General features: G+C 34.7%; 2 pseudogenes; both read right to left on the bottom strand.

Moving 5' to 3' along the window:
* Window positions 1-26,088: 26,088 nt before the first annotated feature.
* Window positions 26,089-28,343, bottom strand: LOC101440676 (DCC-interacting protein 13-beta pseudogene; annotated as a pseudogene).
* A 22,983-nt stretch (window positions 28,344-51,326) lies between these two features.
* On the bottom strand, window positions 51,327-92,898 carry LOC101440233 (spermine synthase pseudogene; annotated as a pseudogene).
* Between the last annotated feature and the right edge of the window lie 51,281 nt (window positions 92,899-144,179).

The following is a 144,179-nucleotide window of genomic DNA, read 5'->3' on the forward strand; positions in this document are numbered from 1 at the left end:
GTTCATTTCTATTTAAAATATAGAAACTTTATATTGTAGCACTGCTATTATATTATAGCAATATTACATTTTGCTTTCTTAATTTCTTTGCCTGGTGTAATAATATTAGGCATGAGTAAAAAGATGAAGTTTTTTAAAAGGGCAACTATTTTAAAAAGAATGCTGTTTAGTATTTGACTTATTTCTATAGAATAGTTATGAAAACATGGTGGAAGATAACTAAAACTGATATCTGATATGACTTTATGGCAAAGACTGTATTTTTATATAGCTAGAGGAGGTATTGATATGTATCTTCATAGTTGCTCGATTGTTTGACTCACTAATATGAAAATAGTATTTAGTTGTTGACCAGTATATTTTGTGGTCAAATCTTAATGATTAGTGTTTTTCCATATACATGCAATTAGGAAGTGCTTAGATTTGAAGTCAGGTATTTTTATGCCAGAGCCCATACACTTAACCAATACTATCTTATCCAGAGTTAGCTAAACTGCTGTATTGAAGGTGTGGTCCTCCAGTCTGTGAAGTCTGCCCAAGACTTCTGACAGAAACTACAAGTTTGGGACAGGGAGGTTGGCAAAATCACCCTCAGGTTTAATAATTCACAAGAAGGACTCATACAACTCACTGAAAGATATTTTACACGCAGTCACATTTTTTTACAGGGAAAGGCTAAAAATTAGAACCAGCCAAAGGAAGAGAAGGATAGGGTGAATGAAGTCGGGGGATATTCTGGACAAAAGCTTTGCTATCCTCTGGGACACCTTACTCTCCCAGCCTAGTGACAACAGAAACAGTATATTGGCAACCTGGGAAGCTCATTCAAGCTTTGCTTTCAAGAGTTTTTACTAGGGCTTCATTAAATAGTCATTGAGTTATTATCCACAGGCTTGAACTCAATTTGCAACTTCCCACCTCTACACTGATACCACCTGGGACTTACGTCACGTGGCACATAACCCCAACCCTCTAAAAACATGGTGGTTTTATTGGCATAGCTAGCCTGAATAACCTCATTAGCATAATCTATCAGGTGTGGTATGAGGGTCCCACCATGAGTAACAAAGGTGTTCCTATTACTCAGGAAATTCCAAGAAATTAGAGCTTACCTCCCAGGAGCCATGACAAAGGCCATACCACTTTTTGGAGGCCAAATCCCTTAATACCCAGTCTCCTTGACCATTTATGGTTCCCAGAATCCCCAAATCTTCCTCTATATTTTTGACAATGTTTAAGGTGTTGATTCCCTTGGCTTATGAGTTAGCACTTCATGTCTTAGAACCACTGTTTTGTACTCATATTATGCTCTGTGGCTTATCTCACACCTTCAAACGGTTACTGATGCCCTATACCCTTTGCATCTCTGGGTTATCACAACAACTAGAATGACTGAAATTTGGGCATCCATGGCATCTCTTCCAAGCTCAGACCACAAATCATTAATGGTGGTAACAGTGTAGCAAAATTATTTGTAAAAACAGATTTTTGAAGAAATATATTTAAAAGCTTTATGTAGTTATTTCAGGAAAGAAAGGTTTCCCCTTAATGGAATTGGGCTTAATTAATATCACAGATCCATTTCCAAAACCAGCAAGATAGGGTCTATAAAAATGAATAATTTTTGAATAAGGTGCTTGCTTACTTCTTGAAAGAGTATTCGTAAAATAGTATAGAGATTTCTTTGTCCTCCTCTTTAGGAGTACACAAATTTTCCGAAAATGATTGTGGCAGCAGCCTGTATGTTGTTCTTTTATATTCCATCATGAGGCTAAGAAATCTCTCTGTAAATCTTGTCTTAGAATGACTTTGGTTATTAATAGTTTCCTGAAGTAATTATAAAATCCACATTATTATTCACCCTGGGTTATATAGCTATTGAGGTCATCAGTTTTTCCCTTGAAAACATTCTTAGATTTCTGAGAATTCTCAATTTCTGAGGAAATAGATTATTTACCTTTACTCTGGAGTCTTCTTTATAAATATCCTTTCAATAGGCTGCCTCCTTTCTGTATTCTTAAATCTTTTCCCAACAGAAAACCTTGTGATATTATGACCATGATATTTTAAGAGAAAAACAAACATATTTTATCATTCCACAGAAAATGAATAAAGAAATTTGGACTGATTAAACCTACCTCTCCTTTTCCAGTGACAAATATGTCAATTATTTTATGTTCTTATTTTATAATATAAATGTTATGTCTATACACTAAAGATAATTTGAATAATAGTAAAATATAAATAAGAAAAACACCACTCATTCACACACTCCCTTAATATTTGAGAATCTTGGTTTATAATTTTTTTGGCATAGGTTATTTTAATTTTTAATCATAATGTACATATAGTTTATATCATATTAGTATTTAAAATTACAATGAAATATTTTCTTCTGGTTATATACATTCATAAATATATTTTAATCATGAAATTTCAAGTTACTTATATTTCATGTTATAGCTTACAGGCATGTAAATTTAAATGTTCCACTATTTCAAATAACATTGTTAAGACAATTACTGTGAAAAACAATTTCTTATCTTTGAGGTTATTTCTTGGTCTGGAATTCAGAAATAAAATTTCTTAGCAAAATAACTGTCTTTGAGCTGGTGTTTAGACCATTTCTTGGTTCTATTAGTGTTGACCCCTTGTATTGTAAGTGGATCCAATAATCAGAGACTATAAAGTTGGTCCTCTGTTCTGAGGCAATGTTGTCCAAAACACCATGTATTCCTTATGTTCCCAGATAATGACGTGAGTACAAGCATTGAAGGCATTGAGGCAAAGTCATACCTGGAATATGTGTGAATTCCAATAAGGAGGTATTTTTGTCCTTATAGGGTATGAGGTCTGATGAAATCAGACCTGTGGCTGACTGGTCTCCTTAGGCAATAGTACCCCATCGAAAGTGAAGAAATCATTTCTGCTTCAAGAAGATTGGCATCCAGCAGTGGAAGAAGCTGAATTAGATTTGAAGAGTAGAATGCCCATGTGGTTGATTATACAAATAATCTTCATCCATGCCACCAAGGCCATTCTGTTAAGAGCTTATTTTGCCTTCCTTGAAGTTATTGAGAAGAGATGCTGACTAATACCTTCTTGATTGAGTGTCTCAACTGCTGTGGATAATTTCTTGTGGGCATTAACCTAAGACACAAAGATATGTGCACTCTGACTCACTACCATAGGTCTTCACTCATCCTTCTTCCCAGATTTCATTGTCTTTTTTTTTTTTTAGATTTATTTATTTATCTCCCCTTCCCTCCCACACCAGTTGTCTGTTCTTGTGTCTGTTTGCTATGTCTTCTTCTTTGTCTGCTTCTGTTGTTGTCAGCAGCATGGGATTTTTGTTGCGTCATCTTGTGTCAGCTCTCCGTGGGTGCGGCACCATTTCTGGGCAGGCTGCACTTTCTTTTACACTGGGCAGCTCTCCTTACAGGCGTGCTCCTTGGTGTAGGGCTCCCTTACGCGGGGTATACCCCTGTGTGGCATGGCACTCTTTGTGCGCATCAGCGCTGCACATGGGCCAGCTCCACACGGGTCAAGGAGGCCCGGGGTTTGAACCGCAGACCTCCCATGTGGTAGACGGATGCCCTAACCACTGGGCCAAGTCTGCTTCCCCTCATTGTCTTTGATGTTCTAGTATTTCTCCTTCCAATTGTCTAACCAACCAAGCAAGCTATTTGCCACTGCTTAGGTTTCATATATATCTATTTCTGAGGCCTTTTTGGAGGTCTTATCTATTCCTTCTCTTCATCTCAGTGCTTTACGACTTCCTATAAGATAATAGCTGATACCAACATATTATACTGGCTGTCTGTTAACCGAACTTGAGGTTTTTCTTGCCCTGTCATTTGGTCATAGAGTATTTCCCATTTCACCATCATTATCATCTGAAGTAGAGACTTTGGTACAATACAAGTAGATACCATAACAATACCACCATTTCATGTAATTTATTTGCACTTTGTAGTTCTGTTTTTGCCCAGATCTCACTATATGTCTCTGTAATGAGAGGGATGGCTGCTCTGACTGCATGACCTTATGATGCAGTGGATCTGATAATACAAAGCCCATGACTGACAGTTCTATATTCTTTGTTCTGTCACTCAGTCATTATTAGGACCTTTATATATGCCAGGAATCCTTTTTTTTTCAAGTAGAAAGATTTTGGTCATATGATGACATCTGAACCTTAGGAAACCCTAGGAAATTGTGCTAACAGGCTAGCACATACTCTGTAAAGTATTCTTATTTGCCACTCACAGTTTTATCCCCATCTGATTTTCTGGATCATATGGCTTGACTTGTCAAGAAACTTGCACTACACCTTAGCTTTGCTGCCAAACACTTTTATAATCTTTGATCCCATCAAAATTTGCAGCCTTTCGAGCCCTGCAATAATGAATCAAAGAAGTACACTCAAGTGTGGAGAATGCTTCCTCCAAGTACAGAGTCTCACTAAGTACTCTGACTTTTATTAGATGTAAGTAGTGAAAAGTGAGAGTTTAACAAACTCTCTGCCTTATTCAAGTCTCTCGTGTCCCACTTTAAAAAAAAATTCCAGGATCCTAAGTCTGACATAAGTGACCTGTCTAAACTGGAATTCCAGGGTTATTTACATCCTTCTTCTTTTACAATTAGCTCTTGGCCCTGCTTATCCATGTGGATCTCCTTAAATGCTACCATGGAAGCCCAGTGTCTTTCATAGCATGCCTTGATTTAATAATTAGCTCATTGAAGCTGTCATTTTCTTTTCCAGGTTAATTTATTAAGCAATTAACAAAGAGCTAATAGAACAATTATTATAATTAGAATTTCCCCACATTGTTCAAGTACTGTAACTACCACATAACCCAAGATTTCCTCTACTATACGTTATCGCAACCCACCACATGAGATTCTTGAGGAATTGTGTTGATACTATTTACTAGGGATTATTCCCATCCATCCTACTATCAGAAATGGGATCATTATTTTCATTTAAGGGTTAAGTGATCTACCTTCACTGTCTCACCATGAGTATCTGCTTCCCAGTTATCCTCTAAGCTTCTGACTTTTTCAGTCTGACTTTCCCTGAAAGTCAAGTCTGAACAACAGCTTACTTTTGGATAGTATATTTGGAAGTTATTCCATATTCTTATGTGAAGTATAAAAGCAGTAACACACAGAGGAGGGAAAGTAAGTAAATAGGTGTGTATTAAATTGACCATTGCTACCAATTTTTAGTGTGCAATCCCCTTGTACTTTGTTTAAAAGTGTTATACTTTGGATATCAGAACTGTCTGCCAGGGAAGCAAAAAGAAATGATTATCCTTTTGCTTCCACCCTACATTTAATAAGAGTAGTCTTTTCATAGGCAGCTTAATTCATTCCTCTGACTTCTGGGTTACTCATGCATAAGCAAGAAATGGTTCCTCAGACATTCCATGTTAAGGCTTCAAAGAAGCTCAAAGGCCTGCAGACAATAAGAACTATGAATGTCAAATTGTGCCCAAGTGATTCTGGTAGAAGTTAACATGGAACGAGTTACTGCAGCAGAGGATGAGGCACAGCTAACACCCTAAAGATTTGAAGTGGCATGTGAGAAATGTCAAATACAGGTTTTATTCTCTTTATTCTCTCCTCCTCTTAATGTTATGGAGTGACTAATAGAAGCACCTGTAGCAACTCTCATTTTACTCTTTCCTTCTTTCAAATTTTCTTTCTTTCTCTTTTTAATATATGATTTTAACTGTCATTAATTTTCTTTTTATAATTTTCGTTTAAAGAAGAACAATACTATTAACAGTAATATTTATTTGTTAAAGTCAATTGTGCTAGAATTATATGAGATTTGTGGAGATTGAAAGAATATATTGATAAAAGATGATAGAAGTGTGAAAGAATTTGTATATATTCAAGTTCCTACAGGTAGGTTTTGCTAGCTTGCTATTGTCCTTCTAATACGTAAAGTAATACTCATTTATTTCAATCAATTTTGACCCGGCTGGGTTTCAAATGAGTTCTCATTGTCTTTCTTTTTTCTTTCTTGAATTCCTGTAAAGACTCAACAATTTCCACTTCTGATTCTCTTTCTTCACCTTTCTTCAATGCCATCATATCATATACTAGTGATTCACAAAGCCTCATTTGTTCCTCATCACAACTCTCTCTAGTTTGTATGATGGAAGTAACACTTTGATTTTATAAACAAGACAGTGCTTTTTCAAGAGAGATAAATAACATGTATAAAGTCAATTGTAATTTAACTATATAGCGAAGATGAAAAGGTTTATTTTTATCATTTTTCAAAGAAGACAAACAGTATTTCTTATTCCATGAAAGTAGTTAAATTAGAATCTACTGCCATGGTGAAATCAATAATAATTGTACAAAGAAGAAAAAATTAATGTGGTATCTCTGTGAATTAGTTTCCTAAATGTGAAGGGAGATGGTAATGAGGTAGCTTCCTAAGTATCTCTGAGATCTATTTGATCTCTAATATTCCATAATTCTAAGTAAATCCTGATCTTAATTTTACAAGTACTGTGTTTTTTCTGATATTGGGATGCTGACTGGTCATTCCATGCAGGGACATTAGGATATAGTCTAAGCTCTTTTGGATGAAAATATTAGAAAATCCACTCCTATTAGATTAAGTAAGGCATGAGGAAGAAAAGAATTTAATGGCAGCAAAATAGCTAATCCACATGAAACCCAAAGGTAGTAAGGGGAGTTAAGACTCACCAGCATCTAGAATCAGGACCATTTCAATCAGAAAATACTACTTTCTGTTGATTCTGGGCCAGATAGTCTCTTTATTCTGCGTATCTCCACACTTGAGCTTCATTCTTTTCTCTTGACACCTGGATTGTTTTGTATTTTAGTATGCCCACAGCCAATTAAGCCATTTGAGCCCAGCTTTGTCCCATTTACCAGTTAAAATACATAGCAGAAGCTAACAAAATTGCTCTGTCCCAACTCCAAATTCATGGGAAAAGTGCTTAGGATTGGCCTGACTTCACCCAGGTGTCTGAACAAATCAACTGTGACAGGTGACAAATTTCAGTCCAGACTAACTGCCAAGGTGCAAACCTGACCACAATGCAGAAATTTTTTTGTTTAAAGGTTGGGAGCTATGGACTCAGAGGACACCCCAAATGAGTCTAGTACACACAGAACAGATGAGATTATTTCAAAAGTAATAGAGTGATTTGCTATAAGAGATAAGTCTTCAATCGGACAATATAAATTTCACAATGCTAGAAAAATCTTATTGTGATGTATGATACTATATATCTTGGAAACAATAATGAATTATTTTCAATGGCATTTTCCCTATTTGAACAATTATTTATGTGTCTATATTTGTTCTACGCATCTTCAGAAGAAAATATCATTCCAAGTTGTAATAGACATGTGCACTTAGTTTTAAAATCTTAGAATCTCTGACTAATTAAATGTCTTTCTGATAGAGCCAGTGTCAGGGACTCTCATGATGGTGCTAATGACTTATGAAATCTCAGCAGCTCTAAGGGCATGAATTGGGAGAAGGAAGCCATGAAATAAATACTCAGCTATTCTTTCTAACATGTGGCTAAATTGAAATATAATAGTTGTGAACTAAATTTCTGTACAGGAAATTTAAGCTTAGTGTAAAATGAAATTTAAACCAAGTAGATGTAATATAAATTTACTAAAACAAGTGTGGAGAATGAAAATACTAATAGACATTTAAGTGCCTGCTATTAAAGCAATGAAAATGGGAAAAAAAGTATGGAATTCCCAAGGAAAAATTGAAGACTTTATATTTACCTCTTACAATACTTCATATATATCGACCATGTGGATACTTGCATGATAACCAATTACCACAGAAATATTATATGTATTTATCCATTTAATATGTATAATAGATGCAAGATTAAATTCACACATTCATCTTTTTTCTCCACCTAACCCTCTAACTGATTTCCAAGGATTCTTACTCCCTAGTAAAGAGAAGGAAAAATTTCTACATCAAATCTATAGAAGTAGCAAAGAAGAAAAATAAAACTTTTCAATTCAGAGAACTTTCTGAATGGGACAGAAGAAAATAAAGAAAACACTCTTCCACAGTGTATTCCACAGTGATTTTTAAATTTGTGAGTTCATGTGTTTTTATCAATGTAAGGAAATTCTTAGCCATTAATTCTTTGGTTATTGTTCCCCCCCTCTCCTTCCCTTCTATGTTTTTCATCCCTTTTCCTCTGCATGCTTCAGCTTGAATATTTTCTAATAATCTGTCTTCTAGTCCATTAATCCTCTTCTCTGTTCTTTCCAATTGACCATTAAAACTAAATATTGATTTCTAAAGTTCAGTTGTTGTGTTTGACAGTAAAAGAATTTCCAGTTGATTCTTTTCACAGCTTTCTGTCCTTTGACAAAGTAATTCTTGTCATCAACTTCCTTAGAAGTATCAATCACAGCTAACTGCTTATTCCTTTATTTTGGTTTTCTGATGGCCCTTTTTTCTTAATATGTTTGACAATTTTTGGCCGAATGTAAGACTTTGTGAATGAAAAATTAGAGGGGCTCTAGATGAGTTATCTTTCTCCACAGAGGAACATTTCATCTTAATTCAATCACACTAAGATGATTGGTGGCTTGTATGACAGTTTGAAGCTTTTGTGGGCACCACAAAATCCTGTTCTTAAAGCTAATCCACTCCTGTTCATGTAAACCTAATGTAGGTAGGTCCTCTTACTGGAGTTCTTTATAAAGGGAGAAATAAGTCACAGACAGAAAAAAAAGCTGCAGAGACAGAGAGGAACCCAGAAACTGACAGAAGGCTCCTGAAACCAGAAGCTGAAAGCCATGAGGACTGGAGGAGAGAAGGGAAACAAGAGATGAGTGGACACTGCCTTATACCCGATTGTCCATATCTGCAGCTAGGAGAGAAGGTATCTCCTGATAATGCCTTGATTTGGCCATTTTCATGGCATAAGAACTGTAAGCTCATGAGTTAATAAATCCCCATTGTAAAAGGCAACCCATTTCTGGTATATTGCTTTTAGCAGCTTCTAGCAAACTAAAACAGAAATTGGTACCAGGAAAATGGGATGCATGCTGCTATGAAAGTACCAAAAAATGTTAAAAGGGCTTTTAAAATTAGTAAGCTTTTAACAAAACAAGACAGCCGATTTGTAGGTTTTTAAAATTTGGTCCAACTTAGATTTTATCTACTAGTAGGAAGTAGCTCTTTCAGAGTCCTAACTGATAGTATGGTATATTTACTACAGTCTTATGGCCTTGACATACCTTGAAATTCAAATATTGTCTCCTTGGTTCTGTCATGCTGTGGGAAAATCCATAGATAGATCCAGTGTATTTGCATCATCTCCTGTTAAATCATATATGGTACAAAAAGTCATCACAGTTTTGATTTTGTGCATTAGTTACACTAAATTTTCAAAATATAAAACACTTTCTGAGACTGTTCTACTTCATAAAAAATTCAATATTTCAAAAATAACAGTAATATATCATTCTAGTTAGAAGTATAGTTCATAAGACAGACAAATAGGGTGTGATTTCCAGCTCTAACACTTAAGAGATGAATAACATTTGACAACTAACAACTTATTTGTGACATTTCTTTTTCTTATCTACAGATTAAGAATAAAAATAATAGTCATATGTCAGTTACTTACAAAATTTATTTGTATTTTCAATCAAAAGTTTTTGAGCATATATCATGTTTCTGATATTTTTTTATAACCTGGGAACATAAAGTGAACAAGTTGGTTAATAAACTCTACCCTCAATGGAGTTTACATTCTAATTGTGGGAGACAGAGACTCCATGTCAGTTTACAATAAATATATATATATAACAACAAATATGTTAAATAACTATATATAAATAGTTGTAGGTGGTATAGAGATACGTAAGTCAGGGAATGATGATAAGTCAAAAAAGCAGAACAGGGAGTTCTGGGTTAGGGAGCAAGTTTTAATTTTAAGCAGAATGACATTAATTATATAATGATACATAACATATTATCTTAAAGCTTTAGTAGCTTAATTATCTCACATTTTCTGTAGGTAACGAATTCAAGAGAGATTGAGCTGAGTAGTGACTCAGGGTCCCTCATGAGGTTACGGTCAAAATGTTCTCTATAAATACAGTCATCCATAGGCTTGACTGAGGCAGATGGCCCACTTGTAAATGATTAATCCACAAGGAAGTTGACAGGTAGACTCAGTCTCTTACTAGTTTCTTGCAGTCACATGGACCCCTCCAATGGGCTATTGGATTGTTCTAATGATAAGGCAACTGGCTTCTCCCAGATGACATGATCCATGGGAGACAGTTACATATATACATTTCTCTGAATTGCCACAGAATGTGCAGGTATTTATGCCCCGTATTATTTCTTATATCATGACCATTTCTATGAGTCTCAGTCACCAGCTACATCTGTCATTGCCCAATTTACTCATGAACAAAATGACCATGGCAGCAGGATTAGAAGTTATGCATGGGATCAGGAAGTGAATTTCTATTCACCAAAGCAGATCAGGAATACAGTAAAAGTGCCCATATTTCCACAGCAGAACACACACTTAGCCTCTAATATTCACCATTCCCAAGAATTAGCAGCCAACTCAACTGGTGGTATAGGCAGTCCTTTGTTCTCATTGGAGTAGAAACTTAATCTGGATACAGATTTATTTTTCCTGTGCATAATACTTCTGTCAAAATCACTATCCATGTGTTTGTAGAATGCTATATTCCCTGTCTTGTTATTAAACCAGCATTGCATTTGACCTAGCAATGTATGTCATAACATAGGAAGTGTGCGAATGTTTCCATACACATGGAATTCACTGAATGTACTTGTTCCTCATCATCTTGATATAACTGGACAACAGAATAGTTCGATGGCCTTTTGAATACTTAGTTACGTTTATATCTAACAGGCAAACCTTTGCAGAACTGGGGCAATGTTTTCCAAGATGTTGTGTATACTCTCAATTAGCAGTCTTTATAGGGTGTTGTTTCTCCCATAGCCAAGATTCATGGGTCTGTGAATCAAGGAGTGAATATGACAAGTATGTCTTTTAGAGAGATCTACTAGGAAAAAATGTTTCCTGTTTCTATGACTTTATGTTCTGCTGGTCTAAAAGTCTTACAAAGGAAGGAATGCTTCCACCAAGTGATAAAGTAATGATTCAGTTTAACTGAAAATTGACACTGCAACCTGACAACTTTTGGATCCTGATGCCAATGGGTGAAACAGGCAAAGAAATGGAGTTATATTCCTGGCTGGGTAATTGAACATGGCAATCAAGGGCATATTGGGTTTCCACTACAAAATGTGGTTTCATCAAATATCTGATAAAAGTTCAAAATCCAGAATATATAAAGAAATCCTACAACTCAACAAAAGAAAGACAAACAACACAATTAAAACATGGGCAAAAGACTGGAATAGACATTTTTCCAAAACCACAATTAGGTAGTTCATACCTACTGGAATGACCACTATTAAAAAAATGAAAAAAACAAAAACAAAACACAAGTGTTGGAAAGAATGTGGAGAAATAAGAACACTCATTCATTGCTGGTGGGAATGTAAAATGGTGCAGCTGCTGTGGAAGACAATTTTGAAGTTCCTCAGGAAGCTAAGTATAGAATTACTGTTTGATCTGGCAATCCCAATATTACATATATAGCCAGAAGAACTGAATACAGGGTTTCAAACAGATATTTGCAGACTGATGTTCATAGTGACATTGTTCACACTGCCAAAAGATGAAAGCAACACAAGTGTCTGTCAATGAATGAATTGTTAATAAAAATTAAAATGTAGAATATCCGTATGGTAGGATATTATTTAGCTGTATAAAGAATCAAAGTCCTGATGCATGCAACAACATGGATAAACCTCTAGGACATTATGTTGAGTGAAATAAACCAAATACGAAAGGTCAAATATTGTATGATCTCACTGTTATGAACTAATTTTAATAAGCAAACCCACAGAGTGAGAATCTGGAATGTAGGTTACCAGAAAATATATTGAGGTTAGGGAATGGGGAGTTGATGCTTAATTTGTAGAGAATTTCTATTTAGACTAATGGCAAATGATAGAAAATGGATGGTGGTGATGGTAGCACATTATTGTGAGTTTAATCAACAGCACTGAACCATATAGGGGAATGTGGCTAAAAGGAGAAACTTTAGTATGTATACATTACTAGAAAAAAAAAATTAAGGGAGAAAACAGAAATGCACAACACAGTGAACCATATTGTACATGATGAGCTGTACTTAATAGTACAAGTATAAGAATGTTCTTTCATGAATTATAACAAATGAATGTTATTAATACAAGGTAATAATAAGGTAGTATATGGGGAAAAGAACACCTCATGTAAATAATGGGTGATGGATAGAAATATTTTAATAATCTTTCATCACTTGTAACAAAGGTAACTACTGTTAAAAACAGTACAGTTATTAAAAGTGGAAAGGGATATCATAATTGAGAAGAAAAAATTTGGGTAAATGTGAAGTAAAAGAAGGAATGAGTTAAATAATGGTAGACTTTTCTTTGACAGTCCTTTAGGAATTTGACAGAATAAACTAAAGTTAAGAAATAGCTATTAAAGTTAAAAGCAGTTTATTTATATATATATATATAATATGTAATATACATATTATTATAGACTGATGTGGAAACTGAAGCTGTATAATAAATATAAATAACATTTATTTTAAGGTGGTAGACATTTTAGAAAGGCCCTGCCAAAATATTGTATTTTTAATGTAAAGCTGTAGATCAGTTTTTTAAAAATCTTAGTGGTTTTATAAGCATTTGATTCTTATTTTATTTAAATGTATTTAAATGAATATATTTATAAATTACTGTTTGATATATTTACTCCTAACAAGTGTACCTGAAGAACTGGCTGTCATCAAAATTCAGAATTTATGAAATCATGGGTGCTTTTTATTAGGTCTCTGGATTGATAGACAGAAGTGAATTTTTATGTAACTCTAAGGTAGAGAGCAACATGGCAAACAGAATATGAGTTTGAACCTACTGCAGAGATTGCATCCAAATAATAATAGAATAGCCATATGCTTTCTCAGACTGTCATGTTCAACAATGCCTGCTTGCTTACTTCGGGAAACCAGCTGCTAAAGCAGGGGTGACTAAATGAGGTTGTTTAACATTAGAAAGGATCTATTGTAGGTAAAATGTTTCTTTTTTTTTTCTTTTAATAGGCTTTCTTCTTATTATGCACAGTTAGCTACCTCAGAAGTATTTAGAAAGTGTAATGTCTTGTGCCCTGGAACTTCAGGGAACCTGAACCACACATAGCCAAGATCTTTAACTTTGGAAGCTATTACTAGAATCAGAAATTTTAGCCATATCTTGAAACTTTACTAGATACATTATTGTGATTAGTAAAGCATGCATTCCAAGGTTTCATAAGTTTATAGAATCCATCAGTAAATATCTTGTTTACTAAAGAACTAGGTAATAATATAAGTAAACTAGATTATATTAAAATCATGAACGTATTCCTCTCAAATGGTCCACAGAGAAAAATCACATTTTGCATCTGAGTTTCAATAAATATTACAGAAGAACAGCATAAATTCAAAACCATTAATCAATGTTTATTGAAAAGATTCCTCTGAGAATTCAGGCCACTGGGGCAAAAACTAATATAGTGAAGCAATTACATACTGAATAGGACTCTGATAGGCTTTGTGAATTAATGTAGTATTCAGAACCTACCTTAGAACTTGGAAACTTTTACAAATTATTTGATGATGTTATTGACAATGTCAACCATGCTTGGTTGTATGCTTTATTTTCTAGTCAGACATTGAGTGTTTAGTTATTGACATAGGATATATACCGACAATGTACATGATACATTTGATTAGATATTGTTGCTCATATTTTTCCCTGTGATAGTAATCATTATTTATGTGTTATCCTGAATAGTTCTCACTAGACAGTAATAGTTATTGGACATCTGTACGCTCTTAAGTGTGCAAAGGAGGAATTTAAATTAAGTATAAAGAAAGTCCGTATTTGATGACAGAAAAAAATAGAGGATAATAAAACTGAAAATGTTGCCATCAAAAGTAGATTATATTCTATAAGTGTAAGATAAAATAAAAAAGATAAATGAAATACACTTACAGGGTCAGTATATATGTATATGAGGGCAAGTACACATTTCTGTTCATTTTTATATGTGATATCTCACTTTTTCTGTACAGTGCAATTAGTAAAGAAATATTGTTAAAAGAAGATCTATGCAGGATAGATCTGGATACACAGGGTTAGACTGATACTTTCTGCAGAAAGACGTAATTGTATGCATACTGTAAATGCATCAAACTAAGATATGCCACTTGATATTTTGAATCACTATGTATTTTTAATAAAGATAACCAAGGATCTGATGGGAAAATATTTGCGTTTAGTTCCTACCTTTCTGGGAAGAAAGCTTTCTATTACTGAAGTACATGGCCCATAAAGACATTCACACCACATAAAAAGAGATAAAATATAACCCAGGCTTTAAAATTAAACATTGCATTAGCCAATTTTATTTTTACCTATCAGAGTGTAATAGCAGCTTTTCCATGTTAGGACTTTAAAATTTTTATGTAACATCATTTACTGGTTATCTGTAGGTGATATTTTGTAAAAAAATGCTATACTCAAGATATTTGCATTAAAATATTAACTATTTAATATTAGTCTTCTGGAAACATATTTCTGGAATCTATAATTCCATCACTAAATCATTCATGCATCTGAAAATATATATTGAGAAGCTGTTAATCACTAGGCTAAGGACTAGCTTGTAATTCCACCATGTTCTTTGCACTGGTTTTATATATATATATTTAACCTATGAGATATTTCTTGGGAGCACACAGTTTAGTGGATTAGTGGAGGTGACAGACAATAAGCAAGCAAATGCTAAATGGTGCTCCAGGGACTGGAATAGGGGTATACGCAGGGTGCTGTGATAGTGCTTAAAAGTCGGACTAGTGACTTTTAGTCATTAGTGTAAATGACTCAGGAAAGTATTTCTCAAAATTAATATCTAAATAATCTTTTAGACTAAAGAATGCCAATTTATTTATTCTGGATGTGATCATACTATTTTCTTTCTACAGTCAGACCTCAGGCAAGTCAAAGCATATTGAGTGAACATGGAATCAGAACAATGGAGTTAGATAAGTCAATTGTGTAAAATGGAGGATATAATAGCTGGATGCATCCAATTTTCATAAGCAATGTCCTTGTGAATTGTACCAGCTGAATACAGAACCATTGACAGCAAATACTGACATTCTATCTCAATATTGAGGATGGCAATAAAAGAGTCAAAGCCCATTGACGAATGATGCTATTTCTCTTCATAATGCTTGCATGAAAACTGCCAAAATTTGCCTCTGAAATTTTCCCTTTTCTGTGGTTCCAAGGCAGATCAACTCCTTACTCTGCATTTGTTGGAGGGCTTTGTAACATTCAAGATTTTATTTTACAAACTTTAATAAGTATGTATTTTACAGTAGACTGAACATAAAACTAAGAGCCCCAAATAGAAATAGGCAATTTGAGACTACAAATCTCTTAATTCCTCTATCCTTCATTTTCCTCATTGAAAAGTAAGAGCATTGAAGAAAACAATTTTATTTTTCAAAACCTGGCTTTGATCATGCAATTCTATGATTATAGTAACTGATTTGTGCAAATCACGAATTGCTTCTACTTGCTTCAAATCTGCTGTGAAATCATAACTGTGAGGGTGGATTGCAGTTTTGTGTTGCTAACACAAATGCATAGTGCTTATACCATATTAAAAATGAACGAAATTTTCTGTATTCAATACATGATCTTTTAAGATTTAAAAATAGTTAAAAAACTGATTTATAAAAGCCAATTGTCTGGTAATTATTAGTAAACACAGAAATACAGTTTCCTTTCTGTCTTCTTAGAATATATTCTTATTTTACAATAGAAATACAGTCCTTCAGATGTTTTATAATTAACTGGAATCTCAGAACCATACATGCAGCATATGTATGTATCAGAACCTCAGAACATCTAACTCCAAATGTGAAGGCTAATAGTGACACTGGGATTAAATACAAAGGACTTATATATAAAGGATGTTAAGTGTTTGTTTTCCTTTCCTGAGCAAAATTCTTAATTTGCTTTGTAAAACCAACTAGTGATAGTGCCTACATGCTAGGCTGCAGTGATAGTGATAAATGGTGTTGACGCCTTAGGGTGATACCTAACTAAATTAGCTGGTAAAGCTAAACTGTGTTCATTTTCAATTTTTAATACTGTGTAGTGGTGGTGGCTGTTCAGTCACCACTGAATTGGCTTTGCTTACTTTGTGATTTAATTGTTTATAAGGAAGTAATAGAAATTTTAAAATGTGTTTTAAAAAAGGAGAAATGTGTTTTTATAACAGATTCTAAGAATAAGATAAGCTAACAGGAGTCCAGGGAACCTTAAGAATTTTAAAGCAATTCAGTTTAAAAGCTTTGGCTTCTTCTCTGTTTTTAAATTTTATCATAATTACAAAGAGAAACAACTTTTATCTGGAGAATGTAAAAACTCATATTCATGGTGGAATATTATGAAATTATAAAGTTTGGAGGTGGGAAGTAAGCAAAGAACCTTCAGAAACGTAATGATAATTATCTCATTAATTTATCTTTCAGACTTCCTCCTTCTCCTTTTCACCCTTTCTCTTCAGATTGCCACTAGATGAATAATTATGGCTATTTTATTATTACCATTATTATGGTGCACTTCATGGTTTTGTAAAAAAATATTAAATACTACTAATACAGGGAAATTACTTATCTTCTTGATACTTAGATCTATTTACTGTATCACATACAAGAATAGAGGAGATAAACTAGAAGGGGCAAAAGGATAACATAAAAAATCTCAATATATAACCATAAGAGCAGATTATACTCTGTAAGTTAAAAATTGTTAACTGCACACAGTCCATGCCAATAAGGGAAGCAACATTATATGTACATTTATGAGCATAATATGTAAAAGGTATAAACATTTAGAAAAAATAGGAACTCTAAAGACAGGGCTCCCACATACCACTAAGCAATAGTCAGGTAAAAGTGCCTTCTGATAAAATATTTTTAAAATCCAAAGGAACACTAAAATGTGATCTCTATTTAAATTTGTGTTTAATGCTCGCTGCTGCATCTGAGAGGTTTTTTGTTTTGTTTTCTTGTTTTTTGATGTCCTGTTGGGCAGTTTAGCTCACAGAAATAAATACTCAAGAATTTTCTTTAGTTTAATTTTCTTGTAAAGATTTATTTATTTATTTATTTCTCTCCCCGAACCCCCACCACCCCCCACCCCCATTGTCTGTTCTCTCTGTCCACCCGCTGCATCTTCTTTGTCCGCTTCAGATTGTTGTCAGGGGCACGGGAATCTGTGCTTCCTTTTGTTGCGTCATCTTGTGTCAGCTCCCCATGTGCACGGCACCACTCCTGGGCAGGCTGCACCTTCCTTCGTGCTGGGCGGCTCTCCCTATGGGGCCCACTCCCTGCGCGTGGGGCTCCTCCACGCGGGGACACCCCTGCCTGGCAGGGCACCCCACGTGCATCAGCACTGCACATGGGCCAGCTCCACATGGGTCAAGGAGGCCCAGGGTCTGAATCATGGACCCCCCACGTGGCAGACAGAAGCCCCAACCACTGGGCCAAGTCCACTGCCTAGTTTAATTTTCAATTCATTGTAATTGCAAAATCTAAAGCCTTGATTCAACATATAAAATTGATTTATTTACGTTTTTAGAAATAGCAACTTAGCAATCACTTTTTAGGAAGTCATTAATAAGTGTTTAGGCTCATTATAAAACATACACTTTTAAATATTTTCAACCATCTTTATATGTTTAAAGTGTCTAAATCCTTTTTTTAAATATTTAAAGTACAATCTCAAGAATTTAATTTTATAAATATTATAAACTTAACTTATAAATATGCTGAAACTTAAAGTCTCTTAAATGTGTCAGTAGAGTATACAAGTAAGTTTCTACATTAAAGAGCAAATCTATAAGATAAGATGTTGTGTGTGTGTTGTTCATTCTTATTTTTCTGAGAATTATAAAAATGAATACACCACATTTTTTCTATCTTGATGGGCAATTGGGTTATTCCCAGTTTTGGACTATTATTAATACAACTACTATGAATATTGTTGTACATATCTTTTTGGAACTAATTACTCTTGGAGGTTCAGTAAAAGAAATATTCGCAAAAGAATATATACTTTATGGTTGCATTTAAAAGAAATTTAAGAAGAGACCAATCTAATCTTCATTGAAAGAATTCAGAACAGTGAATTCTCTGGGAGTACTGACTGGAAAGGAGAATGAGGGAACTTGATGGATGGAAATGTATTATACCTTGATCTGGATGGTGGTTACATCAATGCATACATAGGTAAAAATTCATTAAGTTTTGTGTATTTTACGTCATGAGAATTATGCAAAGAAAAAAGAAATAACCACATCTAAATACTTATTTTTAGTTTGAAATTATAAACTATGATCAAATAAATAGAGCATATTTTTTTAAAAAATTAAAATATTGGAAATGCAAAGATTTCTTAATGCAATAATATTAACACAGATTTGTGACACCCTTAAATACTTCTATATTTAAATCACTCCGTGCTAAAAAGATGGTACCCCATGATAATAATTTCATCAATCCAAACAATTTGTGATTGGTGGATATTGATCAAAATTACTTAAAAATCTAGGCTGCTGCCTGGATTCTTTAGGCTATCCTGATTTGGTCACTCAAGGCTTTTTAAAAATTTCTATATCAATGTTGTCATAATCCAGTGGAAATGGTTCTGTAAGTCAAAAAATCTTGTATTCAAGTTATGCCTTACCTAATTCTTTTTTCATCAAATGAAATCTTCTTCAATAACCCAATAGTCTTTACTTATTAATTGGATTTTAGTTCATTTGGTCCTTAGACATGTTAATGATTTTCTTGCTAATTCTAATTATCTGATAATTCTAGTTTATCTCCCATGACTTTCATTGATTTTTCTGACCCAACCACCTTGTCCATTTACTCATTTGTAAAATATATCTTTCTAAACCTAAAACAATGACTGTCTAATGTTGAAAATAAAATAATTGAGTAAGACTTGAAAAATATGTAATTTGAAACATGTTGAGAAACATTAAGTATGTTGGAAATATATATATGAATATGAATAGGTATATACCACTTATTACAAACAATTCAATCTATAATTTTCATTCTTTAATTAAAATATATTTTATAAATAGCTTTCAAACAATGTTTTGACTTGATTCTCAAAGAATATATTTAGACAATTTTGTAAAAGATTTATTTTAACATATGTAAATACTGCATTTCCTATAAAAACATTACCACTAATAAATTGCCATGCTGGAAATTAAAATATGCAGTACTAATTTAAGTATTCCCAATTTAATTATTTCATACTAAAAGTGAATTAAGTGTAAATAGAATAATTAATGAGGCAAAAATATTAATAAGCAGTAATTACTAACAATAATGATATTAATATTTTAATGTGATTGATCCATATTTATATAGAGAGATTGAAGTGGGATAAAGTTATTATTGTTTTTACTTTTTTTGTTTTAGGAGGTGCCTGGGATTGAACCTGAGACCTCATAAATGGGAAGCAGGTGCTCACCCACTGACCTACCGACTTCCTGCTATTGTTTTTAAAAAAATTGTTTATAATGTTTAAGTTAAAATAAATAATGGAAAAATGATAAAGACAACCCAAATATGCAAAATAAATAGTAATTATGATTGTTTGTATATATTTATCTATATTGTGAATATTTTTAGCATTTCAAATCTGGATATAGAATAGATACAGCCTTTTATCTCGAGAGACACTTCTTTGGGAAGTTATTACATAATTCAAAGTGTATAAAAGTTACTTAAGGAAGGTATAAAAAAGGCATTTTCCCTCTTTTGATGATATCCTTGATGGCATAGTTTTTTAAAAATTTTGATGAAGTCCAAATTATCAATTTTATCCTTTGATTTTTTGTACTTTAGATCTTATATTTAAGAAACAATTAACAAATTTAAGGTGATCAAATGTTATACCTCTGTTTTCTTCTAAGTATTTTATAGTTTTAAGTCATATATTTAGATATTTGATGCATTTTTAATTTATATTTACATATGGTTAATTATATATTTAAATTTCTAAATGCTCTTAAAAATAAATCTTAGTTCCCTAGTGAAAATTTCCATCTTGTAACAGATTTTATTGAACATATTAAATACAGCTATTTTAATATTTATCTCTGGGTACTCCTGTGACCAGATCATCTGTGTGTCAGTTTCCATCATCCTTTAATTTTCTCTTACTACAGCTTCTTGTACAGTCTTAATGTTTTTATTGAATGTCAGATATTGCATATTTCTAATTTTATGATCCTGTGAGTTTATGGAGAGGGTGTACTCCACCATCGGTGCTCTGGATCCCACTTATCCTTTCTCATACAGCCAATTATGTATATCTCTTCCCAACTTTTTAAAGGTACATCATGTTGGTAGCTTAAATTTGACATGATGGGAATACATGCACCATGGAAATAGGCGATCATTACAAATCAGGTCTTTCATTTCTTTTTTGGAAAGCTGGTTGCTAAAGCATTTACCAGTATCCCAGTCACTCCATTCTCTCTGATGCAGAGACTTATAAAACCTCACTTTACTCTATAATGAGACTCTGTTGATAGCATGAATTGCAGTTTTTGCCAAGTTCATCCTTCACACTACTAGTTTGCTCTAGGCCATAAGCACATCTTGTCTCTTCAATACTGTTAGGATGTAGAACTGGTGTGACCTACTTTAGATTTCTCACTGCACTTTTAGTCTTTCTAGCCCTGTGAAAGAAATTCCCTGCCTTCTAGAAGTTTCCCTCTTCTAATCCTCTGTCATGATTCATGCCAAGTTTTGTCAAATACTGCACAATGTCTGTTCACATCCTTATACTTTCCTCATCTCCAAGAACTGCATTGGCCTCTTGAATCCTTTATATGTTGGAAATTCTCTTGATAAATAAATTTGCATTTATATAGATTTTCTAGTTCTTTTCTGTGATATGCTGCAACTCACTCCATCATGGACATAGGAGGAAATTCTCTGATCTGTGTTTTCAAGACAAATGTCTTAACCATAAATATTAGCTGTGGCTAAATGAAATTTTATTAGGTATGAGAAATATAAGTTTTTAGAGGAAAATATCTATGATGATAAATCTGATGGTCAACGTTTACATGCCTTACTCTACCTAATAGTAGCTTTCAAAATGTCTTGTCTTTGAAACCATCTCTTCACTTTTGTTCCATGATCATACCCTTTTCTTAATTTTCTTTCCACCTTATTTACCACTCTGATTCAGTGTACTTTTTGGTTTGTAATCACCGTCCAAACCTCTAAATAATTGGTGTGCCCAAAGATTTCCCTTCAAACATCATCTCTTATCTATCTCCAGGTAGATTTCATGGACTTTAGAAACAAATGCACATTCTATATTTCCACTTGAGGTTGTCTGGTTTCCTAGTTGTGAAAACAAATAAAATAGGGTGAGTTGGCTGAAACAGGAATTTATTAGATCATGTATTTCAGGCTGAGAATTATCAAAAATCAAGGCACCATCAAGATGATGCTTTATCCCAAAGGCTGGTTTTCTGTAGCTTGCTGCTGGTGATCTTTAGTTATTGGCTTTTCCATCACATGGCAGTGCACATGAAGATGCCATCTTCCTTCTCTTCTTGATTCCATTGACTTCAAGCTTTTGGATGCTCCTGGAGGCTTTTCTCTCTGCCTCACTTTCACTCTGCTTTTAAAGGACTCCATTAATCTGTTTTAAGGCTCAAACCAATTTATTTGGGCCACCTCTTGTAAAAGATCTCATTTAAAATGGATCAGCACTCACCAGAATGTGAACCAAGACCAAGAGCATGTCCAAACTCTAGTACACAAATTCAATCCACTCCAAGGGTATAGCTAAAATTCAGCTATTTCCACAAAATCCTTGGCATATGTAATTTATTTTTAAACAATTTCTTCTGATTTTAAGGCTTAATTTTAATAAAAACTAGCTGCTTGAAATTGTATAAGAACACGTTCTAAATTACATGATGATGTGTGTCTCGTAACAACATATTAAGAAATGTGTAATATACCTGTCCTGAATGTTAACAAAACAAGTGTCTTGCTATGTAAAACCCTAACCTATTATTTTTGTCCATGACATTAGAAGTGTATGAATAGTTCATGCTTTAAAAAATATATATCCCCTTAAAGATAGAAAAATATAATTCTCAAATACCCACATCTTCCTAAATAACATTTATTTCACAGGCAGAAAAATATTTCTAAAAGTAGTGCTCACCTGGGCTACCAATCATAGAATTTGTTTGCTTCATTAAAAAGGCCTTCTTTTATTTATCATAAACTTATTTCTTTTAAAGTATATAGGGTTGTCTAATGCGAATATGCCGAAATTCAATGAATAAGGTTCTATTAGTTTTAGCCATATATTTTAGGACTTTATAATTCCCTTTGGTGAATGTTGCCATTAAGATTTGGCAACTGGAGTGGAGAGATAATGAACTGGAAACACAAGGAAACATACTCAGTTAGAGAGCTCCTTTTTACAATTCATAGCTGAATCTGAGAGTGATTTGAAATGTGGGGAAAACAAAGGCAGATCAAAATAATCTATTAATATGTTTATAATGAACATTTTGGGATAAAGAATAAAATTTGGTAAAGTTAGCCTTTAAGAAAATCATCATTGAAACCTGTCATTTCTTATTATAATATGCAAAATATTACTTTAAACTTTTCCATAAACTCTGTAATAATAAATGAAATTAGTGGGTCTCTCTATTACTAAATGAGAGGGAGGTTTATTGCAATATGTTGGTTCATAATTTAGAAATTAATTTTAGTTCCACATGGATAAGAACAATTGGTTCTTATAGTGAACAGGATGATTATGTTTCCTGAAAATGTGGAATCACGTTTATCTCCACCTCTCTCAGATAAAGGAAATGTTCATGTCAAGTCTATGGTTTCCTACCTTTATTTTTATTTTCTTGGCAATTTGTAAAATGTTCTATAGTTAACCAGTCCATCTGGCCTAAATCCTTTTCTCCCCGCTTTACATGTAGTTTTCACAGATCATTGAGACTGAATAGATTGTTTCTTGTTTATGTGAATGCTCAGACTGCATTACAGAAATGGCAGAATCCACAAGAGATCATTTCATCCATCTCTTTTTTCCCACATATTATACAACTATAAATAATTATCTTTGTGAGAATACTGAGTATTTAAAATTTTTGAGAAAATACAACCATGGGCTTTTTGTTTTCAATTCCGAGCTGCCTTCTGTGTATGTATGTAAAGTATCAGAAGAAGCTTACAAATTGAAGGTTACAAATTGAAGAGTAGAAGCTTACAAATTGAAGAGTAGAAAAATATGCTATATTAAATATTAAAAAATTGGGAAGGGCCAGAGAATTAAAAAATAAAATTCCAATTGAAGTCTTTCTTTCTCCTAAGAAGAGAATAATCCTACAAAGATGAGGAAATAGATTATTTATTTTGAGCCTTTTGCTATTTATATAGCCCTCAAGTGTAAACCGGTTTGTTTTCTTGAAATTGGTTTTGTGTCTTTGGGCTTGTCACATTCTTTCTAATAATTTAGAAATTTATCTATGAAGTCTCCAGCTCTCAAATCTTTTTTTATACCTTTAATTTCAAAGGTTAATCCCCATAAATAATTTAAACATAGAACTTTTCTGGATTATTCTTTCTTCCATTAAAGAGAAATATCTATTGGTATTTTTAAAAAACATTTGCTTATACATTTCAAACATTTAACATTTTTATAGACTTTTCAAAGCTAATCTTAACTTTGAAGCTCTTTCTTATACTATTTTGTTAAAACAGAGTTAATTACCAAGTAAAACTATTGCGTTCTTCGTATGTAACAATCATTGTGATGGGAACATGATACTACATAAAACTGTCAGAAAGAAATATGGCTGTATTTTTCATAAAGTGTCTCCTGTTTTTGAAATAGAGGAATCAATTTGATCCATGTAAAAAATGAAGAACTCTGTATTAAATATTAGGAAATTGAGGCTAAGTAAAATAGGGAGTAAATTGAAGTCCCAAAGTAGCAAGCAGAATTTAATTCAAATCTAAATTTGCTTTATTCAAAAGCAACTCTCTACCATATTTGTTTTTTAAACACTGCTTATGGGAGTAAATTGTGTAGAATAAAAGCATTTAAAAGAAGAAAAATAATTATTGCCACCAGCATTTGGAAAATTCAGAATATATTAATACGTACTATTCAGCTGTAAGAACAAATGAAATCAGGATGCATATGACAACATGGATGGACCTTGAGGACGTTCTGTTGAGTGAAATAAGTCAGACACAAAAGTAAAAATATTATATTGTCTCACTGATATGAATTGAATATGATGAGTAAACCCACAGAGGTAAACTCTTAAACAAGGATTTTAACAAGGGGTCAGTGAACTTGAATTTAAATTTTAAAAAATTCTTGTGGGAAGTGTTGATGAGGGTGTGATATATTTGTTAAATAATACACAGTATAGTGTGGACTTAGTAAGGGGTCTGTGGTTTTTACCTGACTGGCCAAGGGGTCCATGATACAAAAAGTTTAAGGACCCCTGCTCTAGAATATATGTTACTAGCAGATGGAATGCGAGTTAAGAATGGGAGCTGATGCTTAATGTGCATAGAATTTTTAGTAAGTTTATTGTAAAAGTGTGGAAGTGAATATAGTTAATAGTAATATTTTATAGTGAGTTTAACTAAGCCTGCTGATTTATAAATGGGATTGTGGCTAAAAGGGGTAGTCTTTGGGCCTAAATGCCAGTTGCAAGGAAGCTAGAGAATAATCAAGGGACTGTATAACTTAGTGATTTTGGTGGTGGATGAAGATTGTGGTTAATAGTATAAATTAAAGAATGTTCTTTTATGTAGTGTTAAGAAATTGGTGATACATGAGAAAACTAAAACTAATGTAACTTATGGACTCTAGTTAAAAGTAGTATTGTAGTATCTTTGTAGCAATGGCAAAGAGGATATTACATCAATTCTCCTGAACAACAACAGGGAGTATAAGAGAGTAAAGGAATTTTCCTTTTGTAGTAATAAAAACGTTCTAAAATCGACCGAGGAGATGATAACAGTTCAACTCTGACGAAAATGAGAGCCACTGACTTTCCACTTTGAATGGATTGTACAAAGCATGGGATTGTTAAACACAGTGAATTCTGTGGTGGAAGATGGTCTGTGGTTAACAGAAAAAATATGAAAACATCCTCCTATGAACTCTAATAGATATATAATACTAATACATGGTATTAATTAAGTGGGTTGAGGAAAAATACACCAAACATAAGATATTTGCTATCGTTAGAAGTAATATTTTGATGATGCTCTTTCATAGTTAGTAAAAAAAAATTTCACAACAATGTGAAGTATTGGTGTTGGGGAAATGTATGGGGGCCCTATATGATGACATGCCCGTTATTTTTGTAAGTTTGGAAGTTTTACTCTATACTTATTGTTCATGTATGTTCATGTATGAGTGACATACATCAATAAAATTTTAAATGAAAAAATCATATATAAATAAATATTATACAGGGATGAGAAGTTTTAAGTTATCTGAAGAAATTAAAAATGCCTCTAACATTTTTTATAGTTTTTTCTTTCTGCGATTTTTTGTGAAAATGAGATTTTAAATTTAGTATCTGGAAATATTCTGTGATAATTTGTTTTTGTTTATTTTTGTTTTTGCTTTTTCCACTGTAACTTTTGTTTTGATTGTCTTTAAAAGAACAAATTTGGGGGGAACTTCTCATAACATTTCCTGATATCCCTAATAAATCACTATATTTGCCCTTAAAGTTCTTTCTCTTATGCTGTATTTTGGTTGATGGGTTTTCTTCCAAGGAGGATTTTAACCCAGTTAATTTTCTTCAGTGGGGCCAACTTCCTAGGAGGTATTATTGTCTGAAAGCCTGGATGGGGACATACACACACCGAGGGGAGTACTGGAAATCCTCTTTTGAAGAATGGACTTGTTTGGACTGATGTGTTATAGAATCTTATTATGAAAAATAAGACCTTTTCGCCATCTGATTTGCTTTCAAAAATATATGTGCTCAAAGACTCTTCTGTAGATTCAGGAATGTAGATAAAAAAGCCAACCATCTCTTGTTTTCTTGATGAGCAGCAAACTGTGCGACACTGGTAAATTCAAAATTGGCTCTTTACTTGAGTCTGAGGATCAACCTCAGAGTTTGACCAGTGACCATCAGATAGGATTCTGACATGTGGAAGACATTATGAATGACCCGAGTTGTTATGAATTCAAAATTGGCTCTTTACTTGAGTCTGAGGATCAACCTCAGAGTTTGACCGGTGACCATCAGATAAGATTCTGACATGTGGAAGACGTTATGAATGACCCGAGATGTTATGAATGACTTGTCTCTTTACTTCATAAATTATGTTAGTAGTGCTGTCTGTTATAACAGCCATTGATCCCAAAAACCAAACTATGAACATCTGTTGTAAAAGAAAATCTTCCATTTCTGGAAATATTTCATCCTCAGTTTCACCAAAAGTGTTGATACGTCTGCTCCCTCTGTTCTGATTAAGGAATTCTGTAGCAGGAAGTACAAATATCAAACTGAATAGGTGTTCCAGGTGCAATCAATTGTTCAGATTCGGGAATACTGGCTCTTGCTTTGGGGACAATCTTGTCATTTTCCATCTCTGACATTTTCAGGTTCTGGCTGGGGCACAAGCTTTCTTGTTTTTTTTCCAAAACTTGTGATGGAAATCACTGCTTCAGGAGCCGTCTAACTCAACTTGATTGTGACTGCCTCTGGGTTGAGTCAGGTAGATCTGTCTGGAGACGTTATTTATTGCACATATCCACTCTTAAGTTTCCTTTTTGCTCCCTGCTTGGAGGATTATTCCTGATTTTCCATTTGGAGTGGTAATCTGGAAGCAGTATCATCTGTCTTCACAGTCCACCTCCATCACTGAACTTTTCTAAATTCTGGATAGAACTTCTAGCCACTACTCCCCTGGGCTGACACATGAAATTCCCGCCTTGGGTGGAAAAGTGAAGTCTCTCCCAGGTGTTGGTGAATAGTGCTGTTTTATTTCTAAGATTAAGGTAACCAGCCTTCTAAATGAAGTTCCTGTTGATCTGCTGTGGTACAGCTACATCAAAGTCTGGCCTGTAAACAGATTCATCAATAGGAAGGAGTTCTTGCTGGGACACCTGCATCTTTTCAACTTCGGCTTCCAGTTCCGCCTGAGTGCTTTGAACCATGTCACCAATAGAAGACAAAAACCTGTCCATATTTTTGGAAAACATCTTTTCTCTTTTCTTAAAAAAGTTAATCTGTCCCTGGGAAAAGCCCATCATGGGTTCCATCATGGTCCCCTGCTTTCTATAGAGCAGTGCATTGAGGGCTCCGTAGTACTGAAGAGATGAAAGATGCTGTTTCCTGCGTGTGGCTGCCACCTCTTTTATAACTTCAGCCTTTACTTTTTCATTCTCCTTTTTTTTTTGGAAGCCTACTATATTTTGCCATTGAGAGGTCATGCTCATTGCTGGCAAGTCCAAAAAGATCCTTTAAATTGCTTACTTCTGTGAGGTCCTTTTCTCGAAATTGTATAATAAGTAGACTCATTGTGTTTGCCAACTGTTTAGCCAGCTCTGAATGGAGAACATTAAGCTCATCCACCACTTTGGAAAAATAATGGAGTGTAGAAATCACTTCTTCATCTCCTTTGCCAAGAGCAAAATTCCTGGCCATTTCTTCATTGGTCATAATCCTTCTTCTTGGACATAATAGAGTCTTTGAGTGTTTGTTCCCTGGAATTGCTTAGTGTTCATTCAGTTGTAGTTGGTTGGGGACTATGAATCTTGAAGGGGCAGTTTATTAACTCTATTTTTCATATGCCAGCAGTCATTTTGAAAGCTACTGAGTGACCAGGTACATTTCATTCTGGGCTCCATTGATATGCTGCATTGCTTGGAGCAGCTGGTTGGCATAATCTGTGAGAGGGCCAGCATCCTCCTCAAAAATGTGAGTCTGGGGGCTGTCCTGCAACACCTCCTCCAGAAGGAGCTTACCCACTGCCGGCATGGGGTTGCACCGCCAAACTGAAGGGCGGACGAAAAGACAGAGGGCGGGAGATGCAGCCCCTGAAGGAGCTCTGGACTCAGGCGACAGGACCGACACTCCGAGCTCGCGACTGCCCCACCAGAGTCCCCCGCTGCTGCCTGAACGACGCCCCCCGGTGATAATTTGTTTTATTCACCTTTAATTTAAGCTATCATCATTTCTTCAAATATTGCTTGGAACTCTTTTTTTTTTTGCAAAAGAAAAAAATACAGAAAGAAATATTCCTATTATGTGTGTTAGCCTTTCACATTGATATCTGTATCCTTCAGACAACAATGCACCTCTAGCAGGAAAATTGGAAAATTAATTTACCCTGTTTTTAAAATAATGCTATAAAGAAGTTTTATTTCTTTATTTGTAAAATAAGGTGCTATTTATATATATAACATTTATTGTGGATGAACTTAAAGACTTTATTTTCTATACTCAATAAATTATAAGCATAATATACAATCCCCTTGCAGGTATTTTATTCCCTCTTTGCCTATTTTAGGCAAAATGTGGCCATTTATGTGTTTCTTGGTCCATACTTTTCAGAGAGGGCATAACTATATCTAGCATGATTTCTCTATGCTTTATTTTCAACATTTTGCTATGAAAATTTTCAAACATATGGCAAAATGGAGAGTTTTACAGTGAATATTCAAATAAACAAGGCTTAGATTTCATCATGAAAAGATTTCCTGTATTTGCATTTTCACATCACTTCTCTATCCCTATATCCTTCCAATAATCCATGTAATTTATTTTTTCAAAGATTTATTTTATTTATTTCCCCCCCCCCCCATTGCTTGCTTGCTGTTTGCTCTCTGTGTTCATTTGCTGTGCGTTTGTCTGTGTCTGCTTGTCTCCCTTTGTTATGTCATCTTGCTGCACCAGCTCTAAGCGGATGAGGGTTGTCAACTCTCTGCTGGTGCCGGCCAGCTTGCCTTCACAAGGAAGCCTCAGGATGCAAACCCAGGGTCTCGCATATGGTAGATGAGAGCCCAATCATTTGAGCCACATCCACTTCCCAGTCAATGTTATTTTTGACTTTTTTAAAGTAAATTTCAATATCAGTATAATTGCACCAAATACTGTAGCATTCATGTCATTATTTAGGGGACAATATTTCCTGTCATAACCCATGAATGGACTAGGAGAGTGTGTAAACTACAACGTAAGTTATAATCCATGCTATGTTACAGTGCTCCAAAATGTATTCATCGAATGCAATGAATGTACCACACTAATAAAGAAGTTGTTAACGTGGGAAATGTGGAGGGTGTGGGGAGCGGGGTATACATGCATGTATTTTCATCTCTTTTAAGGACCTCGGTGACATTTTGTAGACTTTGCTGCCGAGGTCTTAACATATTCTTTTTTTTTGTATCTTATTTTTGTAGATTTCTAATTTATTCCGACTGCTGTCAAAGAACATAAAATTTCAGTTATTTTAAATGTTTTGTGATTCATTTTATTATTCACCTATGGTCTATTTTGAATGTTCCATGTGTTCTTGAAAAACAAATCCACAACTATGATAAAAAGAATAATGATTTGTCATCTGATATTGAATTATGGATCACCTTTGAAAGATCATTTATACAGAGAAGTAAAATTAAAAGTTACATAGAATTGAATAAAGCGTTAGTAAAAATAAAACGGAAATAATGAACACTAAGCACTCTTTCAAGAAATTTGGTGATAAATCATTTTTGATATTGATACTATATATCTTGGTTTTACTTTATATTATGACTTTTTTTTCATTCATTTAACAGACATTTTGAAAAGCAAAGCAGATATATCTTATTACTATTCATTCCTAAAAAACTTTTAGAAAATCAATGCGCATACACCTAATTGTGAGTCTCTATAAAGGTGGACTCTTAAAGTGGTGGTGGGGGTTTTTTCTAAAGATGAATTGAAATTAAAAAGATTAAATGAAATATTTTCCTATGGATTAAAGAAGAGTTTACCTCAACAATGAACCATGTATTTATGTCTCTAGCAGTGCACAAAATTTCTGATACTTGGATTATGATAGTCTAGAACGTCATTGACTAATCATGTATGATGATCAATAGGACAAATTAATTCAGAACTTCAAAAAATAAAAAAGAAGCTGACTTGTACCAGAAGCACTTCTTGTACTCTCCCAAGATTACTATATTAGTTTCCTAGGATTGCCATACCATATACCACAAACTTAGTTGCTTGAAACAATGGAAATTTATTCTTTCACAGTACTGGAGACTAGAAGTCTAAAATTAGGGCAGCAGTACAGTTACATTACCCCTGAAGGCTATGGAAAAATCCTTCCTTTCTTCTTAACTTGCGGTGGTCCCTGGCAATCTTTGGCATTTCTTGACTTGTAGCCATCAGTCCAATACCTCCCTCTGTCTTTACATGACTATTTTCTTTCTGTATGTGTCTCTGTGTTTCCAGATATTCCTCTCTTTATAAGGACACCATTCATTGGATTTAGGGACCACCCTATCAAATATGACTGCATTTCAACTAGATCATACCTTCGAAGACCGTATTTCCAAATAAGATTACATTCACGGTACTGGAGCTAAGATTTCAACATAACTTTTTGGAGACACAGAAAATGACCATGCTAAAGAGCCTCCCTATTTCCTTTACATATTGAATATGCTAACCTTAGAATGCTTCATTCATTCCCAGTTCCAGCAGTTCTTTCTTTGGACCATGCAGTAATGATAAAAGGAAAAGGTAAGGTGAGATGGAGTAAATTTAGAAAAATATTGGATTGAAACCATAAAAAATGAAGTAGAATTATAACCATGACATTTAAACATTTGACCTAAGATTTGATACATATAGTTCAATTGTTTTTTTTCCAAAATGGAAGCAATGGAACTTCTCTCATATAATGTTTTGAAGATTGTATTAAAGAGTATACATCAAAAATAATTAAAAGCATTTTGTTTCTTTTCTCACTAAAGTTTATATTCTTCTAGACATTGATTTTCTAGATAAAACTTATGAAATTTTTCATTCATGTGAGCATTTTGCAATCCATTGAAACAGGTTAGGGTTCTGACACTAAGAAGTATCACGTCCTGAAAGGAGACAAATATTTGAAATTCCAGAGCACAAGGGTGACTTTAGTTAATTTATTTCTGCTCTGGCCTTTAGAAATTCACTTTAGTAAAGAAATTAATGCCACTCTAATGACTTTAAAGAGTTAATGCTCCATTTAAGGTGCCAGGAAAAAAATGATTAAAATCTGAAAAACATCACCTACCTCTTAAAATTTCATTCCGTTGTTCTTAATGATTGGAAGTTTACATATTGACATAATGAAAAGAGGACTTTATTGAAACATATATGTTTATAAACAGTATACATTATATCTATATAAAAATTTAATACATCACTATATTTCATTACATATACATGCATATATCGATGCAGTTTCTTTTTAATTTATGTCTATGCATATTCCAATAAGGTCATTTTGTATTATGTATATATATTTATAAATATATATGTATGTATATATAAATAGTATTGTGCATGTGTGTGTGTGTATATATATAGAGAGAGAAAACATGTGCAAGAGAGTTTGGCACAAATATACTCTACAAGAAGAAAATGACTTAAAATTTGAGGATGTGAATCATGATTTATGCTGTTATAACCTATAAATATTTTTATGCATATAAATTTTTGAATGATAAAATCTATATTCATGTTTCTCATACCTACTAGAATTGGATAAACTTAGTTAATATGTTGATGTTTGGGGCAACATATTCATGTTCCAAGCTCTTTTAGTTTGGAAAAATGTTAATTCTGAAAATAATCTTTTGGGTTGAGAAAAACAAACAAGTTAAATATTAGGCCTATATTTTTGGTGAGTTTCAGTAAGTAACCAATCTCTAGTAACAATACTCACTGGAATCAAAATAACATTTCACAACTTTTATTATAAACTTATTGTTTTGTATGTTTATGTATAGAAATGATATAAAATAATAATAATAGGGTGAGTTGGGGAGAAATATAATATACTTTGGTTAATAATAATATTTTGAGGATTCTCTTTAATCAATAGTTAAAAAATGTTTCGCAACAATGCAAAGTACTGGTGGTAGGATAATGTTTGAAAGCCCTGCACGATGGTATGTATATTTGTTTTGTAAGTTCATAAGGATTACTATACACTTATTGTTTAGGTATGTTTATGTATGAGTGGATATACTTCAATAAATTTTAAAAAATGAAAAAAATAACATGATAAAATGTCTTAAGGTAAAAGTCAATGTAGTTAATTAAAAAAAGCACCCATAATTCCGTATAAGGATCATTATCCTTAAACGTATTTGCAATAATATAAGCATGATATGAGCTTCCTAATACACTGAATACAATCTCTTCTTAAATCCATGCAGGTAAATATTATTTGAAATCCACCACAGCATAATACTGAAACTTTAACTAAATATATCATTAAAATAAACAAGTAGGTATTCTAACTATAATTTTTTTCAGTAGCTATAGTAGGTATGTGAAAAGACAGCAAAGGAGCAGACTCTTGAAAAAAAACTAACCTTTTGAGAATAAAATTTTAAGCAATCATAAGCAAAAAACAACTATAATGACTGGGTTTAAGCAATTATGGAAATGACACACCATAAGAAAACTGGTAGCTTAACATTTTTAAAGTCTCCAAATTTTATAAAAATTACCAGAAGATAGAGAGGTAAGTATGTCAGCATTATTTATCTATAGCTGGAGAAGCAATAAATGCATCATGCTCTGTGTGAAAAAACTAAATAATCAGGGCAATGCTAGGTTAAGTTGCGGCAAACAAAGCATCCAACCTCAGGAGCTTCACACAGTAAAATTTCCATCTCCCTCGCAGATGATTAGGTGTGAGTCTAACATCTCCAGCCTAGTACTCAGGGATGAGGCTGCCCTCATGTTGTTGCTCTGCTATTTCTCCTGTGGTTTCCACATTTGCTTCCAAAAAGGAAAAGAAGATGGAGGAGCAACACTTAGACTTTTCTGCCTTGGTCATGAAGTGACACCTGTCAGTCCTGGTCATATTTCTTTGGAAGAACAAGTAACATGTCTCCAAGCTAATTTCAAGCGTTGTTGGGGTGTTGATATACATATGGATGCTGTATAAAGTATGGCATTACAGATTTCTCACAGTCAATAATTATAAATTATTCATATATTTACAAATTTTTCTTCCTATAAACAATTTCATCCCTCTGAACTTTACAACATAATTACACCTGAAAATTGGCATTACTTATCAAGAAATAACCAACTTGGAGCCAAACTTGATTATTTTTACTAAAAGTAAATAATATTTTTCACATATTATTTAGGGATACAGAAAATATTAAAGAATAATTTTATTTGTGTGGTTTTAGAAGACAGTACCCAAATTGTCCTCTGGCCTTCTTTTATGCTGAATGTAGAGGCATGTGATTTTCTGTTAGTGAATTTAAAGTCAATAGAAACTATGTGAAATGTCTCCATACAAATTAATGTGAATTATGATTTTATAGTGAAAAAAAGCTGGTCTTCTTAAAGTTGTATTTTAAACTTTAAAGCATGCTTAAAGTTGTTTCCAGATACCAGGAAACTGTAATAAATGTTTATAATAAAAAGCAGTCTAGTAAGATAGGAAATCAATAGATAGATCTGGACCCTGGCAAAGAGTCCCTGTGGACTTCAATATCCCCAAGATGACTGCTGGAAAACCATCGTAAGATTCTGCCATTCAGAATGAGATTTCCTCTGGAAGACAGGACAAGCCCTGGATATTCCCCAAGGTCTTTATCATTGAGCCCTGCTGAAGGATTGATGGTTGGGGTGGGGGCATTTTCAGGACTTGGAGTTGTCCTGGGTGGTACTGCAGGGACAGATGCTGGACATTGTATGTCCTTCCATGGCCCACTGGGTGGAATGGGGGAGAGTGTAAACTACAATGGAAACCACTATCCATGTGGTGCAGCAGTGCTCTGAAATGTATTCACCAAATGCAATGAATGTGCCACGATAATGAAAAAGGTTGTTGATGTGGGAGGAGGGAGGTGAGGGGAGAGGGGGGATATAGGGACCTCATTTTTTAAAATGTAACATTTAAAAGAAAATAAAGAAGAAAAAACAAAACAAAACAGTGAACAAGTGGGGATCCTCCTGTGCCATTAGCAAAGGGGCAGAATAATTAATGGTTTAAAAAGCAAGCACAAAGACTTATTGCTCTGTCTTGCCTGTCAGTCCATGTGCCTGTTTTTGCTTTCTGTGCTCTGCTCTTGCCATTTTCCTCTGCCATGATTACCATGCAAATTAAAAGCTGGGCATTTTTAATATATAATGGGAAATTGTAGTCTGTAAATCAACCCACTTTAGCAATTTTCAGCCCCTTCCTCTCTAACATGTTATTTACTCCCATTTCTCTTCCCTCCTTACCTTAATAAATTACTGGCCTAACTCACCTGACATGCTCTCGAAATGCATTTTTGCAGCATAGTCAAAAACGTAGACAAAATCTGGTTACAAGAAAAATCCCCTACATGTATGTAGCTAATGATCATTTGTCTCTTATATGTAATTATGTGTGTGTATGTGTGTGTGTGTTGCTCTCTTCTAGATAGCACTAAAAATTGTGGTGACAAAAGGTCTTGCCTGGAAATTGGTCTTCCTTTTTAATGCATTCATATCTGAAGGATAGCCTTCAAAATATTATCTAATAATAATTCTATTGTTAGAAGTTTCTCCCTTATAAGATTTATAATAATTTAACTGATCACAAGGATTACAATGGTTAACAGTGGCTTGCATTTCTGAAACACAGAACAGCACTCATGCAGAGCCTACTTGCTCAGATACAGTTCATTTCCTCACAAGAGTAGACAAAGAAGCCACATGACACCACCAACCCCTCCCACATCCCTAGAATTCACTACCCCTAAACCACAACTCCCTAGCCATCACTATTGGTCCTTGGATCTTAGCTAAGCCCCAACCCAATCCCACTATCTAAGCATGTTACCACCTATAGGTGTACAGTATAAATTCCTGACCACCTCTGCCAGAAGTGGGCTGATGTCTCTCTATAGACTCCTGCCAAACTGGCAGGCGGCTGACTCTTATTCTTTAGATCCCTTCCATTGGGAGAGCTTCCCAATAAACTTTCTGCCTGCAATCATCAGTTTCCATGTCCCAGTGAGCGCCATTTTTTTCTCTAACATCTAATACAATTGTTGCTGCTGACCTTTACTGAGAGAATAGTATATCCAATTCCCTAACCTTTACACATTACACACTCTAACCTACTTCTTATATTAGTATTCCCATATTGCTGATGAAGAAACAGGGTAGTTAAATAATATTCCCACCGTAATGAAACTACTAAATGTTTGCATACTTACTAGCTGCATGAATCACTCTCTTGAACAATTGTAAGCCCTAACAATAAAAACAAATTAGTTGTTGTAGAATTTGAGAGAGGTTCAATTATTTGAGTATAGAAAGGGCCAGACTCAAGAATGATTTTGAGAAGGAAAAATGGTTTATTGATGGACAGCCGGACTAGGGAGCTTCCTGTTGCAAACCGGAGCCCCAAACAAAATTTTCAAGTTTCTTTTATACAGAGAGGAAAGGTTAAATGGTCCTTTTGTTTCAGTTTTCAATAGGCTTGAATTAGCATATATATCTTCCACATCTTAGGTAAGCTTTTAGCATGGACTTCATACATTCTAGATAAGCTTTTAGCTTATCTTGGTTTGCATTTCCCCTGAATATTCAAAGTCTATAGAGTTTGCATTGATAAACTGTTTCCTGGGACTAGAGTCATTGCCATGGTCACCAAGGGCAGGACTGCAGCCTCTTACCATCCCACACCCACAAGTCACAGACAGTTTAGGTTATCTCTTAAGAGACAAAGACCCTCCCACCTATAGCCCATATTGTAGTGACAATTAAGCTGTTCTCTTATAAACGATTCTTCAAGAAATTTTTAAAGCATCTGAACCCATTTTTATTTTATATATGATGATTTTGTGTGGAACCCAATGTATAGAACAAACAAAAGTGGTTGAATCTAGAATTGGGGACAGAACTCAACTTTCTCTTTCCTATTGTGGATGCTCCTGTTTCACTGGTTTGGAAATGTATTGTTTGAAAACTAACTTACATTAATTTCAAGGACATACTCTAGTGAAATTTCCTTCTTAAAATAAGTAAGAAGAAAACAAGTTTTTCTTGTGACAATGACTTTAAAATTCTGATAATAGATACAAAATAGAATAGTACATACATATTCATTACAGGTATTTCTGTAACAATTAATTCAACTTTCAGATATTCAGATTATTATGGTTTTAGGAGATGCTGTAGGCTAATAGAATGTAAAACTTTCTTCATTTTTTTTTTCTTTAAGTCTTGGTACAGATTGATTTTTAATTTAAATGTATTCACATCTCTTTGTAATTTGATTAATGTAAAATTTTAAAAATGATTACAAAATACCCTCAAAATATTCAAAATCCCTTGAAGATGTGCTCTATCATTAAATAAATAAAAATCTATAATCCCCTAATAGATTAAAAATCAGTCTATAAAGAAAATTTTGAGACAAGTGACTAAAACAAGATTGTAAGCCCAGTTGGGAATAAACAAAAATTTGCCTTTTGCAAAATCTTTTACCTTATAGCCTGCTCTAATATCTTTGATTTAAGACATTATTGATACATAAAAAATCACAAGGTCTCTTGCACTGTTGCTTTGTTAACTAATTCCTATGACACTGAGGTTTGAAAGAGAAAGATTTTATTTGTTAACATAGTAAAGAAGGTCAGTGACCTCAGGGCCCAACAATCTGCCTCTGGGAACTGCAGTAATTCTGTTACTTTTAGGTTATCCAGGTTTACCAGTTTATGCTAATGAATAAGTGGGGCAGGATTGGCTGTGGTCCCTTCATTAATAAACATTAAAAGGCTAACAGGATGGCTGTGGGTACAAAACAAGGGTGAATCATAAGATAATTATGATCACAAGACAATCATTATCAGAGACGAAGCCATCAGGGGTAGAACTGAAAAGAATGGAAGGTCAGTTATACGGTTTTTCTTATGAATTTAAAAATTGGGAGCATGAAATGGTTACCATTTCAATAGAAATGTTCATATGCAAGGGTAAAATCAATCTGGATTAATCATCATAATAGTGGGTCTTGGTAAGAAATGACCATATACAAAAGTATAATCTGCGATCTATCTGGATTAATCATTACAGTGGCAGGTTTTATTTCAAAATGACCACATACAAAGGGCTTTGTCAATCTGATCAGTTTCAGTAATTTTAGATATTAACCTTTAGATGTTTTATAATGTATTGGAAGGAAAAATGGCATCTATATGATTCAGTAATCATAATTATTTCTTAGTTCTTGACCCTTGGTTACATTATCTTCTGAATAGGCTGGCTAAATTGCATAAATATTAATAGAAAGAAATTCTGTATTCACCTATTACATATTCTCACAGAGTGAAACAAAATATTTTCAGTTATGATTTTATAATTTATCATTTTATTCTTACTAATCAACAGACAACTTTTCATTGCACCCTATCCCTGATTGTGCCCAATCACATTATGAGAAAGCATTCTAGTAACAAAGGGCTGCTAGCAAAAGTAAAATATTAGATTAGAATGAGAGCACAATAAATTCATGATCACAATTTCAAATTAATGCTCAATGGTGCGCAGATGTGCGACTACATATTTTGCTGATTTGCACCCCCATTCTCCACAGCAGTAGTGTGGTCCCAGAATTAGCAACATCAACATCGCCTTGAAAATTGTTAAAAATGCAAATTATTGGCCCCACCCACCTATTAAATCACAAATTTTGGGCCTGGAGCCCAGCAGTCTATTTCAAACCCTCTGTTTTCTTTCAGTTTTCTCTCCTTCAACTCTCTTAGGAGGTCAATGCTTTCAAGTATCCTTTTTGTCTTGCATAATCAACCTCTTCCCTTGTAACTGCAATTTTTTCTGAGCTTTTGAATATATTCTCTCTTCTTGTAAGAAAAAGTAAATACCCCCTCTTTCAATATCTCTCCTACTACTGTCTTTTCTCTTTCCTTCCATGTCACAAGCAACCTTCTCTACTGTCTCATTTCTTCATTTCTTATTCATTATTTAACCAAATAAAATCTGTCTGACATCTTCATAAAGCACCAAAATTAGTCCTGAATCTCACTAATAAGGCCTGCATAAATATCCAGAGTAATTTTTAGTTCTCCAAATTGGCCTGTCAATGGTTGCTTTTGTTCCCTCCTCTGATATAATCTTATCTTTCTTTTAAAAATGTTTACCTTAGTTTCAAATAATTAAGAAGAAACATCAAGAAATTGTGTTTATTTGGGTCTTGTTATCAAGAAAGCAGTCCAAACTTTATAACTGTGAGTCATCACCATGTTTCTGATAATTGAGACTATGTGTGTGAGACTGCCAAAGGAAGAAATACAGACTGAGATGAAATGAGTCAAGGACTATTAATTTAAACTATAATTTTGTGAATCATCTGCTCATATGAGTTTGCACAGAAATTAAAGAATGAGGTGGGATGAATACTAAGGATGAAAAGTGAAGAATTCTGGTGTGGATAACTGTGTAGGGGAAATTAACGTATAATTTTCTTCAGGGGACTGTCCTCATATCCAATTCCTAAATTTTGGAAATTAGTCATCTCAAAATCAAGAGTGTCAAAGAGAATTTATAATTTTTCCTTCTAAAACTAGCTATCTTCTAGTTGTATTCCTATATTAGAGAATGGCAGTATTCACTCTCTTCCTAAAGCAAATACCTAGGAGCTGTGATGTCACCTGTCTGTCCAATGCCCTCAGAGACTATTACTAACACCTGGGCTATCTAACTGACATATTTCACAAACTTGTTTCTTCTTTCCATGTCTACCACATCACTTTGATTCAAGATACTGCCACTACTTACCTGGATTACAGCAAAGTCATCCTGTCTGGCTTGCCTTCACTCTCTAAGTATTTCTACAGAATTCAATTAGTATTTTCTTCCAAGTGTAAGTTTTATCATACCATCTCTTAGGTTAAAATGTTGCAATAGCTTTCTGTCTTAGTTTGCCACAGGCTGCTGATGCAAAGTATCGGAAATGAGTTGGCTTTTATAATGGAAATTTTTTTAGGGGAAAATCTTACAATTCTGAGGTGCAATTAGAGGTACTTTTGCAACAAAGTCAGCTACTTGTGATCCTGGTGTCCTGCCTTGTGGTGAGGCAAGATGGCAGCCGATCTCTGCAGAAGTCTTTGTATTCCCCTCAGGGATCTCTGTCTCCTGCACCCCAGCTGTGGTCAATTAGGCATATGGCTTGTCTTCTTCTGGGTCTCCTCTCTTAGCCTTAGCTGCTCTTTCTTCCTGAGCCCAGCTGTGGAAGATCAGGCATATAGATAATTTCATCAGCCTTGAGCTCCCTAGTGGGCCCAGCCCCTCAGGAAGCTCTTTTCATGCCTCTGTGCTCTGCCAATTCCAGACTCTGGGAACTCTCTCTGAGTCTCAGGGCTTCTCTGTCTTCTTGCAGTCCTCTCGTTCACATGGAAGGATCGAAATGGCAGCTTCCTTTCCTTGTGTCTCTCTCTGTGTGTCTCCATTTATATCAGATTCAGCAAGAAGACAGAGATCCAAACAAAATCACATATTATAACCAAGATCCCTTAACAGAAACTAATGCATAAAAGGTTCTCACATCCACAGAATATGATTTGTTCAAAAACATATTCTCCTTGTAGGATTAACCAAATTCAAACTGTCACACTTGCTATCACTCTACAAATAAATACCAAAATCAATTAACATAACAAGGATTTGCATGATCCATCCCCTCTTCCTCCACAATCACATCTTATTCTCTGCTTCTTCTATTCTCTGATTTTAACCATACTTTCCATTCTATAGCCCCATAAACTCACCACTCTCACCCATTCATAGGATCTTTTCTCAGTGTCATGCCTGGAACATAACAATATATCCTCTTCTTTACCTAATCCCCATCTCTCCTTTAGGTCTCTGTTTAATCCCCAAATGATAGAGTGAAGTGTTAATGGATAATTACCAATTGACCAATTTCATCAATTCAGATCATTTTAATAATTTTTAGATTTTTTTTTACCAAGGTTGTACCTGTACCCAACCACTTTTACTTAGGAATAATATAGAAATTATAATGATAGGCTATATTTTCACTCCGTCTGCTTTATATATTGTGCAAAGTGGTTTTATATATATGGGATTTTACTGATATGGGGTTTTGTATATTCACATTGGAATAAGAAGAATTTTGCTTGTGGTTTGAATTTGTGTTTTTTTTTTCCTTATATTTCTAAGTGCATTAATTATTTTATAAAATAACTGCAAAAATTTAGTTTTATTTTTTCATTCCAATGTGTTGTCTTAGAGGAATATTCTGAAACATAATCAATATATTTGACAAAAGGATCCAAGAAATATTAGGTGTTAAATACTTGGCATTTTAAACTTTTTAAACCACTATATATATATATATATGTATTCTAAGCTGTCTAAACAGTAATTCTGAAGATTTTTGTCCTTAAAAATAGGTGGCTTTACCACACAATGAAATAATTGTCAAATAATGATGTAAATACATGTCACTTAAAGTCACTTATTGAGCAGTTCTTTAGATTTTTTAAAAATATAGTGGAGAACCAGGTATATGTAACATTGAAGTAGATAAAATAGATGTTACAGAGTTCTTGCAACAAATGAGATGTGTCCCCCCAATCAGAGACTACTCTCTCCTCTTGTAGATGCATTACTAATTAATATCCTTAATGATGGTACATGGTTCCTTTGTCTGCAAAAATTTTGGAACATGGAGAAGATATGATTGCTAGAATCTAGCACAGTAGTGAGGTCAGCCATATATATTTACTGGCTGCAAGAGAAAGCTGTAAAAATCTGCCCATGGACTATTAGCAGTGTCTCTCATTTATCTCAATCCAATATACTTTCTCCAGATGGTCTCCCATATCTTCAAGTATGACTGTTTTGGTAACAATTCTTGATTTCATGTTTCCTGTTTCTGCTGCACATTTTGGTTTACATATTGAATGTGGCTTCCAGGATATATTGTCAATACCCTCAAAATAGCCTATCAAAAATGTTCTCTCCCTGCAGGTCCAAACTTATTCACTATATTGCCATTATTTAAAGTTCTCATACTATAATCTGGATATCATTCTTAAGGCTTTTCTCTCTCTCTTTAAACATTTGATTGTTCGAAAGTCCTATCCAAACACATAGAATCCTGCTGCTTTTCTTTAACAGCATTGTCATTTGCTCTGATAAACCCAATGTTTCTCCTGATCTATTCCAATGCTTTAAACACAGTTTTCTTGCTTCTATTCTATGTTGTTTTCCATTTTCCATTATCCTATTCACATTTAGCTTCTCAAAACAAAAAAGAAATCATGGCATTCTCCTCTGTGGAATTTCTACTGGCCTCTAACCATGTAATCTTGACTCAGGACATGGCTTTGGAACCCACATCCCACACATTTTATGTTATAAACCTGAGAGAATAACACTGATTTAATAAACTATGCTGTCTTCATTAAACATTTGGGTGTTTTCCATTGTTTTATGTAAAGAGATGTTAGTTACCTATCCAATCCTCTCCCCATCTTCCTTCCTTCAAAAATAAAAATGCAGATTTTGTTTAGCTGTTCATTCATGTCCATATGACACTAGTCAAGACTCTGAGGACTTTTTCTGATTAGTCTCAGTAGTCATGGTGATACCATTCTTTCCCTCCTCAATAATGAATTTACCGATGGCATGTAACTCAATTCTGGCCATTGAAATATTAAGTCCTCTAATAAATCCTTGAGAAGAATTTCCTACTGCTAAGAAACTTACTGAGACAGAGAAGACCCCTTTAGTTTCTCTATGTGGCTATGTTTTCACTCCAATATCTTTACATATTACATAAATGGTTTCTATAGCTATCCATATCTATCTCTCTATATATAGCTGTAGTGCTATCGCTCTCTATATATGTATTATATATTTATCTATAAATTTATCTATAAATTTAAATCTATAAATCTATAAATCTATTTTTTCCACAATTGGGTTGGAGCCATACTCTTTGATTTCATTTCCATATATTACCAGGTATATTTTTAATTATTTAAAATACTTATTCTAGAAATTCATTTCATTCATTGTTTCTACTTATCATCTGTCTAAAAGAAATGTCACAAGCATTCTGTCTTTTCCCATCCCTATATATTTTTGCATCTAGAAGTGATGGCTGGAACTGCCTGAAAATAACACTAATGCTTGGAGACTGTGAAACTCAGTAGTAAAACTGAATTCCATAATAAAAATATACTGTTTTTAAAGCAAGTTTTAAGGTTTCTTCATCTAATTAAAAAATCTGATTCAATCTGTGTCCTAATTTCCGTTTTCCCATAAGATATTATTTTGAATTGTGCCCAGGATATCACACTGGTCTTGTTTTAAGTTTTCTTTGGTTTAAAGGCACTGATAGTTTACACATTAATACTAGCCTAGAATATGACTATTTTTTCTTTATGTGATTGATGATTCCTGTTCATTTTTGAAGACATATTTCAGATAACTCTTATACTCCTGTGAAGTTTTAGCTGTTCTTTTGTACTTAATTTCTCAATTCTTTTATTGAGATTCATCAGCAAATGTCTAATATTTTTCTTATGGTCAGTATGTTCTATTTTCATTTCTTTGTTATTTAGGGCATTTGTTTTACTATATCTCCACCAATGCCACCTTCTAGCACTCTGAAGTATAGCAGATATACAATAAATATATTATAATTATTAATTACAGGGAAACCATATATTTGAAAAATTAAATTACCTAAAAATGGAGATTTTTAAATGTTAGTTACTCTCAACAAATATTTTTTGCCCTATCTCAGTAAGAATGAATGTGGCTTTTTAAAAAAAGTCATAAGAATGAATATGATTTTAAAAGAAAAAATGCCTCCATCAAAATAGGGAAAGCTCCTAGTAAGAAAATGCTTTCACAATTGCTGGCTTTTTGAAAGAGAACAAGAACTGCTATTTGAGAACAGGGCTATAAAGGGACAAGTTAATGGTCCAATGAAAATTCCTAGGAGGCTGATACAGTCCATTAAAATACGGGGTATTTGGTCACTTCACTGAATTACTTTAGAGAAAACCTGAGGTCTTGCAGAGTTCTTTTTGAAGACTAGAAAATTTCAAAGATCACACAATGCTATTTGAGAATGACTTCTCACTTTTTTCGAAAGAGCTAATACGTACGTTTTCATGATATAAAAGAGATTGTTGATATTTATATATTCAGTCCTTTTACCTAAAAATCCCAAATAGAGAACAGCTTCCTATAATGGAAAATATCTCATAACAGAAAAGCATGACAGCAGACTGTAAAATATTTGGTTTTGAGGTAGCTTTTCATACCTTTTTTTACTAAGAAATTCAACAGTACTTATTATTATCATTAAATAATGTTTTATAGTTAAAAAACATTCTTCCTTAATTTCAATTACTAAAATCTTGGACAGTTTTTAAATCTCAAAAGTCAGCTATTGTGCCCTTTTCATTGCTAAGTGAATACATATAATAAGCAAAAAAAAAAAAAATGTACTGACTACTTCCATAAGCAAGTTAGCATGCAGAGTACTACTCCTGCATGCAAATATTTATGAAATGTATTTGCAATGTCTAGAGAAAATTGACTGGCAAAGAAAAATAAGGAATTACAAAATTCACTAATAATTCCAAACACCGTATGATAAATATAAAACAACATGCATAGGGTTAAGACTCAGGGTCTCAAGGTTATAAATACCTTAGCAACTATGTATTTTTTCTGCTATCAACTTAGCTTCTGACACAAATGTGACTATGTAATAACCCTTTGTATCTCAGATAGAGGTTGAACTGGCTCACTCTGCTTAAGTAATCATGCAGGTGATGATACAACTCTAACAAGTTTATTATATACTTTTTCTTTCATTTCAGTTTCTTAATGGTGCATGTCATTTAAAAATATTATTTTATGCCTTTTTTGGTTTGATTTGTTCCACCATCACTTTATTCGACCGCTAATTCCTCAGGTAACAATCGGTTTCAGAATTCTTTAATATGAAACATAGCTGTAGCAGGGTTAAAAGCAGAAGCTACTTGCTGTGTTCGTCTTTTCAGCTTTTGTTTTTCCAATAATTAAAGATCTTTCAGGGAATCAGAGAATGTGTAGGGGATATTAAGAAGAAAAGAGCAACAATTTGTCAAATTACGAGGAGGATCTTCAGTAAGCAGAGGATATTCTGGGAAGCTTTTTTCCTGTGAAAGAATGAGAGCTAGAACCTGATCCAAATGCCCCTATGCTGGGGAGATGGAATAGAGAATGTTGTTTTAGGACCCTGATCAATTGGAATCCAGATTTCCTTCTTGATAATACATCCTGAAAGCTAATAATACTACAAAAAGTAAAAAGTTCATGTTATACCTTCTCAAACTAGAATAAACCTTCAGAGCTCTTAGCAAAACTAAGATCTACATCAACGTCCTAGTTCTAATGTGACTATGAAGATAAGGACATTGGATACAATAGCATTAAACTTTTTAGGAAAAGTGTTACGTGTCCAAAGGATTATTTAATTTCTCCCCAAAACTATTTTCCCTTTGTAGTCTAGAATTGTGTCACACTTAAGCCAAGGTTATAGAATAATTAAAAGAAGCACTGAAATTAATTTTTCTACCAAGTAAACAGAATAGCTGCATGGGTTCACAATTGCTTTGTAAAAAATGCTAAAATAAAAATCAACAGTTATTTTTAACATATTTAAATTGATACTTCTTATGTGTTGTGTGTGTGTATATACATATAAACATACACATACATACACACATATATATATAAATTGATCATATTTTATTGCATTTAATCATCTTTCCAAATGCATATAAGACACTTGAAGGCAGAACCTATTGCTTTTATTGTTTTTATGTACTGGAGATCATGCATTATACTGCCAAACACACTAGAATTACTCAGTGAAAATCGATTTAATTTGAACAAATGAAGAGTTTGCTATAATTCTTTCACATTGAACAAGAAAACCAACTATATTTTCATTTATATCCCTTGACAATCCCACATGGATTTTACATGTATCTTTTCAAAGTTATAAAAAGATTTATGATTTCCTTTGTTTAATTATTTTATTAGAGAAATTGTAAGTTTAGAGAAAAATCTTGTAGGAAATGCAGAGTTCCCACATACTTCATTAACACACATTTCCTATTAACACTTTGCATTAGTGTGTTAAGTTTGTTACAATTGAAACTAAATTATTATAATTGTACTATCAAATGTAGTCCATAGTTTACATTACAGTTCACTGTTTGTGTTATACAGTCCCATGTTTCTTTTTTAAATTGTAGTACTCACTACATATGTATCATCTAAAATTTCCCCCTTTTAAGCACATTCAAATATATAATGAGATGGTATTAATTACATTTTTGATGTAGGACTACCATCACCACCATCCATTACTAAACCTTTTCCACCACCCCAAATGGAAAATCTGTGCCAATTATGCATTAACTCCACAACCTCCCTCCCCATGGCAGCTCGTGGTAAATTGTACTCTAGTTTCTGACTTTATGAATTTGCTTATTCTAATTATTTCATATCAGTGAGATTATACAATATTTGTCCTATTGCATCTGGCTTATTTGATTCAACATGGTTTTCTCAAGTTCCATTCATGTTTTTGCATGTGTGAGAACATCATTCCTTTTTAAGGGTGAATAATATAATATTCTACATATATGTCACATTTTGTTTTTACCTAATATACTTTAGGTATATACCACACATTCATGGGTTGATGGATACTTGGCTTATTTCCTTCATTTGGCAATTGCCAATAATGAAGCTATCAACATCAGTGCACAAATATCTGTCTGAGAGTTTTAACTCTTTGCAGTATATACCTAGAAGTAGAGTTGCTGGGTCATATGGTAATTCTATGGTTAACTTTCTGGGAAAGGGGCAAAATATTTTCCACAATGACTTCAATATTTTACAATCCTACCAACAATGTACAAGTTTTCCTATTTTTCTGCATCTTCTCCAGCACTTGCTATTTTCACATTTTTTCTTTAATTGTAGCCATTCACGTGGGTGTGAAACGGATCTTGTTGTTTTTTGGTTTGCATTTCTCTAGTTAAGAATATGCTCATGTGTTTATCGGTCATTTGCATATCTTCTTAGAGAGTCTATTCAAGTATTTTGCCTACATCAAAGTTGGTTTATTTATTGTTGAACTGAGGATTTCTTTATATATTCTTACAATTAAACTCTTATTGGATATGTGGTTTCTGAATATTTTCTCTCATTCTGTGGGTTGTCTTTCTTACTTTGATGCTGAAGTCATTTGATGAGCGAAAGTTTTAAATTTTTAAAAAAGTCCATTTATTAATTTTTTTCTTTTGTTGCTCGTGCTTTTGGTGCAAAATCTAAGAATCCATTGCCTAACACGTGTTCTGAAAATGCTTTCCTATGTTTTCTTTTAGAAGATTTATGGTTTGAGTTCTTATATTTGGGTTTCTGATTCATTTGGAATTAATTTTTGTGTATGGTGTATGGTAGGGGTCAATATTCTTTCTTTTGCATAGGGATATCAAGTTTTTCCCAGCACCAATTGTTGAGGAGACTGTTTTTCCCCACTGAGCGGATTTTTCTTCCTTATAAAAAAATCAGTTGTTTATACAGGTGAGTGATTTTTGTGAACTTTCAGTATGATTCCATTGGTTTATATGTCTTTCCTTGTGCCAGTATTACACTGTTTTGATTATTGCAGATTTGTACTAAGTTTTACAATCTTGAAGTGTGACTCCTTCAATTTTTTAATTCTTTTTCAAGGTGTTTTGGCTATTTAGAGACCCTTACCATCTATATATATTTGATAACTGGATTTTCCATTTCTGCAAAGAAGACTTTTGACATTTTGATTGGGACTGCCTTGAATCTATAAATAGCTTTTAGTAGAATTGGCATCTTAACAATATTTAATGTTTCACTCCATGAACATGGAATGTCTTTACAATTATATAGGTCTTCTTTGACTTTTTTTTAGCATATCTTATGGTTATCCATATACAAGTCATTTACATCCTTGCTTAAATTTATTCCTACATATTTGATGATTTTAATTGCTTAGTAAATGGATTTTCTTTCCTTGATTTCAACTTCAAATTGTCCATTACCTTATATAGAAACACTACTGATTTTCTACTTTGATAATGTATTCCACCACTATGCTGAATTGGTTCTTTAATCTATAGAAGCATTTTTGTGGATTTTTTCAGGATTTTCTGTATATCGAATCAAGTCATCAGCAAATGGGAAAGTTTCACTTCTAACTTTTCTATGTGAATTCCTTTTATTTATTTTTCTTGCCTAATTGCTTTGGCTGGAATTTCCAGTGCAATGTTGAATAATAGTAGCAATAGTGGGCATTCTTAACTTGTTCCTTATCCTTGGAGAAATGTTTCAGCCTTTCACCATTGGGAATGATATTAGCTGTGCATTTTTATGTATACTGTAAATCATGTTGAGGCTTTTCCTTCTATTCCAATTTGTCTATGTGTTTTTAATCAAGAAGTGGTTCTGGATTGTGCCCAATGATTTTATGCATCTATTGAGATGATTATGTGATTTTTCCTTTGTTCTGTTAATGTGGTATTTTATATTAATTGGTTTTCATATGTTGAACCATCCTTGAATACCTGGCACAAATCCCACTTTATGGATCTATTGAGATGATTATGTGATTTTTCCTTTGTTCTGTTAATGTGGTATTTTATATTAATTGGTTTTCATATGTTGAACCATCCTTGAATACCTGGCACAAATCCCATAGTGTATAATTATTTTCATGTGCTGTTGGCTTTAGTTTGTTAGTAATTTATGGAGGATGTCTGTACCTATTGTAATAGGCTATTGGTCTGTAATTTTATTTTCATGCAGTACCTTTATCTGGCTCTGTTGTTAGGGTGATCTTGGTTCCATAGGTGAGTAATGAAGTGTTCACTTCTTGGGGATTTTATCACATCTCTCACAAAAGACATGCTTGCTGGGGAAATCATGAATATAGTCATCTCCGAGTCTTGCCAACATCTCCCCTTTTCTATTTTGTAAAAATATTTCAATTTGTTTTCATTCTGCAGCTTGGGTCATAACTTAAACCAGATATTGGGAACAAGCAGTTCCAGCTGCTCATCAAGGCAGAACACTCTGTGGTAGGGCCCCCATCTCTGTAGTTTTATAAATACCCTAACCTTCAGCAGCATAGATTTGACTCTCCTCTCCAATGAGAAGGGGGGCTTGTGAAGCTATGATCCACTGCCCCTGACAAAAGTGTTTGGCTTACCCCGGGAACTGAATAAGATGAGATCTCTTCCCTTGCTCTGTCAGACCCCTTGTGTGGGGTAAGTAATAAAGTGATCAGTGGCTAAAAGAATATGCTGCACCTTAGTCTGTGTATCCTTGATGCACTCTTCAGCAAATTGCCCTACAATGTTCAGCTCCCAACCACTCTTCCTATGAGTATAAATTCATTTGTAAGTAGAATCTTTGAATATGTTATTAGTTAAGGTATGCCCAAGATGAATGAGGGTGGGCCTTAATTCAATATGTCTGAAGTCCTTATAAGCAATGGAAATTGAATATTGAGAAAGACGCCGTGGGGAAAGACAGAAGCTGGAAGTCAACAGAATCTGGAATAAAAAGAAAACACTGAGATGTGCATTGTCATGTGACAAAAAAAATGAAATACCAATGATTGCCAGCAACCAGCAGCAGAATGTCACAATCTTTTGGGAGAAAGTATCACCTAGGTGACTTCTCTATTTTGGACTTCTAGCCTCAAAACATTGAGTCGATAAATTCCTGTTGTTTTGTCAACCCCTTGTATGCTATTTGTTTTAGCAGGTTGAAGTCTAACATATCACTCCTCTTCAGATTTTTGGAAGAGTTTGAGCAGGATTGGTGTTAGTTCTTCTTGGAATGTTTGGTAAAATTCACTGGTAAAGATGCCCTCTATACCTGGGCCTTACTTTGCTGTGGGTTTTTGAGTTCTGGTTCCATGTCTTTACTTGTTTCAGAACTGTTGAAATCTGTTTCTTCCTGAGTCAGTGTAGGGTCATTGTATGCTTACAGGAATTTGTCCATTTAATCTGTTTTAAAATTTGGTGTATGGGTTGTTTATAATATGTCCTTACAATAATTTTTATTTTTATGTGTTGATACAATAATAATGTGCCTCTTATCATTCAAATTTTAGTTTTTTCATCCTCTTTATTTCTTTGTCCATCTAGCTAAAGGTATGTTGATTTTATATATTTTCAGGGAATGAACTTTTTGTTTCCTTGATTCTTTTTTTTTCAATTTTCTATTTCATCTGTCACTGTTCTAATATTTATTATTTCCTTCCCTCTGCTCCCTTTGTGTTTAGTTTGCTCTTCTTTTTATAGATCCTTGAGTTGTGATGTTAGGTCTCTGAATTTAAATGTTTCCTCTTTTTAATGTAAACATTTATAGCAACAAATTTCCTTCTCATCCCTAGCTGCATCTAATACATTCTGCTATGTTGTGCTTTTGTTTCCTTTTACCTCAAGAGTTTCTTAGTTTCCCTTTTCATTTCTTCTTTGACCCATAGGTTGTTTAGTAGTTAACTGTTTAATTTCCATATACTTGTGAATTTTCCACTTCTCTTTATTATTTCTAGTTTCACTCCATTGTGGTTGCAGAAGATACATTGAATGATATCAGTTTTTACAAATTTACTGAGACTTATTTTGTGACATAACATTTGGTCTATCCTGAGGAATAACTAACATGCACTAGGAGAAGAATGTGTATCTTGCTTCTGTTGGCTGAAGTTTTCCACATATGTTTGTTAGGTCAAGCTGGTTTATAGCATAGTTAAAGTTTTCTATTCCCTTATTTATCTTCTTTCAAGATGTTCTATCTATTACTGAAAGTGGTGTGTTGAAGTCTTCTACTGCTAATGTAGAAATACCTCTTTCTCCTATCTAATCTGTCAAAGTTGGCTTCATATATTTTGGAACTCTGCCAATAGGTGCGTAAACATTTATAATTATATCTTTTGACAAATTGACCAATTTATCAGCATAAAATATCCTTCTTTATCTTCTGCAGCAAGTTTTGACTTAAAGTCTAGTTTATCAGATATTAAAGTATAAGTTCTCCCAGCTCATTTTTGGTTACTATATGAATAAAATATTTTCCCCATCCTTTCACTTTCAACCTACTTATATCTTTGAACTGAAGGTGAGTCTTTTAAAGCAAACAGTTGAGTCATGCTTGTCTCTTTTTCTTATTTTAATGGAAACAATGCTATTTTTAATGCTGTTTTATTTTTAACTCTATTATAAGTATCACATTTTAATATCTAAGTTAATTTTTTGACAAGAAAACACTGTCAAGAACTTCCCTGAGGAACAAAACAATTATGTTTATTCCCCATAACATACAAACTGAAGGATTACTGAAACAACAGTGAAAAACCCACACAGAAATAAATATAACAAAAATCACTTCTAAGGGTTCAGTGCATTTAGCAGCATTCACTGGGCTGCTAATCATCCTTGAACTGACTTTCAAAAAGTAACATCCTAGCTCATCAAAATATACATTTTCCATTTGCTTTTTTAAAAATTAAAAATAGTAATAATAAAAACTTCAAAGGAATTCATATTCAATTGTCTGGCTCATTTTGGGGTCATCTACAGCATGTAAAGGTCATGATGACTATTTGCAGAACACATGACTAGATGATATTAATTTTCAAGGTTTAGTTGTCTTCCAAACAGTGTAAAATACTCACAACTCCAAGTTGTATGGGACACAGATGCTCTCCTTTGAGAATTCCACAAAACTATATAGGTACCTAAGCTCTTCCTCATATAGTGACAGGGCTTCCATCAAATTGGTTCCCCTGTGTATAATATTTCCATCCTGTTTCAATACTTTCATTGAAAAGTCAAGAATCATTGTATATTTTGTCATAACCTAAAAAAATTGTGCAGGACTGAATGTAAACTATAATGTAAGCTGTTATCCATGGTTAGTAGTAATGCTTCAATATGTGTTCATTAATGGTAACAAATGTACCACACTAATGAGGGATATTGTTAATGTGGGAAAGTATGAAAGGAGGAAGGAGTGGCGTATATGGGAATCCCTTATATTTTTAATGTAACATTTATGTAATCTAAAGCTTCTTTAAAAATAAAATAATGCTAATAAAAAAAAGAATCAGTCTGAGAAACTCCCATGTGGAATCTTCTTCTGGAGATGTGGAGACTGGAACAGTTATCAAATATTAATAATTAATCATGTACTCAAATTTCCTCCCTTCTTTGGCATAGTTCTTCAGTACTAGAATATAGTCTTCTATTAGAACCTGATAGCATTGTCCTTTAAGATTTTCTAAGACGTCACCACAAATTTTTCACATCTATTTCTTATGCCCATCAATTACCATTTGGTCCATCACTACAATAGTGACCATCTTTGGTTTTGGTTTAACTATTTCACATAAGATGCCTTCAAATCTACCTCCCAGAATCAGTACATCTTTGCCAGTGTAATCTTCTTTCCCACTGGCCATGTTGACCCTGGTATATGCTAAATAACTCTCTGCCAAATTAACATCTCAACTGAGGATGAGAATATTTCTAAATTGCTTTGAGTATAGAATTTTAGTGTACTGATAAAGTGAGTCTTCAACATACACCACTTCATCTATGTCATACTCAACCAGACACCCATCAGCAATAAGCCAATATCTTTCAATGGACCCTCCTTGAACTATGGGTGGTAATCACTTCACCCTCTCAGAACTGTCCTTTCCCAATTCTTTCATTATGACTTCTGCTTTATTCAATGATGGTCAATTTCTTCTTTTCCTTGTTCATGGCTATCATAACACTGAAGATCCAGCAACACCAACTCATGTGGGTAAATTCTCAGATTCGGGCAAAGCTGCTGTTTTTGTTTATGTAAGTTGCTAAATAACCCTGGCCCTGTCATGTACACACTGATTCTTTTATTCCTTGCTCCTGGAAAATGGACTGGAGGCCTCTAAGAACGGTTTTGCTTTCAGCTTTGGTGCCGAGCATGAAGTTGAGGGTGCTGTTGCCATGATGTAGCAAGGCCCTGTGCCATGTCTAGGGGAGGCAGCCATGTGAGACTGGGGACCAGGCAGCATGTCAGTCTACAGCCAGCAGAAAGGGCAAGGCACCTGGGGACGCCTCATGCTTTTTTTATATATATTCTTCTACTCTCTGCCCTTTGACTGTAGGGTTTAATCCATTTCCATTTGAAGTACCTACTAATAATGAAAGACTTTCTTCTGACATTTTGCTAGTTGTTCTTGTAAGGCTTATACTTTTTTTGCTAATTCCTCCATTAATACCTACTTACATATTTATTTGATAATTTGTTGTACATCATTTAGAGTTCCTTCTCATTTCTTACTGTATATATATATTTTTCAGATATTTCCATTGTGATTACCATGTGTCTTAAATTTAACATATAATAATAATACTTCATTTGATACAAAATTACTTCAATAACATACTCATACACTGTTTATATAATTTTCCTTCCTCTCCACCTTTTGGTTGTACTTATTGCCAATTATATCTTTATACATTGTATAGCAAACTATCCATTTACTATTACTTTTTATGCATTGCCATATAAAACCCATAAAAGTAGAGGTACATATAAAAAATATAATTCAATACTACTGACATTTATAATTACCAATATGGTTACCTCACTGGGGTACTGTGATGGTTGGGCTAATGTGTCAACTTGGTCGGGTAATGGGTCCAGTTATTTGGTCAAGCAAGCACTGGGCTAATTGAAATACAATGGCATTTCATGGACTTTAATCTATGAGTTGATTGCATTTATGACTGATTATATCTACAATCAACTGAGGAGATTGCTGTCAGTAATGAATGCGGTCTCATCCAATCAAATTGAAAACATTAAAAGGAGAAATGATTTCAACTTTCAAGGAGAGAATTCCCATTTCTACTTCAGATATCCTGTATCTCATGGGGAACTCAAGGGGGACCTTCATCTAAATCCCTGGCTTGCAGCCTGCCTTACAAAACTTGGACTTGTATGTCCTCAGAGTCATGTGAGACAATTTTATAAAATCTCATACTATTTACAGATATATCCTATCTGGTCTGTTTCCCTGGAGAACCATGACTAATACAAGTATTTTATTTCTTTATAGCACTTCAGTCCACTCTCTGATGTGCTTTCCTTTCAGTCTGAAAAATTCTGTTAGTATTATTTGTAGGGCAGGTCTAATGGTGACGAAATCCTTCAGTTTTTGTTTATCAGGTATATCTTAATTTCTCCCTTATCTGAAAGAAAATCTCACTATAAAATCCTTTGTTGGCAAGTGATTTATTTTAGCACTTTAAATATTTGTCCCAATGCTTTCTTGCCTCCATTTCTGGTGAGAATGTGGCACTTAATCTTATTGGGGCATCCTTCTGTAAAACACATTCTTTTTCTCATGTTGCTTTCATAATTCTCCCCTTGTTTTTGGCTTAGATAGTTTCACTACTATTTGTCTGGGCATGGTTTCATTGGGTTTATCCTGTTTTGTGTTCATTGGGCTTTTTTGAATGTGTATGTCTTGCATTAAATGTGGGACTTTTCCTGCTATTATTTCTTTGAATATTTTTCTGCCCCCTCCCTCTTTTTTCTGCTTCTCTGACTCCCAGAATGCATATATTGGTATGTTTGATGGAGTCTCACAGGTCTCCTTGGCTCTGTTCACTTTTTTCATTCTTTTTCCTTTTTGCTCCTCAGTCTAAATCATATAAACTATCTTGTTTTGAATTCATTGATTATTTATTCTGCTTGAACCAATCTATTGTTGACACTCTCTGGGTAATTTTTCATTTCTGCAATTTCATCTTCAACTACAGTATTTCTGGAAAAAAAATCTTTCTCTTTATTGTGATTCTCATATTGGCCGTTCATTGTTTTCCTGATACCTTTAGTTTTTTTCTTTCTGTTTCCCTTTATCTCCTTAAGTATATTCAAGGTATTTTTAAAAGTTCTTTCTCTGATATGTCCAAAGTCTGGTCTTATTCGTTGATAGTTTCTTTTGGAGATTTGGACCCAAAGGGTATCAGGAAATGAAAGAAAGAGAAAAAGGAGAGGGAAAGAAAGAAAAAGAAAGAAAGAACGAGAGAGCTGGGATCAGGGGGTCTGCAAGTAATAACTCCTTAGACAACTTTATTGTTTACAAGGGGCTCTACATATACCCCAGTGTATGTAACAAGAAGCAGGCATACGTCGCCTACATGCCAATAAGCATAAACCCATAGCGTACGTGTCATCAAGCAGCAACACATATTAACTATCAGCATTACCCATAGTCTAAGGAATTTTAAAAAATCTTATCTCAAGGTACAAAGTCTAAGTGTTCTATTCACTACAAAATACATGTGCTCATCTTTTCTTTCACCCTTTAACAGCTTCATCCCATTTGCTGGGAACTCTTATTACCGCATTCGTTAGGTTGCAAGCGTAACCTTGGAGACTGCACTAGCATGGAGACAGCACTTCTTTCCTTGAGAGGCCACTGTACCTCAGTTTCCAACAAGTTTCTGAAGTTTTATCTTGTTCCTTTGTTTGGACCATCATTTCCTGTTTCTTTGTCTTGTAATCTTTTGTTGCACACTGTACATTTTAGTATTTTAAATGCTTTTGCTCTGAGATTTAGTCCCTGATCTTAAGTGTGTATCCAGCTAATGATATGACAGAAGGGAATGCCTTGAGTGCCAGGAACTAATATTGCAAATAAACTAAGGTCTAAAAAAACCCTCAATAGTTTTGGAAAATTGGCTCTGAATCTGCAGTTCTCTCCTTCAGAGTTAACCCTCCTATCAAGAAAATCATCCTGAGGTAAAAATAAAGTGCAAAGTCATCTCCATCTTTTCTGAGTCTATATCTCATCCTGGGATTGTGCTAACTCTTGGCCTTATGTATTTTCTGTTTACAGGAATCAAAATATCCCGTCTATTTTGCATGAAATAGACTTTCCCCACTCCAGAGCGCTGTGTTGTATGATTTACAGCCTATAATCCTTTGACTCAGTCAGCTTCGACTTAATTGTTTCTTATAATGCTTTAGTAGTCTGAAACTGATTGTCCCTGCAGGGCAAATTCTGGAAGGGTACGTTAGCAATGAGTCCTATGGTTTTATTTTTCAGGCTGTCACTTGATAGTTTGGATACATACTTGTATCACAGTAGGAGCTTAGAGGTTACTCTGCTCCCTCCAATACAGAGCCACATACCTGCAACGGCAATTCAGGTCAGCTCTACACTGTACTGGGGAAGAAGTTGAAGGGGACAGCAAGGGTAACATGTATTCTACCTACTGTTGTATTTTGTTTTATTTTATTTATTTATTTATTTAATTTCTCTCGCCTCCACACCCCTCCCCCTCAGTTGTCTGCTCTCTGTGTTCATTTGCTGTGTGTTCCTCTGTGACCGCTTCTATCCTTATCAGTGGCATGGGGAATCTGTGTTTCTTTTTTTTTTTTAAGATTTATTTTATTTATTTCTCTCCCCTCCTCCCCCCAGTTATCTGTTCTCTGTGTCCATTTGCTGCATGTTCTTCTTTGTCCACTTCTTCTGTTGTTGTCAACAGTACTGGAATTTGCATCTCTTTTTGTTGCATCATCTTGCTGCGTCAGTTCTCTGTGCGTGCGGCACCATTCCTGGGCAGGCTGAACTTTTTTTGGTGCTGGGTGGCTCTCCTTACGGGGTGCACTCTTTGCACATGGGGCTCCCGTATGCAGGGGGCACTCCTGTGTGGCAGGGCACTCCATGCGCACATCAGCAGTGCACGTGGGCCAGCTCCACATGGGTCAAGGAGGCCCACGGTTTGAACTGCAGACCTCCCATGTGGTAGACAGACGCCCTATCCATTGGGCCAAGTCTGCTTCCCTACCTACTGTTTTAAAGGTGCATTTTCTTGATTCTGTCCTTACCCAGCTACTTAAACGTTTTTTACTATTTTATGGAGTTCTAAGGAAAATAATGCCGTTTTTACTAATTAGTCAGTGACTCTATGGGGTTATGGCACCCTGAAGCATCTTACACTTCCATCTTAGTCTACTGGAAGAACACTTTTTATTTTAATAATATTTACTGCTGTGATCCCAACAGGAAATCAAGTCAAAAGACTCTCTACCTCCACTCATGTTACAGAATAGAGAAATGACAGAGAAATTTTGGTTCAAAATTTTCTTAACATAATTTTGGTAGCAGTATTAGCTAATGGACAGCTTTAGAGTCAACATTTGCAATCAATTATAGGAAAACCATAACCTCACACTTCTTGGGAAATGTATACATCAGCTTTGTTTGGATTATGCTGGGTAATAAATAAATTCCCCATATCAGTGGATCAAAACAGTGAGGTTTAATTTTTACTCACAGTACACATTGGTTTCTCATTGGCTATAGTTTTGCTCCATTTTGTGGCTTCAATATAGAAAGTGAAGCACCTCTCTGGATCATGCTATTCTTATAACAGAGTAGACTGATGTTGGGAACTGTGGCAATTTGATATTATTTATGAATTCCAAAAGAAGAGATATAGATTATGTTTGTAAACTTGTCCATTCCTCTGGTCATAATACCCTTTAATTGTATTAAATTCAAAAGGGTTACATTTACTTGATTATGTTAAGATTAGGGCTTTGATTCGACCATGTCATAAGGGCTTGCAGGGTTAAGTCCCTGCCCATTGGTGGGCTATATAAAAGACATTCACTCAAGGAGAACATAGAAGCAGATACACGAGAAAAGAGGAAGGGAGCTCCATAGACATGGAAGAGAATTCTCCAATCCTGGGAAGAGAGATAAGCCATTTGCCTGTTTACAGCTGACCATGAAAGAGAACAGAGCAGCTGAGCCCAGAAAAAAGAGTCCCTGGAAGAGAGATAAGCTCTATGCAGCTATAGCTGAGATCAGAAGGAGCTGGGATCATGGAGACTTAAGAAAAAAGAGAAAGGCTGAACTCTCACAGACATCACCCTCTATCTTTTGTCAACAAGTGGCAGTAGACTGGTGAGAAAAATAACATTGAGTTAGACAATTTAGGGCTTATTAACGGTAAGCTGCTATCCTAAATAAATACCTTTTATAAAATCCAACAGATTTCTGGTACTTTGCTTCAACACTTCTTTGACTAGTGCAGAATTCAAACAGTGACTCTAAAATTTCTGCTCAGAAGAGACATATATCATATATACTTACATTTTATTGGCCAAAGCAAGTCACAGAGCCAAGTCAAATGCTAATGATATGAAGAAATAAAAACTTTTGCTTATTATAATGATATCAACAATTGCTTGTTAAATTATTTATCGGATGAATGGTTAAGTAATATTGCATATATTGGATTATTTTTGTGTGTGTTCACCATAAAAGAAGTGTTTTTTTTTTCCTCTTTCATCCTTAGAAATAGTTGTAGTTCATACCATATACTAAAAAAGTAAAAAAAAAAAATTTTAGGTTTAATGTGTTTTTTCAGGTGTTTTTTTTTTCAGGCTTAATGTGGCTTATATAGTTTGAATATTTTTATATTATAAATCTCCATGGCCATGTTTTTTACCCCTGCCCCTTCAGGTTTAATGTGGCTTATATAGTTTGAATATTTTTATATTATAAATCCATATTTTTTACCCCTGCCCCAACACCATCATGTTGTAAATAAAATGTATGCTTTGTGGCAATATTACACACAGCTCTCTGTGGCAAGTACTCAGACTACAACTTTCTCTATTGCTTCATCTTAGAGTCTTCTTCCTCAATACCCTGTTGTTTTGGTAAATTATAGGATCTTAATATTGGAAGAAACTCAAATTAAATTTTAATATAAGTTCTCATCTAAGTCATGAATCGTGTTCAAGATACTTAACAAATAGTCATCTGACACCTGTTTTTAAAATTCTAATGTTTTATTATTTAATTACGTGTAGAGATTACAAGACAGGTAAAAATGGCAGAAGATCTTGAGCTTTTGTTATTAATATTTTGGATTAATATGATCTGTTATGTACTGCAGTATATTCCTGTGTTATTGAGTATACATAAATTACATATATAAAAACAGATGCTGTAACTGTTAGTAAATATAGCACAATAATACAAAAAACAGATGTTATAAGAAGCTTCTGAGAAAGACAACAAATTTTATTTCTGAAAACAAGGTCAATTTCTTTAAATGGTAATTATGAGTATTTTTTATAGCTGCCAAAAATCCACCAAAATGCCAATAAACTTATCTTTCATTTTTATCATTTTAGTATTGCTCTTAGAAATCTTTTGTTATTGCTCATGTTGCTTTCATCATTGTTTTGGTGATAACTCAAACCTATCTATTTCAAATAACAACAAAATCTGTGCAGAAACAAATTAGAGGAAAATGGTTTCACTATTGCATGGAAATTGTCTTAATTTCCCAGCTGCTAAATAAAATACCATAGAATGGGTTGGGTTAAACAACAGGGATTTTGGGCTCATACTTTCGAGATCTGGAGAAGTTCAAAATACAAATCAACAAAACAATGCCTTTTTCCCTGAAGACTGTGGTATTCTGGGCTTGGCTGCTGGTGTGCTTGGGTTCTAGACTTTTTTGTCACATGGTAATGTAAATGGCAATATCTTTTTTGTCTTCCAGGTTCACTGATTTCTGGCTTCTCCTCTGGTTCTCTCTTTCTATACCTGAATTTAATTTTGCTTATAAAGAACACCGTTAACGTATATCTAAGTCAGACTTCATTCTACTGACTACACTTTAACTAAAAATAATATCTACAATAAGTCCTATTTATAATGGGCTCACATGGACAGCAATGGATTAAAATTAAGAACATGCTTTTTTCTGAGGTACATAATTCAACCTACCACTGAGCTGATGTGTTGCCTTAAGGTTACTGTAATTCAATACCCAAATCTTTGCATGGAATGCTAGGTAGAATGAGGTAAGAATATGCATTTTAAGCAAATGGATTGTTTTTTCAGACTTGTGGTTTGGATTTGAAATTTCACATCACAAATAAATGAAAGTTTATTACCTTCTTATTATAAACACCAATTGATCAGATGAAATAAATCTGTTAGAGGAAAGCCATGATTGCTGTAGCTTCCAACTAACTTGTTCTATTTTGTTATTAAACACTCTACCATGAACATCTTAGGTTTCTAAAGTATTGAAAAAAAGACCCATTGGATTTAAATTTATACTATAAAATCATTGATAGTGAATGAATGATATCTTAACTTACCAGGTTGTTATGACAAACATTACCCAATTGTTTGGCTTAAGCAAGCATTTATTAGCTCATGGTTTTGGAGGCTAGAACTCCAAAATCAAGTCATCTTGAGTGTGGTCCTGCTTTTCTCTAAGTTTGTAGCATTTTGGTTCTGTCTTGCTGTGATCCTTGGGGTTCCTTGGCTTGCATCTCTGCCTTGCTTTATATATTTATCTCTCACTCTCTGTGTCTGCTTTTCCAGTTTCTGCTGGCATCTGACTTCTTGCTCCTCTCTATGGCTTTCTCTCTATATGGTCTCCAATAATATGAATTAAGGTCTGCGCTGAGTTCATTTGGGCCTTATCTAAATAGACTTTTAGAGGACTCAATTCAGAAATGAATCCACACCCTCACTCTACTTAACATATTCAAATATACTATTTACAAGTGGCTTTATATCTAAAGAATATGGATTAATAGTAATACCATGTCTCTCCTTAGGGGTTAATTCATTCCGCAACAAATAATATGGTATATTATGCATATGGTCTTTGAAGTAAGACAAATTTACATTTGAATAGCTATCCCATCTTTTCCTAACTAACCTTCTTTTGATTTAGTTTTCATAATTAAAAATAGAGTTAACAATGTAAAATTAATATCATATAATAAAATATTATTTTAACTAATATTGTTACATAATATAAATTACTAAATTAGATAATTCAAAAACTGACTTATGTGACTTTCATAGCCACAATATCAGTGAGACCTCTGTATGTCTCCAAGCATTGGTGCCATCCTCAAGTAGTTCTAGACAAAACAACATCTTGTGATGAATGAAAGAAAAACAGAGTATTTGTGGTATTCCTTTAAGACAGATGGCATGCAGGAACAGTAAATAAAAATTAATTTTAGAGTATGTATTTTAAAAGATAAAAAATAAACTTGTAGTATATGAAAATGAAAGCAAAGAGTATTGTTTCAACTTCAATGTAAATTTATGTAGGTAAGCATGTATATTATATATGTTTGTGTATGTATATATATTCAGGCATTAAATAAAATCCGTAAGTATAAAATACCTTTATGATGTAATAAATAAAGCAGATGAAATGAAAACAAAACCACATGTATGATGTTTTCCACTTCAGTATCTTTCTTAGCAGTAGAAAATCCCTTTCAAGAATTCCCTAGCAGTTTCTCCCATTTTACTAGCCAGAATTGAGTCACATGCCTTTGGTAAATCCTTTAATGAGGAAGGAATGAGATTATCATGACTGATTTAGAATACTCAGTAAAAATACCTAGAATATTAGGTTGCAGATCCAGTTTGCACTCAACTGCCAAATATTTCCCAGCATATATAAGCTGTACACCAAAAGCTAAAGGAAATAAAGAGAACTGAGAGAGATCTTTTAAGAAGTATACTGGAAATTACTTGAGAGGAGATTAACATCCTCTTGAAGCACCAGGGTTGAGCAATAGAGTCAAGGAAAATTCCTTTGAGACACTCTATTTTCATTAAGTAGACTGTCAGCCTTCTCAAACTGAGGACAGATCAAGAAAACTGAGGGAAATTCCTCCTAGGCACACCAGAACTTCACCAAATATGAAGCAGTGACTGCAAAGTTGATAGGGGAAGGGAACATGGTGGGGAAAAAAAATTCCTCTGAGGATGTCTGGTCCTTCACCATGTGCACTGCTATGATCTTCCAAAGTCTAACTTGAAGACATTAATATGGTGAGAAATCTCTTGAAGTAAATGAAGTAGAGAGTGGGATAGAAGATTAAAGAGGAATCACTTGTGTCCTAAAAATTTGGCAACCAGGCTAAAAGCAGAGAGAGATATGTCATAATATAGAAACCTGGATATTGGGATATAAAGCATAAGGAGATCTCTGGAGTCTGTGGTTCTTAAATCTTAAGCCCTGCTAAAATAATAATATCTATTCTCAAATTTTTTGATGTCTGTGGTAAACTGAATCTAATAAAAGCAATATCAATTCACAATTTGTTTAAAAATTACACAGAATTAGCCCCTTACTTTACCATCCCAACAAGAAAGCAGGACGTTTTAGGGATAAATATTATATACTTTACTGACAAATTATTTTACACAATGTCCTACATACAATCAACAATTACAAGACACATTGCAAGAGGTCCAGAGAGTTGCTGCTGAACTCATGGAAAAACTGGAGCACCCAAGGAACTTATAGGCAACTACCCACAGGAGTGCTGCTTTAGTGACTGGGTAGTTAGTTTCAGTGTACATAGATGCCATGAATCTGACCAAGCTGTACCACTGAACCTCAGTGGGAGTGAGCTCTGATTAATTTACCACGTACTGACCAAAAAAGCAAATCAGAATAAAAAAACGAAGTCCCCTTCTTCTGCAGCATTCTTCCAGGACTATCTACCAATAAAATGTAACAGCATGCCATGTAGTAAAGGAGCAATATTTATTGGATGAAGTGCCACCATCAAAAGCAGGGAAACAAAATGTGCACTTGGAACTAAAAGGTAATAAAGTGATAATAGTCTCAGTCAAATACTTTTACTACTGGGCTTTCACATGCAACCTTCTACACACATGTGAACTTTCATTCAATAATAAGATAGCTATATATATCTGCCTAAAAAGATACACCTATCATTTATAAACAGGAAGAATTTTTCCCTTTTCCCTAAAATGAGGAGAAACACCATTCCAATAGTCAAATAATTGTAACAGTAATTACACCTGAAAATGAAATACATTCCCACTGAATATTTTGTTACCTAAACACTAAAACTATTGGCACTTTTTATGACAGAATCTTACCACCACTCCAGGCAGTGTGGTAGAATAGTGTCTAAAATTTTATTCATAAACAGTTAATGGAGATCAATTTATGATGGGACTTACACTATACTATTGGACTTTGGAAGCTTAAGAGATATCTAAAGGATCCACTGTGTTCTAAACATTATCTTTCTTATCCATATTTAAGAGCAACACAAATTTCATACTGTAATCAAGATCAATCACTCTAGTCAACAAAGAACTCCCCTTTCTGCCCCTATTTCAATGGCATAAAAGTAAAAAATGGCCAGGTGGCAGTCTAATCATTCAATTTGATGGAACCATTGGTGTGTCTTCTGGGAGAACCATGCTCCCCTCACTTCTTGGATGCTAATACCATGAAACCAGCAGAGTTAGTTTTTGTTTGTGTTGTTAACATGCACAAGTACAAGAGAGACACTCTGACAAATTTTGGTTTGGATGTCTCGACTGATAATGCCACAGTCACACCAAGAAGGTATGAAAAGTTTTATTAATGACTAAGTGAGGGTTTCTGGGGAGAGTATGGCAGACCACTCAAGCTGGTCCAAAAATGGCTTATAGGAGGCAAGCTTAGAGTTTTTATAGTATTTAGAGGGTAGTGCAGGGGTGAGAGAGATCTTGCATATAGGCATGGGCTTGTGTGGCTTGAGCCTCCTTCTGGTAACAAAGAAGGGAGGACCTGAACTTTCTTAACAATCTGGAAAAATGTGGGGCAGAAAGGGAAGACTGAGGGGTGAGGATTAAAAGCTATCAGCAGTCATTATTTAAAAAATTGAGTCTTACTCTTTTCCACAATTCTGTGACTGAAGAAAAAAATTCTGTGAATGGGTTATTGTGTAAAATAGTGAGAAAAGCTTCTGCCATTTCTAACACTTTATTCATATATTCTAGCAAAGGAGATGATAGCATCATATTTTCATCTCTATTTCAAAGCATATACTGTAACATATAAGGCAGAATCCCAATTTTTCAAGTTTTTCTGTCCCACCTGACTCCCTCCATACTGAGTCATAGTCATTCCAACATTCAAATCAACTAGATTTTTTCCTGTGATTGGGTATGTAGCAATATCAGGTAATTCCACTGTTATGAGCCTATTATGGCACTTACTTTGCTGTGAAATGAGAATTAATTGTATGTAGAATGCCATGAGACTGTATAAGGCATTTTGTTGAGTTCACAGATGGTGGTGCTAGCAGAGCATTACAGGCAGAGAAGGAAAATTCATATACAGAATATGTATCTATTCCAGTGCAAATGACTATCTACCCCATGATGGAAGCATTCAGTGTAATCAGCCTGATAAACCAGGTGGCTGACTGATCTTCCTGGGCAGTGGTACCAGATTAGTGGCTCAGTGCTGGTCTCTCCTATTGGCAGATTGGGCATTCAATAATACCCTCTATCCAGGTCATCTTTTGTACAGGAAAAGTATACACATAGCCTCCATCACTACCATAGTGATAACTTTGTTTATGAACTCATTGAGCAAATATTGTGTCAGTTGGGAAAGAAGGTGACTGTGATCCACAGAGCTTGTCATTTTGCTCACCTGGTTATTAGAATCTCCTCTGGAGCAGACACCACTATTCACACTGAAAAATTATTTTCACAGTCTTAACTAATTATAAGGGGTCTACCCACCTACTTATTCCCTAGAGTTCTTTAACACTGTATTTTCAATTCTGTCCCAGCAAAATCAGTAACCAATCAGTCAAATTATTGGTAAATACCAGGAATCTTATTCAAGGTTATACAATTAACCTTTTCTTTATTTTTTTTTAAGATTTATTTTTAATTTTTTCTCTCACCTTCCCCCCCAGTTGTCTGCTCTCTGTGTCCATTTGCTGCATGTTCTTCTGTGTCCACTTCCATTCTTCTCAGCAGCACCGGGAATCTGTGTCTCTTTTTGTTGTGTCATCTTGCTGTGTCAGCTCTCCATGTGTGTGGTGACACTCCTGGGCGGTCTGCACTTTCTTTCGCGCTGGGCGGCTCTCCTTCGGTGTGCACTCCTTGCGCATGGGGCTCCCCTATGTGGGGGACACCCCTGTGGCATGGAACTCCTTGGGCACATCAGCACTGCGTGTGGGCCAGGTCTACATGGGTCAAGGAGGTCCTGGGTTTGAACCGCAAACCTCCCATGTGGTAGGTAGATGCTCTATCCATTGAGCCAAGTTTGCTTCCTTTTAACCTTTTCTTATTCCTGTCCAAGTATACATCCATATGTGTCACACAAAATGCTGCCAACTGGAAGGATTTCCATACACTATTGTATTTAATATCCTCCTCTGAGTGGGGATGAATGCTTATGCAGCAACTGTCCACTTTAAAGTTGTACCAGCAAACTGTGAAGATCCTTCTGTAAACTATGCTTTAATTTTTTTCTCAATAAACTGGTCATAGAGAATTCCCCAATGAGTCCATAAGCTTGGATTCAGGAAGAGAAGCTGAGAAATATAGTAATATAACCAATTCATACATTCCGAGTCTTCTCATGATCAGTTCTTTACATACAGTCTCCACTTGATGATAGATTGCTGTTCTCATGGCCACCATATGGCTAGGTGGATCTGACAGTATCTTTCATGATGATTATCTGATACTCCTTGGTTAGGTTATAGTTTCTATTAAGGCCCATGTACAAGCCAGCAGTTATTCAGCTATTTCTCTGAATAAGAATGGTTATCTGTAGAAGAAGCTGCAGATTTGTTCCAAAATCTGGTAAATATTGTTATGATTTTCTTATTGACTCTAACCAGTTAGTTTATATCACTATATGTCACAGATATTTTAAGTATCATTGGATTTATTGGATCACAAGGCTAAAATACTAGGGTAGCTTGCATTGTAACTTGAAGAACTTAAAGGCCTTTTACTCTAGTCCCCAATCAAAATTATTAATCTTATGGATGACTCAGTACATAGGAAAAAAAAAATAAAAAACATTCTCAGTTATGATGTATGTTGTCTCCAAAATACAAAGGCTTACCAAACATTTTTCCTCTTTTCATATGGTTGTTTATGTGATATGAAACAATTTGTATTTCACTTTGTAAAGGATAGCTTCAAGTTTTCAAGACCATTGAATTTCCAGAAACTTAAAATAGATAACAAGCCTTGAATTTTGTGGGGCTTATCTTCTCAGTAGAAAATGTATAACTAAAATGTCTAAAGTATTTCCATATCCAGTCAGCATAATCTCACTAATGTAGTGGCCATTGGGATATTTTGTTGAGTATTACGGAATTTATGTTCTCTGCAGATTATACTGTGGGAAAGAGCTAGAAAATTTATAAGGCTTGAGTTAACACTGAAAGTATTTTGCCAGCCCTGTGAGCTAAAAGCAACTTGCTTATGGTGACTTTTGCAAATTATTGTGGAGAAACAAATGGTTTAGATAGGTAAGTAGCTTCAAACCAAATGCCAGAGGCCATGCTGCTTTACACTAGTAAACTTATCTAGTAGAGTCACTGAACTAGCATCTCTCATTAAATTTTCAATAGTTCACAATCATTCTCAAATATCTATCTGAATTCTTCACAGACCAAACAGGTAGTTAAATAGAGATGTGTTAGCATCACATTCCCTTCTTCTTTCAGGAGTTTGATGGTGAATTAATCCCTGCAATTTCTCCAGTTACGCAGTTTCTTCTGGTTTAATATCTTGTTACAGAACATGAGTTCCAAGTGCTTTCATTCATCACTCACTACTAAATTGCCTTTGCTCCATGGGTGAGGGCTATAATATTTTGGACTCTACCAGTTGTGAATTATGTCGATATCAATAACATATTCAAGAAGTGGGGAAATGCTGAGTTCATGGACTGATTTAGACCATTGAATTGAAATTGACTTACCACCCCATATGTTATTGATATACTAAATCCCCACTTTGGCCTCAGAGATGTGTTGGGTGATCTTTATATATAATGTCTAATAATCCACAGAAGATTTGGTCTTTCTTTTTCCTCAACTTAATTATTACTGTAGTAAATGGCCACAAGTTTCTTTGGGAAAGGCTTGGAGGAAGATTACAGTATGTAATTGACACAATATTGCTGAGTCCTTACTCAAGGGAATCTATCCTTTCTTCTTTCAATGGGCTCTAGAGCTGTGAATTAATTTAGTTATTATCTAGATTGAGCAATACAATCCATCATTTATTTGATGCTTATGGACAGAATGATCAATTAGTAACCAGAAAATATCTTCATAGACTAGGTATTCTGATTTCTAGTAAGTTCCTGAGATACATGTATTAATTAAATGTTACCACTTGACCTCAGCTATTCTGGGAACTCATCATGACCATCAAATTCAGAAACGCATCTCTAGGCAGCATCATAAATGTTCATATCTGGCTTATAAAGGAGAGCAACTAGGAATCATTTCAAGGTATAGGTCATTCCCATGCTAAAATATATTTTAATGGCTTAGTAAAGAGTATCTTTTGTTCCTTCTTGTAGAACATGTTGGGTATTGAAGTTCCACAACATAAATCCCACATTCCTTTATCTCAGCATTTGGAATTCACAAGTATATTTTGTTTTGTGTAATGGTTACACAGAGTTATACAATTGTGAAAACTTAACAAATATTTATTAAATCAACTACTTCAGATGTGTGCATTTTATCTAAATTACACCACAATGAGAAAAAAGCATGTACAAAGCAATAAACATATTACTCAAAACCCCCATTTTCACCCATAGTAGTTTGATATTATCTATGAATTCCAAAAAAGATATAGATTATGTTTGTAAACTGGTCTGTTCCTCTGGGCAAGATAAACCCTTTGATTGTATTAGATTCAACTGAGACATCAGATTAAATTATGTTAGGATTAGGGTTTTGACTCAACCATGTAATTAAAGTGTGACTCAGCATTGAGTCTCAGCCCCTTTGGGCTGATAAAATAGACTGTCACAGGGAGAAAAGTAGATACTCAGAGAAGATACACAGGATCCTGTGGCCTGGGAAGAGGGATGAACCTGATAGTTTATAATTAACCTTGTGAAGACAACAGAGAAGCTGAGCCCAGAAAGAAATGATCCCCAGGAAAAGCGATGAGTCATATGCCAGCAAGCACTTGAGATTGGAAGAAGCTGGGCCCATGGATCCTTAAAAGGAAAGAGGAAGTTTAAATCCCTACAGGCATGGCCTGGCATCTTGTTTCAGCACTTGGCAACAGACTTTGGGTGAAGAAGTAATCTTGTGTTGTGAATATAAGCTTCTACTCCAAATACATACCCTTTATAAAAGCTTTTGCATCAGCACCCCTTTGGCTGACTAATACATCATCCAAAGGAAAAACTTTTTCATTCCTCCAGGCACAACCTGTAGTGAACAGGCTCCGAGTTTGAAGAAATGCAATAGAGTGAGATTACCCTTTCTCTTTCCTTTAAACTCTTAATCTTCCGACCATTTGCTGATATAGATTCCACCATTTTCAAATAGTGAAACTAAGGACTGGTTGAGAAATAAGAACATTTTATGCTTGACTACTTGGCTTTTCAATATTTCAGTGTGCAAGATTTTTAAGCTAACACATTTATTCATTCACAGGTATTTTTGTGGCATCCTTCATGCTACTTTGGCTACATATCCTCTTGACTTTACCTTAATTTCTCAGCTGCTATCACAAGTACCACACAATGGGCTGGCTTAATCAGAGGCTGGGGGGCTTGTTTCTTCATAAGGTTGCAGTTTGGCAGGCTGGTAATCCCTGGTGTTATTTGGCTTCCGACCATATGACAATGTCCTTTTCCTTATCTTCTGGGTTATGTTGTCATCCATGACAGCTTTTACTCCCCCACCTATCTTCTTCCTCATAAAGTCTCCAGTAATAAAGTTAATGCCCAGACTCATTCAACCATACCTTGACTAAAAATAACATATTAAAAAGTCCTGTTTACAATGAGATAACACCCATAGGAATAGATTAAGAATATGTCTAATGCAGGTCCCGACCACCCTCCCCCGCCTCCAACGATAAATTATTCAACCTACCTCAGGCTCTATCTCGAACCCTTGGTTTATCTGTACATCAACTGGGCAATATATAATGCAACTTCAGGCAGGTTTTGTCTCCAAAATTGGAGAACTTTTGTCTTGAAAATAGCTCAGAAACCATACTCAAGCAAGCAACCTCTGCCCTGTTTTGATGGGAAGCTTTAGCTTTCTTACGTACAAGTGAAGAAACAGCCTTATGTGTCCTTTCATTGTAGATAAAATATCTCAAATGCTTTAAGGAACCCTGAAAGTTTTTATCACCATGCTTGTGAGGGAGTTTGCACTGTCCTCTCCTCCTATCTCCAAATGATCATTTTGAAACCCCATCATTTGCTTCTTTTACTCGATCTATCTCCTCTATTCACTATATAATATATGACCTTGGGTAGAGAAACCAGTTATCAAATATGTTCTTTGTTAATTTTCTCTATCTATGTATACCCATATCAAAACAACATCAATATCTATAGCTATATATTGAAATAAGGTATAATAAATAGACTGAAATAAAGTGACTCTGAGTGAGACAAGTCAAACCTCATTTCACATGTTTAAAATGGGATTATTATAACACATAGCATGATAACCTAATATATCACTTAACAATTCTTCACAAATAACTTAAAATTGTTTCAAAGGATATAAACAATGTTCCTATTAATGAATGTATCATAATTATTTTATGATAGTAATAATTTTTATAATAACTTTAAGCATTCCACTGTTCGTACAGATTTAGGTTATTTCCTGTGGTTTTGCTATAAACAACTATCTTCTTCCTTCAAATTTTTGCTTGGACAGCTTTGAGAAAAATCCCATCTATGGAATGAAAAGTATCCACCAGTGGTGAGAAAGGATCCAACATGGCAATGTTGGCAAGAGAATTATTGCTTTCCTCACTATCTTTTTAAAAAATATATTTTCCTCTCCTAGTTTAAAAAATGAAGGAAAAAGAAATTCTAACATGATTCTGATACCAGTTATTTATATTTTATATAATACTGTATTTCAAATCTAAGTTTTGTTTGACTTTTTGCATTTAAAGCCTTTCACCAGGAGCTATGGATACTTGAGGAGCAACTAGATAGACATCACTTGAATTAACACAATTTTATATTTTAGTGGTACCTTTGCTACAAGTTTTCATAGAAAATGTTTATTTCAGCTATACTATACATTAAACCACATTTTTAAAGGTAAAAATTCCCCCTAATTTCCTTTTTAAGTTTTCTCCTCTTTTAAAGAATGTATTTTAAATTCAAACAACTGGTTTTAAATTTACTTTTGAGGGTTTGGGGATGGTGATTGCCCATTCTGTTTCTAATTGAGAGAGGGCTTTGATCCCATGGGGTAGATGGTTGGAACTATCTTGCTTGCAGTTGCACACTCTCTGTTCTTTGGGATGGATGTTGTCCATTATCATCTCCTTGTTAGTTTTCCTGGGTGGGTCCAATGAATTGGAGAGTAGGTGTTGCAACTCTGTTGAGATTCAGAGCTCAACCAGTAGATGAACAGAGCAAAGATTTAAGTTTCTGAGACATATATATAACAAGTACTGTTCTAATTATAGGTTCAAATAAAATGTGTAGGGAAACTGTAATGAGTCTAATTCTGTTTCACAGGGGAGCATAAATTTCGAAGTAAGGCTCACTGACAGGGTGCTGAGTTCCTAAACTGTGTGCCCTGCTTATATTGCATAGATGTCTCTAGAGCCCTCAGGAGCCCCACTGTTTGAAGCATCGTTTACTATTGCAGTTAATGAGATTCTTATGAGATGTGCATAAGCATAATCTCTGGAATGACCTACCAACTCACTTGGAAATCTCTTAGCCATAAAAACTCATTTGTATTTCATATTTTCTTCTTTTTGTCATGGTCTTTTTCCAAATGCATCACTAGTTAGTGCTTGTTAATAATCCCTCCATGCCAGGGAACCCATTCCCTGTAGTCATGTCCTACTCTGGAAGCAAAAATTGTGGAATGAACAATGAGTTAAAGCAGACTTATTATTCTATTATAGACTTATTATTATTCTAGCAACGGAGGAACTTTTATCATTGATATAAAGGCAGTGACCTTTATATCAATAAAGTTCCCTTCAGTTCTGAGGGGAAGGAGAGGGAAGAACGTGTGTAACATGGGGGCATTTTTGGGATATTGGAATTGTCCCCCATGACATTGCAATAATGGATACAGGTCATTATACATTTTGTCAAAATCCATAAAATTGTGCAGGACAAAGTGTAAACTATAATGTAAACTATATCCACAGTTGGTAGCAATGTTTCAGTATATATTCATCAATTGTAACAAATGTGCCATACTAATGAAATATATTGTTAATGTGGGAAAGGAGGGAGAGAAGGGAGTAGAGCATATTACCATACATGGTAATATATGGTAATATCCCCTATATATTTTATGTAACATTTATGTAATCTAAAGCTTCTTTAAAAATAAAATATATTAAAATATGTATCTCTATAATTTTGAAATGCATTCCAATATATGCTGAAGATAAGGGAGACTAGCTAACATATAATTGTTTTTCTAGAACTATGACTGACTTAAAAAAGATCTCAATTTGTATAAATAAAGGAATACTGGCATATAGGAAATGGAGACTGTGGACAAGACAACCTGATACTGTATCTGTGAAGATATATTGAAGTAATTAGGCTTGCATTGTGTGCTAAAAATGACACTTTTCACTTTAGATGATTGACTTTGATATAAAAAGAGAGCAGTAATATATTATCTTGAGCAGGAAGATTTTGAAGACATTACCTGTTCTTACCTAAAATTTTAACATATAATAAGATATATCAGAATTGGAATAAAAAGCATTAATGCAATAAATTGTGTCATATTTCCAGAGTGATAAAACAGCCTTTATGTTGAAATAATTTGTAAAATGTACAGAAAGGGGATGCAATTTGAAGTAGTGCTAATAATAACTCAGTTATTTGGTAGATGTCATTGAATCTTCGATGAATAGGAATCTATCCAATGAGAATGAGCTTTGTACAACATATCAAACCTTGGAAAATTATGAGCAGGGTCAAAGCCAGCAGTTTCATTTGTGTGAAGCCCTTTATTAGATTAACAGTAGTTTTGACATTCCTAGATGGTGGAATGAATAAATATTCAACTTCAATGGTCAGTGCAAACAGAATAAATTTTTCTTTAGTTTTATTTAGTTAACCTGATAAATGTGTAATTTGTCAGTGGGAAAATTTTATGAATGAAGAAAAATATTTCAATGCTTTAAGGTATAGAAAAATGTTTTAACTAAATTAACTTCTAGACAGAAAGGATCCACAGAAATTGCTTAAATATCTCAAATATTTCTTCTGATAATAGGCAAAACATTAAGGATTTTTGAAACATATAATGTCTCATTTCTACTTTATTTACCAAATATAATTATATATTTAATAAAAGACTTAAAATTCTATATGAAATTTTGAAGGAAGGTTTAAATGTTTTAAAGAGTCAAATTTCCCCAAACAGCAAATATTCTTTTAAATTAATATTTTCTATATGCTAAGAATACACTGAACATCCAGAAACAAACATGTTAAGGAATTAGTTTAAAGTGGATGCTTTAAATAGGATTGTTTTTCCCTTCTTGTTTTTATTTATTCACTTAGTGGTTATTTGAAGCAGGGACATATATACCACAAAAAGTTGATCATACTAATAATGTTATTAATTATGCAGTTGCATAGCATTCTACATTCTTAACAATGCTTCAAATATCCTGATATGAAGCACCCCTAAATGGTATATCATTCAGGTGTTATTATTTTAATTCGGCCTAATGAGAAAAGTGAAGCTCAGGAAAGACTTAGTTAAGGTCATTGAAGGTGGTAACTGGCAGATCTTGATGTAGAACTGAGATAATTGTCATGATATTTACATATAGAGCCAATTCTTTGCAAACAAATTTTGTGATCTTAAACATGCTTTTAGAAGTAGATGAAATATTTAAAATTAGGACTGCTTAGACAAATTTGTTTATGTATCCCTACTCTCTTTTGTCTTTGTAAAACAGTACTTTCCTTACCATTGAAACTTCATATACCAGCATTTGGCATTTAGTAAAGATATATCTCATAATTCACGGATCAGTAGATCCAGTTTTCTACTGTCTCTATAAACTCACACTGAGAACTTTCCACTAAAGTAAGCTCAATGAGGCAGGGATTTTGTCTGTTTTGTTTACTGGTATCTTATCAGCATCTAAGAAAGCCTGGGTCAATAAATATTTTTGAACAAGTGAAAAATTAAAATCAAAGCAAAACAAAACTAACTAAACATAGAAAAGTGTTTCTTTGAGTATTATAGAATAATTTGGAAGAAGTAAAGTTTTAAATTCTTGTGTGGCTTGCAGAGGACTTTCTATTAAGGGATTAGATTCCTTTTTTACAGTTTTCTTATTCCCTTGCTATCTTTTCTCTGTGGGAAGACTTATTTGTCAGTTAAACAAGAGAAGACATATTACTTTTAATTAAAAGAACAGCATGTTACAAGATAACCAATAGGTGAAGCAAAGATAAGATTCCAGTGGGCTTGATGGATTACTAGGGGCTCATTGAGCATCCCCATCTTTTTATCTTACTTGCACATTTATCGAGGGTTTAGCATCCCACTTTGAAGTATTGCCATAAGGGAATCTCAGAAGCTCCTTATTTGATATTGAGATAACAGACCCTGAAAACTCTAAAGATTGCCTGCTTAGAATATACTTTATAATTATGAAAGACTGACTTATACCTTTCAAAATGACACTAGATCACTGTATTTTTTTAGTCAAAACAACACAATGGATATAATTACCTATGTATAGAAAGCATAAAGTCTGTTTGGGCTAGAAGTAAAGTCAACAGGCCAAGTGTAGGTTTCATTGCTCCTATTTTAACACTGGATCACAAAAGGAAAAGGAGATAATAGGGAATTCAACGTGCCATCTAGAGGTAAGCAAGAGATTCTGAGAAATTTCTGTTGTTTTTTTTTTTTTCATTACTTTTTACTCAGCAGTTTCTCTTGTATTTCTTCAGGCTGAGATTACCCTTAAAGAAATATTTACTTGTGCTTGCTAGTGGATTTTCCCTGTTGGACATCTTGTATCAGGTATATCAAATGGCAACTGGTAAGTTTTTGTGAGTAGAAAGGGGTGTGTCTGAGTATGTGAGTGTGTGCAAAGCTTATGAAATAGGCTTTTGGAATAGTAAGAGAATAAACGAATAGTATATTATGAAGTAATGATCTTCAAGTCAGGGTATATCTAACCTGGGTTTACTTGAAGACTTTTTGAGGGAATACAGGAAAATTTGTATTTTAAAGCAATCATTGCCAGATCTTCAGTTTCTATATATACTCCTTCATGAGCTGAATCTTTAGAGAACAGACTTCTCTCTCCTCCATAAGCAGTATTCCTCCTCCACTTTTCAAAAGAAAGATTAACTCTCAACCATTCTTAATATCACAATTGTGCATTGCCAAATTGTACAAAAACCATCAAGGATGGTAAAAAAGGACAATTCAAAATTCTGATTCTTGTACCCAGATTGTAAAATGACACTAATGACTGAGTTACAAATACTTTTGTGGTTTCCAGATCCTTTTTGTTCAACAAATTGAAAGAAAACTTAATAGGCTTATCAGTCAATAGATTATTAAAAATAATTTTCTCTATTATACTTACAATTTGATTTTTGGAATATAACTCAGATGTTCAAGGAATTGAGCACAACAATAGTATACTATTGAGTATAACAATAGTATAACAAAATTCATACTATTCTCATTTAGATTTTGCTAAAATGGTTTATTTTAACAAAACAGAATGCAAAAACAAGTATTAAACTTATCATGAATCATATTTCAATCTAGCAAGAAATAATATTAACCCACAGATAATTTTTAAAAAGTAATCAATGTGTCTCACTGAGACTCTTTAAAAAACTTCAGAATTGATCATTGAAGCAATTTATGCTAATTTCACCAATTATGAACTTAAAACAACTGTTGCAATAACCTGAGCAAAGAAAATATTCAACTTTGAATGATACAAGCATAGTAAAGTTTTAAAAAATATTTTTTCTAAACATTTTGTTGCAATAAACCAAAAAGGGTAATTAGTAAAATGCTTGAAAATAAAAATATATTTGAATAAAATTCTGTGGGGCAGATGGAAAAGAAACAAAAACTAAAAGAGAAAAATATAAAAAAAATTTGATTGTTAAAGAAAAGTTTAACATTTTTAAATTAATGATAGTGGGTATCAAAACACTATTTAAAATGTCAAAATTTGTAATATGCTTGAATTTATAGCTTTTGCAGCCACACAGATTTATGATTTAAAATTCCTGTGTTAACTTAAAATATGAGAATGCTGTTTTCTTTTCAAAATTGTTTTAAAGGAATTGCCAGAATATTGAAGGCCATTGATGCAAGTCATTCCATGAGATGCAAAATGTTGCAACTTTGCATTCTTTGCTTCTTTCTTTTTGTAAATCTTGATTTTATCAAGGATCAACCACCCAGGTGGAGGTTCTTTTAGCACCTTCTTCTGTATCTAGCGGTGGTCATGCAACTTGCCTTCTGGGAGGCAAAGTCATGTGTGCACTTCTGCATCATTACCATAAAGGAAATTTCTTGCTCTCCATTTCAACTCTTTACTCTATCACACTCTGAGATTTGGCAATGGCTGAAGAAGCTGTCATTGACCCCAAGATGAAAATCACATGTGAAGGAGGGCAGAACCATTAACCAACAAGTCTTTCATGGCTCACTTCTGAATTTTGAGTGAAATAAACTGCTATTTTATCTAAGGCACTATTTAGCAGGTTTCTTTGTAACAGCATGGGCTCTTATATTGTAATAATGTACATGCTAAAAGAAAAAATGAAATGGAAGAGCAAAGGGGTCTACTATTTCAGAAGATGTAAAAGTGTAAATATAGTAAATGAATATTGTACTAGACATAATGAACATGGACATTGTCCTAGCTTTGACAGGATATGGCTGTTTTCCTTTGGACAAGTAATTTTACTTCTGTAATGCTATTTAGGGTATTGATTAGTTAAATTACAATGTTTTACATATTCTTGTAGGTAGGACCAGTAAAAGTTTCAGAAGTTATTTAAACTGTACCCTGAAATATAATTTAAAGAAAGCTCCTGTGAGATCTAAATCATAGAGTAAAATAAAAATTTTCTACTTACCACTAATAATTTACATAAGATAGAATAAATTGAGTTCATAAGAAAATCATATTTTAGAGCAGAAACCAATTTATTGCATATAGTTGTTAAGAGGGAAATGTGATAGTTGTTCAACAGATTACTGGTAATATTTAATTCATTCCTATATTTTCTTGATCTTGAAATTTGAGGTACTAGCAGATTCCAATATATAAGACAGGTCAAGTCTGATACTGATGATGATAGTGATCAAAGGTGATTATGCTCATTTTATTCTACTAGAAACAAATAAAACCTTGGCAGTTGAATATGAGAAAATTAAGCATAAGAAAACTAGAAGACTAGAGAAATGATTTGCAAGTTCATTTAAAAATAGATAAAATGTTAGTGAGGTTTATGCTGAGAGTACTTTAGGTCTTTTAAATTTTAAGTGACTTAAATTATATAAAACCATCAAATATTAAGCAAATTTATATCTGAAATCATCTAAAATTTGTGTCAACCTCTGGGTTAAAAGCAGCAAGTTTTACAAAAATTTAAGTGCTTATGATGTACCCAATTCATTGTTAGGCATTTTAACATGTTTTCTTATTTAAATTTAAAAATTATACTGTCAGATTATATCACCATGTTATTAGTGATGATACACTGAAAATCAGAGTATCAAATAATTCCTCTAAAATTTCAAATCTAGTAAATTCTACTGGTGAGATTTGTACCCAGGATTATTGGACTCTAAAATTCATGTTTTTTTCTATACCACACTCTCTTGTTCAGAAGTACTTTTTCCACTTCAATTCATCATAGTTATTTTCCATTTCACCTTTATTGAGGAAACCATTAAATGAATACTCTTAAAATGTACAGTTTGAGGAGTCTTTTTAGTTGTATACTACCTTGATATAGACATTTTCATCATCCCCAAAAGATGCTTCACATTCCCTTATAGTGGGTAACTCCCTCCCCAGACCAGACAGCAGGAAATATTCATATGGTTTCTATTACTACAGATTCATTTCAATTTTATATATGCAATCCTATAATATATATATTTGTGTTCCTCTGTCCTCTTTCAGTTAGCATAGTGGTTTTGCATACATGTTATTGTGTGTATTATAGTTGTTTCTTTTATATTGCTGTGCGGTATTCAAACATATGGATATTTTATTATTATTGACCACCCAATTCTTGGTAGAAATTTAGATTGTTTTCAGTTTTGTGTATTGTGGAATAAAGTACAAGTGTTTGTGTGAATTTATATTTTCATTTCTCTTGGGAAAATACATACAAAAGGGATTGACAGGTTCTTATAATAGGTCTACATTTAATTTGTTCAGAAAATGTTGACCATTTTTCCAAAGTGTTTTACCATTTTACATTTTTACCAGCAGTGTATTAGAGTTCTAGTTACTCTTCATCTCATCAAAGCTTTGATATATTAGTAAGTGTTCTCCTGGCTAACAGAACTGACAGGATATATGTAAATATTATGAGATTTATTATAGGAGTTGGAAAAATCTGAATTCCACAGTACCGGGTGCAGGTTGGGAACTCTGATGAAGGTTTTGATGAATTCCCAAGGAGAAGCTGACTGCCTGATGCAGAGATGGAAATTCTTTTTGTTGATTGCTGAAATCACCAGTTCTCCTTTTAAGGCCTTCAACTATGTGGAAGAGGCTTCTTTCGTTGTTGAATGCAAGCTGATTTGATGAATATCGATATAATCTGTCATAGATGCAAACAAATAACTGATGATTCAAATTCAACTGGACACCATAACCTAACCTAGCTAGATTGACACATGAACTTAACCATTAGAATTCAACCCTTGTCAATTGGCACCCATATACCACTCCTTAAACTATATTTAATCTCCAAATAAGAACAATAACAGTCATATTTTCACCTTACATAATTCAACTGTCCTATGTACAATCAGAAACACACTGTCTCCAAAACTGGGTGAAAGTCCTTGGATTTTTCACACTTAAACATGATATCCTATAACTTAAGTGTTATGGCATAAAGTTAATAAAACTTATGTTATAAGATAAGGGATAAGCTATGAAAGAAAACAATGATTTGCTGTATGTATATAAATACAAACATGTCATAAAAATCAAGGTAGTAATACTCATAACCACTACAGCCCATTTTTCTATAACTGGCCATGTGGCTATAGCTTATATTTATAATTATCTTCTTCCATTCTCCATTCCATATTTCCTTTATCCTCAACAAGTCATGGTTGTTTGCCTGGTGGAGTGACCCAAACCTTCATTCCCAAAGTTTTTGGACCCATTGACCAGATTGGGTTACTAAAGTTTTCCATTGATTTTAACCACAGTACATGGTAGGAATACGAAGCACCTTAAGGGATCTCCTGTATTCCAGACAAACTTTTCTTTCCTCCATTGTGTAGTAGCAATTCTATTTTCCCTTCGTTGCCTATTGATTCAGAGGCATGAGGAAACCAAAGTGGCCACTGGCACTTTGGCACTTAGCAATAACTACAATCATTGGCATGTCTCCTGGTGGGAGTTCCCTTCCTTTTGGATCTGAGACCTGTAGACCAGCAGAGTTTAAAGTTGTGGGGAAGCAAAAATTTTTCTGGTACATCACTACAGGTAATAGTGAGCAGTACCACTCCATTTCCACCCCTTGATTCCTGGATCCATTAATCATGGCTATTGGAGAAACAACACCATAGACTGGATGCTGATTTAGAGCACATACAACCTCCTGGAGAACATTGCCCCAAGCTAAATGAATTTGAGCATTTTTTTTTCTTCTGGCCTTTTTGCAAGTCCTTTCATAAAATATTTTGCTATTTTTTGACATCATTACTTATATATAATTTTTTAGATGTTTCATGAATATTCATCCCTATTTGAGGTTTACTTTTGGATTTCTCAATGATGATGCATGAAGAGCAAATAGTTCTAATTTTAATAAATTTTAATTCCTTTTCTGTGAGTTTTATGAACACTTTGAGTTTCAAAATTTGTAAAGATTTTTCTTTCTTCTTTCATCTAAGAGTTTTAGTAATTTTTATTTTACATTTAGTTGTATTATTATCTAAAATTAATTTTTTCTATGGTTGTATTGCTTTTCTATTGCTGTGATCACAAATCAAAACACTTCATGGATTTAACAGGAGAAATTTATTGCTTTAAAGTTCTAGAAGTTAGAAATCTGATATGGGTCACATTGGGCATAAGCTAAGGTTTTGGTATGGCTGCATTCTTTTCTGGAGTCCCTAGGGAAGAATCTTTTCCTGGTTCATTTGTGTTTTTGGCAGAATTCAGTTCCTTGTGGTTGTAGGACGAAGGACTAAGGTCCGCTTTTCATTACTGCATATCAGCTGAATGTAATCATAAGCTTATCTTTTCTTAACAAATAAATTTTATTGGTACGTATTAATGAAGCATAAATCCATCCAAAGTGTGTAATCAATGGTATTAGGTGTGATCACATATTGTGCATCATCACTTCAATCATTCTTAGAGTACTTTCATTATTCCAACAATAATAATAAACAACAAACAAATAAAACACATCACCTCTCAATTTCTCTATGCTTCCCCTGCTGTACAAGCTGATATTCTTTTCCTTCTCTCCAGTATATTAGTAATTTTATTTTGTTAAAAGGCTTATATATGCAATGTCTTCCACATTCATTCTTTATAAGAGGTTTTACTGCCATATACAGTACCATGTTACAGTTTTTAGCTTTCCTTCTAACAATATACATGACCTTAGACTTTCCCTGTCAGCCACTGTCATACCCATACAATAGCACTGTTAGTTACAAACCCCATGTTGTGCTTTCTCCATTTCTATTCATTTCCAAGGATTTACAAACAATATTTTCATAAATTCTGCACAGATTAAACCTCAGCTCTCCATTCTCTAAACTCATTCTATTTTCTGGTGACCTATATTCTAATTATTAATGCCATGAGTTTACACAATATACTTAGTTCATAATAGCACAATCATACAGTATTTGTTCTTTTGGGTTGGGCTGATTCACTCAACATAATGCATTCCAGTTTCATCCATGTTATCACATGCTTCATGACTTCATTTCTTCTTACAGCTGCATAATATTCCATCACATGCATACACCACAATTTGTTAATCTAGTCATCAGTTGATGGACACCTGGGTTGCTTCCAACTTTTGGCAATTGTGAATAATGCTACTATGAACATTGGTGTGCTGATGTCTGTTTGTGTCTCTGCTCTCTATTTTTCAGGATATACACCCAGTAATGGTATTGCCCTGTCACACGACAAGTCTAAATTGAACGTCCTTTGGAATTGCCAAACAGTCCTCCACAGTGGCTATAATAGTCAACATTCCTACCAACAGTGAATAAGCATTCCTATCAGTCCACATCCTCTCCAACATTTATGGTTTTCTGATTTTTTAATAGTGGTCAGTCTATTAGTTGTAAAATGATATTGCATTGTAGTTTTGATTTGCATTTCCCTAATTGCAAGTGATGTTGAACTTTTTTCATGTGTTTCTTCACCATTTGTATTTCTTCTTTGGACAATTGTCTTTTCAGGTTTTTACCCATTTTTTTTTAATTGAGTTGTTTGTCTTTTTATTTTTGAGTTATATGATCTCTTTGTATATCATGGATATTAAATCCCAGTTGGATATGTGATTGCCTATTATTTTCTCCCATTGAGTCAGCTGCCTTTTCACCCTTTTGACAAGGTCCTTTGAGGTGCAAAAGTGTTCCATTTTGAGGAGGTCTTATTTATCTATTTTTTCTTTTGTTGTTCATGCTTTGGGTATATAGTTTAAGAAACTCTCACCTAGCACAAGATCTTAACGATGTTTTCCTACATATAGGAATTTTATGGTTGTGGCTTTTATATTTAGGTCCTTGATACATTTTGAGTTAATATTTGTATCTGGTATGAGATAGCAATCTTCTTTCTTTCTTTGGGTTTTGGCTATACAGTTTTCCCAGCACCATTTGTTTAATACACTGTTCTGGAGCATCTGGGAGCATCAACACCACACTCTTTAGATGACTATAGCTTTATTGTAAGTTTTAAAATTAGGTAGATTAAATCCTCTAAATTTCTTCCTTTTTTTATTTGAAAATCATTTACCTATTCTAATTTGTTTGAATTTCTGTACACATTTTAGAATCATTTCTTGAGATCTTTACAATTGAGCCTACTACTATTCAATATTTTCAGTGGAGAGGTCTTAAAATGTTTTCCAGTATATTACTAATTATTTTAGGATTTTAATTAATATTGTAAATATCTAAAATTGTATTTCCAATGGTTTATTGCTAGTATATAAAAAATAATTGATACTATGTTATATTAACCCTGCATCCTGTGACTTGCCAACTCTCATAGTAGTTTTAGTACTAGTTTATATATTTCTTAGACTATTCTAAGTGAACAATAATGGCAACTGCAAATAGAGACAAGTTTGCTTATTATTATTTTACTTTAATCTTTTTTTTTCCTTGTCTTATTATAATGGCTAAGACAATGTTGAATAGAAGTGGTGAGATTTCATATTCCTGCCTTATTCTCCATAATATAGGGAAAGTTTTCAATCCTTCATCATTAAATATGATGCAAAATGTGGATATTTTTATAACTGCCCTTTATCAGATTGAAATAGTTTTCTTCTACTCTTGATTGCTAAGAGTGTTTCCCTTCAATATGTGTTTGCTTTGTCAAATGCTTTTTTTATTTCTTATTTTTGCATGTGATAATGTGATCACATGATTTTTGTCCTTTACTTTGTGTGTTAACCTAGCAGCAGGTGCTAAGATAGGATTAAGCATGCAAGGATTTTAATAGGGGACCTATGAGTAAGACACTATGGAAGGGACTGGACGACTAGGGAGCCCAACTGAAGTTCTTTAAGAATGAAATGTTTATTTTGCAGAAATCAATTGTGTTCCCTTAGTTTACTTTTGGAAATTGCCTTTTCTATTCTCTAGAATAGAAATATTGTGCAACATAATAATCAATTATTTGAACAACAAATCCAGTGAAATTTTTAAGCAATGGTACAATACAATGAATATTTGCTTTCATGTTTCTTTGTTGTTTTTTTCCCTACTACAATCACGACAAAATAATTTTTTATGGTGTTTCTTTGTATTTTCATACTATGCTTTTCCTAAAATTACAATGGTGAGCAATAACTAAATATGACTAATGGTGAATATACCAAAACTTCACAGTTAAGAAAATGGTGTCTTAAGAAAAAGTTTGGAAAAGACACATAAAAATTGGATTGAACCTGCTCCATTCAAGAAGTAAACACTGGAATAACCTCCAGTTTTGAAACAAATGACTCCTATCTAAATATGATGATTACTTGTTTCTCACACAATAGTTCCACAGTACTGATACTTGCAAGAATGTTTTCTATATGCTGCTAAGGGTAAATATTGTTCAACAGTAAGCCATATATGATTTATTATTCCCAGGAACCAACCAGAAATAAAGTATGGTTTAATACTAATTGATTCTGAAGTTCACAATGCACTAAGCAAGTGAATGTCAAATATTGTTAGGCAAAACTTTATGATAGAGAAATGTATTTCCTTAACACACCTCACACTTTGGGGATATATCTACATGTATAACTTTCTCTCTGAAGCCAGCCCTACTTTGACATCATGCTATTTTCCAAAATAATTTTCTAAAATAGTTTTCTCAAAGTATTGTCCTAGTACAACCCACATGAGAATCATCTCTGGTATTATTAAAAATGCAGATCCTGGGCTCTACAACAGACTTTATACTAAAACATAAGCCCATTCTATGGAGTTTAAATGCTGTTTAAAAAATATGTATCTCAGTCAATATTGTAAGTACCATTGCTGAAAACACTCTGTTCTTATTATTCAAGACTGTGACTGTGATGTTTCCCTGGGCCCATGTATTGTCTAAGGCACAATGGGCATAGGGGCATTTTTGGGACATTGGGATTGTCCTGCATGTAATAATGGACACTGGCCATTAAACATTTTGTCAAAATCTCTAAAATTGTGCAGGGCAAAGTATAAACTATAATGTAAACTATAGTCCATGGTTAGTAGCAATGCTTCAATATGTGCTCATTAATTATATTAAATGTGCCACACTAATGAAAGATATTAATGTGGGAAAGTGTGTGTGTGTGTGGGGGGGGCGGTTATACGAGAATCTCCTATATTTTTAATGTACTATTTCTATAATCTAAAACTTCTTTAAAAATAAAAAATAGAATGTTATAAAAATAGTCAATTAGAAGTGTTTAACTAAATAACCACAATATACTACTAAAGAATGAAAACTAACACCGATAATTGAAGAATAAAGCTAACAACCATAAAGGATAAGTAGTTTAATACAGTCAGAATACCTGATTTTGTATTTATCACTTGAAGATAAACTTAATTGAGTAAGTAATGATAAGTTACTCTATCCTGAAGTGCAAAGAACCTACCCCAGCAAGAATAAAATGACTCCGTATGGAACACATGTGGGAAATAAAATTATCTCAAAATGAAATCTATCCTCTTGGAATATGACTGAAAAAAGTAAGTGCTCAGAAAAGCAAAAGCTACATTCCTGGACTTTTTACATATGAGAGCTTAAAGTGGGATTTTGGGGGGCACATTTTAATTTAATTGGTAGAGAAGATGCATCAAGTTTCATAAAGATTACAAATTTCAACTTATCAGTGTTATTGGTAACTTTGAAGGCTTTTTATAAATAATAAGTCTATCATAAATTGTAAATTTATTTCAGTTAGTATTTGCTCTACCAAGATTTTTTAATTTTAATTTGGCGTGACCTTTTCTCTACCCCCAGTAAATTTTATCCATATAAATTGTCTTCAAATTCATGCACTGAGAACCAGAATCTTACCAAATTCCTGTGACACAGAGAGTAAAATTTGAAAAATTAATACATCAAAAACTATTAGTTAATCAAAGAAAACTAGGAGAAAACCCACTCCATTATTCGTGTATATGTGGCATTTGTGCTTGCATGTGTGAATATATATATATGTATATATATACACACACGCACACACATGCCTATGTATGAGAGATGCCTTTAGAATGTGTCGGCTTGACTAGGATGAACTGTATTTCCCAGAATTTCATTTCTTGTGTGATTCTTCCTAAGAATGGCCACAAGGGAGATTCTTGAGAGATTTGAATGCCTGCTTTTGCAACCTCAAGCTCTGGCTTCCAATGAAGAGTCAACCAGCCTTAAAAGAACTGCTTCACTTTTCCTAAAGTTGTGGAAAGGCAATTCCCTGTACCAAATCCATTAAATTTATATGTACTTATATATCCCTCACTGGTTCTGCTTTTCTTTTTGAACTTGGACTGAAATAGTGTATGTGTGTGTATATGCATGTGTGTATGTGTGTGCATTCTCACAACAATAGTTTGATGCATTATTCCAATTTTGGAGATAAAGAAAGTGAACCAAACAGTGGTTATAAAATTTCCTGCAGATCACATGTCAAGACAGTAATGCAGTCAGGATTGGAATGCAGTCAGATAAGCCTTATTTAACATTTTTTTAAGAAGGGAAAAGGAAATGATATTCAGCACAGTTACTCATAAAGGTACATAGGTCACCTGACCTGGCACATAGTAGATGCTCTCAAGATGTCATTTTCATTCTCCAGATGATTTTCCTCAATGACTAACTCAGCTGACAGTACAAGAATTTCTATGTATAGAATACTCTCTTGCTGTACATGCACAGTATGAACAGGAAATAGAGTCAATGTTTTGCTTCTGTTATCATTGGATTGTTCTCTCAAGGTGAACCAGAAATGAATGATTAATCACCTGCCCACTTTTGGTTTTATTTATGAAATCTTACACGATCAATAATTGATTGCTCTCTGGAATAAGCAACTTGCAGACACTGAAAATGGCAAATTCCTTCCTTCCAGAAGAGAGGAGGGCATGTGTTTGATTTCTTGGAGATATTGGGGGCTTTGAATGTTGACACTGATGATGGAGATTTGACACAGACTCATTTTAAATGGCAGAATGCCAACAGAAATATTTTGGGATTTCTGTTGTTCTTCTACCCAAAGATAAGAAATATATTTATGTCAACATATAAAATAATTTTCAATGTCATGAAATGACATCCATTAGCAAGCAATGATAGTATTTTTTTTTCCATATTAGTATTTAACTTCTGTCAGACTTGCCTGGAAACATTAGAAATGAAGAATCTAAAATTTTTAATATCACCATTTGAGCGCAGTCATTTTTGTGACCCACGGTGGTGATTTGTACTTAGACCAATTTAACAATGATAATTCTGAACATTTCTTATTCCTTTTAATTGTTTTTCTTTTTTCATTGTCAGTAAAACATTAAAAGTAAAAGAATAATGGTATTTTTCCTTAATGAGGGCAGTGTTTAGAAGGTAGAGTTACATTTAGATTGTGGGTCAAAAGAAAAGCTGTTGGACTATGCAAAGTGCAAGGGAAATAATCAAAACTTCTAATAACAACAGACCAGACTAAAGAGTTTCACTCACTGAAGCAACTAAGATGATTGTGTTAAGTTTGGTTCCATGGTCTTTGTAGATACAGAGTCTCTGCATCTGCAGTAGATACTGTAAGCCACAGGAAATTCTCCTTATCAAACTTTCTCCACATGCTGAAGAAGACAGTCCCAGAGGAGAGGATTTAAGAGAAAGAAAAGGAAAGAATGAAGGAGTTGGGCATTTAGAGAACTGCAGTTTTGGGTAACTTAGCCGCTATTTATATTTAGACCCTTGTTGATTTCTTCGTTTGTGAGGTCACATGGTTTGCCCTGCTTATGTCTAAACATAGTCCTGTAGTTACCTTTGGAAATAGCTAGCCCAATGGCAGCAGCAGTACAATAAACTCTATACTCCTTATAGCACAGCTTGCTGACACTATTACTTCACCCTTAGCAATGGAAACTTAGTCTAATTTCACAGATGCCACTTGCACTGTTTCAAGAAGTTCCATACTGTGTAGGTCCTAGCTGTCTTTTAAACCAGTGTATCATCAGGGCCTGACACATAGTAGGCATTGAGTAATTATTAACTTAATGAACAAATTAATCGATTAATCCAAGGGAAGGATAGGGAGTTTTAAAATTTTATTTTACTGTGTGCTTGATTTAGAAAAGTTTGTTTTGCATTTAACTTCTCTTCTGGCACCATCTTTTTTGAAGTTAAAAGCCTGATTTCACACTTTCACAGTACCCTAAAAGACAAACTATGTTCATTTTTAACTACTGATAATCATTACAGGTTAGCAGAATGCAATAGCAAAACTCCAAACAACTACTTCTAAATGAAATGTTCAGGGGGTGCAAAATGTTGTGTATTTTAGGAATAATAGTAGCATACTTCAACCTTGTGAAGAAAAAGAAGAGAGTACTTCAGTGTATTAACAAATATATCCAATTTGGCATTAATATTTTTAGAAACAAAATAATATTGCATGTAAAAAGAAAACTATAGTGATTTCTTTCCAATGTTTTTAAAAGGTGTTGATTTTCCTAAAATATGCTTATTTCTGTACTACATAAACTTTTGATATTTATTGTTATTATTTCCATGCTAATTTTTTGTCCTCAGATTGTACCTAGAAGTCTGTGACAATTATGTAGTGATGATGGTGTATCTGAGAGAAGCAAGGCCTAAATACCACATGTAAAAACAGCAGGAAAGCAATACAATGAGATACAGAACAGCAGGTATGATGGTATTTGCATAAGTATCAGCTATGGTATTTGTTAAAGCTAATGAACTGTAAAAGGCAACATCACTTATCCTCTTCTTGTCCAGAATTTGGAAGTATGGTGAAGTATGAATCTCAAGAGAACGGGATGGAAAATTGACTATATAAAGTAAAATCAATGGCCAAGAGGGAATGATGACGTTTACTTCTTGAGTATAGAGTCAGGGAAAGTTAATAGAAGAGAATGTTTTGGCCTATAGCCCCTCCCATTGAAATCAACTGCTATGTGAGATAAGGGGGCATTTTATTCTTTTGTTTGATTTTAAAGCTTAGTAATGGTGAAGATAGATCTCCAGGAATGTGTGAAATTTCCCTTTGAACCTGGGTGGTGAGGAGTAGCTTGATGAGTTCCATGTTGAGGAATTAAAGAGCAGAGTAAAATGAGGTCTCAGATTCATTTCTTTTCCTTAGCTAAGTTAGGAGGTAGAGTGAGGTCAAGTCATAAATGTCTTTAAGTTCTGTTAGTGACATTACCTCAGTAAGGTAGTAAATAAATTTTGCATGATTTTCAAAATGCATGATATTGATCCATTTTACAGAATTTAGACCCTACTCCCTTGTAAGCTAGAGTCTCAGTTGTGCAAATCTTGAACAAAGATATAGCAATTATATATACACCCCTGTAATAAAAGTCTGGAAGCAAGAAAGAGGAAGAGTTGAGGATTCACAGTCTGAAGGGTCTCCAAAGCTGGAATTCGAAGCCTGATGGAGAGAAAGGTTTATGGCACCTACATATGCTAGAAAAATGCTGGCCAAATTCTTGGAATTTTTTTGTAATAATTGTTTTTCTCCTTTGGTGACTGTAACAGTTTGAAATTCTTTTATGAGTCCCCAAAAGATTATGTTCTTAAATTAATCTATTTTTGTGGTGTGAGTCCATTTTGATTGGACTACGTCAGTGAGACATGACTCAGGTTGAGTCTCCAACTTCTTGCTGTTTCTGATAAAAAACAGAGATATATAAGATCCTATCGTGAGAGAGAGGACTGCAGGAAAACAGAAGTCCTGGAGGCTCAAGGATCCAAGGCCGTAAGAGATATAAGGCAAATGCCTTATAGCTTACAGATGAATTTGGGAATAAAGTGGAGCAGGCCACTAAAGGAGGCTAAGAAAGAGTAAAGTCCTATGCCTGGTTGCCCACAGTTGAGTTCTGGGAGATGGCGGATTCTGGAGGGGAAGGCAGAGACCTTGGCAGACATCACCTGCCATCTTGCTTCACCAGAAGGCAACATGCCAGAATCAACAGTAGCTGCTTTGTTGTCTTGATTTGGGCATTTCACAGCCTTGGAACTGTAAGCTTTTACCCCAAATAAGTCCCCTTTATAAAAGCCTACCCATTTCTGGTACTTTGCATCAGCAGCCCTTTGTCAAAATAAACAGTGACCATGTGAATGTGTGTACACATTTACTTTATGTTTTAATTAGTATTAAGGAAAATTTCAAACATCACAGTAATGCCAAGACAATATAATGAAGCCCTATGTATCCCTCACCCAACTCTAACAATTACCTTCTTTTACAAATCTAAAACACACATATACATATTTTTAATCTCTAGGATTGCTTCCTGCTTGGGTGTGATTATAAAACTACAAAAGTCATGAGAAAACATAGACTGACTGAAGAAACAGCAGAATTATGTTTGTCATTTCAGGGTCAACCCTGGGCATTAAGCCTGGAAGTGAAAATATGGCAAGATAACCTGCACTACTGTTTACATTTGCCTTTAATGTTTTCCCCTAGTGAGTGTTATTGAATGTATGATACCACCATTTACTGGAAATAAGTAATTTTCCTACCAAATGATAATAAATTCAGGGAATATTAGATAAAAGTACTGATTAATGGAAATCATCAATAGTGGGATAAATTACATCTTAATGTTATTTTTAAATGATATAAAAGGATATTAAAATCCTTTTTTTAACAATATAAGGAAAAATGGTTAGCATTTCATTTGGGATTGGAAAATAAGAAAAAAGATAAAGAATTTGATTACTTTCCTTTGTAAGTTTTCAGTCTATAGGACAGTTGATGAAATGGTGGAAAGCCACAATGCTTCTTGTCAGAGCAGTTGTTTTAATGTAAAACTCATGCTCAATTGCCATTTTCTCACTGAAGGTATAAATGAGCCAATGGATCCTGAAAAATGTACCGAGCAGCTAAAGTTGAACACTTATAATGATAGCAGCAGTTAAGATCTCTCTATTTTTATACTAGAAACGGGCATGTTAGAGTCTATGGAGGGTTAAGATTAAGGCTCCTTAAAATTATTTAGTAGCCAAAGTGAGTGCCACATGATTATTACCCTTGTCTTAGGAAATATATATGATAATGTATTCATTATTGATTCTTTCTCTATAGGAATCTTGCTTTGGCTCATTGCTCATTTTAAATGGCTCAGTAAGTCATAAGACATGTCACTGCTTCCTCACTTAGCCTTACATCATTTGTTTACAACATCTGCTCAACAATAGCCTACGTTCTGGATGATCTCCTATAGTCTGTGAGGATTTAGTGCATATTGCAGATATATATTAAATCTGTTCTACATATGTCATACTCACCCTGGAATTGTTTGAAGACAACTATAGATAAATGTATTATGTTATTCAGTCTCTCAAAGGCTTAGCATGACATCTAGAACATAGTATTCACTTTATGCATGCTTGTTGGATGGATAGGTGTGTAGAAGAATGAAAGTAAGTAAAAGAGAGAAAAAAATTGAACAGATGTTCATATAAAACTTTTCTCTCCACTGTGTCATACACTGTAGTCCTTTGTCTGGAATTATAAAGAATTCTTTTTATTTTTTTCCTATCTAAACCTTCTCCTTCAAGAACTAGCTTCATCCTCCTATTCTCTGAAGCCTTCCTTTTTTTTTTTTTTTTTGCATGTTTTTATGAGCATTATTTTTATTGTATTTGTTTAAAGATACATAGATCACAAAAAATGTTACATTAAAAAATATGAGTTTCCCACATATCCCACACACCACTCCTCCACTCCTCCCACATCAACAACCTCTTTCATCATTGTGGCACATTCATTGCATTTGGTGAATACATTTTAGAGCACTGCTGCACCACATGAATTATAGTTTTAAAGTCATGTAGTGTGATTCATCCGATTTCATTTTTCTTTTTCAATACATTTTTGGCTATTCAGGGCCTCTTACCCATCCAAATAAATTTCATAGTTAGTTATTCCAGTTCATTAAAAAATGATGTGTTAATTTTTATTGGGATAGCATTATATCTATAGATCAGTTTGGGTAGGATAGACCTTTTTTTTTTTCTCTATTTTTTTCAATGTTACATTCAAAAAAAATAAGAGGTCCCCATATACACCCCACCCCCCTCACCCCACTCCTCTTACATCAACAACCTCTTTCATCATCATGGCACATTCATTGCATTTGATGAATACATTTTGGAGCACTCCTGCACCACATGGATAATGGTTTACATTGTAGTTTACACTTTCCTCCAGTCCACCCAGTGGGCCATGGCAGGACATACAATGTCCAGCATCTGTCCAAGTAGTACCACCCAGGACAACTCCAGGTCCTGAAAATGCTCCCACATCATATCTCTTCTTCCCTGTGCCTACCCTCAGCAGCTACCATGGCCGCTTTCTCCACATCAATGCTACAATTTCTTCCATTACTAATCACAATAGTTCCATAGTACAATATCAGTAAGTCCACTCTAGTCCATACTCTATTCCTGCATCCTGTGGACCCTGGGATGCTTATATCCACTCCACCTTTATATCAAGAGGGGGCTTAGATTCCACATAGGTGATGGGTGCAATTCTTCTGCTTGAAGTTGTAGGCACTCCAGACTCCCTGGTGTGGTGGTCGACCTTCTTCACCTCCCTGTTCGAAGGCTAAAGTAAGTCCAATAAACCAGATGGTAGGAGTTGCAAGTCTGCTGAGGCTCAGGTCCTGGCTGTCACATGGACAGTCCAGAGATTCAGGTCTCCTGAGTATACACCAACCCTAGCACCAACCACAGGTCCAATAAAAGTGACCAAAGAGGCATGTGTAGAAAGTCACATCTGAGTGCAACTCTATCACATTGAAAAACACCAACTCCAAAGTAGGGCCAATTGACATGGCACTGAACTCCAGAGCCATCTTCTATGACTATAAATCCTGTGGGTCTTTGTAGCCCTCAGGAGAACCAGTACCTGGGGTTGTATCTACTTTGGCTCTCTCTGGACCCTGCTGAGGTGTACGTAAGCATGACCCCTCTGATGACCTCCTGACTCTTTTTTGGAGACTCATAGCTATAGAAACTCATTTGTCCTTTCCATTTACCCCTTTTATTCAAGGTCAAAAAGCAGTTTTTAACGCCTCATATTACATGTAGGCTGAAATATTCTGCTGGTCTGAGTGGACCCTTTTATTCAAGGTCCCTTTTTAGTTATATCATCAGCTGGTGTTTGGTAATAATTCCTTGGCACCAGGGAGGCTCAGCCATGGGAGTCATGTCCCATGCTGGGGGGAAGGTAATGCATTTACATGCTGAGTTTGGCTTAGAGAGTGTCCACATTTGAGCAACATGGAGGTTATCAGTAGATAACTCTTAGGCACCCTGCACCTCTAGGCCTAGTTCATATTTCAAGCACACTGGCTCATAAGCATAGTCATCAATATCAAGGGCTCATTGTCAGACTGTTCTTCTTTATTGGCCTTTGCCATTGCACTTGGGGGATTGTTGCTGTTCCATTGGGGAATGTGATAGAGCTCCCCTGGCTAGGAACTCAACAATCCCTCAGTTGTCACTTTTGAATCTCAACTACTATGAAAATATCCAAACATTTTTATATACCCCATATACATGCCCTGGAGAACTCTCTCCCAACCATATGCCCCCATCAATAACATCCCACTCCAGTGCTCCTCCCCTGCCCTCTCTGAGGTACAAAACTTCTTCAAAAATGAAGCCTAATATATTGCCAAGTTACATTAATAGTAAAATGGAATATAGTGATGGATTTAAAAGTTAGATATAGAATGCATACTATTTTAGAAAAATTAAATAAAGAAAAAATAAACTGGGGTATAAACAAATGAAAAAATGAAAAATCTTTGTTTTTGATGTTTTGCCTTTTGTCACAGCAATAGGTGTTGCCCTGCATGTACAGTGGCAAGGCAATTTCTTTCATTTCTTCCTCAGTGCCTACATCCTTTCTTTTTTTTTTTTTTTTTTCTGATTATTAAGTTTGTCTTCACCAAAGTTTTAGATCACAGTAATTCACATATACAGTATAGGGTAGTCCCACATATCCAACTTCAAACACTTTGCCCCTTCCTCAGCAATGATCTTTTTACATGTTCCTATTATATTTGCTGCAGCTGATGTACAGATATTGAAACAATAGCTTTCAAACATGGTTCCATTTGGGTTAACATTATGGTTTATATTTTAGACTATACAGTTTTCTAAATTTTTACTTATCTTATGTTTTACATTATGCTTTACATTTTAGCCTATAGACTTTTACACATTTTTGGTGTAATTTAACATGTCCTATAGCCATCATTGCATGATCTTATGAAACACTTCCATTGCCCCACAGTTACACTGATTCCATCTATTCAATACCTCTCTCCCCCTCCCCTCAGGGCTCACAGTGACAATCAATCTTCATTATTTGAAGGACTATATTCACAAATACTTGCAACAATATTGAGGGCCTGACATAATCAACTGCCCTAACCCATTAGAAGCTCCCAATTCTCTCGAGAGGTACAATTTCCTCTGTTTGAGAACATCAGTCCTCCCCAGTATGTAGGTATAACTTCACTCTCATTGTATTGGTCTCCACCCAGTGATATAACCCACTATGACAAAATGAGCACTCACACATTCCCCAGAAGCCTGCCCTATGTCAGATGCCCCCATTAAGCATCTTAAATAGATAACTGTCTTTATTGTATTTTCTAAAGAGTTTTCTCAACATTATAGTTTCAACCATATACCTGACAATCTCCTATGTTCAAATGTTCCCTCCACCATCCCCCAATTTCTTGGGCCCTCTGACCCATCCTCCCATCCATAGCCCCTCTCAAGCCCACAAAGCCCCCTCCCCAAAGGTATCCCTTTGTCCCCATTTTATCCCTTCTCTGTACAAATACTTACCTCCAGCTTATCATAGATTTCACCCATGTAGGTGTCAGCTCGCAACCTTCCTCTCCCCCCAAATTCCTTTAAGCCTATAACCCAGTCTCTAGCTTTCTGAGACTGCTTGATTTACTTACTTCATTTCAGAGATGTCATGTAGTATTTGTCCTTCTATGCCTGGGTTGCTTCACTCAACATAAGGTTCTCAAGATTCATTGATGTTATCACATGTGTTTGTACTGTATTCCTTATTATAGCTGAGTAGTAGTCCATTGTATGTATATACCACATTTTATTTATCCATTTATCTGTTGATGGACATGTGGGTTGATTCCAACTTTTGGAATAGTGAATAGTGCCGCTATGAACATTGGTGTGCATATCTCAGTTTGTGCCCTCGTTTTCAGTTCTACTAGGTATATACCCGTCAGTGGAATTGCTGGGTCATAGGGCAAATCTATAGCTAGTTTTTTTGAGAAACCACTGAACTGTCCTCCAGAATGGCTGGATCCTTCTGCATTGCCACCAGCAGTGGATAAGTGTTCCCATTCCTCCACATCCTCTCCAGCACTTGAAGTCTTCTGTATTTTGAATAGCTGCCAGTCTCATGGGGGTAAGATTACCATCTAGTTTTGATTTGCATTTCCCTAACAGCTAGTGATTTTGAGCATTTTTTTTTTCATGTGCTTTTTAGCTATTTGTATTTCTTCTTTGGAGAACTGTCTGTTTAAATCTCTTGCCCATTTTAAAAATAGATTGTCTTTTTATTTTCAAGATATAGGAATTCTTTTTTTTTTTTTTTAAAGATTTATTTATTTAATTTCCCCCCCTCCCCTGGTTGTCTGTTCTTGGTGTCTATTTGCTGCGTCTTGTTTCTTTGTCCGCTTCTGTTGTCGTCAGCGGCACGGGAAGTGTGGGCGGCGCCATTCCTGGGCAGGCTGCTCTTTCTTTTCACGCTGGGCGGCTTTCCTCACGGGCGCACTCCTTGCGCGTGGGGCTCCCCCACGCGGGGGACACCCTTGCGTGGCAAGGCACTCCTTTGCGCGCATCAGCACTGTGCATGGCCAGCTCCACACGGGTCAAGGAGGCCCGGGGTTTGAACCGCGGACCTCCCATATGGTAGACGGACGCCCTAACCACTGGGCCAAAGTCCGTTTCCCTAGGAATTCTTTATATATGGAGGATATTAGTCTCCTATCAGATATATGGCTACCAAATATTTTCTCCCATCTGGTAGGTCGTCTTTTCAGTTTCTTGACAAACTCCTTTGAGGTGCAAAAGGCTTTAATTTTGAGGAGGTCCAATTTATCTATTTTTTCTTTTGCTGCTGTTCTTTTGGTGTGAAGTTCATGAAGCCATTTTCTATTACAAGGTCCTGTAAATGCTTCCCTACATTTTTTCCAAGGTCTTTATGGTCTTGGCTCTTATATTTAGGTCTTTGATCCACCTTGAGTTGATTTTTGTATAAGGTATGAGTTGGCAATCCTCTTTCATTCTTTTACATGTGAGTATACAATTCTCCAGGCACCATTTATTGAAGAGGCCATTCTCTCCCAGTTGAGTGGTTTTGGTGGCCTTGTTAAATATCATATGACTGTATATATGAGGTTCTATATCAGAACTCTCAATTTGGTCCCATGATCAGTGTGTCTATCCTTGTGCCAATACCATGCTCTATTCACTACTGTAACTTTATAATATGTTTCGAAGTCAGGTAGTGTGATTCCTACAATTTCATTTTTCCTTTTCAGGATTAGTCTTTGGTTATTCAGAGCCTCTTTCCTTTCCAAATAAATTTCATAGTTTTTCTAGTTCATTAAAGAATGCTGTGTTGATTTTTATTGGGATTGTCTTAAATCTGTAGATCAGTTTTGGTAGGATAGACATCTTAATAATATTTAGTCTTCTTATCCATGAACAGGGAATATTCTTCCATTTATTTAGGTCTCCTTTGATTCCTTTGAACTGCATTGTGTAGTTTTCTGTGTATAAGTCATTGCACCTTTAGTTAAATTTATTCCCTAGGTATTTGATTTTTTTATTTACTATTGTAAATGTTATTTGTTTCTTGATTTCCTCCTCAGATTGCCTATTATTGGTGTACAGAAATGCTCCTGATTTTTGACCTTGCAACCTGCTACTTTACTGAACACATTCATAAGTTCTAGAAGCTTTGCTGTAGACTTCTCAGGGTTTTCCATGTATAGGGTCATGTCATCTGCAAATAGTGAAATCTTGACTTCTCCTTTCCAATCTGGATGCATTTTATGTCTGGTTCTTGCCTCAGTGCTTGAGCAAGTACTTCTAACACAATGTCCTTGTATTGTTCCTGATCTTCAGGGAAAGATTTTAGGATTTCACCATTGTAAATGATGTTAGCTGTGTGCTTTTCAAATATACCCTTTATCATGTTCAGAAAGTTTCCTTCTAGTCTGACCTTTTGCAGTGTTTTTATCAAGAAAACGTGCTGTATTTCTGTATTTTGTCAAATGCTTTTTCTGCATCTATGGATAGGATCATGTGATTTTTTCCCTTCAATCTGTTTATATGGTGTATTACATTAATAGATTTTCTTATGTTGAAACTTCCTTGCATACCAGGAATAAATTCCACTTGATAATGGTTTATAATTCATTTAATGTTTTGTTGAATATGCTTAGCAAATATTTTGTTGAGGATTTTCATGTCTAGGTTCATTAGAGAGATGGGTCTATAATTTTCCTTTCTTGTAGTGTCTTTGTTTGGCTTTAGTATTAGGGTAATGTTGGCATCATAGAATGAGTTAGGCAATGTTCCTTCTGTTTTGATTTTTTGGAAGAGTTTAAGCAAGATTAGTATTAGTTCTTTCCAGAATGTTTAGTAGAATTCACCTGTGAAGCCATCTACTCAGTGCTCTTGATAGTTAGGAGGTATTTAATGACTGTTTCTATCTCTTTACTTGTGATTGGTTTGTTGAGATTATCAATTTCTTCTTTTGTCAATGTAGGCTGCTCAAGTATTTGTAGGAATTTGTTCATTTCCTCTAAATTGTCTTTCTTATTTGAATATAGTTTTTCAAAGTATCCTCTCATGATAGTTTTTATTTCCATGAGGTCAGTGGTGATATCCCCTTTCCCATATCTTATTTTGTGCATTTGCACCTTCTTTTTTCCTTTGTTAGTCTAGCTAAGGATTTGTCAATTTTATTGATCTTCCCAAAGAACCAGCTCTTCTTGTTGTTCATTTTTCCAGCTGCTTTCTTATTTACTATTTAATTTAGTTCTACTCTGATCTTTGTTCTTTCTTTCTTTCTTCTTCCTTTGGGTTTAGTTTGTTGGTTTTTTTTTTTACTAATTCCTCCAAGTGTGCCATTAGTTCTTCAATTTTAGCTCTTCTTTTTGATGTATGAATTTATGGCTAGAAATTTCCCTCTCCATACTGCTTTTGCTGCATCCCATAAGTTTTGATATGTTGTGTTATCATTTTCAGTAGTTCCAAGGTAGTTATTGATTTCTTTTGAGATTTCCTCCTTGACCCACTATTTTTCTAAGAATGTGTTGTTTAATTTCCATATCTTGTCAAATCTGGGTTTCTGGCTCTTGCAGATTTCCAGCTGAAGCCTTCCTGAATCACTCCATCAAAAGTTAATTTCTCCTTCAACTAATCATTTGGCACCTTACAATAACTTAGATGGAAAAAGAAGACATAAAAGAGTGATGTGTTCAGGAAATTAAATTTTAAAAAATCAATACAATACCAATTATGTACTCTGTTCTAAGTCTCTGTCTCTATGTGTGTATGTGTGTGCATTCATGTGTGTGTGCGTGTGTGTGTGTGTAGATCCTGTTGGTTCTGTTTCTCTGGAATGGTTATCAGGGAATACCTTTAGAAGATGGAAAGCTGATCTCTGTTATATTTGGGTAAGTGAGAAAAACAGAACATGAATTTTAGTTGGGATGAAGGAATAAAGATATAATGTGGTGACATATAATCCTGTCTATAGCCTTAATTTTTTGGCGCCAATTCAGAATCTCATAAAATAAAATGACTTAAAATGGATGTTTTAGTTTCCTAGGCTGCTTAAAGCAGCCACAATGAAGTGATTCAGTTTAACAATTGGAATTTATTAGTTTACTGCTTTTAGACTGTGAAAATATCCAAATCAAGGATATGCTTTCTTCTCAAAGACTGGCTACCAGTAATCCTTGGCTCCTCTGCCACTTGGCAAGGTACATGCAGTGTCTGTGGGCTCTCTCTTCTCTTCCAGGTTTTGTTGGCTTTAGCATTTCACTTCCATATTGTTTATAAAGGATTCTAGTAAGATGATTAAGACCCATCCTGAGTGAGGTAAGTCATCAAAAGATTCTACTTAGATCCTCATCAAAAGATCCTACTTAGAAACAGTATACACCCATAGGAATCAGTTAGCTTTACAAAAATAATTTTCTGGGGGCCAATCAGTTAGAAATCACAATAATGGGAAATTGCTTTATATTCAGAAGTAAATGGGAAACTTTACTTTTCTCTTTGTGAGTGAGGATGATGTCTCATGTTTTTAAATATGAAGTGTTTATATATTTATGTCCAACTGGCTATATGCACATTTTTCCTTTCCAATTGGTCTATAGCTGCTGAAAAGCTCCTGGCACTCACTCTATCATCTCCAAAAATTAAAATGTTTTTATGATGAACATATGCACACACTTGACATCTATTATTAGTAGTATTCACTTTTGAATACTGCTTTGAATTTTTTTACACTGACATAAACTTTAAGGCAATCAACCCCTCAGTCAGTCAACAAATGACATTGCACTATGAGTTTGCTATTCTCCCCATCATCAGGGAACATGGGCAATCAAGACAAATCAATGCAGACTGCCAGAAGGAACACCTATGCTAGGTTAATTTTTAACACTGAGGTGCAATTAAAATATAAACAAATGTATTCCAGTTTCTTAGCTTCCCTTTGGGTGAGAACCATTTTTTTCCTCGGAATATTTTGCTATCCTTTACTTATTCAACCTTCTTAGAAACTTAAAAAATATTTCAATTTTCAAGTGAATATATATATATATATATATATACACACACACAATTATTTCATTGAACTCTTGTAGAAAAATTATTGAGCGTGGGACCCAAATGTATATATTTTTTTACTATAACCTTGGGTTACTTTCCCAGCCTTTGTTCTAAAGTAAGGTTTCAAACCCTGTTCTGAATGGAGTTGCCAAGAAGCTAAGTCTCAGTTCACATATAATTAGTAGAGATTTCTTTAATTAGCAGCTGTTCCCTTTCCTAAATTTTATTTGGCTGGCAATTTCCTCCAGTATGTGCTCTTACTTGACCATGGTTCTGACAGCCCCATGGGAGAGAGATTTTCTCTACCTTATCACTGAAACTAAGAGCATCTAGATCAATCTCTTCATTTAGGTTATAGAAATATTTTTTTGAAGGAAGTGCTTGATCTATATGGAGGAGCAATGCAATTAAGCTATGTAAATTTGAATATACTTTCATATAAGTGGGTGATCTCATTAGGAATAATTGACTGGATCTGCACTATAGCTCTCATGGGCCAACTTGTCTGACTCTGAGATTTCAGAAAAAGATGCAGGCATTAGGTTTTGCTGTGTCAAATAGTTCATCTCCATCTAAATGGTTCCATCAGGCTTGGTGTAGGGTTGGTCTCTTATGACCTCATGGAGAATAATGGTCTCTTCCCAATGAGCCATTTAAACAAGGAATCTCTTTTTTTAGGTACACAGAGACAATCAACAGTGTATTTTTATTATGGTAACTGTGATTAGCTTCCTTTGAATGAGTTTAATATCAACCTGCTGAAGCATAGCAGATAGACTACCTATGGGTAATATTAACAACAAGCAAATGTGATAAATTATTTATTTTGCAAAATGCATATGTAGGTAGGAAAATGGGGCCGAAAGTTGGAGGGGGTGAGAAAATAAATTCCTAGTATTCCTAGACCAATTCATACAGAATATTATGTATTCTCACTTAATGACTATATGACACAGGCCTTGGGGATAAAACAGAAGTTTGAAAGAGAAGTCTATATGTTGATTAATAAGGAAACTGAAATAGATAGTAGATTTCATTTGGAGATCTTATCTTTTTCTTTTAGAACTAATTGCAGAATGACTTGCTAGAAATATGGAGATGTTAGTTACAGTCAATTTATATTCTATCTCTTAATCAAGGAAAGTTAAATAAAAGAATTAAATAAAATATGTTGACTTTTTCTGCTGAATTGCAGTTAGAAAGGAAAAAGAATCAGGCAAAAGCAAAAGCAACACAAATAAATCATGTCATAAGTAATTAGTGCAAGTGAATATTTGAAAATTGAACCAATGCTAGAATAAATTAAATTCAACACTTTTCTTTGTGTATCAGTAACATGGTATAATAAAAATAAACTCCTGGGAGAATTAATAATTAGGAAAAGTAATGCCCACAATACTTAATATCTCTAGATTCTGAAAAATCATTTCATAATAGCAAGTAATGAAACTTATTTATTTCTAATTAGTGAAATCAGAATGTTGGTTTAGTGAATAATGGTAAATAAAGGTAATTCACAGCTGAATGTTAACAGAGATGACTTCTTTAGATAATAATTCAGATTGATGCTGATATTAAAAGGTATAATGTCTTAGTATTCAACTTCATGGAATATGAAGAATTCCATCATTATAAAGGCCTTTCAGCGATTTCATTATTGCTTGTAATGGTATTCAAGGTAAAGCCACATTATTGTTGTTTTATTAGGAACCACGGTATAGTAAAAAAAAAAAAAATTGCTTCTGGTGTGCAAGTCCTGGGATGAGTACAGAATCGCTAAAAGTAAAAATCACCCAGACACCACATCACAATCCTGATCATGAGATGGATGTTCTTTCTTTTATCCCTTTGAAAGAGAAGATGTAGAACAGTTAAATTTGATAGAAACCAACATGCATAGAAATCACATTTATTTAAATGAAGGTTTATTTAAGTATTTCTTGAGCAGTATTGAATGTGGTTTTCCTTTATAAAGATTTTTTTTGTTTATTTTTCATAGTTCAATATATATTTTTATTGGCTAAATATTACTCCAAACTTGACTTTAAGGACACTGCAAATAAAATAAATAATTGTAATTTAACAGACATCTAGAATCATTTTTTGTTTTCTATTTTTATTAAAATAATAAGCCTGTCTTCAGAAGTAAACAAATAAGAGATATTTGTTATGGTTATCCTGGAGAAGAGGTTTGTATAGCATGAAAAAGGAAATTTCGATATGCTGTTTCTCCCATTTATACTGAAGTCTAGAAATTAAAGCATGAATATGTTTTATATACCCTTGCAGTACATCCTCAGAAAAAACTAAAATCTCTTTTCTTGTGCCAGGACCAATAAAACAAGAGAGAAAGAGGAAAAAAAAAAAAAAAAAAGAAAAATGATTAGGAAGACTAAATCAGCAGTCAAAAAAAAGAGCACTTCTCAAATGGGGGATAATCAAAATGGATAAAATTTTTTGCATAAAATTCTTGGTTAGTAAAATCTTCATAGAATTTTAAGGTGAGTGGGATATAATTGAGATAAATCTAATTCAATCCATTCATCTTTCAGAAATACAAGCCCCAATTTTTAATAACCTGTATGATTTTAAGACCTTATTTCTTAATATTATTTGTTTTTTTAATTGTGAAATAATATATTTGAAATACATAATTACTTCATTTCCTAGGCCTTGGAAATTACTAAAATTATTATCTTGGCTAATTTATTTAGCCTAAATTGAAAGAACTTTTTGATATTCAAAATAGAAATAATTATTTTATTAAAATTTAATAAAATATCAAATAAATAGACCAAAATAAATAACGGCATTCCAAAAATGTTGTTTATTATTTTGTCTTTGGTAATATTTTCTTAAATTTTCATCATACAATTCTTGAAGAAGTATTCTAATGTGGTAAAATAGTTTGTTATATCTAGCTTTATTCTCTTTGTCTTTATTTCACTCAATTATTTCACTGATTATAATCAACGCAATTTATAAGTAATTTTTGTTACTTTTACTTGCTTCATGGAGGTTATAATTAATGCAAACACGTGACAATGTACTGAGTCCATATTTATAAGAGATAACATACATTAGATGTATGAAATACTGTAACTTATAATTACTGTATAGTAATATAATTACTATAATTTTGATACAATAGAGGTATCAAATTATTAGGCAACCTGCCTAGTCCTAAATTAGAATTTCAAAGAGTTAAATATTCTATGTATTTTTACTCTGAATTGAGAGTGTTAATTAGGTTATAAATTGTGTCCATTCTCACAAGGAATCATTTCTAAAACCACAATACAGTACATACTGGCCTAAGATTCTCTATTGAACATGAAAGGAATCCATGAAGACTGATTTCTTTCTTTCTTCAGTGGGTGATCAAAATATGTTGTGATGTTACTTCTAAAAATAAATTGAGGATACCTCTTTAAGAGAGTAACTGATATTACAAAAAAGATTCTATATGAAATAACAGATAATATGCCCTAGATCTTTTTATTTTATTTTATTTTTCATTCGTTTCTCAGATGTGAAAGAAACAGAACAACATACAATGGGTTCCAATGCCTATTCCCAGTCTTCAACATCCTTCACTTTCGCTCTGTCCTTTTAGAGGATAACTTAATCCATTTCCATTCCAGCTTTACACTCACTGGCTCAAGTATCTCACAACTGTTTCTTCAGCTCTCATTGCCAGGGAGATCTTGAGGTCCATATGTTCAACTGTAATCTAGGTATAACTAAACAAATGTACCATAATTCCTGCTGATTCAGTATGTCTGCAACTTAATTGATTATAATTCAGTTCTGTCTCTATCTATATAAGCCTTCAGTGCTAAATATAGTGTTAGGTGTTAGGGACATAGCAATAAAATTAAAAAATATAGCCCTGGACCCTAAATATCATCATAGGATGTTTGCTGTTCCATAAACCAACTTAGATGATTGCTAATAGATTGGATCACCTTGAAGGCTGTATTTGACTTTGTAGCTTTAATAATTTGTATGAGTAGTTCCTCAGTAAATATAACTAAGTAAATTTTTTAATATTTTAAAGGAAACATAAATTAGGAATACATATATATTTTAATGTAAATTTGAATGACATTTATAATCTAAAAAGTGATAGTTTGGCTACTTTGATTGTTTTTATGAAGTTCAGGAGATTCCCCAAACCACTTACTTCTGACATCAACTGCAATGCTGGGGGTACCCAGCATCACTCTTTCATATAATAATTTGCTATAAGGACTCAGAGAATACAAACCAGCTATTATACTCATGCTCACTGTTTAATATAACAGCAAAGGATACAGATTAAAATCAGGAGAGGGAGAAGGGAAATAGGGCAGGGTCCAGAAGACACCAAGGTATGGATATTCCAGTAGACCTCTCCCAATAAAGTCATGCAGAGAGTGCCTATTTTTCCCAGCAATTGTGTGTGACAATATCCATGGAATGCTGCCAATCAGAACTCACTTGAAACTTGTTCAGAGTTTTTATTGTGTCTTGAACATTTAGATATAACCAACAACTCACATGACTGTTCTTAGACTCCAGCCTCTCCAGAGATTGAGCTGATACCCCATGGCCCAAGGCTTCCCTTGAAAAATCACATTGTTAGCATAAACAATCAAGTGTGGCCTAAGGACTCCAGGTAAACAAATATACTCACCAGGCAAAACAGTCAAGGATTTAGAAATTACCTCCTAGGAGCTGAGGGCAAAGGCCTATTCTCTGTTTGGGCAAAAGTAATCCTTTATTGTACACTAAAATGTCTTATGCAGAAAAAAATTGTATGACACCATCCTTTCTTTAACACTCTTCTAGTATCTAATTATATACAGAGTGTTGCAAAATTATTAAGCTACACAATCCTTTGTGCTTCTTAAATCAAGGAAGAATAACACACAACACATTGATTAGACCGTAAATGGTTAGTGTAACAAGGTAAAATGTTAAATTCTCAATCTAGAAAGCAATCTAAATTATTGAGAAATAGATAGAAATTTGAATACCTGGAAAAGTATTTTAGTTTTCTGGATACATTTCTCAGTAAATAATAAATGAAAGCTGGAAAAAACAATCTAGTTTCATGCTTGTCTGCCTTCCATAGAGCAGTTCTGATAATAGTATTATTTTTCAGACAGTATTCAACTTAGATTTTATTGAAGGAGCAATGTTAAGAATCTTGTCTAACTTGTGTGTACCTGTGTATTGGAAAATGAAGAAATGTAGCTTGCAACTTCACAGTTCATTGCCCAATTCTTCTAGCACTATGGAATTGGAAAAACAAAATTGACTTCTTTTAGAAAATATTGTAAATATAAAGAAACTTAAAACACTCTTGGAGTTTGTCTTTCAAAACTTGTTGTTAAATTTTAATGCTATGCTATTTATTATAGACTTTAATGGTCAGGCTCATTAATGTTCAATTAATGTTGGAAAAAATAATGTTACCTTTCTGTCTCATGGGAAGAAGTATAAAAAATAGAAAAGGATAGGAACCATACTCAAAGGTATAGAACTTTGTTTTATAAATTTCCTTTCCAAACAGAAAAAAAAAGTAATTTTGTTTTGTCTACCTCTCTTTTATAGCACAATGTGAATGACTTTGTACTTTTGCTACTTTTCATTTATAAAAATCAACTCATTGGTGGGTCTTTCAGAAATGGCTATTATTCCAGAATGGAATTGCTGTGGGTATTGATGTACCATAGAAGAAATGAAAGACAACAGTCAGTTGGATGTATGCCTCAGTAGTATGAGAGAAAACATTTCAGGTACAGATAATTTCATCCTTAAATATAAAAAACATAACATTTTAAAATCATCATATGACAGGCATGCAGAAATACAAAAAACATGTAGCAAATGTTCTAGTTCTTCAAAAATAAACAAATAAATAAAAAAATATAGAAACTAAAATTTCTTTTCTAACAAGATATAGAAATTTGACCAAATTATTTTACCAATGTCAGAACTTTTAAAAGTATAATAAATTTATTTTTCACTTAACACTTTAGAAGGAGAAATTGAGCCATCACTTGTCAGAGAAATTAAAATAAGTCAATCATAGTGTCAACTTTACTTGAAAATGTAAAAAGTGGCACTCAATTTATATGCCATGCTATTATAAGAAAATTGAAGATAAGAAATATGCTTTTAAAAGAATTTTGATACTTTAGTGTCTGTTCATCAGGATTTAGAATCTCAATAGCAACATTGAATTAATTTTCAAAGTTCTGAACATAGCCTTAGGTATATTAAACTAATATATATTTAACATGATTTTTAAAATTTATTTTTTAAAGATACTTAGATTACAAAAATGTTACATAAAAAATATAGGGGATTTCCCATATGCCCCACTCCCTACCCCTCCCACAATTTCCCACTTTAACAACATCCTTCATTAACATAGTATTTTTGTTACAATTGATGAATACATATTGGAGCATTGCCACTAAGTATGGATTATAATTTACATTATCGTTCAAACTCTCTCCCACACATTTGTGTAAGCCATGATAAGATACAATGGCATGTATCTGTCACTGCAACATCATTCAGGACAATAACAATATCCTGAAAATGCCACCATATTATATTACACCTGTTTTTTTTTTTTTTTAATGTATTCAGGTTACATAAATGTTATGTAAAAAATGTAGGGGGCTCCCATATGCCCTGCTCCCCACACCTCCCACATTTCCCCACATTAACAACATCCTTCATTAGTGTGGTGCTTGCATTGCATTGCCACTAAGCATGGATTAAAGTTTATATTGTAGTTTACTCTTTCTCCCACCATATTCTGTAGGTTATAGCAAGATTTATAATGGCTTGTACCTGTCATTGCAATGTCATTCAGGATAATTCCCAAGTTCTGAAAATGCCCCCACATTACACCCTCAGGTGTCCTGATATTTGGGATAGTATGTACTCTGGCATTCAATGAGATCCTGAAGAGAAGTGCATAAGCATAACCTCTTGAATGACCTCCCAACTCATGTTGAAGTCTCTTAATCATATAATCTCATTGTCTTCACCTTTTCCTCCTTTTGGTCAAGGTCTTTTTCCAGTTGCATTGCTAGTTGGTGCTTGGTAGTAATCCCTTGGTGCCAGGGAGGTTCATCTCTGGGAGTTATGTCCCACACTGGGGGAAAGGTAATATATTTATATGCTAAGTTTGGTTTAGAGAGAGGCCACATTTGAGCAATAAGGAGGTTTCCAGGAGGCAACTCTTAGGCACCTATAATACTAGGTTAAGTTTTCATTTTAAGAGTAAAGGTTCATAAGCACAGTTACCAATATCCAGAACCCATCAATGGATCCTCCTCCTTCACCAGTCATTGCCCCTATACTAGGGGGATTCTTGGTGTTTCATTAGGGAGTGAGGCAGAGCTCCCCAGGATAGGAATTTGATAATCCTTTGATTATTGCATGAATGACAATGCCCCATTAATATTTGAACATATTTATATGCCTTATATGTATGCTCAGGTGAGCTCCCTCCCACATATGCCCCATCACTGACACCCCACACCAATGATCCTCCCCTGCCACAGTTGTAACTCTTCTGTGATTCACAACTTCTTAGAAATTGGAAGCAATAAAATAGTCAAATACAATCAATGAGAAAGTGAAATAATGATAGTTTTAAAAATAAGAAATAAAGTACAAAAAATTTTTTAAAGTAAAAAAAAATTTTGGTAATGGAAATTAGTGAAAAATATTTTTTAAAATTTTTTGATGTTTTGCCTTTCATCACTGTAAGATCTGTTGTCTTATATATACAGTGACATTTTCTTCCATTTATTCCCCCACTTTCTTACTTTTTTCATTTTGTCTTCAAAGAAGTTTTAGGTTATAGAAAAGTCACATACCAAATACAGAGGACTCCCATACACCCAATATCCTCCCCCTTTCCCCACTTCCCATATTAATAACATTTTACGTGTGGAGGGTATATTTGTTACAGCTAATGTACAAATATTGAAACATAGCTACCAACCACTGTCAATGGTTTACGTTATGGTTAAATTTTGGACCATACACTTTTGTAAATTTTGATGTAATTTTGCATGGCCTGTATCCATCATAGCAAAATCATGTAGAATACTTCCATTGCCCCTAAGATGCCCCCTGTTCCACCTATTCTAATCCTATCTCCCCCTCCCTTCGAGACCCATGGTAACCATCAGGCTTCACCCCTTGAAGGAAAAGAATCATAGTTATTAGTTACAACACTGAGGGCTTTACACACTGGTCTGTCCTCCCCTATTAGGCAATGCCCATGCTCTTAGACACCTTTCCCCATCTATCAGAGAACATAGTAGGCCATCACAGGATGGGAGTCCACCACCTTGCTGCTCATTGTGTGGGTCTCTACCCACTGATAAGGCACACTATGGCAAGATGAACACTCACACACTCCCTAGAAGCCTGCCCAGGTGCAACCTATCCCTAATGCTCTCCACATCCAACACCCCAAACCAGCAACTCTCACTCACTATATTGTCAAGAGAACATTCCCAACATTGTAGTTACACCTATGTACCCGTTAATCTTCAGTGTTCATCTGCTCCCTCCCCCAACCACCCCCCCTCAGTTCCATGGACTGTACAACCCACCCTCCCCACACATCCCCCTGACAAACCAGTACCACCCAACCCAACAGTGTCATTACACCACTGTCACACCCCTCCCCTGTTCAACTACACAATTGCACCTTATCATAGAATTTTGCCCGTATGGGTGTTGGCTCACAAACTTCTTCTCCCTTTCTCTTTCCTTTAAACCTATCTTCCAGACTCTAGCTCTGTGAGTCTGCTCAATTTGCTTAATTCATATCAGTGAGATCATGTAATATTTGTCCTTCAGTGCCTGGCTTGCTTCACTTGACATAAGGTCCTCAAGATTCACCCATGTTATCCCATGTGTTAATACTGTATTTCTTCTTACAGCTGAGTAATAATCCATTGTATGTATATATCACAATTTGTTTATCCATTCATGTATATACCACAATTTATTTATCCATTCATCTGTTGAAGGGCATTGGGGGTTGATTGCAACTTTTGGCAGTGGTGAATAACGCTGCTATGAACAATGGTTGTGCATTTATCTGTTTGTGTCCTTGCTTTCAGTTATTCTGGGCATATACACAGCAGTGGGATTACTGGTTCATATAGCAGTTTTATAGTTCATTTTCTGAGGAACCTCCAAACTGTCCTCCACAATGGCTGTACCATTGTACAGTCTAACCAGCAGTGGATGAGCGTTCCCATTCCTCATCCTTTCCAACACTTGTAGTCCTGTTTTTTAAAATTAACTATCAGTCTAATGGGTATAAGATGATATCTCACTGTAGTTTAGATTTGCATTTCCCTAATTGCTACTGATGAGCACCTTCATGTGCTTTTTAGCCATTTGTATTTCTTCTTTGGAGAAGTGTTTATTCAGTTCACTTGCCTATTTTTTAAATGAGTTGTCTTTTTATTTTTGAAGTATAAGATTTCTTTATATATGCAGGATATTAAGCCCCTATCAGATATATGGTTAACAAATATTTTCTCCATTGAGTAGAATGCCTAATCACTTTTTTTGACAAATTCCTTTGAGGTGCAAAAGTTTTTTATTTTGAGGAAGTTCCATTTATCTATTTTTTCTTTCGCTGCTCATCCTTTGGGTGTAAAACTCATGAAGCCATTTCCTATTACAGGGTCATGTAGATGCTTCCCTACCTTGTCGTCCAAGGTCTTTATGGTCTTGGCTTTTATATTTAGGTCTTTGATCTATCTTGAGTTGATTTTTGTATAAAATGTGAGATGATGTTCCTCTCTCATTCTTTTGGATATGAATATACAGTTCTCCAAGCACCATTTGTTGAAGAGGCCATTCTCTCCCAGTTGAGTGTGCTTCCTAGTCTTGTTGAATATCAGATGACTATATATGCAAGGATCTATATCAGAACTTTCAATTTGGTTCCATTGGTCAGTATATCTATTTTCATGCCAATACCATGCTGCTTTGACCACTGTAGCTTTGCAGTATGTTTTAAAGACATGTAGTGTGATTCCTTCAATTTCATTTTTCGTTTTCAATACATCTTTGGCTATATGAGGTCTCTCACCCTTCCAGATAAATTTCAAGTTAGTTTTTCCAATTCAGTAAAAAATGCTATGGTGATTTTTATTGGAATTGCATTAAATCTGCATTAAATTAAATAGGATAGACATCTTAATGATGTTTAGTCTTCTTATCCATGAACAGGGAATATTCTTCCATTTATTTAAATTTTGTTGGATTTATTTAACAGTGTTGTATAGTTTTCTTCATGTAAGTCCTTTACATCTTTAGTTAAATTTATTCCTAGGTATTTGATACTTTTAGTTGCTATTATAAATGAGATTTTTCTTGTTTTCATCCTCAGATTGCTCATTATTAGTGTACAGAAATGCTACTCATTTTTATGCATTGATCGTATAATCTGCAACTTTACTGAAGTCACTTACAAGCTCTAGGAGCTTTGTTGTAACCTTTTCAGGGCTTTCTATGTATAGGATCATGTTCTCTGCAAATAGTGAAATTTTTACTTCTTCCTTTCCTATTTGGATGCCTTTTATCTTTTTCTTCTCTAAGAGCTCATGCCAATACTTCTAACACAATGTTTAATAGGAGCAATAAAGCGGGCATCCATGTCTTGTTCCCATACTCAGAGGGAAAGCTTTTAGGATTTCTCCATTGTATATGATGTTAACTGTGGGGTTTTCATATATACCCTTTATCATGTTAAGGAAGTTTCCTTATATTCCTATCTTTTGTAGTGTTTTTATCAGTAAAGGATGTTTTATTTTGTTGAATGCTTTTCCTGCATCTAGAGAGATAATAATTTGATTTTTAAAATTTTTGACCTGTTTATGTGGTGCATTAAATTGAATGATATTCCTATGTTGAACCATCTTTGAACACTAGGGATGAAGCACAATTGGTCATAGTATATAAATTGTTTCATGTGTTGTTGAACACTATTAACTAAGTATTTTGTTGAGGATTTTAGCATGCAAGTTCATTAGACAGATTGGTCTGTAGTTTTCTTTACTTGTGGTGTCTTTGTTTGGCTTTGGTAATAGTGTAATGTTGGCATCATAGAATGAGTTATGCAATGTTCCCTCCACTTCTATTTTTTGAAGAGTTTAAGCAGGATTGGTGTTTATTCTTTCTAGAATGTTTGGTAAAATTCACCTGTAAAGTCATCTGGTCCTGGGCTATTTTTAGTTGGGAAGTTTTTGATGACTAATTCTATCTTATTACTTGTGATTGGTCTGTTGAGTTCATCATTTTCTTCTTTCATCAATGTAGACTGCTTTTGTGTTCCTAGAAATTTGTCCATTTCCTCTAAATTATCCATCTTGTTGGCATATAGTTTTTCAGTGTATCCTTTTATGACAGTCTTTATTTTTGTGGGGTCAGTGGTGCTATCTCATTCCTTGTTTCTTGTTTTATGTGTTTGCACCTTCTCTCTATTTTTGTTTTTTAGTCTAGCTGAGGGTTTGGCAATTTTATTGACCTTCTCAAAGAACGAGCTTTTGGTTTTATTTTTCCAGTTCTTATTTTCAATTTAATTTAGTACTGCTCTAATCTTTGTCAGTTCCTTCTTTCTACTTCCTTTAGGGTTTGTTTGTTGTTCTTTTTCTAATTCCTCCAGATGTGCTGTCATTTTTATCTATTTCAAGGTAGGTACAGGTTTCTTTTGTGCTCCTTGACCCAATGTTTGTCCAAGACTGTGTTGTGCAACTTCCATATCTTTGTGCCTAGTCTGGTTCTCTGTCCTTTACTGATTTCCAGCTTCATTCCACCATGGTCAAAGAAATTACTTTGTATAATTTCAATCTTTCTGTATTCATTTGTTGTTCTGTTACCTTGAATATGGCCTATACTGGAGAATGATCCATGTGCACTTGAGAAGAATGTGTACCCCACTGTATGTGGGTGCAATGTTCTCTGTATGTCTATTAGGTCCAGATCCTCTAACGTATTATTCAAAATTTTGTTTCTTTATCAATTCTCTGTGAATATATTCTTTCTGATGGTGATAATGGTGTATTAAGGTTCTCACTGTAATTGTAGAAGCATCTATTTCTCCAGTTAGTTTTTCCAGTGTTCACCTCATTTATTTTGAGGTGCCCTGGCTAGGTACCTAAATATTTATGATTCTTCTTCCTTCTTGATAGGTTACCCCTTTTATTACTATATAGTAATATCTTTGTCTCTTACAATGGTTTTGCAATTAGTCTATTTTTCTCTGATATTTGTATAGCTACTCCTGTCCCTTTTTGGTAATTTTTTGCTTGTAAAAATGTTTTCCAACCATTTACTTTCAGCCTCCTTGCATCTTGTCTAAGGTAGATTTCTTTTGCACAGCAGAGAGATGGATCATATTTTCTTATCCTTTCTGCCAATCTGTATCTCTTGACTGGTGAGATTAATCCATTAACATTCAGTGTTATTACTGTCAAGGAATTACTTACATTAGCCATATTTTGTTGTTGTCATTTATGTATGCCATATGTTGTTTTATTTCTATTCTTAGCTTTTTTATTGTTCTTGCAATTTCCTCCAACTGTATCTCTCCTCTTTTTTCTCTTTCAACCTGCAGAACTTCCTTCTGTATTTCTTAAAGTGAGGACTTCTTATTGACATACTCTCTTAGTTTCTGTTTATCTGTGAATATTTTGAACTCTCCCACATTTTTGAATACCAGTTTTGCTGGATAGAGAATTTTTAGCTGGGAGTTTTTTCTTTAGCACCTTAATTATGTCTTACCACTGACTTCTTCTGTCCATCATTTCAGAAGAGAAACCAGCACTTAATCTTGTATGTGATCATTCTATTTTCTCTTGCTGCTTCCATATTCTCTCTTTGTCTTGAGCATTGGGTAATTTAACAAGTGTATGTCTTGGAGTAGGCCTGTTAGGATTTATACTGCTTGGGGTGTGCTGCACTTCCTTGACATGCATATCCATGTCCTTCAATAGGGTTGGGAAGTTTTCAGCCAATATTTCCTCCAACACACCTTCTGTCCCCTTACCTTTCTCTTTCCCTATGGGATACTGATAATGCATCCCATTTCTTAATAGTCCAATTCCTGAATCCCTGCTGGATTTTTTCTATCTTTTCATCTCTCACTTCTACTCTGATTTCAACTGTACTGTATTCCACATTGCTTATTATTTCCTCTGCATATTCAAATCTGTTGTCATGTGCTTCCATTGTATTTTTGATTTCTTGTTTTGTTCATTCATCACCATCATATCTGTTATCTTTTTATATTTGTTTACAGTTTCCTCAGTGTGTTCTTCCAGTGTCTTCTTAATTTCCATAATCTCTTCCTTTACTTCATTAAGTTGATTCATGATATTTGCTTAGACATCTTTGATTAGTTGTTCCCTGTTCTGCATCTCCTCTTGTTTTTTAGTTGGTTCATTGGACTGGGCCACGTCTTCCTGTTTCTAGGTATGGGTTGTAATTTTTTATTAGTGTCTAGGCATAAGTTTATCTTGATGTGATTGTTCAGTTGACTAGCTTCTCTTTCTAATCTAGGGTTTTATTTTGTTGCCGTTTTTGTGTGTGTGGTCAGTTTTCACTACAACACTTTATCCTTCTTATTATATTTCCTTTTTGTTTTCTATGTTCCCTTAAAAAAAAAAGGTCAGAGAAAAGGAAAGAAGTATTAAGAGAAAAAGGATAATAATAATAGCAAAAGGCAGAAGAGAAACCATATGAGACCTAGGAAAATGGGTAATTAACTCAGTTGAGAAGTGCAGAAGAATAGGAGTAAAAAGGTGGAGTACAAACAATGAAAAGAGAAAGCAAATAGAGAAAAATATATAGAATGAATTAAAAGGCCAGAATGGTAGAGAGGAAGAGGGAAATAGAGAAGAAAAGATAAAAAGAAAAAAAAACTGAAAAAAGAAAAAAACAAAGAAAAAAGAGAAAGAAATAAGAACAAGAAAAATTGAAGACTGAATAAAAAATGGAATGAAAGAACAATAACAGTAAGCAGAACATAGAAAGATGAAGGAAGGATAAAAAAAATAATGTAGGTAGACAAAACTGGTAAACAAAGAAAAGGGAAACAAAGGAAGGGAAAGCACAAAAAAGAAGAAACAAGAGACCAGCAACTAATCAACAACAAAAGAGGAGGGGAGAAAGAGGATAAAAAGGGGAAAAAAGAGAAAACAAACAAAAACTGTGGAAAAACAGCCTTCCCTCTTAGATCCCTAAGGAGCTTCTTAAACTGCACTCTGCAGGTTCTAAACTGGGTGTTAGTGAGTAAACTAAGTTAAATTGAAAAAAGGAAACTTTTTTACAAAAAATAATAGATCCAAGAAAAGCTAATACTGAAAGAATGTCTATATGTTTCGTGTCCTAAAGTATCAGCTGGAGGTGTGATAACCCAGCAGATCACTTCTCCAAGAAAAGGTGGGAATCAAACGAGTCACTTCATATATTCAAGGTAAGAAATCCTCCACTAAGCTAAACTTTCAGTTAGCCTTTGAGAAAACTACCCACCCACTTCCCCACAAGCAGGTTAGAATCTTTGCAGTTGGCTAGAGTCCTGCTGATTAGGTGCTGTCTGTCTCTGTCTCTTTTCTATTTTATTTGCTTTCTCTTTCAGGGCAGCTGGATGACAGCCTGTGGGAGCAGATCCCCCTCTGCTCTCCTGGTCAGGTTGAGGTCTTTCTGGCATTCAAAGGGGACCTTGGTTACCCACTTCACTGCAAAGAAGCCACTCTTAACCCACTTTCAGAACCCTCCTCCTCCCAGGGGACCCTAAATAGGCCCCTGAAAGCTTATTGAGGCTTCCTATCACCTGCATCCCTTATGGGAGTTTGAATTTTGATAATTTTCAGCATCAGACTAGTCAATCATCTGTCTATGCCCTCTCCAGGACCAAGTTCCTCTATCCCAAGGAAACTGGGTGTGACAGGCTGCCTGAGCAGATTCCCCTCTCCCCTCTTCCTGGGTCCACCTCAGTGCTGGCTTGCAGGATCCCTGAAATTCAAAAGGGGCCCAGGTAATAAAATCCACAGAGGAAATCCCTCTCCACCCTTCAGCAGAACCCTCTTCCTCCCAGAGAATGCTCCTTCCCACTCTGTAGTTGGTCAGGGGGTTTCTGGAGGATTTTTGCCTTGGGAGTGGGGCTTATCCATCTGCCGTTTCCAGCCACAAGAATGAGAAGCTCATAGTTTTCCCTTGGGCTCTTTATCTCTTTGCTCAGTTTCCTCCAGATCTATGCCCTGAAGCCTCCTGCTGTGTGGATTTCCAAAACAGCTCACTCAGGTAGGATTTTGCCCCTTCTCAGCATGTTTTTGTGAGAAAGGTTGGGCGGCTCACCTAAACCAATGCCATCTTACCAGAACTCCCAACATGTGATTTTAAAAAAGACACTTTGTCAGTAAGGTCATAGGGATTAGTTAAGTATTTGGCACCCCAAAAAACAAATATCAGGGATTAATTTCATTTTCTTTTATTCTTTGTCTGTCCTTTGTATATTGGAAGCAGATAAGTTGTTTTATAAGTTTCAGAGGTCTACAGCCAGAGGGGAATTTGCCCCAAGGAAAATTGTATTTCTTTAAACTGATTGTGATATGATTTTGTATTTATCGTTGTTACTGATTTAAAGTTTTTTTTTGTTTTTTTTTAAATTTTGTGATGTCTTTTTGGAATTCAAAGGGTGGAGTGTGGCAGTTTGATATTTATAAATTCCAAAAAAGGTATTTGATTATGCTTGCAAACTGGTCTGTTCCTCTGGGTGAGATGACCCTTTGATTATATTAGATTCAGCTGAGATGTCTGATTAAATTATGTTAAGATTAGGGCTTTGATTCAACCATGCCATTAGAATGCAACTCAGATGGAGTCCCAGCCCACTGAGTTGATAAAACAGACTCTCACATGGAAGAGACACACAGAAGAAAAACACAAAGGAATAGAGATAGCTCATTAGACACGGCAGAGGAGAGAAATGAGTTGTGATGCTGGATCCCTTGGAAGAAAGATAAGCCTGATAGTTTATAGCTGACCTTGTGAAGAAAGCAGAGAGCTGAGCAGAAAGAAATGAGCTCCAGGAACAGCTACAAGCCCCGTGCCAGCCTATAGCTAAGATCAGAAGCTGGATCCATGACCCTTAAGAGGGAAAAGGAAGGTTGAATCCTCACAGACATTGCCCACCATCTCATATCAGCACATGGCAACAGACTTTGGGTGAGAAAGTACCTCTCATGGTATCTTGAGTTGGATTTTTTTAGGGCCCTGTAACTGTAAGCTTTACCCCAAATAAATAACTTTTATAAAAGGCAACATATTTTAGGTGCTTTGCATCAGCACCTCTTTGGTTGACTAATACATATGGGGTCTGGTGATGTTTTCACTATACTCAGAAGGACTTTTATCAAGGATATTTACTGCTTTGAGAAGATCATAGTTTATGATACTATCTATGCATTCTCTCCCCTCTGGGGAGGGTTGTTAACCTTTAACTTAAACTAGATCACACAGGCAGCTACTTGCAGAGGACTTAGGGGACCCTGAGTCCCCAAAAACCACTCCCAGGTAGTGGTCTACAATGGCCATAAGACAAGCATTTCATCTACATTCCACAGCAACAGTATAAAAGACAATAGCTAAAGCATTATGTGTCCTTTAGTGACAATTGAAGTTCCACCTGGCACAAAAATGGCTAACGGATAGAACCACCAGGATCACACTTTATATTTATCTTTGATAGTAAAATTATACAACTCAGGGTGTAACCACCCCACATCACAGATTCCCTCTTGTCATTCCATGCAGACAGGAACAATTGATTTAGGGCAATTAACTCAGTTGTTAACCATTCATTCTAAACATTAATTACACCATCCCTAATAAAGACTTGGGCTTATTTACCTTTTCCAAGAGAAAAAAAAATATAATTATGAGCCTCACTGAAAGAAGGCAGCTGAATCTCAGCCTGAAATGAGAACGTCTTGTGACAAACTTGTTCATAGGTCATATTGTGCCATGCCAGCAAGGTGTTCCTCACAGTCCAATTTGCAAGAATTATGGTCCAAGGAAGGCCAGTAGCACCTGAGGATGGTAAATCTGTGCAAACCCAACTTTGTCTCAAAGGTGGGCATGGGTTACTGCTGAAGTCCACTGTAGAAAGGTATTGTCTAGGGAGCTATAGGTGAAAAGAAAGATGTTTATGTGGAAAAATAAGGGGCAGGTCGTGCTGGTCTAACAGTACACAAGCAACACTTCCATTTGAAAACAACAAAGTACCAGATAGGGGGTTATATGAGGAGGCTTCCAATGCCATATATTTTTCCCCTTCTAAATTCTCAGAGTTTTCTATGGTGACATCAAAAGCTAATTTAGGGAAATGGACTTGGCCCAGTGGTTAGGGCGTCCGTCTACCACATGGGAGGTCCGCAGTTCAAACCCCAGGCCTCCTTGACCCATGTGGAGCTGGCCCATGCGCAGTGCTGATGCGCGCAAGGAGTGCCCTGCCACGCAGGGGTGTCCCCCGCGTAGGGGAGCCCCACACGCAAGGAGTGCACCCGTAAGGAGAGCCGCCCAGAGCAAAAGAAAGTGCAGCCTGCCCAGGAATGGTGCCGCCCACACTTCCTGTGCTGCTGGCAACAGAAGCGGACAAAGAAACAAGAAGCAGCAATAGACACAGAGAACAGACAACAGGGGGAGGGGGGAATTAAATAAATAAATAAATCTTAAAAAAAAAAAAAGCTAATTTAGGCGTAAGGAGAGTACACATAGATATGTATAGGGCTCTAACTATTTGCTGTCCTAATTGGTTGCCTTTCTACTGTCCCCTCTCAGCTTTCAGGGAACCAAAGGGGAGGTCCTTCCATTTGGAGTTATCCAGGATACTTTTGAGTCCAGGATTTTCAAACTGGACCTCATGACCAGGGTCTTTGGTGGGTTTTATTCTCACCAGCCACCTTCCCTGTTTCCCATACTAACCTGCCTCAACCCTCCCTCAGAAAGTTTAACCCTTATTCTTAAGAGAGAGAAGAAGGGAAATGGTAATTTTTCTGTAGCTGCTTCCTGCTAGTTAGGGGCAGTAGTTCCGGTCTTGACTCCTGACAATGTGTGAAACTCTCTGGCTATTCTATTGTGGCTTAGGGGAGGCAAATCTGGCACCATGGTTAGAATGGGATGAAATTCTCATATGACTAATACCTTGTTCTGGAAGGCATTGGTTCTGAAAGAAACTTAATTTAGAATTTTGAAGATAGGTGGCCTTACTAAAAGCATAAAGAAAATGGCAGTAAGTGGCTCTGAAAAGGGGACCAGCCATGACATACTGGACCATAGGAATGAGAAAGGCCAGGTGCTCTAGCAGCTACATCCTACCAAAGCTGATTGGCTTGAACTTGTAAGTTTCAAATGCTGTTTAGGAAACTGCCACCCCTAGATCCCATAGCAGTGGTTATACCTAGGACAGCTAGGAGAGGCATGAGGAGAGGCACTGCCCTAGACATAAACTCACAAAAACAATGAACAATATAGACAATAACAAGATAAGCATATGGCAAACTATATAAAGACAATACTCGAGAAAGCCATTCTTTTATCTTATAAGCACATTCATTAATTACTTAGAAAATGAATTAGCTTTATCAAGACTTTTACTATGTTCAACATCCCTTTGCATATGATCTAGAATAGAAGAGATATTATCATATTCATCAGGTATATAGTTATAGCACTTAATACTGATCAATGCACTAATCAATGCACAAGTACCTCTTTGAGCTGTGGTTAATAGATCTAAGTTCCAGGTTTGCAATACCATGTATGTTGTCTCTCCATAGGAGCAGACCATAATGTCAGTTGTATCTGCTTAGGGTGTACTCACATTATTCTGGTAATAACTGTGCCAGTTGCTCTATCCTCCACACAGTTAGTATGCTACAGCACCATTGGCCTTTGAAGGGAAGCTCCAGTGTTTCACTGATCTGGTGCATAGCACCCTTCAGCACTATGAAACAGAGACAATTTGGAGGCAATGTCCATTGTATATCTAGTTGTATCAAGCCATCACTGTCTGCTTCAGGGTCCAAAACCGCAGTGTACTTTTCATCTACTTCAAGAGTCATGTCCAGAGTTGTGGTAGATCTTTTTATTATTTTAGAGGTCATAGTGAATAGCCTAGCCAATAACTCAAATGTAGAGGCATCATGCAGGGTACTGGAGGCCTGGCTTTGATGCACAAGAGTTTGACAACACTGAAGTCTCTTTCTTAATTTTTATACACTTTCTAAATACTTCCAATGCAGCTTATAGCATATTAAATAAGCAATTATTTTTAGTATTTTACTTTTTACTTCTACACCTTTGACATGATTACATTAATTAACAGGTATTTTACTTTGGTAGTATAAGAAAAACTACTTTCTCCATTATTTCATGAAAACCTAAGATTCCAATGGAATTAAGATTATCTTCCCCCACCACCACTTTAATATGCAAATTGAGGTGGCCTCTGACAGGTTTTCCTGTTTTGAAGTTACCTTTTATTATAAATATCAATTTAGCATTCTATTTATTAATGACTTCCTGGAATTAGTCATTTAAGTATTTACATTTAGAAAATGCTTTTACATTCTTCTTATAATTAAACATGTTACTTTTTGTTATCACTATCAAATTTAGGTTTCTATTCAATAATGACTTTCTGAAATTAGCCATTTAAACACTTCAGTTTAGAAGATGTCTTTGCAAACTTCTTATAACCAACTATAACCACATAAACTAGTTATTTACCTCAAGACAAATTTCATCTTTACAAAACACAGTCCCATACTCAATGCTACCTTCTACAATACCTTTTACAAATTTCTATATTCATTCAAATTCATTCAGATTTCTATATTCATTCATATTGTCTTACATATTTGCACTCTGATTTTATCTTGGGACAAAACATATTTCCTTAAATAAACTTATCAAATTTTAGTGAACATTGATATGAATTCACTTCCAAAAACCTTTTACTTCTTTCTATATCCATTTAAGTCTCATATTCCTCATTCTGTTCTGTGAAGGAAAAAAAAAAAAAAAAAACCTCTTCATTTCAATTTAGGCAAAAACATTTTTTAAAAGAGGTTTGTAATAATTTCATTAGCCAAAAACTTATAATTTTTATCTTCTTAAAATTTTAACACATACAATGCTAATTTGTTTTATTAGTATCCTATAAACCTAAATAAAATTGAAACAATTATAGTTTATTCAGTAGATGTTTTCCTTTTTTCTTCCTTCCTCCACAGGAGGCTAAAACTGCATTGTTCTTTAATAAAATTCTAAAATTGTGAATAATCTTAAAAGCATACTGACTGGGAAGTGACTGTGGCTCAGTCAGTTGGGCTCCCATCCACCTGGATTTGCATCCTGGGGCCTCTTTGTGAAGGCAGGCTCACCCACACACTGCGAAGTGCTGCCTGGCCTGCAAGCCCCGCTGAGTGCTGCCGGGCTCGCAAGTGCCATGGATAGCTGACTCAGGAAGGTGCACAGTGAATGGACACAGAGAGCAGGCAACAAGCAAGCTGTGAAGGGGGGTGGAATAAATAAAAATAAATACAGACATAAAGAAGAATGCACAGCAAATGGACACAAGGAGCAGACAGCAAGCAAGCTGCAAGGTGGGGGGATGAAAAAAAGCATACTGACTGCCAAGTTCTGGAATATATTATAATTTTTAAATTTGTTTAATCATAATTTAGAAAAATCTTTCCATAGCTTTCAAGGACTTTTTCTTTACTTACTGGAATTTGGCCATTGGATTATTACTGTCATCTCAAAAGTTAAAATTTAATTGGGGAATTACAAGACAAACTATACAAAGCCAGGATTATTCTGTAATTTTGCCTCTGTCCCTATCATTTTAATTTCCATGCCTGTAGACAGAATTCTAGGCTAAACTTACGTACCCCTTATGTTTCCACAGAGCACATCCCCTTAGTTTCCTCAACTGGTTTTAAAAACTGGTTTTAATGAGTCATGAAATTCGGTCAAGTTTCGGAGAAGACCCTGGGGATATGATAGGTTATGGAAAGATTATGGGAGAACTTTTAGTATCTTTCCTTTAAATAGTCTTGTTTGGCTTCTCCAATTTGGTCTTGTGGGAGTACTCATGTAAGCACCCATTTAATTTTTAGCAATTTGAATAGAGCTTATTTAAAAATTTTCATTTATTAATTCAATATTACCATCTGGAGGTATGAAAATATACACTGAACTAAAAGACAACCACACGAAGAGTTAAGACACACCAACAGAAACATAAAACTCACTAAAATGACTCAATTCTCACTCCTTCAGTATGACTGTATCCAAGCTTCCCATCATATCACATCTTTGATTTCACTACTCTTAAAATCTCCTCTGGAATTAGTGTTGCCTGTAATATGCAACCTTGTTCTTGGAAGCACATTTATATTAGTAACCAGCAACCAGTTATGAATACTTGAGCAGTATAAATGCAGTTAAGCACTAATTTAGCGATTTAGGCAGTCATTTAACACTTACATATTCTGGATTACTCTTCAGGGTACACTTAGACTGCAAGTTCAAGAGTAAGCTATTGGTTCAAAACTGAAGATTCTTTTTAATATCTTTATAGATATACTCATCAAAATAAAATGTGAATAAAATTTAAACTTTTGTCAAAATAACATTCCATTAAACTTTTCCAGTTTACACGGTTTTTCAAACTGATCAACTCAGTGCAGGTGATTGGTTAAGGAATCTTTCATCTCTGCCTGTGTTAGGCGCATATCCTTTTCTAAGTTTAACTTTTGTTCTAAGCAGCACACAGGCCTTTGCTGCTTCTTCTGCTTTGGTAGCCACTAGCAAGATTCTTAACAGGGGCCAGGCTATCGCCACCACCATCTGGTGGTCTCCCTTTAACTTATTTAAGTGCAGCTGCTTTGCTACTTTCTGTAACACAGCCAGCATACCTGCCAGAGTTTTTAGGGCATCCCCCTATTCTCTACGCAGCCCCCACTCATCCCGGAGGACAGCCACTCCTCCTCATATTGAACCTTATAGGTCAACCTGGGATTTCCCCAACAGATTCTCCTTTCCCTGAGCTCATGCCTGCTACTGTCAGTGGTCCTTCATTCTCCTGGCTGTGGCTCACCAGCTGCTAAAAACAAACTCCTGAAGGGCATGAGTTGGTGAGACATGAGACCAAAGAACACACCTGGCATTTAGTCAGGCATGCGCTTTATTAGAACTTATGGACAGGAAAGAATTTCTGATGGTGGCAGGGCAGAGAATGAGGATCGCACTCTGCAAAGAGATGAGAAAATGAAAGATACATAAGGGGTTTCAGAACAAGGATATTCCATAGGGTATGAGAACAGAGTTCTGCTAGGGTCACATGAAGCATACATGTGGGGTCTGGTGATGTTTCCACTATATTTGTAGGAAGGATTTATACCAAGGATGTTTACTGCTTTGGGAAGATTATAGTTCATGATACCCTCCATGTATTCTCTCCCCTGAAGGAGGGTTGTTAACCTTTGACTTATGTTTAGGTCACACAGGCGGCTCCATGCTGAGGACTGGGGGTGAGGGTCCCTAGATCCCCGCAATTACTGTATTTTTTATTAGTCAACACTCTCTTTATCACACTTTGCAATCACCAAAACAATACCACTCATAGGGAAAGAAAAATAACACTCACCTCTAGCGATTTCTAGTCTCCATATCTCCAAATACTTGAGTCAGGCAAATACTATTCCAGTATGCTGTGACAAATAAACAAATAGAAAAATGAATGAAAAATGAGAGTTTAGACTACAAATGCTATGCTCTGCACATTAAAACTTTTGGCATATGTTTATAGTAAAATTTTAAATAAATTATATGAGGGTGAAAATGCTGAAACAGAAATTTCCCTTTATCCTTTAATCTAAAAAGTTTCTTTATTTTTTTGATTTTCTTGTCATCGTGAGAAACAGAATGTATTTTAAATGTTATTAGGGAGCACCTCTGCCTTTCAGTATAATTAATGTTAAGTTTGCCTTCCCATGATAAAACAGAGTCAATCAATCCCAGCTTTGCCAGAAGCTGCCATGTACCCGGGAACTCTGCTATTATAATTACTCATAACACTTGAAGAGATATTCAAGCTGTTATTCATCACCAGTTAACTTTTCTTGAATTCTAACATTTCATTTTAATATAATAAGAATGACAGTTTCTCAGCTTGGTCAGCAAAAGCAGTTTTGTATGATCAGTTAGCAAAGTAGAGGTGGATATGATAGCAAGCTAATTTATTTTTATTGATGGCATCAGCCTTTCAAAGATTTAACCAATAACCTCTCCACTGGATGTAGAAAAAATTACAAATTTAGCACAGTTGACATTTTCTAATATTTAGAGATCTCTTCAGGTTATCATTACTTAGAGCACAGCTTGGAAACTAATGCTAGTAGTAATAAAAGAACATAATAAATATCTGATGAAAAGACATCTTAATCCTAGGTTTTATTATAAAAATCATTCAAATATTCAGATATTCACTCATTGTATAGTGCTGTGTCTAAATAGTTTACCCACCTAATCCATATTTACTTTTCAATTCAAATTATTAAAGTTGTGGTGTGGAAATTTCCCATTTCAATATGTATAGCTTGGGTTCATTACAATAGCAACTATTTCCACACTGAAAATGATAAATGACAGCCTCAAAAAAGACAATGATATTATCACTCTATGAAGAGATAAGGAGATCAGAGTGCAGCTGCTTTATGCTAAGATTCTATTATTAGTGAAGAGTGTAGTTTCTTGAGGGAATTAAAAATTATTTGAATTCTGCATTTTTTTGAACTGATATGAATTTAACAATTACTGAACTACTTATTTAAAAAGAAGTACTCTATTCTACAAAAAAAAAAATGTAGCAATGGTACCTCTTCTCCAATATTAAGTATAGCCAAAAAGATAATACCAGGTGAGATACAAAGGGCTGGAATTTAGACTGAGAGATTCAGAATCTGGAATTCAGGTCTTGCCTTCTTGCACTTTTTCTTAGGAATCTGACCACACAACCATGTGAACATGACTAGGCTGACCCTTTGAAAGATTCTAGACTATGTGGAATATACTCATAGCAGCCAACACCACAGGAGCCATTTAGCTGATTTTCATCTTACGATGAATGTATGAGGGATCCCAGGTATGATAAGAACACAGTGGGAACTGTAGACTTAGAAGCCATAATAGAGGTGATTGTTTTAAGCCACTAGGTTTGGGGCTGGATTGTTAGGCAGCAACAGTAAACTAATATATCACTTCACTGAAACCTTCTTAAAGGTGGCAGAATGTAAGTTAGAAATTGAAAGACAGAGAAGAAAATATGATAGGGTAGCTACATTTTCTATTAGTACTTTGGAGTGATATGCTGAAAAAATAACCAGACTTCATTTTTTATTTCCTGCTGATTTTTAAAAGAGATGCAATTTATTAGAACATTTTAGCTGTACATCAAAAAGATAGTACAGAGAGTTCTCTTACAATCTCTACACAGGGTCTGCTATTTTTGATGTCTGACATTAGTAGGGAAGATTTTTTTTATAATTAATGAAGCAATATTGATACAGTTTTATTAGCTAAAGTTTATACTTTATTTAGATTATTTGGTTTTGACGTAATATCCTTCCTTTGTTTCTAGATCCCACTCAGAATACCACATTACATTTAGTAATCATGTCTCTTCTGACTCTTCTTGGATGTGGCTGTTTCCCCAAAGTTCCTTATTTCTGATTACTTTGGCCATTTTAAGGAGTACTAGTCATGTATTTTTTAGAATACACACTGCTTGGGATTTGTTTGAGTTTTCATGTGGTTTATTTGAGTTATTTGTTTTGGGGAGGAATACCATGCAGGTTAAGTGCCATATGAATCATACATCCAGGTTATATAAAAATAACATGATTTTTCACTGCTGATGTTGACTTGATCACCTAAATGATCAGTATTTGCCAGGTTTCTCCAGTATGAATTTATCCTTTCTCCCTCTTTCAAAATTATACTCTTTGGAAATAAGTCTTAATGCACAATTCATACTTAAGGAGTAGGGAGTTATGCTTCCCCTCCTTGATGGCAGAGAATATACATAAATTATTTAGAATTTTTCTGCCCGAGAGATATGTCTCTTCTCCCAATTAAATTCTTTACTCAATTATCCTTTTTATATTGGCAGGAACTCATGGATATTTATTTGATACTTTGGGTTATAAAATAAACCTTAATTTATTGACTGCATTATTTAACTTGTTGCTCAATTTTTTCCAACTTTGGCAATTAGGAGCTCTTTTGGTTGACTCTTGTTTCCTTTTCACATACACTCATTAATGTAGGTTGTCTTGTTGGGCAAGGGGACTTACTTTCTGGCACTAAAAGATGCTCTAGATTCATCTTGTGTATTTCCTGCTCAAGTTCTAGAATCAGCTATTTCTCCAAAGACTGTTGATTCCTTTATTGAAGAATGGTGTTAGAAACCAAGACATGGAAACAAGGTAAGTTCATTGGTACTTTGATGCCCTTGTTTCTAGGCCCACTAATTAATGGATGCATATATATATGTAATTCTATATGTAACCATACATATCTAAATTAAGCTGAACACCAGTTCTTACTGATTTCTCCTAACTTACTGCATTATCACCTGGATCTTTTTTTTTTTTTTCCTGTCTTTCCCAGTTCTGTAGACTCTACCTACAACAGTGAGAAACAGACTCCAAAAACTTGCCATCCATTCATTTAATTGCTCCGTTAGAGTATACATGTGTGGGAATAAAAGAATTGTTAATCAGTTCCTCCATGTATCAACTAGAGTACAACACTTACCTGCAAATTCTTTTGTCTTTATTCTTTTAGAGTCCACTCATTTGCAGAGTGACTTGGGTCAGCACCTATTCCACTATTCCCTTCAATGAGTTTGCTTCTTATATTTGTAATACACTAGATTCTTTGTCTTCATTCCATTATGGTATTCTCCTCCTCTGAAATGAGGATTTTTAAAAAGCTTGTCTACATTAATGTTTAATCTTGGTGCTATAAAATTCTATGGGTTTTGCAAAATACATAATGTCATGTATCTACCATTAGAGTATCATAGAGAATATTTTTACCACCCCAAAAAATTCCCTGTGTTTCATCTATTCAGCTGTCTCCCACATCTCTGAAAGCCCTGACAACCACTGACATTTTCAATGCCTTTATAGTTTTGTCTTTTCCAAAATGTCATGTAATTGGAATCATACAAGATATAATATTTTCAAACAGGCTTCTTTCACTTAGCAATATTAATTTAAGTTTCACCCATGTCTTTTTGTGGCAAGATGGCTTAATTATTTTTATTGCTGACTAAAATTCCATTGTATGGTGTAGAACAAATTGTTTATCCATTTCCCTATTGAGGGCTATTTTGCTTGTTCTCATCTTAAGACAATTATGAATAAAGCTGCTATAACCATTCATATACAGATTTTTTCCTGGATACAGGTATTCAAATGAGTTTAACAAACAGCAAGGAACTTGATTACTAGATTGTATGAAAAAACCATGTTTAGTTTTATAAAAAACTACCAAACTGACATCCAAAAGTTGCTATATCATTTTAAGTTCCCACCGGCAATGAATGAAAGTTTGTTTTGTTCTGCGTTCTTAATAATATTTGATATTGTTCTGGATGTCAGTTGCCTTGAAATTTCACCATTTTAAAAGACATTTACAGTAGGGATATCTCATGGTTGTTTTCATTTGGAATTTCCAAAGGGCATATGATATTGAGCATCTTTTCATATGCTTATTTGCCATTTGTCTATCTTCTTTGGTGAGGGATCTGTTGATTTTGTCTATTTTATAATTAGGTAATTTGTTTTCTTGTTGTTAAAGTTCTTTGAATATTTTGGATACAAGTCTCTTTCTAAATACATGTTTTGCAAATATTTTTCTGAGTCTGTGATGTGTGTTTTCATTCTACTGACAGTGACTTTCTCAGGGGACAAGATTTTAATTTTAATAAAGTATGGTTTATCCAATTTTTCTTTCATGTAACCATGCTGTAGGCGTTGTAACCAAAAGTCATCACCAAATCCAAGATCACCTATATTTCCTTCAGTGTTGTCTCCTAAAAGTTTTATATCTCTGCGTTTTATATTTTGGTCTATGATTCATTTGTATTAATTTCTGTAAGTGGTGTATTTGTGTCTAGGATCATTATTTTGCATGTGGATATCCTGACACCATTTGTTTACAAGACTTTCCTTTCTCTATTCAATTATCTTTGCCTATGTCAAATCTGTTAACTATTGTAGGGCTATTTCTGGATCCTATTCTATTCCATTGATCTATATGTCCATTCTCACTTGATTACTTTTGCTTTTGATAGATCTTAAAATTGAATAATGTGAGACTTCTAAGTATGTAGAGGTGGAAGAAATGAAAAATTGGTATAATTTCTTCCTTCACAGTTTGGTGGAAAGTAACAGTGAAACTGTTTGAGGCTTGTACTTTTTTTTTTGGTAAGGTTTAAATTATTGATTTAATTTGTTTAACCAATAAAGGGATTTTCAGATGATCTATGTCTTCTTTGGTTTGCTTTTGTAGTTTTGTCGCAAGGAATAGATCCTCTGTATTTATTTATTTATTTTTATTAGAGAAGTTGTGAGCTTACAAACAATAATACATAATGGTCAGGATTCCCATATATCACCCATCCACCAATACCTTACATTATTGTGAAACATTCGTTACAGATTATGAAAGAACTTGATCAGATTATTACTACTAACTATGGTCCACAGCATATACTTGGTATATTTTTCCCATATACCTTGGAATATGTCTATTTTTTCAGTCCTCAAATTCATGGAGATATAGTTGTTCAGAGTGTTCCTTTATGATATTTGTAATTTCCATGCAATTAATAGTAGTTACCTCTCTTTCATTTCTGATATTAGTAATTGGTCCTATCTCTCTTTTTCCTTAGTTTCCTTGGCTAGAGGTTTAATTTTATTGATTCTTTCATTGTATGTGTTCTTTTTCTTTCCTCTCTATTTCATACTGTAGCAGTTTGATATTATGTATGAATTCCAAAAAGAGATATTGACTGTGTTTGTAACCTGGTCTTTCCTCTGGGCATGATACCCTTTGATTGATTTAAATTCAAAGACTTGACTTTACTTGATTAAATCAAGACTAGGGCTTTGATTTAACTATATCATTAGGGCATGCGAGTTTGCCACATTGGTGGGCTATAAAAACACAATCAAGGAGACACAGAGGTAGATATTCTAGAAAAGAGGAAGGGAGCTCCATATTTCCATGGAAGAGGATCCTGCGGCCCAGGGTAGAGAGATAAGCTATTTGCTGATGATTTGCAACTGAGAAGAAAAGAGCTGCTGAACCCTATGCCAACCTATAGCTGAGATCAGAAGAAGCTGGGCCCATGAAGCCTTAAAAGGAAGGAGGAAGGCTGAACTCTCACAGATATCTTGTGTCAACACATGGCAACAGACTTTGGATGAGAAAATACCTCTTATGGTACCATGAGTTGGACCTTTTAGGGCCTTGTAACTGTAAGCTTTTACCCCAAATAAATACCCTTTATAAAAAGCAACAGATTTCTGTTACTTTGCATCAGCACCCCTTTGGCTGACTAATACACATGCCTTTTCTCATTTTAACTGATTTGTATGATTTGTATGATTTCATTCCATTTAATTTCCTATATTAGTTTATCAATTACACTTCCCTTTAAACAGAATTTAGTGGTTTTCCTAGGTTTCACATTTGGATTTTTAACTAAAATTTAAGTCCACCTTCAAATAGCAATGCCTCTTCATGTATAGTCCATTTATCTTATGACAGAGTACTTCCAAATCCTCCCACCTCTCCTTTATGATATTGCTGTAATTCACTTATTTACACATGCATTACAATTACCCTGTATATTTTTACTATATTTACTTTAAACCATCAACTTTTACATCAGTTAAGAATAACAAAAATAAAAATTTTATTTTACTTTGATTTATTCCCTCTTATATGCTCTTTCTTTATCTATGTAGATCCAATTTTTTTTACCTATATCATTATTCTTTTCCCTAAAGAACTTCATTCACATTTTTTGCAAAGCATGTCCTCTGGCAATGACGTTCCTTACTTTCGTTAAATCTAAAAAAGTCTCTATTTCTTTTGCACATTTGAAGAATAATTTTGCTGGATTTATAAGCCTTGGCTGGTGATTTTTCTTTCCACATTTTAAACATTTCATTTACTCTCTTTGCTTGCCTGGTCGCTAATGAGATTCCACTGTAATTACTCTTAGTCTTCTCCATATAAGGAATTTCTGCCTCATTTTTGGATACTTGTGTTTGTTTTCTGTTTTTCTTCCCCATGTGGCTTCTTTCAAGATTTTCATCTTGTCTTTGGTTTTCTGCAGTTGAAATATAATATGCATAGGTATAATTTTTTTCTTTTTGGTGTGTTTATTTCTTATCTTTCTCTGAGTTTCTTCAACTTTTGATTTGGTGTCTGTCACTAATTTTAGAAAGCTCTCAGGCATTTTTTTTTAAATAAATGTCTTTATTTTTTCTTTCCTTCCCCCTTCCCCACCCTGCTGTTTTTACTGTCTCTGTCCATTCGTTGTGTGATCTCTATCTATTTCTCTCTTTTCGTCTTCTCTTCTCATCTTTCTTCTCTAGGATTCACCAGGATTCGATCCTGGGGACCTCTGATGTGGAGAGATGTTTTCTGTCAATTGTGCCTCCTCAGTGAGTTCATATAATATTTTTCTTTTGTGTCTGACTTATTTTCATTCAACATAATGACCTCAAGTTTCATCTTTGTTGTCAGGATTTCATTCCCCTTCACAACTTAATAATATCCCGTCATAGGCTTATACCACATTTTATTTATCCATTTGTCATTTGATAGACACTTGAATTGCTTATGTCTTTTGGCAATTGCAAATAATGCCATGATGAATATTGATGTGCAAATATCTGTTTGAGTCCCTCCTTTCTATTCTTTTGGGTGTATATGTAATAGTGGAATTACTGAGGCATTTGGTAATCCTGTATTTAGCTTCCTGAAGAACTGCCAAACTGTCTTTCACAGTGGCTGTATCATTTACATTGCCACCAGCAATAAATGAGTGTTCCTATTTCTCCACATACTCTGCAACAGTTGTAGTTTTCTTTTATTATCTTTTTTTTTTTTAGTATCATTCTATTAGGTATGAAATGATATCTCTTTTTGGTTTTGACTTACATTGCCATAACAGCTAATTATCTTGAACATTCATGTGCTTTTTTAGCATTTGTGTATCCTCTTGTAGAAATGTCTATTTAAGAATTTTGCCCATTTTTAAATGGGTTGTGTTTTTATTGGAGAATAATAGGATTTTGTTATATATTCTGCATAATAAACCCTTATCAGATATGTGATTTCCAAATATCTTTTCCCATTGAGTAGGTTGCCTTTTCACTTTCATGACAAAATTTTTTGATACGCAAAAGCTGTTAATTTTGAGCAGGTACTACGTATCTATTTTTTTCATTATTTGTTCTTTGAGTTAAAAGTCTAGGAAACCATTGCCTAACACAAGAGCTTGAAGATACATCCTTACATTTTCTTCTAGGAGTTTTATGGTCCTGCTTCTTATTTTTAGTTTTTTGATACATTTAGTATGAATATTTATATATGGTGTTAGATTAGGGTCCTTTTTCATCCTTTTGCATGTGGATATACAATTCTTCCAGCACCATTTGTTTAAGAGACTATTTTCTCCCAATGAAGTGGACATGACAACATTGCAAAAATCAATTATCATCCGTAGACATGAGGTCTATTTATGAAATCTGTATTTGAATCCATTGGTCTATATATCTCTCCTTGTGCTAGTATCATGCTGTTTCAACTATGGTGCTTTGTAATATGCTTTAAAGTCAGGTAGTGTGAGTACCCCAGCTTTGTTCTTCTTTTTCAAGATGTTTTTGGATATTTGGGGCCCCTTACCCTTACAAATAATTTTTTTTTGCTCCCCCCCTTCCCCCTCCCTCACCCTGCTATTTTTGGTGTCTGTGTCCATTCCCTATGTGATCTTCTCTGTTTCTCTTTTTTTGTCTTCTCTTCTCATCTTTCTCCTGTAGGAATCACCAGGAATCAGTGCTGGGGACCTCTGATGTGGAGAGAGGTTCCCTGTCAATTGTGCCACCTCAGTTATTGGTCTCTGCTGTGCTTCACCTTGACTCTCCCCTTCATCTCTCTTTTGTGTCATCATCTTGCTGCATGACTCATTTGTGCAGACACTCACTTTGCTGTGTGGGCAATTAGCTTCCCACATGGGCACTGGCTCACTGTGTAGTCACTGGCTCACCATGTGGGTATTCACTTGGGCACTCAGTTCACCACATGGGCACTCAGTTTGCCACATGGGCACCCAAGTGGGTGCTTGGTTCAGACACTCGGCTCACTGCATGGGCACTTGTCTCAGCATGTGGGCACTCAGCTCACAACACGGGAACCGGTTCATCATGGAGGCATGTTTTCTCTTCTTTTTCACCAGGAGACCCCAGGGATCAAACCCAGGTCATGCCATATGGTAGATGGTGGCCTTATCACTTGAGCCACATCCGCTTCCCTCAAATAAATTTAATAATAGGCTTTTCCATCTCTGCAAAGTAGGCTGTTAGAATTGTGATTAGGAATCTGTTACATCTGTAAACCATTTTGCATAGAATTACATCTTAAGGATAGTTTTCTAACCCATGAAGCTGGAATGTCATTCCATTTATTTAGGCACTCTGATTTTTTTTAGTGATATTTTGTAGTTTTTTGTATAACAGTCCTTCACATTCTTTGTTAAATTTATTCTTAGATATTTGATTCAGTTGATATTGTAAATGGAATTTTTTTTCAGTATTTTCAAGCAAGATTGCTCATTACTAGTGTATAGAAATGTGACTGATTTTTGGGTGTGGATCTTGTACCCTGTCACTTTACTGAATTCATTTATTAGCTCTAATAGCTTTGTTATAGATTTTTCAGGAATTTCTATATATAGAATCATGTCACCTGCAGAAAATGAAAGTTTTACTTTCTTCTTTTCAATTTGAATGCCTTGCATTTAATTTTCTTGCCTAACTGCTCTGGCTAGTACTTCTAGTAGAGTGTGATGTTGAATATCAGTGGTGACAGTGAGCATCCTCATCTTATATCTTATTCCAGATCTTAGAGGGAAAGCTTTCATTCTTTCACCAGTGAGTATGACTTCAAATGCCTTTTCTGTGTCAATGAAGATTATCATGTGGAGTTTTCCCTTCATCTTGTTAATTTGCTGTATTACATTAATTGATTTCTTTAATGTTAAACCACCCTTCCATACCAGAGATAAATCCCACTTGATTGTGGTGTATAATTCTTTTCTCATATGCTGTTGGATTCGATTTGCAAATATTTTGTTGAGGACTTTTCCATCTATATTCAAAATATAAATTGGTCTGTAATTTACTTTTCTTTTAGTATCTTTATCTAGCTTGGGTATTAGAGTGATGTTGGCCTCATAGAATGAGTTAGGTAGAGTTTAGGCCTCTTCAGTATTTTGGAAGAGTTTGAACAGGATTGGTATCACTTCTTCTTGGAAATTTTGGTGAAACCATTTGGTCCTGGGCTTTTTTATGTTGGGAGGTTTTTGATGAATAGCCAATCTCTTTATTTCCAATTGGTCTCTTGAGTTCTTTTATTTTTTTCTAAACTCAGTGTAGGTTGTTCTTGTATTTCTAGGAATTTGTCCACCTCATCTAGGTTGTCTAATTTGTTGGCATACAGAAGTTCCCAGTATTCTATTATGATTCTTTCTTAATTCTGTGGGATTGCTAATAATGCCCTGCCCCATTTCATTTCTGATTTTATTTGTATCTTCTCTCTATTTGCCAGTCTGTCAGTTTTATTAATGCTTCCAAAGAAACAACATTTGGTTTTGTTAATTATCTCTATTCTTTTTATTCTCCATTTCATTTATTTTTCCTGATATCTAAGTATCTGATTATATTAATAGGTTAACTCTGTAGGTTAGTTTATCACTCTTTTCTACAGTTTTATTGTTAATTGGCTTTGTGTTAAGGCTCTCATTCGACACTTGGCCTAACTTATTCTAGACCTTTAGAATATCCTGCATTTTGCTAATCAGATTTTCTCAGCTTTTCTTCATATGATTTTTGTACTGGACATGTACAACTTTTAAGATTGCACTATTTAAGTATTTTTTCACCTCCAGGAAAATGCTTTTTTCCTCTGTCCTCCCCAGGAATCCAGGAATCTTGAACTGTTTTGTGTGTGTGTGTTTGTACAGAATAGTCTACCCAGTTATTACAATATTTTAAAATTCTCTCTCTCACTCAGGGGCCCATTTTCCTTAGACTTTAAATTTCTGGGATTCACCTGCGTTACAGCAGTTCAGTTTTACAGTCCTTCATTTTTTTCTCTGTGATTCTTTTTCACCTCTAATTCTTCCTTGTTAGTGTATCTTGCCTTGAGGAGCATCATGTAGCCAATCTAGAAATGTGGGTCAACCCAGAAAAGTATGTTTTGTTTTTAGTGGTCCAGGTAGTAGAAATTGGATTGAATGAGCTTACCTCATTCCAACCATAGTTCCACTACATTCTCTCTCTACCTTTTTGCCCCCACCTGAGGGCCCTTTTGTGTCTAGCACCCCTCAGCAGCTCATGTTCTGCCATGGGTTTCTGTGGAATTTAGCCCTTGTGCCTGAACTGAGCTCCTGTGCTCCTCTCACTGCTCTGAGTGGTTCTATAGCTGTTGTCCCTGGTAGGAGGTTGGAGGGATCCAGGTCACTGCCTCTTAACAACTCTCAAGCTGCAGAAGACTGAGTGAGAGGGAAGAAAGTAGGCTAGTAGTCTGGGACATTGCATTTCTACTTGATTATTTTTCTTTTCCTTCAATTCAGCATTTGTGAAGTTCTTTTTCAGTCTCTACCATCTTCCAGAGTTCTAAGAGAGTGGGATTTGTGGTTTTATACACTTAATCTCTCAGGAGGATTTTTTTTTTTTGGTGATATCTTACATTGCCATGTTGATGAGGTCATCCCCTAAATAAATTGGTTTTGAGGCTAGAAGTCCAAATTGAGGAATCAGCAAGATGGTGCTTTCTCCCTGAAGACTAGCATTCTGGGGCTGGCTGGTCTTTGGCTTTTCTGTCACATGGCAATGCACATGGCTGCACCTTGTCCTTCTGTTGACTTCCAGCTTCTGCTCTCCATGGCTTGTATAGTCCTTAACATTTTAATAATAGTTTCTTAAATATACTTTCTGATAATTCAAATTCTGGGTTATATCTGTGTTTGGTTCTTATGCCTGTGTTGTCACTCCAGACACTTTTTTCTTACATGTAGCATGCATTATAATTTTTTGTTGAAATAGGACATTTTGTATTAAGTAAAGAAGAACTGTGATAATTACGCATTTAGTGCTCAGGTTTATGTTTATCTGGTTTGGCTTTATGCTATGTTTAATGCTGCTGTAGTGATAGATACCAGGTTTTAACTCTCCTTTTGTTTTTGTTTTGTTTCCTTTCTTGACTATGAGCCTCTTTAGACAGTCCTCCTCAGAAAATATCTGCATTTTATAACTCTTTTCGCTGTAATCCTTTGTTTTTATCCCGAACACCTGCTATTATTGTGGTAAGGTGTGGGTGGAGATGCTATGTTTTATATTTTTCCAATTAAATCTGTCTTTCAGTGGCTCTGTGTTTCAGGGTGTGAACTTCTCAAGTGTTTCTCTGGTGATATATATTTTTATTTCCTTGCTCAATGCTCACTTTCCTGGCTGCCTGTTTACTTTTTAATCCCTTAGGTAAGGCAGGAAGGCTAACCAAGCTGGAGTGAGAAGGATTTCTCTTCCCCTGGCTGGGATACTTTTCCAAAATTGTGATCTGGAAAAGTTCTATCCCATAGAGACTAAGTTCTCTGCTATGGAGCTATTCTGGGCATATGTTAAATATTTGTTAATCTTATCCTCCTAATGCCAGGGTGAAGTGAGGATTTTTCTTTGATGCTCAAAATGAGAAACTAGAATGGTTCCCAGAGCAAAAGCATACAAAAGTTTGACCCTCCTCCTAGACTGCAGCCTCAATGAGTTTCTCACCCTGATATTAGTCCACACTGAGATTCCAAAAATTTATCAAAATTACTACTTATGTGTTTCTGTTTGTGGCTCCAGTAATTTCTGTTGCAGGTTAGCAGATCTATTTTGGTGTATCTTTCTGGATGCACCTGTCTTTCCGGTTCTCTGATGGGACCCCAAATTTTTTTTGTCCAGCCTTTTCTTTTGGTAAGGAAGGGAGTGACAATATCCAAGCTCAATGTGTCAAAGGTGGTAGCAGAATTGGAAAATACCTGAAATTGCACGTAAAATCTTTTCAGTATGATACCACAGCTGTTTCTTATTTAAAAATTAAAATAAAAATTTATAGTATATGTAAATTTAAAAATTTTATGATAATTTGCTCATAATTTGACCATCACCAAAGTTTTCAAAGATAGGCTCTTTACTTTTGTACTTTTCAAAAATTTATTTTAGTACTAAAATTTTCCCCCCAATTGCCTGCCAATAAATAAATTGCCTTAATAGCTTATTAAGTTTAATAATATACATGTAGACCTGGAAAGATAGATAGTTTCCTTATCATTGCCCTTGATGTCTCTGGTCTTAATGATTTTTTAACCATACCCTCCTTCCTAAAAAGGTCACACCATCAAATCATATGTTTTTATGATAGAAACTGATTTTCTATTCCAAGCTCCAGGTGATTGTGTTATAAGTAAATGCAATTATATGTAATGCACTGAGCTATGGAATGAAGAACACTAAAATAACCATGCTTCAAAAGGCTTTGGAGTGATGTTAAAGTTTAAGAACAACATTATGGGAGTAAGACTTTTGCCATGAAATAAAGAATGTAAGTTTCAATATTAATGTGATTTTTTTCTTTTTTATTTAATTTTGGCATCTTTATGTTTCAGCTACAGTATATTCAGAATTTATTCACTTTATTTAGATCAATTCAGTGTTACTGAATGAAATGATTTTAAGTCAAATTGACTAATTTCACAGATGATGAGACAGCTAATATATATATATTTAAAATAAAAATTAAATTTGTCTACATGCTAAGTAGGGACTCAAGAGTTAAAACAGCTAGTGATATATTATATGCTGATTGAAATACCTTGAACTGATCATTTTTAAAAAGTTACGGACTGACAGTCTCTTCCCCGAAATTAGGATACTTGCTATTAAATGAAATTTCTTTAAGAAAATACTTGTTCAAGGGAGATAGCATATGAAATTTGATACATAATTTTTATAAATATTTTGAGTTTTTGTCTGTAAACTTATTATTATTCTCTAAATGTATTTCACAGTTTCAAACGTTTCCAATAAATCTATTTTCTCTGTATCCATTTCATAAACCCATAGTATTAATGCTAGATAAAATGATTAAAGGTCTAAAAATTTTATGTATATCATATAAGGAGGCAGTAACTTTGGATTCCCTTAAATCTTGCAAAAGCAATCCCCTTCCGGATTTCCATCTAACATGCATAAGACTTATGATGAAGTCCACCATGCTCCATGAAATAAGGCAAGCAGAAATAGACAAAGCCAGGGTCAGTAGGAAAAGTGAAAGCATGGATCTTCATCTCTCCTATGAAAAGTGCTGTGGTCAAACAATCTGCTTGACGCAATGTCTTCAATGAAGGGGTTATAGCTCCCTTCAAATGTGACTGCAACTTTGTCAACAAAGTCAAAAAATCTGGATGCAAGCTTCTTAGAAAACTGCTGGACTACTGAACACTTTGAGACCTATGAGAAATTACAATTCTGTCTCCTCTCCCCACCATTAGGGAAAGGAATCAATAGTCTCAGAGGAAGCTCTGTTTGAGTGTAGCACCTTACCCTGGGAGAAATGGGGTCCTAAGTCCTAGGCAATCCAAAACCAACACCCAGAGAAATCTCCACACTAGGCTGCTCTTGTCATCATAATATCTGAGCTCTCTGTTAGAATTTCCCAAAACATTCTGAAGTTCTAATATATGTGCCAAAGGAATGGAATTTTTCTACTTCTCTTTTTTCTCAGTATTTAGATATTGTTTTCATTACAGTTCCCTGGAAAAAGGAATGCTTCAATCTTGGGCCACTGCTTTATTGGCAGATGAAAACATAGAACTGAGTTAGAAAAAAGCAAAGTAAAGCAGAGAGAGATACAAAGTATTTTCCCTGCTAGACTTGTCCCATCCTACAAAACAATTGGAAAAATGAACCAGTCAGTTTTTCATTGGATTCACACTGTAAAAACTGCTTTGAACTCTTTGAACATTCCATTGGCAAGAGGCAAGAAGATGGAACTTGTCTGTCAGTTCTTTCTATTCCCTATTTTCCGTTTGCCAAACTCCAGGCACCATCTCCTTCCAGCACATGCAGTTTGTGTAATCCAGTCCCTTTGGTAGCCCTTTGGGAAACCATACCCCATGCCCTGAGTGTAGCACTTCCCCTGAATCTGGGAGTGATCAGACTCCAGTGATTGTGAATAGTTGATCTCAGGCCAAGAATCATATGGATTTGTAAAAAGTCTCTAACCTTTAACTGGGCAGAGAAAAGATGCTGAAAGTCTATGAGAGAGGAAGGGTCATATGATATGCAGCAGGCAAAGAGTTGTGGCTGACAATGGTGGGTTTGGGTCATCAGTAATACTTCCTTTTCATTCTTAGCATTGTGGTGCTTAATGTTACCTCACAGTTCTGATTTGCCTATTTCATTGTTCCTAATCTATGCAGTTTGACACCACCCATCCACATCTACATTGTTAAGATCTCCTTTTTTATTTCTTTTTAAGTCAAATCTGTCCCTTCCTTGATTTCTCTTTTACTCTTTATTCAGATATATTTCTCCTCTAATTCCTAATATTTTTCTCTTTGGAATCCATAAGCACCAATTCTCAATACTTTGTATCAGAATATTTTATTCCCTCTTTCCCATTTTGAAATTAGAAATAAGCAATACTACTGTCTAAGAACTATACTGAATGTTTGGAAAAACTTTTTAAAGATATCCCTATCCATTGAATTAATCTCATGCAATTGAAAAACAAGTTCCAAGTATCTCTAGAGACACAATTCCCTGTGTTTAAGAATATCAGGCTTCCCCAGGATAGGGGTACACTTCCCATACTTTGTATGGGTCTCCACCAAATGATATAACACACTATGACAAGATGAGCACACACACACTCCTTAGAAGTCTGCCCCTGTGCCAGATGCCCCCAATTAAGCACCTTAAACAGGTAACCCTTCCTTATTATATTTTCTAAGGAGTTTTTTCAACATTTTAGTTTCAAACACATACCTGACAATCTCCCATGTTCACCCATTCCCCCCAATTCTTTGGGCTATCTGACCCATCCTCCCAACACTAGCCCACCTCAAGCCTGCAAACCCCACCCAATAATATCCCTATACTGCCGTCTTATCCCTTCACTGCACTAGTACTTACCTCCAATTTATCATAGATTTCGCCATGAAGGCATCAGCTCACAACCTTCCTCTCCCCCCAATTTCCTATAAGCCTATCATCCAGTCTCTAGCTATCTGAGACAGCTTGGTTTGCATATGTCATATCAGAGAAGGCATGTGGTATTTGTCCTTCAATGCCTGGCTTGTTTCACTCAACATAAGGTCCTCAAGATTCATCCATATCTCATATGTTTGTACTATATTCCTTCCTATAGCTGAGTAGTATTCCATTGTACGTATATACCACATTTTGTTTATCCATTCATCTGTTGATGGCATTTGGGTTGATTCCAACTTTTGGCAATAGTGAATAATGCCACTACGAACACTGGTATGCATATAACAGTTTGTGTCTTTGTTTTCAATTCTTCTGGGTATATACCTAGCAGTGGAATTGCTGGGTCATATGGCAAATTTATAGCTATATTTTTGAGAAACTGCCAAACTGTCCTCCAGAATGGATGGATCCTTCTGCATTCTCACCAGTAGTGGATGAGGGTTCCCATTCCTCCACATCCTCTCCAACACTTGTAGTGTTCTGTTTTTTTAATAGCTCCAGTCTTATGGGAGAAAGATGGTACCCCATTGTAGTTTCGATTTGTATTTCCCTAATAACTAGTGATTTCAAGCATATTTTCATGTGCTTTTTAGCCATTTGTATTTCTTCTTTGGAGAAGTGCCTGTTCAAATCTCTTGCCCATTTTTTAAATGGGTTGTCTGTCTTTTTTATTTTTGAGATATAGGATTTCCTTATATATACAGGATATTAGTCTCCTATCAGATACATGGTTACCAAATATTGTCTCCCATTGGTTTGGTTGTCTTTTCACTTTCTTGACAATCTCCTTTTAGGTGCAAAAGGCTTTAATTTTGAGGAGGTCCCATTTATCTATTTGTTCTTTTGCTGCTCGTGCTTTTGGTGTGAAGTTCATGAGGCCATTTCCTATTACAAGGTCCTGTAGATGCTTCCCTACATTGTTTTCCAGGATCTTTATGGTCTTGGCTCTTATATTTAGGTCTTTGATCCATCTTGATTTGATTTTTGTATAAGGTATGAGATGATAATCCACTTTCATTCTTTTGCATATGGATATCCACTTCTCCAAGTGCCATTAGGACAGTCTAGTGTGTCAAGCCCTCAGCATTTTTGCAAGTATCTGAATCTGGTCCTTCAAAGAGTGAAGCCTGGTTGTCACTGTGGGCCCTGAAGGGAGGGGGAGAGAGGAATAGAATAGATGGAAGCAGGGTAACTTGGGGACAATGGAAGTGTTCCACAAGATCGTGGATATAGGATATGTTAAATTTCACTAAAAATGTATCTGAATTTACTGATAAATGAAAAGTTGTACAGACTATACATCTATTTTTTTTTTTGCCCATATCATCTAAGACTTTTGTAAATGTGTAAATTTTAACATAAATTTTGAGGGTCTTCTATTTTAAATATGGCAAATTGAACAAATATATGTATACGTGTAACCTCCAGAAGCTTCTCTAAAATTATAGTAATTCTTTAAAAATTTATAAACCCACAAGGGCAAAGAGAAACAAGTAGAAATGATGCAGACTAGACCTACCAAAAAAATTCAAGGAGTTGGAGAATGGATAGATTAATAGTAACTGATTTAAGACTGAGGAAAAAGATGACACTAAACTAATTCCAGTTAATATAGTCAAAAGATACAAACCATTTATTAATATTATATGATACAGTGTGAGAAAGAGCTACCCAGAAGTTGTTGAAATTTTATGTAAGAAACAGCTAGATAGCTTCACCCAACATGAGAACCCAAACTATTACCCCTCCTCAGCTCTGTCAGATTGGAGATTTACTCTCTGGAGAGTGTGAAGTCAGGAATCTCTGGATTCCTGTGGAGAAGTCAGCACAGGCGAGGGCCTCAGTGAGGCACTGTGCTGAAAAGTTTCAATAAAATCTGTGCACTGAATATTGACAATCTCAGGCCACTTTGTGTTCCCCATCAATTCTCAGAACACTTGCACCTAAGTTTATTCTACTGTGTCATTAGGGGATTTGGTAACTTCTTTCAGGAAAAACTGACCATACCTGGAGAAAAGGATTACATGACTGTTATTTGGGGGCTGTTCCATATTTAATCATGCTGTGAGGAGGCCAGAAAAGATATGATGAGGGTGCATTTTCAGGACTTGAAGTTGTCCTGGGAGGTACTGCAGGGACAGATGCTCGAAATTGTATGTCCTCCCATGGTCCACTGAATGAACTGGGGGAGAGTGTAAACTACAATGTAAACCATTATCCATGTGGTGCAGCAGTGCTCCAAAATGTATTCACCAAATGCAATGAAAGTTCCACAAAGATGAAAGAGGTTGTTGATGGAAGGAGTGGGGTGTGGGGGTGTGGGGTATATGGGGACCTCTTATATTTTTTAATGTAACATTAAAAAATAAATAAAGAGAGAAAAAAAGAGACAATGTAGAGTTAACAATTATCTTTTTTAGGCTTTATGCTTAAAAATTGATGGATACTCAAAAATCATCTAATTTTTAATGAAAGCCTCCAATCTGAAAACCAAAGCAAGCCCACAGTGAAGAAAACTCAGATGAAACAGATAAAGTGCAGGAGGCAGAATAAAAGTACTAAAAATATATAAATAATACCCTTAGCAAAGATATCATTTCCCAGTATTGAACTGGCAAAAAAACAACTTAAAAGATTTATAACATGCTTTTTGGGGAGACTGTAGCCATAAAGTTACATTCATAATTACTAAAAGCAATGTAAAATAGTACAATTTCAGGTGAAGGTAATTTTATAAATATAGAACAAATTACATAGGTTTATGTCCTTATACACAGTAATCTCACTTCTAGTAATTTATTTCAATGATATATCTGTAAGATTATTAAAATATAAATATTAAAATATGGGTTCATTATTTTATTAGCCAAAACTTGAAAATAAGTTATTCATCAACAGGAGGAATAATTGAACCACCTATAGTAAATCCACAAAGCAGATTGTTCTGCTACTATGAAAAGAAATGAGAAAAACTGCTCTACAATGTCATACAACAATAGCTAAAGCATATTCCTGAGTTGAAGAAGTAAGTGTAAGGCCGTTGTATAGTATGTTGCTTTTCATGTATGTAAGGAGAATTTGTTTCAACATTAGGTGAAATAATAATGAAAAACATTGTGACAAAAGGCCAGTCTCTCACTGTCTGAACCTGTAGTTCAAGCGCAGCAACATTAAAACAAGACTAGATAATATGTGTCTCCTGCCATAAAAAGTACTACATATGAATTATTCCTACTAAAATGTATGAATGGGGAGCAGATGTTGCTCAAGCAGGTGAGCTCCTGCCTCCCACATGGGAGGTCCCAGGTTTGGTTCTCAGTACCTCCTAAAGAAGACAAACAGACATCAAGCAAAAACAACAAGCCAACAATGAGCAAGAATAATGAGCAGACAATGAGTAAAAACAATGAGTACACAATAAGCAAAGACAAAAATGAGCAGGAAGCAGACATGGCTCAAGTAGTTGGGCACTACCTCCTGCATGGGAAGTCCTGGGTTGATTCCTGGTGCCTCCTAAAGAAAAACTAAAAACAGGCAATGAGCAAAAAAGAAACAATGAGTAGTTGAGTGCAAAACAAGGAGCAAAAATGAAACAATGAGGAAATAGATGAGGGAGCAATCTCAGGGGCATGGGGGGAAGGAAAATCATATTAAAAAAAAAAGAATAAATGAATAAATAATCCTGAATGTATTCTGGCCTTTAGCTCTAATTTCCATTCTACAAGTTAACTCCAAAAATAAAGAAAGCATCATCCAAATCTAGAAAGTTGAATACGCTACAGGAAACTGGCCAAGTTTCTTTAACATCTCATTAGCAAGGAAAACAATGGGTGAAATGAAATTCTACTTTTAAAACTACTTAAGAGATAAAACAAAAATTATATAATAGGTAAGCATTCATTAGTTTCTGTATGTATAAAACAAATATAAAATATATTTGAGTTAATCAATGAAAGTTGAATATTAACTGAGTTTTAGAAGAAGTAAAGGATTTTACCATGTACAGAAATATATTTTACAATTTTTTTTTGAGATGAATACCAAAATATTTGGGGGTAAAGTACTGGTTATCTCAGATTTATATTTTTAAAAATCAAGATAAAAATATGGGTAGTTGAAACAAGTATGGCAGTGTATCTGGATGCTGACATTTGTAGAGTTCTCCTTCTTTCATTATTTTTGTTTCTTTGAAAATTTCATAACAACTAATTTTCATAATAATTCTCAAGTGGTCCCACTTTGCCAAGTTGATGTAAGAGACATCGGACTTGCCTTCTTATCTCCAACAGTTTTTCAACTAGGTAAAATATATGAAACAACACTTTTTTAGATGATACAAGAGGCAGGGGACTGCACTCTTCAAGACAAACCAAAAAATAAGTGTGGGACCTTATGAAAGCACACTTTTTATTCCTGGGGGCAGTTTACAGGCTGTAGCACTGGGAGGGGTACCCAGAGAGAGTCCAGGTCTTATTAAGTTGAGGCAAAAGAGATCAGAGTTTAATGAGGAGACTGTGGTTAGAATTTGCTGGACAGAGTGTTAGAAAGGAAAGAGGGACATAATAGAGACCAGTGAAGTTTGTGGAGGGTTCCCTTAAAAGTTTGCCTAGAGGAGAAAAAATGAGAAGAGAAGACAAAAAGAGAAACAGATACAGAAGATCACACATCAAATGGGCACAGACAGGAAAAACAGTGTGGGGGGGGAGGGGAATAAATAAATAAATAAATACTTTTAAAAAGAGAAATAGCAGTATATACAGCAGGGAAAGCATAGTGTTTGAGAGGTGAAGAATTTTCTTTTCATTTGTTTGCTTGGTTTTATTTATTATTAAAATAAGGAAAAAGCTCTAATAATGATTGAAATGATGAAGACTTAACTATGGGTTTATACTAAATACCACTGATTGTACACATTGGATGAATTTTATGCTTCATTGATGCATATCAATTAAATTGATTTGTTTAAAAATATGTATTACTACTAGCTATGATCCATAACTTACATTTGTTATTTTTTTTCTATACACCCCCTTATTATTAACATCATGTATTAGTATTGTATATTTGTTATAGTTCATGAGAGAACACTCTATATTTGTACTGTTAACCACATTCCATCATCTGCTATGTGGGTCATTGTGTTATACAGTCCCATGCCTTGTAATTTCCATCCAAAGTGTACACTCAGTAGCTCTCACTTTCTTCACAGAGTTGCACAGTTCATCACCCTGATAAATTTTTAATGTTTTCCTTGTTCCAAAAGAAAAAATCCCATACCTACTTATTATTGACACTTCACATCAATATAGTAACTTCTTTGACATTGATGCAAGAATTTTACAATACTGCTGTTAACTACACTTATAAGTTATATTAACTATTTTCCCCATGCATCACCATATTCTTACCACCTTGTAACCATGACTTAATTTGTTTTAGTTCATAGAGGAACACTATTGTGTTTTGTACTATTAACCACAATCTTTATCCATCACCGAGTTCACAGTGTCATTCAGTCCCTAGATTATTCTCTAGCTTTCTTTTTTTAAAAATATACTTATCTTTTTTAAAAAAGATATTTAGATTACATAAATGTTACATTAAAAATATAGGGGATTCCCATATGCCCCACTCCCAACTCCTCCCATATTTTCCTACATTAGTAAAATCCTTCATTAATATGGTACATTTGTTACAATTAAACATATTTTGGAACATTGCCACTAAGAATGGATTATAATTTACATTGTAGTTTATACTATCTCCTGCACAATTTTGTAAGTTATGACAAGATATACAATGGCTTGTATATGTCATTGTAATATCATTCAGGACAATTCTCAAGTCTCAAAAATGTCTTCATATTATACCTCTTTTCTCCTCTGCCTCCCCTCTGAACCTCCAGTGGCCACTGCCTCCACATCAATGATAAAAGTTCTTCCATTGTTAGAATCAAAATAAGTTTATACTAGAACACCAGTGAGTCTACTCTAATCCACTATTCATTCCCCAATTCTGTGGATTCTGGGATGGCGATGCCCACTCCACCTCTGAGAGGGGACTTAGATTCCATGGTGCAGATGGATGGGACATTCTTGTCTAGCTTTCTTTCAACTGACATTTATGTCCCTAAATTTCTCCTTTCAGCCACAATCCTATTTATAAACCAGCCATATTTGAGGGTAGAGATTTTTGTCTGCTTTGCTCACTGCTTTAACCTAAGCACCTGGAACAGTAACTAGCAGATTAATTGCATTCTATTACTGTTTGATGAATGAATGAAGTAGCAGTTTGATATGGTTCATGAATTCTGAAAATTGATACTGGATTATGTTTGTAAACTGGTCTGTATCTGACTGTGATTAAATTATGATTAGGCCATATCAGTAGGGTGTTGAGTCCCCGCCCCTTGGTGGGTGGGGATTCACAGATAAAAGACATGGCAAAGGACAGAGTTGAAGTTTTGGTAGAGCTGGAGTCTTGAGCTGTAGCCCCAGGAAGTAAGCACATAGAAGAGTTTGGTCATGAGGAAAGAGAAACCCCAGGAAGAGAAACAAGTCATTCACTTAATAGCCTACAGCTGGTTTTGTGGAAAGAGGGAAAGCCTAGAGAGCCTCATAGTCTACAGCTGACCCTGTGGAGGAAACAGAGGAGCTGAGTCCAGAGAGAAATGAACTCTGGGAAGAAAGGAACCCAGGAAACTGAATGCTGGCAGACTTCATCAGCCATCTTGCTCCAACACATGACACAAAAACCATCTTGCTCCAACATGTGGCAAAAAAACTTTGGTGAGGGAAGTAACATGTGTTATGACCTAGTAACTGCAAGCTTCTACCCAAATAACTACCCTTTATGAAAAACCAACTGATTTCTGGTATTTTGCATTAGCACCCCTTTGGCTGGCTAATACAAATGAATAAATGAATGTAACTTGTGAGAATAAATAAAGAAAAGAGTAAATTAAATTTTAAAAAAAGTTGGTCTGCATAGTGATCTGTTTAATAATGAGAGGAAAGAATCTCTGGGAAGGAGTAGGTAGAACAATGACCTAGACTGAACAATAACTCATGTTCCCATCAAATAGAGAAGAAAATATTTTTAATGCATAGAGCATGGGGAGATTATCCAGAAAAGTTTCACTGTGGCCATTAGACTAAATTAGCCTTTGCCTAAAAATTGTTTTGAAACTAAGTGAACTTCAAAGGAAGATCAAATCAGTGTTAAGCTGCAATAACCTATATACTAAAACAAAATGCAATACAATTAGAAATTGCAGAGAAAATCATTAAAATCATAATGATGCAAATTATCCAAAATAAAATTGCAATGAGGAAAATATAATAATAATAAAAGCAGATGAGCATAAGTGAATTTAACAAGTTACTAGATGGTTTCAACAGCATAATATATATGATCAAGGAAGAATGGGTGAATTTGGAGGTAGGTAAATGGAAATTATGCAATCTGAACAAAAGAGACAAAAGATATTGGAGAAAAAAATGAACATATCCTCAGGAA

This window comes from Dasypus novemcinctus, chromosome 2 (assembly GCF_030445035.2).
Source record: "Dasypus novemcinctus isolate mDasNov1 chromosome 2, mDasNov1.1.hap2, whole genome shotgun sequence".
In the NCBI taxonomy this organism is placed as follows: Eukaryota; Metazoa; Chordata; class Mammalia; order Cingulata; family Dasypodidae; genus Dasypus; species Dasypus novemcinctus.